We start from the raw sequence: 144,179 nt of genomic DNA on the forward strand, positions 1-144,179 counted from the left end.
CAAAGAAAGTTTGGGTGTGCGGATTGGTTGTTTACAGTATTAGACTAGTGAGCCTGAGAGGCAAAGGACACTGCTCAATCCCTTTGAGCTGGGACAGTTACTTGAGGTTGGTTATGAACGGTGGGTGTGGTATTTTCTGAAGCTTATGTCATATTACTTTTCTGCTTCTTTCATTAAAAGTTTCTTTTCTACGCTCAGACTGTGTGCTAATGAGTGGGGAAGCATTGCCTCTCTGAGGTGCCCGGGGTGTGTGAATTTCCCAGGCTATTGAGTGGGGGCTCCATCCAGTTCTATGTGAGATAGATAAAAGGAACCCCTAGATGTTGAACCCAGGCCTGGTTGCTGCTGACTCCTTCTGGCAGAAGAGTTACATAAGTACAAGGGATGCTATAGTGTAATTCCATGTTGGGGGCGTGGGTGGTTAAAGGAGAGAAGTGTAGCAGGAAAAGATTGTAGCAGAAAGTTGTAAGAATCACATCACCCTTGACTTTGGCCTCAAGATTATGAAAATAATTGCAAGGCAGAATACACTCATCCCTCACTACACAAACACAACTGGTTCCCAAATTTCTGCTCATAGGCAAAAACTCATAAGAGTAACACTAAATTCCCATTAAAATACATGTAAAAGTCTCCAATTTGTTCCAAGTGCTTGTAACTTGACATAAACCAGTTGAGTTTAGGTACTTTTCTGATGTATTTGAATAGTTTGGCAGAAGAAATAGGATGTAGTGTATGTATGCAGAGCAGGGGTTCCCAACCTATGGGTCAGGACCCAATCATAGGTCCCATTAGATTTGTTAAAGGTTGCCAGCTGGGCAGTTCCCAGCTGCATGTGGCTGTTAAGGAAGCCATTTGAAGTTTCTTAACACTGCTGCCTCAGACAGATATCTATCAATAGCAATATCTGCTGGAGATGGCAGGTATCTCTATCTCTGGGGACAGCAATTACCTTATGCCTAGGTGCTGAAACCTTAACACTTGAGTTAATTGCTGGGAGCAGGATGGCTGGGGGAGCCACCCAGCCTAGCAGCCCCGGTGAAGAGGCTGTGGGAGGAGGAGTGTCTAAGGCTGAGGCTGTTTAGGGATGTGGTGGGGTGGGGTGTCTAAGACTGGGGGAAGTTTGGGGCTGCAGGGAGAGTCTAAGGCTGAGGGTGGTCTGGGACTGCTGGGGGCTGTAAGCCTGGGGGCATTTTGGAGCTGTTGGGGGCTGTAAGCCTGGGGGCAGTTTGGAGCTGGTGGGGGGCTCTAAGGCTGGGGGTGGTTTGGGACTGTGTGTGGGGGGGTTAAAAGCTGGTCGAGGGTGATATCTGTGGGGCAGGCAGGGGCTGTACTACGGTAAACCCTCAGTTAACCAGGGGTTGTTCCTGCAACCCCTGCATAACTTGAATTTTCTTGCAAGGGGAGGGGAGCCAGGAACCACCAGGGCTGGTCAGTTTCCTGGCTCCCAAAGTGGCAGGAGCTGGAAATCAGGGGCAGGCTGGTTCCAGTCTCCCCATGGCTTGCAGGGCCGGGAAACTGATCAGCTAATAGCTGGTCAGCTTCCCATTCCCACCAGTGCAGCGGAGGGTACCAGGCTAAGAGCCTTCTCCCTCTCTTTCCCCAGCTGAAGGGCTGTCAGACAGCTGCATGTCTGAGGGAAGGGAGGGAGAAGGCTCCAGCCGGAGGGCTTCGGGTCTCCCCTTCCCACAGCCAGGGGCCCTGTGGCTGGTGTGGAACCAGTGGTGGGGCTGCAGGTCTCCCCATTCCCCAGCCAGGGACCCTGCTCATGTAAGTTCGCTCATTTAGTGAATAAAGGTAGGTATATATGTTCCTTGTTTTTGTGAGTACTTGTTAGTAAAGAACTCGTTAAACGAGGGATGAGTGTACTACGTACTCCGGCCCAGAATTAAAAAGCTTCCTGCATCATAAGGTACTGAGTGGGATTTTTTAAAAGCGCTTGTCACAATTCCTGAGTTAACTATACTTCTGATTCTTCTCCTCAAGGGCATCCACTTTACTGTCAGGCCTCCAGCCATTACCTTTTTCAGGGAAGAATCCTGTGATTCTTTTCCACCAGACTGGAGCCTTAGGTTGAAGGCCTCTGCAGGTATATCTACACTGCAACATAAGCCTTGGCTAGGACTCAGGCTTGAGCCCCATACTGTCTTCTGTCTCAGTGCAGATCTCTAACACTAGGGCTTGTACCTAGAATCCTATGACAGCCATGGCCCTGGAGGGTTTCAGCCCAAGCTGAGCTAGGAGTCAGGGTTTCACCCTATTGCTTTGCAGTAGAGATGCAGTCTCCTTGAATTGGGTCCCGGAAGTCTGCCAAAAGTATCCCACAATCCCATGGGCCAAATTCCTTTGTGTTTTACCCCAAAAACCTGAAGTCACCTCCAGGGATATGGAAGCAGCCCCTCTTTGGTGTAGGCAACAGCGTGGTGAGTTCAACCTCTGTTTGCAGTGGAGAAAGAACAAAAGAAGCCTTTTGCAAAAGCATACTGTTTCATGGCCATGGGCACACAGCCAGATTTTGGCCCATCTTTGGCCCCATAAACAGGCAAGGCATCTTTGCTCCATATAGCCCTCCGTAAACCATTCCCCCCAATGCCTATGGATCCCTCTCCTGCCTTCCTAGAGCATTGTGAAGTGGGAAAGAGGAATGGAGGCCAGAGGACGTAGAACATAAGGGGTTTTCTGTCTTGCATATGGTTTCATTGTTTGCACTTGTTCAGTGACTTTGTTTTCTTAAAGTTATGTTCTTCCTGGGCTTTCGAGGTAGTGATGGAAGCTGCCTGCTTGGCAATGGGTGAATGTTGTACTTTGCTAATGTACTGTTTATAAATAAATCATCTTATGTCCTCAGGAAAGTGCATTGCTATCACTGTCACACCATGCAATGCCTATTCAAAAATAATAAAAGTAAATAGATGATCTGGGATAATTAGGACTTTGTACACAAACACTGTTCCTCTGCAGAGTTGTTTAAATGGAGTCTCACTTCATTCACCTTCTCACATCAGTTCATACTGGGAGTAAATTCCTGCTCTTTGTGCTCCTGTTAGCCATTCACACGTGAATTACCTGGCAAACACCCTTCCCTCGCTCCCTAAGCAATGAAACCTCCACAGTCAACGAGCCCCTGCTTCCCCACCCCATAAGCACATTTATAAAGGTATGATTCCCTCCATCGCACTGGACCATGTAAGTCCACAATGTGGGAGCACAAAGCATCCTGAACTTCTGTTCCCTGGCTACATCCAGCTCCACTTGCAGTAGGTGAACTTTCTTGCTGAGCATACCAATCCAGTGGGCCCTGCCTACGTAGGTCCATTCAGGGGGAAATAACCCACGCCAAGAACAGTAAATCACAACAAAGCAAACAACGTTGTTGACACTGTTATTGACATGGGTCTGGAAATATCTCTAGTGGGATTTCAATATGCCAAAATCACATTCAACAATTATTCTCCATGCCCTGAAAGTGCAGTTAAACCGTCTTTTCTCCCGGGCACCTGAAATCTGGGAGTGGTTTTGAAAAAGGGTTTTGTGGAATGCCCCAGAATAGTGATGGGGACAGTAACTCTGTTTATGGTAATGTGCATTGGTGGGAATAGTGTCACAGCCTTAATGATGAAAAATCCTGGCATCATAAATTTGCCCAGTGCTGCCCATGTTGACATTCATAAATCATGATCAGTGGTCCGTGAGAGCCTGGGTAACAATGGAGTAGCACTCTTTGCCATGTATTTGGTCTCTGGGGAGGCCAAACTACAGCTGCATGAGTCCCATCAATGGTGCCAGCACGGTATGGAAACCCCCATACTCCTGAAGTCAACAATTACTTCAGGAACATTGCTTATGCCCACCACCCTTGGGGTAAACTATAGGTTAGATTGCCTCTGAAACCTCCACTACCACTTTACAGTTGACATGCTAACCCCAGACTGGCTGGCAACAGACCTGTAGCAGCCTGGGTGAACCAGCTTTGAGGCAGTTATAGCAACCTGCTTTTGTACCAGGATGGTGGTCCTCATGTACATGTCTTTATGTTGGAGAGTTGGGGCACACTAGTCACAAAATCTTCAGAAATGAAGCTTTCATTGTGCAAAAGTTCTGGATCCACAGCTGGTCATCCCAGGTCTGCATGGCGCATGATCCCCCCAGTCTAAGCTTGTGGCCTGGATATATGGAGTGTCAGGAACAGCATCAGCCAGTGTGAATCTGCCATGTCTTTTCTCCTTGTCAGCCACCTCCTCTGCTCCAGCATAAATGCTGTCAGGTGGGCTAGAACATGCTGGGAGGTGTCCACCAGCATTTCCTAGATTCTCTGCCCATTTCCTGACACAGGTGTGAGAGCCCCAGCTACAGAAGGTCTTCAAAAGGCACCTTCTCTGCGCTGCTTGGCGCCCATAGCTGAGAGTGCACTGACTAAAATGACTGCTCCACAGCATGTGTTGGCGGCTGTTCACACTTTCTGTAACATGTGGGATCAACAGTCAAGTGCCATCGTCAGAGGAATACAGAGACCTGTGATGGCATGTGACCCACCGCTATGCTGTCTCCTGGTTGCCAATCATCTGCCTTGCAGTGGCATCTTTCCTCTGTAAATTGTGCCCCAGGAACCTAGATCACACCCAGGACTGTGGTGTCCTCTTTGTGCCATAGGCCTCTGGCTGTGCCACACTCTGTGCTCACCCCTTCTGGAGGGCAATATTGCAGTCACTCAGTCCAGCCAGTTCCTGAAGGGCTGGCGGGAGGAAAGGGGACCCAGGCCCACTCACTAGTGCAGGTCCCAGCAAGGAGATCCTGTAGAAGCCTGACACTTGCTTTGTCCCCTCCAACTCCTCTGTAGACCTCCCTGGGCCACTTCTCTGTGGCCCAAGCTGTGACTTCATTGGATTTCAAGAGGATCATGCAAAACACAGTTGCAACCACTGTTATATGTTTATAACAAATCTTGTATAAAGTTGGCCAAATGAGGTGTCTATTGAAAGTTGCTGGTTTGCCGATTCTGCTTAGGCTGATCATATGCGTGTATCATTTTTGTATTTGAATTTATGCATATTGCCTATGTGCTTGTATTTCAAATGTTTGCTTCTAGGAAACCTCAACAGAAGGTTTAACTAAATTACTGTGAAAGGGTTGCTAGTGAAGAAAATCCAAGTACTTGAGTGACAATGGATTTTAAATGGTGCCCATCCACATTTGAGGAACTTTGCTGTTGCAGTGAACATTCAGACTAGCATGTAAGCCATGGCTGTTAAGGACTGAGTCATGCAGGGACAGGTGACTTGCTCATGTGATAAACTCCATCCTGGGCATGCTTTCACACAAGAGCTGCGTCTACACGTGCACGCTACTTCGAAGTAGTGGCAGTAACTTCGAAATAGCGCCCGTCACGTCTACACGTGTTGGGCGCTATTTCGAAGTTGAAATCAACGTTAGGCGGCGAGACGTCGAAGTCGCTAACCCCATGAGGGGATGGGAATAGCGCCCTACTTCGACGTTCAACATCGAAGTAGGGACGTGTAGACGATCCGCGTCCCGCAACATCGAAATAGCGGGGTCCTCCATGGCGGCCATCAGCTGGGGGGTTGAGAGATACTCTCTCTCCAGCCCTTGCGGGGCTCTGTGGTCACCGTGGGCAGCAGCCCTTAGCCCAGGGCTTCTGGCTGCTGCTGCTGCAGCTGGGGGTCCGTGCTGCATATACAGGGTCTGCAACTAGTTGTTGGCTCTGTGTATCTTGCACTGTTTAATGAAAGTGTGTCTGGGAGGGGCCCTTTAAGGGAGCGACTTGCTGTTGAGTCCGCCCCGTGACCCTGTCTGCAGCTGTGCCTGGCTCCCTTATTTCGATGTGTGCTACTTTGCCGTGTAGACGTTCCCTCGCTGTGCCTATTTCGATGTTGGGCTGAGCAACGTCGAAGTTGAACATCGACGTTGCCAGCCCTGGAGGACGTGTAGACGTTATTCATCGAAATAGCCTATTTCGATGTCGCAACATCGAAATAAGCTATTTCGAAGTTGGGTGCACGTGTAGACGTAGCCAAGGAGAACAATGGAATTCCCTCCACATGGGCAACATTATAAAAAGGACCCTAGAGGTGCCTCCATTTTGTCTTCTTGCCAGCTCATCACTGTAGGAGCATCTTCGCTATGAATTGAGCCCAGAAGGACTGATGGCCCATCCTAACAAAGGATGTATTCCAGATACTTTCAAGGTAGCAGTCAACTCTGTCACAAACCTGCACCAAGAATTTTGCATTTGGTTCATGTAATTTGATTGTTTTAGTGATCTTTTTCTTTCTTTTTCTTTCTTTCTTTCTTTCTTTCTTTCTTTCTTTCTTTCTTTCTTTTAGATTCTAAAAGATTGGCACAGCAAGCTCTTTTGGGTAAGATCTGAGGTATAAATTGACCTGGGAATATGGCTGGTCCTTTGGGATTGAAAGAACGTGTTTGGATTTGGTGAGATTGGTTTTCATAATCTCTTATCTGATTAAGTAGTGGTACTGATTTTTTCCAGGCATAACAGGCTGCTGACAACGTGGGGTGGGGGGAGATTCACCAGCAGAACCACGTTTACACAGATTTTTTTGTGCTGGCAGCAGCATCTGCCGGTGAGCGAATATGCAAATGAGTGTCTGTTAGCATTTTTGAGACCAGCCATTTGCATACTGCTGCTGGAAGTTCGGGCCAGCGTAACCATAGCCCAGAAGTATCTGAGGGGACTGCTTGTGTGACTTCTTGCTAGCCAGTGTGGTGAACAGAAGTGCTTTTTGCGACTGGTTTGGTATGTCTGCTAGTGGAAGACCCCCAGTCTTGGGCTGCAAGTAGCCCTGTCTTTAAGCAGTTTGCTCTGATTTGACCCTCCCAGTGGATCCCTGTCATGGAGTGAACTCACCATTGTGGTGCCTCCTGCCAGTTGCTCAGGGAATTAGCTTGTTCCTCAGCAGGACTGACTGGCTGCTATTCACAACCCCTCTCCAATTGGCTGCCTCTTTCACAGCCTTCCAAGGACTCCATTAACCCCCCAGAGCCCAGTGCGATGCAGGTGCCCCATCACAAGGCCAAATTTCAGGATAGTTCTAGGGCATTTGATTTGATTCAGGTCTGTGTGCTGCAAGTGGATACCAGAGGTCAAGGATTGACCCTGGGTCAGAAAATTTTTAATGTTGGGTTACCTGGCCATATGGACATTCAAGCAATGTGTTTTCTAATCCAGGGTCAGCTGACTCAAGTCCTACTAACCCCAAGATTACAGGGGAATGCACACATACCCTATAATTCATCGTGATCACTCATGAGGTCTGTCTTCAGTTCAGCACCCGCAGTTCTGTTCTCTAACAGGCAATTATAGGGATATCTATCCAGCTCTCCTAAATTAAGGTATTATTAACTCAGAATGGTAGTATTTCAGAGAACACATACTTTACGAGAGGAATCTGCAAGACCTGAGCTCCTTCAGTTTAGCAAAAAGAAGGTTGGCAGGGGATATAATTGCTCCCTATGAATACATTAGAGGGGAAAATACCAGGGAAGGTGAATAGCTATTTAAGCAGATGATGATGTTGACACAAGAATAAATGGATGTAAATTAGTCATGAACAAATTTAGGCTGGAAATTAGAAGGTTTCTAAGCACTAAAGAAGTGAGGTTCTAAAATACACCTGCCTTTCGGAGTTGTGAAGACAAACAACTTAATTAGCTTTCAGAGAGTGCTAGACAAATTAATGAATGGGAGTGTATGACATGATTGAAAGTGGTCATGGGGGTCAGCATTCAGTGGCATTAGGGCTTGCTTCCAGTTTCTGTCTTATATTCCTAAAAGTTCATGCTTTAAGCTTTCAGCTGGTTGCCTGCAGGGAGAGTATGCCCAACTTCTTCCTTTTATAAAAATGTCCTCCCTCTAATTAATCCAGGATGGTGGCAGCTGGAGATGGGACACTGGATGGAGAGGACCCTGGCCTCTGATGTGATATGTGTTGGTGCTTAGCTGGCTGGTTGTTGCTCCTGTGCTCAGGGTCTAACTGATCCCCACATAGGCGATAAGGAAGAAATTTCACCCCAGTCATGCTGGCAGTGACGTTTCACATTTGTTTTTGTCTTCCACTGTAGTGAGCGGGTACAAGACACTTAATCCTGCCATTGCATGGTCTGTAGGCATTTTTGCACCTCAGTTCCTCCTAATCTTTACCTGCAGCGTATAATAGTCTCCTGTGTACTGTGATACTTTTGTCTATTTTCATTTGTTGGGTTTTGGTGCTGGGTTGTTTTGGTGGCATGTTATATACAGGAGGTCAGAATACATGACTCGGTTGTACCCTCTGGCCTGAATCTTTATGACTCTGCATTTCAAACAATATGGAGTTTATATGCATGCCTACTTTATAAGGCAGTCTCCCATCTTTCAGAGAGAGACACTGGTAGGTCTAAAATATTCCAGGTCATTGAGACTCAGGAACACCTTGGTGCCAACTGTCCAAGGGCACAGAAGAGACGAGATTTACAGAGATGCCTTGGGTCAGATATGTGGTTAATAGTTCACCAAAGGGTGGCATTTGAGGTCTCCACTGATATGTTGTCACCTATTGGTCATCAACTCACAATCACTGTGAAATGTATGTATGGGTAACGTTTAGTACAGATACACAGCTTCCTAAATGTTATGTTTTTAAAGTCTTGGAGTTAAGGCAGGCCACCAAGAGGTGACAGTCCTTGGAAGAACACACTGAAAGAACTATTAGGGAAGTATGAGGAGAACCAGCAGAGGAATGAGTCATAAAAAAGCAAGGTAGAACATAATACCAGAGAGAAGAGGGTAGAGCGGCCAATGGGTCAAGGGGGATGAGGTCAGAGTACAGGTTCTGAGCTTTAGCCAGGAAAGGTCATTAGAGATTTTGATGAGAAACATTTCAGTGGCATACCAGGACAAATATGACAGATTAGGTTTTCAAAACAGAGGAGAGATTTAGGTACATATGACGTCTTCCCTAAGATTCCCTCGTCTGCTTTGAAAGTCTTATTCTGAGTGTATCGATCAACAGCGGAAGTAAATAATGTAATATTAAGCAGCTCACAGAGCATGACTAGATGACTATCAGATAAAGGGAATCTGAGAATGAATGATAACAATCTCCTGAGGTCAGAGTGAAAATGAAAGTTAAATGGGGAGGGATAAAATGATTGATGCTCAGAATGCCTGTAATCTGACAGGCTGTTTAAATTCTTTACTCTTGCTCATAATGGATAAATCCGAAATTGCATATTGACCTGCTGTATGGAACCTACCAGGTTTCTGGCTCAAGACTTTTTGAAGCATAATTTTAAATCTGTGCTTTAAAAGTAAAAGCTCTTTGACTTAACAAGCACCAAAGTGTGTGTGCTGTATATTGGGGAAAAAAACAAAAAAGGCTTCAGGTAGGCTGTGCTTGATCACAAGAATATACGTTAACAATGTATAGACAGAGATTATAGGAGGTAAGGATTGGAGATCCAGAAGCGGTTAGGGCTACATTCTAATCTGAGTTACAGAGGGAAAAACCTGGCTTCAGTGGAGTTACTCTGAATCTATACTGAACATTTGGTTCTGTCTAGGATAAGGAACAAATACTTCATGATAGTATTAAGAATCTGCCACAAATAAGAGTGACAACAATTATCTCCTGCTGCCAAGGTGCAGTCTTGGTGCATGAACTTCCTCCCCCCAATGAACAACCCCACTTTAAAATGTATTAGAAGGAAATAAATTGATGGAAAATCTCTGCTGATTTGTTAGTGTGGCAGTTGGCCTGTCTTGTCCAGGCACTATGGGACTGATGGGGTTGGGATACAGTACGTGGAGGGAAAAAAAGCTCAAGCAAACATGAATAAAAATAAGATACCTCCCACCTCAAAGCCAGCAGTGGCCAAGGATTCCTAGCTCCATTGCTGCAGCTTCCTGCCAAGAAGAGTGGACTGTCTTTCTCTCCATACATTGATTGTTTCAAACTCCTCCTGAGAATGGCAGCACTTCTAGATTGCAAGCCATGCTGACAGCCATCTACGTCTGTCATTCTGTGACCTCTCTGCTGGGCTTTGGCTCAGTTTAACTCTCCTGCAAATATGTCTCCAGATACATGCCATGCTCACAAAAAATCTGTTAACTATTCCAATTCACTGCGTTACTTTATATTCCTTTATTCTACACAGCAAAGAAACATGCCTTTTAGCCTCTAAACTCTTAACACAAGTAACGGAAGTGTTGCTCTGCTGTGAATAGTTGAGTTTTTTAGAAAAATCCCGAATACTGTTCAGTTTTGCAAAGAAGAAAATAGCATATGCCCCATTATTTGGATGTGACTCGCACTCTGTTTTAACAATATTAGGACAGTTACCACTTCACTAAGATCATAACTAATCTGACCCACAGATTTTGACTTCTCTGCCAGACTAAGGGACCTCACACATGTGATAAAATTTCCATTCCCTTTGCTTAATGAAGTGTGGCAGAAAAGGCAGGAAAGCTGTAGTTCAGATTCACTGGCTCTTGAATGGAATTTTCTCAAAATTCAGCAATAATTACCTTTTTAAACAGCCATCTTTGTTTTTCCACTTAAATTTTACAAGCAACTTTTAAATGTTTATTGAAATGTTTAGATAGCTGCATAAATGATAACTTAATATTCAAAAGAGTGTCAGTAGAAACGACTTCATAAAAATGCAGAAGACTGTTCTCTACGGATGGCAATTTTATATCTATGTCTATATCTATATCTATAACTATAAAGTACCCGAAAGTGTTCTAAAAGTGTGCAGACTCTCCAGAGACTATGCCATCAACATCAGCATATTTTGGTTTTTTAGTTTGTTAGGTAGTGTGACAGACCAGAAGCAGTGGGCTGGAGGAGCCTTATAGATGACAGATACACCAGATACTGTTTAAGTGTGTTTCTATTTTCTGCATTAAAAAAGCAAAAGGCATCTGAGGTTCATTGAGAGCTGGCCTGCAGCAGCAGGCTAATTAGACACTTGCAGCCAGTTAAGGCCTACAGGTAAAAGAGGTGGAAGGAGAGGAGGAATGGATCAGGAAATGATGCTGGAGAACAGAGGTTTGGAGGAAAGGGAGACTCAGCCAGATACCAGGGAAAAGGTGCTAGAGGAAAGCGGTGGGAGAAGTGACCCAGGGAAAGGCTGCTGTAATTGGGGCAAGGAAAAGCCCCATCAGCTCCTGCTATTTAGGGTCTGTGGGCTGGAGCCCAGAATAGTGGGTGGGCCTGGGCTTCCATCACACTTCCCCAGGAGACCTTCCCCAGGAGAAGGATGGGGCGCTAGGACCATTTGATTGTTCTTGCCCTGTACTAGCGACTGGCCTATGGGGAGAGTGGCTTAGTAAGCGGAGATCCTTGCCTCTGGAAAGACCTGAGCCAGTAGGAGGGTTGCCATGAGCCTCTGAGGCACGTGGCAAAAGACATCAGGAAGTGTGGGACCCAGATGGCACAAGAGGAATCCTGCCACAGCAGATAGATATCACAAGCTGGCAACATATTACTCATCTGTATGTATTAGATTATGCTCAGACTTTAGAAGGTACTGATCATTGGCTAGTCCCACAGATGTCAGTGGGATCTGTGGATGTTTAGCACATCTGGGCCCTTTTGAATTTGTAGGCAGACTCTTTATATTCTTCGTATTCTTTCTTTGAGCTCTGGCCTATTTATCTACCTTTATCTATCAAGCCTTTCCCTTAAAGGGCCCCTCCCAGACACAATCGGCCTGCACAGCATGAGATCCACAGAGCCAACTACCAGTTGCAGACCCCATGCACACAGCAGGGACCCCCAGCTGCAGCAGCAGCCAGAAGCCCTGGGCTAAGGGCTGCTGCACACGGTGACCATAGAGCCCCGCAGGGGCTGGACAGAGTGTCTCTCAACCCCTCAGCTGATGGCTGCCATGGAGGACCCCGCTATTTCGATGTAGCAGGATGAGGGTCATCTACACATGCCCTACTTCGACGTTGAACGTCGAAGTAGGGCACTATTCCCATCTTCGGATAGGAATAGCGATTTCGACATCTTGCCACCTAACGTCTATTTCAATGTCAAAATAGTGTATGGTGCGTGTAGACGCAATGCATGCTATTTCGAGGTTGTGCCAGCTACTTCGAAGTAGCCGGCTAGTGTAGGGTTCAAGTTCATGCTCAAGTGATGACAAACTAAGAACTTGCATTTCAGTGCAACCCACAGGTTATTCACAGAATCACGGGCACATTCTCATGTTCCTCAACTAATATCATATATGCTGTTGTGCCAACAATGCCCAGATGCTTGGTATATTGGACAGACTTCAAACTCCTAGACAAAGAGTTAATGGGCACAAAACAGACATAAAAACACTCCTGATTCACAAACCTGTTAGCCAGCATTTTAATGGAGTGAGCCATTCTGTTAATGACTTAAGAGTTTGCGTCTTACTGAAGAGGAATTTTCACAACACTCTTGAAAGAGTGACTGCCGAACTCTCTTTTATATTCAAATTGGACACATTAACGAGTGGTTTGAACAGGGATGGGAATTTTCTGAGTCACTATGGCTACGTCTACACATGAAGCCTACATCGAAGTAGCCTATTTCGATGTGGCAACATCAAAATAGGCTATTTCGATGAATAACGTCTACACGTCCTCCAGCGCTGGCAACGTCGATGTTCAACATCGACGTTGCGCAGCACCACATCGAAATAGGCGCAGCGAGGGAATGTCTACACACCACAGTAGCACACATCGAAATAAGGGTGCCAGGCACAGCTGCAGACAGGGTCACAGGGCGGACTCAGCAGCCAGCCGCTCCCTTAAAGGGCCCCTCCCAGACACACTTGCACTAAACAGCACAAGATCCACAGAGCCGACAACGAGTTGCAGACCCTGTGCATGCAGCATGAATCCCCCGCTGCAGCAGCAGCAGCCAGAAGCCCTGGGCTAAGGCCTGCTGCACACGGTGACCATAGAGCCCCGCACGGGCTGGAGAGACAGCGTCTCTCAACCCCCCAGCTGATGGCTGCCATGGAGGACCCCACAATTTCGAAGTTGCGGGACACGGATCGTCTACTCGGTCCCTACTTCGACGTTGAACGTCGAAGTAGGGCGCTATTCCGATCCCCTCATGAGGTTAGCGACTTCGACGTCTCGCCGCCTAACGTCGAAGTTAACTTTGAAATAGCGCCCGACGCGTGTAGCCGCGATGGGCGCTATTTCGAAGTTAGTGCCGCTACTTCGAAGTAGCGTGCACGTGTAGACACAGCTTATAGGGGCTCATTTGCATACTTAGCGTAATCTAATTCTTGACTCCCCCCCACTTCTGCCCCTCTATTCTCTGATTTGCTCACCTTGATCATTTTTTTTTCTGATTTGTCCACCTTGATTACTGTTTTTGGTTCTCTGTGCCTTAAATATTGAGTCTGTTCTGGTATGGCTATGGTCTGAAGAAGTGGGTCTGTTCCACGAAAGCTCACCTAATAAATTATTTTGTTAGGCTTCAAAGTGCTACTTGACTGCTTTTTTGTTTTACCCTTTATTCATGGCTCTTTTGACATTGCAGGGTCATGCAATCATGCCAATGCATGACCCTGCAAACATCGAAATCCCCTTCAGCTGATAGGAATAAGGGGATTTCGACATATGCAGAATCTTTTAGAAAAGGACCCCCATGCAGATGACTAGTGCACAATGGAAACATGGCACTTTCAAAGTGCCACGGTCAGCAACATGCTAATGAGGCTCTGAATATTCATTTCAGTGCCTCATTAGTATTCTCCGATTTGGTCATTAGCATGGCCATTTCAAAGTTTTCCCCTAATGTGGATGTAGCGTGATTGAAGGCCTGGCCCTAAAGAGCTTAATTCCCATCCAGCTAAATCTAGATAACTTTCTTTTTGGTTTGGAAAGCCATAGATAGTGGTGAGGAAGCTCTGTTGGGAAAAAAGACATAACCTAGCACCTGAAAGTAACTGCAATGCTGAAGCTATGGCAAACCAGGATTAGTATTCCAGGATTTGGGGAGATCAATAACATTCATCTGCCGAGTTGTTCTGTACTGAAGGTGTAGTATCACATGTGGCTCTGGAGGAATGTGGATTAATAAAATAGCCAATGAAGTAGCACCAAGGAAACCATCATGAAATCTCCACTGAGTAGGATTCCAAACCACTGAACAAAAAAGGATACGCTACTTTGACATTGAATGTCAATGGCACCAGCCCTGGAGGACGTGTAGACGATACACGTCAAAGTAGCCTATTTCGATGTTCTTACGTCGAAATAGGCTACTTCGACGTAGTGTGCTAGTGTAGACGTAGCCAAAATGTTCTGGGTAATATCAGACAATGCTACAGTACTAGAACACCTTTTAAAAGCAATGGAAGAGATTTTTGTTTGACACTTATCAGCATGAATGGATACAGTGTGTCTCCAGCAGAGTTAAGCCTGAATTGTTATTAGGAGAAATTACTGTTAAAATTGCCCACCAACAATCTGTGGATGCAGAGCTATGGAAAGTCATTCCACTACTGAAATTGGCCATGGGATCTTTCTAGGTACTGTGAATTATGGGTCAGTGGGCTGGGAAAGAGAAAGAATTATTGGACACACGATGGTGCACCGAGTGGGACCCTTGCAAATGGGTGTGCCTCTTCCTGCCTGCCACCACAGAACCATGCAGTAGGGATCTATCACTAGGCATGTGTGTCTGGGATGAACTAGAAAATGTAATCTGTGTGATGTATAATGGACAATGTGTATGTGTTATAGCCTGGGATATAACATTTTGGGAGGATGACAGCATTAGCCAGCCACCACCTGGTGAGTGTAGGTGCAATTAAGCATCTTATACAGTAAGAATCACACTTATTACTTCCCTAAGCTAGAGAAGACCCAGAGTACTGTGATTGCCACCTTGGTTAACTTATCCATCTCCCTCAGTTTGGACTGGCGGGAATTAGTTGATCATTTGTTCCTAGAAGCGAAAGTCACTCAGTTCGTACAAGGAGCTCAGAAGGATGTGGGAAGGCGGGTTCTTCAAATAACGTGTGCAAATAGGGATATGATTAAAATTACTGATGCTGAAAAAGAATTTATGGCTTACCGCTGGTATGATGTTTTTACAGGCTGGTCCCCTACGTCTAAAAGTATATTGTCATTTATGCTTCGCCCATTGATGATTGTATTAATATTGTCCTGTATTTGCCTAATTGGAATGATATGTATGTGTTGCTGGACAAAAAGTAGCTTTGTTGATTGCATCCACAAGCTCAGATTGCCTCCCAATATATAGCCATGAAACAATTACCAAAGATGTGACCCACTCAAGAATTGTTCTTGCGGGGTCAAAAGGTGGCTAGGTTGGAGTTGAAAGTTTTATTCATTTTATGTTTTGTATTTTAGGTTTAATAATGTAGCAATGTAAAGCAACACATTAACACATTTTATTATTTTTATAAAGTTCTTTAATTGAATATACATCTCTTTGTTTTAAAATTTAGTGAGTTTAGTAAGTAAAGAGACAAAGTTTTGGTATTGTGTCTATGTTAATGAGATTAGAGGAATATTGGACACTGAAGTCTTAATTATTTGATGTACAAGGCCTTTTGCTTTGCCCAATATGAGATACTGTGGTACAATGCTTTTCTGAGAAAGCCCTTGTAAAACGTGTGTTTGTGTGTGAAAGTAGTACATCTGTGTTGAGATAGAGGTGCCAAGGTTATTCTCAGATCCAGACAGCCAAGAAAGGAGGGGTGAAGCGTGGATGAAGACAGAATTAGAGGCATCAGAAAAGAACCATCAGTGTGTACCCATGATCAAGAAGTGGTCAGATTGGCAGATTGATGGCTCTAAAGTATGGAGCAGGCACCCCTAAAGACAAATGATTACAGGATGAGTCTTTCGGAGATGATTTGGGAACAATTGACATCAAAAGGATAACATACTGGTCACAGACTGACACAGCAGAATCCATAGACTTCAACAGAGAAAAGGATTATAAAAGCAGGGTGCTTTGCCATGGAACTTTGGGTTCTTCTTGCCACCAACTCCAGGAGAGCATCAGGTTGCGACCGACAAGGCCCTGCTCCCCCTCTGTGATTGATCGAGCTGGCCACTAGATTGATCCAGGCTCTGGATTGGTAACTATAACATCGTCTGTCAGGACTGTGTGTGTATGGCGTATGTGTGTGAGTGACTGAAAAGCACATGCCGCTGTTGTATTCTCAATAAATATGGAGTACTGCCTTTTCCCCTATAAAAGATCTCGTGTGCTTTGTTTAAGCTTAACATAATGGCCAAAGGCTCTGCAATAACGTTTACCAATTCCCTCAGTACCCTTGGATGCTTTAGATATGGATCCATGGATTTGTGTATCTCTAACTTTTCTGAGTAACTCTTAAGCTGTACTTCTCTCACCGAGGGCTTCCCACCTCCTTCCCATACTGTATTGCCTTGTGCAGTAGTCTGGGAGCTGACCTTGTCCATGAAAACAAAGGCAAAAAAAGCATTGAGTAATTCAGCTTTTCCAATATCATCTGTTATCTCCTTCATCCAGTAATGGCCCCACACTCTTCCTGATCGCCCTCTTATTGTTAACATGCCTATAAAAACCTTTCTTGGTACCCTTCACATTCCTTGATAGATGTAGTTCCACTTGTGCCTCCGCCTTCCTGATTACTCCTCTGCATTCTCCAGCCATATATTTAGAACATAAGAACATAAGAACGGCCATACTGGGTCAGACCAAAGGTCTGTCTAGCCCGGTATCCTGTCTGTCGACAGTAGCCAATGCCAGGTGCCCCAGAGGAGGTGAACCGAAGACAACAATCAAATGATTTGTCTCCTGCCATCCCTCTCCTGCCTTCGACAAAAGGCTAGTCACCATACCTTACCCCTTGCTAATAGCCATCTATGGGCCTAACCTCCAAATATTTATTGAGCTCTTTTTTAAACTGTTAGAGTGCTGGCCTTCACAGCGTCCTCTGGTAAGGAGTTCCACAGGTTGACTGTGCGCTGTGAGCAAAAACTTTCTTTTATTAGTTTTGAACCAGCTACCCGTTAATTTCATTTGGTGTCCTCTAGTTCTTATATTATGGGAACAAGTAAATAACTTTTCTGTATTCACTTTCTCTGCACCATTCATGATTTTATATACCTCTATCATATCGCCCCTCAATTTCCTCTTTTCTAGACCGAAAAGTCCCAGTCTCTCTAGCATCTCCTCAGATGGGACCCTTTCCAAACCCTTAATCATGTTAGTTGCCCTTTTCTGAACCTTTTCTAATGCCAATATATCTTTTTTGAGGTGAGGAGACCACATCTGCACGCAGTACTCAAGATGTGGGCGTACCATAGTTCTATATAGGGGAAGTAAGATATTCTTTGTCTTATTTTGTCTCTCTTTTTTAATTATTCCTAACATCTTATTTGCTTTACTGACTGCCGCTGCACACTGCGTGGATGTTTTCAGAGAACTATCCACTATAATTCCAAGATCCCTTTCCTGATCTGTTGTAGCTAAATTTGCCCACATCATATTGTATGTATAATTGGGGTTATTTTTCCCAATGTGCATTACCTCACACTTACCCACATTAAATTTCATTTGCCATTTTGCTGCCCAGTCACTCAGTTTGCTGAGATCTTTTTGAAGTTCTTCACAGTCTGCTTTGGTTTTGACTATCCTGAACAGTTTGGTGTCATCTGCAAACTTTGCCACCTCACTGCTTACCCCTTTCTCTGGATCACTGACAAATAAATTGAACAAGACTTGTCCCAGAACTCACCCTTGGGGAACGCCACTAGTTACCCCCTTCCATTGTGAAAATTTACCATTTATTCCTACCCTTTGTTTCCTGTCTTTTAACCAGTTCCCAATCCATGAAAGGATCTTTCCTCCAATCCCATGACCACCTAATTTACATAAGAGCCTTTGGTGTGGGACCGTGTCAAAGGCTTTCTGGAAATCTAAGGATACTATGTCTACTGGATCCCCCCTGTCCTCATGCTTGTTAACCCCTTCAAAGAATTCTAATAGATTAGTAAGACACGACTTCCCTTTACAGAAACCATGTTGACTTTTGCTCAACAAATCATGTTCTTCTACATGTCTGACAATTTTATTCTTTACTATTGTTTCTACTAATTTGCCCAGTACTGATGTTAGACTTTCCGGTCTATAATTGCTAGGGTCTCCTTTAGAGCCCTTTTTAAATATTGGTGTTATATTAGCTCTCTTCCAGTCATTGGATACCGAAGCTGATTTAAAGGATAGGTTACAAACCACAGTTGATAGTTCCGCAATTTCACATTTGAGTTCTTTCAGAACCCTTGAGTGAATACCATCTGGTCCCGGAGACTTGTGACCGTTTAGCTTATCAATTAGTTCCAAAACCTCCTGTAATGACACTTCAATCTGGGACAGTTCCTCAGGTTTGTCTCCTACATAGGATGGCTCAGATTTGGGAATCTCTCTAACATCCTCAGACGTGAAGACTGAAGAAAAGAAATCATTTAGTTTTTCTGCAATGGTATTATCTTCCTTGATTGCTCCTTTTATGTCTCTATCGTCCAGGGGTCCCACTGCTTTTTTAGTGGGCTTCCTGCTTCTAATGTACTTAAAAAACATTTTACTATTGTTTTTTGAATTTATGGCTAACTGTTCCTTAAAATTTTTTTGGCTTTTCTTATTACATTTTTACATTTAATTTGGCAGTGTTTATGTTTCTTTCTATTTTGATCACTAGGATTTGACTTCCACTTTTTAAAAGATGCCTTTTTATCTCTGCCTCTTTTACATGGTTGTTAAGCCATGGTGGCTCTTTTTTAGGTCTCTTAGGCTGCGTCTACACGTGCACGCTACTTCGAAGTAGCGGCACTAACTTCGAAATAGCGCCCGTCACGTCTACCCGTGTTGGGCGCTATTTCGAAGTTGAAATCGACGTTAGGCGGCGAGACGTCGAAGTCGCTAACCCCATGAGCGGATGGGAATAGCGCCCTACTTCGACGTTCAACATCGAAGTAGGGACGTGTAGACGATCCGCGTCCCGCAACATCGAAATAGCGGGGTCCTCCATGGCGGCCATCAGCTGGGGGTCTGAGAGATACTCTCTCTCCAGCCCTTGCGGGGCTCTGTGGTCACCGTGGGCAGCAGCCCTTAGCCCAGGGCTTCTGGCTGCTGCTGCTGCAGCTGGGGGTCCGTGCTGCATATACAGGGTCTGCAACTAGTTGTTGGCTCTGTGTATCTTGCACTGTTTAATGAAAGTGTGTCTGGGAGGGGCCCTTTAAGGGAGCGACTTGCTGTTGAGTCCGCCCCGTGACCCTGTCTGCAGCTGTGCCTGGCTCCCTTATTTCGATGTGTGCTACTTTGCCGTGTAGACGTTCCCTCGCTGTGCCTATTTCGATGTTGGGCTGAGCAACGTCGAAGTTGAACATCGACGTTGCCAGCCCTGGAGGACGTGTAGACGTTATTCATCGAAATAGCCTATTTCGATGTCGCAACATCGAAATAAGCTATTTCGAAGTTGGGTGCACGTGTAGACGTAGCCTTACTGTGTTTTTTAATGTGGGGTATACATTAAAGTTGGGCCTCTAATATGGTGTCTTTGAAAAGTTTCCATGCAGCTTGCAGGGATTTTACTCTAGTTACTCTACCATTTCATTTCTGTTTAACTAACCTCATTTTTGTGTAATTCCCCTTTTTGAAATTAAATACCAGAGTGTTGGACTATTGTGGTGTTCTTCCCAACACAGGAATATTAAATGTTATTATGTCATGGTCACTATTTCCAAGTGGTCCTGTAATAGTTACCTCTTGGACCAGATCCTGTGTTCCACTCAGTACTAAATCAAGAATTGCCTCTCCCCATGTGGGTTCCTGTACCAGCTGCTCCACGAAGCAGTAATTTAAGGCATCAAGAAATTTTCTCTCTGAATCCCTTCCTGAGGTGACATGTACCCAGTCAATATGGGGATAATTGAAATCCCCCATTATTAGTGAGTTTTGTATTTTGATCGCCTTCTGTAATCTCCCTTAGCATTTCAGCATCACTTTCACTGTCCTGGTCAGGTGGTCGATAATATATCCTTTGTGCTATATTCCCATCAGAGGAAGGAATTGTTATCCATAGTGATTCTATGGAACATTTTGATTCATTTAGGATTTTTATTTCATTTGATTCTATATTATCTTTCACATACAGTACCACTCCGCCACCCACTCGACCCATACTCCTCCTTCACCATCTGTCCACGTTTCCACTTCTTATAAGCATCCTTTTTGAGTTTAAGCTCACCAAGGATTTCCCTGGTAAGCCAAGCTGGTTGCCTACCATATTTGCTTTTCTTACTGCTCATTGGAATGATTTGTTCCTGTGCGTTCAATAAGGCCTTTCTAAAATACTGCCAGTTCTTCTGGACTCCTTTTCCCTTCATGTTAGCTTCTCAGGGGATCCTGCCCATCAGTTCTGTGAGGGAGCCAAAGCCTGCTCTTCTGAAATCAAGGGTCTGTATTTTACTGCTCACCTTTCTTTCTTTTGTCAGGATCCTGAAAACTACACAGTCTTTTGTAGCAGGATGTGATTAATTGCCCTGCACACTTGCACTAACACAATCTACAATGGTTGAATTCCTCACTCCAAATTGATTTGTGACTGATCAGTAGTACTCTGGACTTGCCAGCTTCCAGACAGCGATTGCCACATGCTTGTCTATAGATAGGGCAGCTCTCATTCTTGTGTGTTTGCATCACAGTACATGGGTGAGCTCTGCTCACAGTTCCAGAAAGCCACTGCTCAACATCCCACACCCGCCTGATGATATAATCCCACCATTCAGTGTTTGTTTCTCAAGCCCCAGATGGATGATGTACCCTATGCAGCTGCTCTATGAATGCCAAAAGGAATCTAAAGTTGCTCCTCTCCATGTCACACAGTGGGTGAGTCTACACTAGAGCGCTACTTTGAAGCAGTGGCACAACTCTGAAATAGCGCGCACCGCGTCTATACATGCCGCACGCTACTGAAATTGACGTTAGGCGCAGAGACGTCGGTGTCATTATTCCTATGAGAAGATAGGATTAGCGCCCTACTTCGATATCTAATGTCGAAGTAGGACATGTCCAGAAGTTCCGTGCCCCTCTACCTCGAAATAGCAGGATCCACCATGGCGGGAATCAGCTGTTAGGCGGAGACGTGCCCTCCAGCCCCTGCGGGGCTCTATGATCTCTGCTCCCAGCAGCTCTTAAAGCTGCATGGATCCAGAAACCCCGTAGCAGGAAGTTAAGACCGTGCAGGCAGCAGTCGTGCCGTGAGGCGCCCCTGCACGGCCTGCAGTGAGGAGATGGCAGCCAGCCAGCACCCAGAGCTCCCCTAGGGCTCCCCCTCTCGGCCATCCAAGGGCTCCCAGGCCTCCAGCTGGTGGGGCAGGAAGCAGGGCCCCTGCTGGACTGAATCTGAGCTTGGCGACCTGCTGGGGCTCAGGGCGAGGAGGAGGTGCTCCACGTATTGGGGAGCAAGCAGTGGAACATGGAAGTGTTTGCCTGGCTGGCCGAGGGCCTGACAGCCGGGGGTCACCCTGCCTGCACTCCTGACCACATCAGGAATAAAGTCAAGGAGTTGCGGCAGGGTTACGGCCAGGAGTGGGCTTCAGCCAGCCAGTCTGGGGCTGCCCCTGCTGCTTGCCCCTATTACCTGTAGCTCAGGGCCATCCTGAGCCCCTGGGACACCACCTTCCTCCCACCCCAGCTGTCCTCAACACTGTGGTGGAGGAGCCCCAGCAGGACATGGAGCTGGAGTCGGGACCAGAGGCCAGCCCCGCACCCCCAAGGCCAGAGCCGCGACCATCCGCCCCACCATTCGAGTGGTCCAGCGAGGAGGGGGAGCTGGTGATGGACGTCCCTTCCCACAGCTCCAGCTGGGCATCCACCCAACAGGCCTCCCCTGACCATGGCGGTGAACTGTCAGGTACGTACCCCACAGGGCACACGCACACCCCAGGGCATGGGGCGGGGCACCATATATGACCAGGGGCCCCCCCACACTCCCAACAGACCCTGGCAGACCATGGCCCCGTGGTGGCAGCACAGCTGCCAGTGCCCGGCAGCACCTGCACCCGCAGACAGCGCTGCACCCAGCCCCCAGGAGAAGGGATGGGGGGACAGACCACACAAAGGGCCCACCCACAGGGACACCACAAGCACCGACAGAGGACAGAGCACGGGTATCAGATGCCCATGGGAGGATGGGGGGTGCGGGCCATGGGGCAGGGCTCGGTATTCACAGCCTCCCCCTCTTCCCCTCTGTTTCTGCAGCTGCACCATCTGAGGGCCAGGACAGCATGGCACCATCCATGGTCCCAGAGAGCCCCCCGGTACCCTGGACTGCGACCGCCTGGGGGCATCGCCGGCGCTGGGATGGGCCCGCTCCCACCATGGCCAGAGGTGCACCTCCCTAGACCCTGAGGTGGCCACCACCCTCCAGCTTCAGGCGGACATCATGGAGCAGAGATTCCACTTCGAGGAGCAGGAGGTCACCTGGTGCTGGGAGGCCTGGTGGGACTTTATAGCCACCTTTATCTGGGTGGCCATCTCCTTTGAGGAGCTGGTGGCCTGGCTGCCCCCCACCGCTGCCCTCCCTGCTGCCCTGCCTGCTGTCCGGCCTGCTGTCCCACCTGCCAGCCCCCCGGGGCAGGAGCCTGCTGGGGCTGACGACTGGGCTGAGGACCCGCCCCGGCTGTACCTCCCCATCTTCCCGGCCCCCTGCAGGCCTCACCGGGGACACCGGACAAGGAGAGGGCAATGACTAAGATCTGGTGGGGGTCGCACCTGTCCACCTCCTGGACCAATGGCTGGCCCGTCAATGTGCTCCCCCTCATGTATTATAGTTATCCCCCCCATGTACCTAGTTATGCTGTTTGTTTATTGTTCCCAAATCATAGGTGAGCATTTTGATTAGTTAACAAGAATTCTGTTTTATTTTTCCAAAATAAATGTGGTATGTGTGCTTTTGGTGCAGGTTGTGGGAGCAGCGTGTGGGTGGTGGGGGCAGGGTGCAGGAGACCCACCAGGGATGGCCTGGGTGGCACTCACTGGTTCCCCTGATCAAAGTACTCCCATAGGACCTCCTGGCCCCGGGCCCCCTCCTGGTGGGTCTGGCAGCTAGGGGCAGCGGTCGGCTGAGGGTAGCCCACTCCAGCCTCAACCACCCACCCCTGCGTGAAGGCCTCCCCCTTGCTTTCCACCGGGTTGTGAAGTGTGCAGCAGGCACCCACAACCTGGAGGATGTTTGGGAGGCCCACATCCACGTGGTCCAGGAAGCCGTGCCACCAGCCCTTCAGGCGCCCGAAGGCCCACTTGACCTCCTGCTGAGAGTGGCTCAGCCGGGTGTTGTAGTGCTCCTGCTGGTGTTGAGGCAGCTCGTGTGGGGGGGCATAATCCAGGGCTGATGTGGGTAGGCTGCATCTGCCACAAGGCAGAGGGGCATGGTGATATCCCCCAGAGGGATCTCCCTCTGGGGGATGTAGGTCCCCATCTCCAGTCTGCGGCATAGGCCTGAATTGCAGCACATGTGGGCGTCATGGGTGCAGCTGAGTCAGCTCACATGTGTGTCCTGGAAGCAGCCCTGTCCGTCCGCCATGGCCTGCAGGACCATGGAGTGGCAGCCCTTCCTGTTGATATAGTGTCTGCCACTGCGGTCCAGGGTGTGGATAGGGATGTGGGTCCCATCGAGGGCCCTGAAGCAGTTCAGGAACCCTATGCTGGTGAATCCCACAACACCCATGTCCAGGTCCCCGACTCGGATGGCCCTCTGGAGCAGTAGGGCTTTGAGCGCACAGTCCACCTGCAGGAGGGGACATGGACACCCATGAGGGTGTGCAGAGTGCACCCTACCCTCTCTCTCTGGCCCCCCACCTGAGCCCCCCTACCTGGCCCCACACCCGGGGCCCCCTCCCTGCCCCCCGTTCCCGTTCCCCAATCCCTCCCCTGGCCCCTCCCTCCCTCCTCAGCCCCACACCTGAGCCCATCCCTCCTCAGGCCCCCGCTCCTGGACCACCCCCCAGTGGGTGCATGCCTAGGCCTCCTTACCTCCATCGCAACGGCCCCGACTGTGGCCTTGCCTATGCCAAACTGATGGCCCATGGAGCGGTAGCTGTCTGGAATGGCATCTTCTCACAAAGATGCCAGGGTGCACAGCAATGAAGGACCATAGAAAAAAGCTATAAAAGAATGCTGGAAGCCCTTGGATTGCTGGTATAATGCCAACAGGCAGAATGGAACCTGGGACCTCTGGATCTTCGTGCATTAACCTCTACTTCTTGAACTAAAAAGCCGGGTGGCTCTCAGCTAAGGAAGTGGTCTAAGTGCCACTAGAGGGGTCAGTGACCCACACCCTGTAGGTGCGTGAGTTACATGGGTATAGAAAGCAGTGCATCATGTGACATTAAGCCAGGACTCAAGATGTGCCACGATCAGCTCTCCTTTCCCATAACACCTTGCAACAAAAGGTGATGAAATTGACTGTGGGGTAGGTACCCTCAGTACCTTGCTTATGCAATCAGGCTATGTCTACACTGTGCCCCTAACTAAAAATAAGATATGCAATTTGCACATCTTATTTTGAGTTAATTTTGAAATAGGGTATTTTGGGATTTGGCGCTGTTTTCAAAGACAGTGCTAGTTCGAGGCATCCCTTACCCCTCTTGCAATGAGGGGTAGAGGTATGCCAAAAGAGCATGCTTGGTATTTGGAAAAATATTTCAAAAATAGCAGGTGTATTTCCTAGATGCAGAGTTACTATTTGGATACCTTGGCATCCCAAAATTGCTTGGCAGTGAAAACATAGCTTCATTGGTGCAATGCAGATTTTCATTAGGTCGTTTTTTGAGTGTGAATATCTCCTTTGCTAGCAAAACTTGGTAGTGTAGACAAGGCCTTAGTCATAGACCAAAAGATGTATCAGTACTATGATGTGCTGTGCTGTGTTTGGTGCACCAAACGCATGAAAACTGATGAAGGATTGTTTCTGGCTATCCCATTGTTAGTGTAAGATGAGAGATTATCTTCATGGCTTGAAGTAAATGCAACATCTCTGAATTGCCCGTGACATGGGAGTGGAGCCTTAGAACTGTAAATGGAGAACCATGGTAACTTCAAAGAATGGTTCTTTATGTTCAACAATGGAACGTCCACAAACTTTTTCTGGTTTGGTCAACAAAGCAAGAGCCCCTGCTGTGCAAGGAACTCTTGCCAGACTGTTTTCATCTATAAGAAGAAGACCTGAGAATGATTCAGCATCTCTGGACTGATGGATTCTAGCAGGGGGTATCCTGAGCAATTGGACAGTGGTCCCTAACGCCATTTTGGATAATCCCGAGAGACTTATGGAACCAAGCAGACAATACATCTCTGCTATAAATGGGACTTACAAACTCTGACTTACCTGCAAGACATTTACCAGCTTTAACTGCTCTGTGACATTTCTTTTTCTTAGCTCCTAAATCTTTAATTTAGTTTTTTAAAGAAACTAGCTGCAAGCATTGTATTTAGTGTGTTTTCTGGAGCACCCACTGACCTGAGGTGAGTGACGGACTTTTTGTAATGGGAAGAACTTAATGTCTGGTGAGTTTTGGATTTCATGATATTTCATCATCCAGTTTGAGGGGATGGTAAGGAGGGGATGGAGAGCTTCAGGATGCTGTCTGCAGCTCTGTGGTAACACTGATGTAATCGTCTGGGAGTGCATATTTGTTACTTGCTTAGTGAAATCTAGTTATAGCATCAAAACAAAAAGCAATCAAGTAGCACTTTAAAGACTAGCAAAATAGTTTATTAGGTGAGCTTTCGTGGGACAGACCCACTTCTTTAGACCATAGCCATACCAGAACAGACTCAATATATAAGGCACAGAGAACCAAAAACAGTAAGCAAGGAGGACAAATCAGAAAAAGATAATCAAGGTGAGCAAATCAGAGAGTGGAGGGGTGGGGGTGGGGGAGGTCAAGAATTCGATTAAGCAAGTATGCAGACGAGCCCCTATAGTGACTCAGAAAATTCCCATCCCGGTTTAAACCATGTGTTAATGTGCCGAATTTGAGTATAAAAGCCAGCTCGGCTGCTTCCCTTTGAAGAACGGTGCGATAATTCTTTTTCAGTAGCACACATATCTTTAGGTCATTAATAGAATGCCCCATTCCATTAAAATATTGACTAACTGGTTTGTGTATCTGGAGTGTTTTGAGGTCTGTTTTGATCAGCCCAAAAAAACCAAGAACAGAACACCACTGGTCATCACCTACAGCCCCCAACTCAAACCACTGCAACGAATTATTAAAGACTGACAACCTATCCTTAATCCGGATGCCACACTCCAGGAGACCCTGGGTGACATGCCTGTTCTCTCTTACAGACAACCTTATGAGGATCCTCACCAACAGCCACAGTCTATACCCCAGGAATACCAGTCCTGGAACCTTTCCCTGCAACAAAGCCCGCTGCCAGCTTTGTCCACATATCTTCTCTGGAAATACCATCACTGGACCTAACCAGGTTACTCACAGAATCACAGGCACTTTCTCATGCTCCTCTACTAACATCATATATGCCATCATGTGCCAACAATGCCCAGGTGCTTTGTATATTGGACAAACTTCTAACTCCCTTAGACAAAGGGTTAATGGGCACAAAACACTCCAGATCCACAAACCAGTTAGTCAACATTTTAATGGAATGGGGCATTCTATTAATGACCTAAAGGTATGTGTGCTACTGAAAAAGAATTATCGCACCGTTTTGGAAAAGGAAACAGCCGAGCTGGCTTTTATATTCAAATTCGGCACATTAACACATGGTTTAAACCAGGACGGGAACTTTCTGAGTCACTGTAGGGGCTCGTCTGCATACTTGCCTTAATCTAATTCTTGACCTACCCCTCCCCCACCCCTCCACTCTCTGATTTTCTCACCTTGGTTATCTTTTTCTGATTTGTCCTCCTTGCTTACTGTTTTTGGTTCTCTGTGCCTTAAATATTGAGTCTGTTCTGGTCTGGCTATGGTCTGAAGAAGTGGGTCTGTCCCACGAAAGCTCACCTAATAAACTATTTGCTAGTCTTTAAAGTACTACTTGACTGCTTTTTGTTTTGATAGTGTATAGACTAGCACGGCTTCCTCTCTGTTACTAGTTATAGGATATATCACCAGTTAGAGGTGTCTGCCCTGTTGTCTGACAGTCTGACCTGAGATTTCCCCCTTTCAGCTGTAAGTCATATTAGACAGCATGACACTTTAATATACGTATTAAAAGCCAGGATAATGAAGCTGTAGCTATATTATATATTGCACCGTGACATGGTGCTGCATGGCTGCCATGCAACCCAGCCCAGGTTTGGGTCTCTGTATCTTATAGCGATAAATGTTTATACCCTAGTGTATCAGCCTTCAGAGTCTCAAGTATCTTTTATCTGTAGTAGACTGAAATGTGTGAAAAGTTGTCTGTCAAAAGGTCATGATGGAAATACTAAACACAAATCAATAGTACTGTAGGGTAGAACAGCTATATCACACGCCTTCTGATGAAAATCTATTCTGTGGGTTTTGCCGCCTTTGGGGTTGCTTAAAAAAGAGCCATGTCTAATAATGTCCGCACCGTGTCATTTCCTGTTGCACTAGGCTGCAAAACATCACTTCTTACAGGCAATATCCAATGATCCCAGGCACATGCTCACTGCAAGAGCCGTTGTATCTAATAGACAAATTTATCTGAGCAGAAGCCAAACTGCTCAGTAGAGATTCAAGGCCCAAATGTACAGTGTCCTGCACATTATGTCATCATTTACACCTGTGCAACAGGAGTACAATATGCATATGGCATGTTACCAGATTGGAATGGTGGTATTATGCAGCCACTTTGCACAGGTGGAACAGTGACACACACCATAAGCAGAGCGCTACAGAATCAGGTTCTCAATTTCCATTAAACAAGCCATCTCCAAAATCTGCTAGTCTCAAATGCTCTGTCTCGATATTGCAGTACATACAGTACAGCTGTATTTCTGTTCTGTAATTCTACAGTTGCAGGTTGCACCCCTCTTCTTATAGAATCTGCCTCCATCACAGAATCCCACAACTGGAAGCTATTTTACTCTGCCTGGTCATCTACAAGTGAGGTAGGAATGGAGGGGGAGGTGTTAGTACTGCATGTAGCCTAAGAAGAACAACTATTTAAATACTCTCTGGCCCAGCTTGACAACACAATGGATAAGAGAGTAAACAAGTGAACGGCTCACCTTCAACTGGATCACATGGGGGAATAGAAGGGAAAGTATTAAAGTCCAAATGGGACAAAGGAATGTGGGTGTCTTTCTTAGAGTCAGGGATTTCAAGGCCAAATAGGGACATTGTCTAGTTTACCACCTACTCTGACACCATGTGTAACACAGGACACAGAACATCTCTGAAACAATTTCCAAAGCAGCTCTTTTATCAAAACATCCAAAAATGGTCAGTGATGGCAAATGCTCCCCTATGCCTGATAATTTCTTCCAATGGGTAATTATGCTCACCATTAAACATTTGCACTTTATTTCCAGCCTGAATCTGGATAGCTTCAACTTCTAGCCATTGGACTGAAGAGCCCATTATTAAATATTGTTACCCCTGTTGATACATAGAGACTGTGACCAAGTCATCCTTTGTCTTCCTCTTAAGCCTGACAGATTGAGCTCCTTGAATCTAGCACTACAATGCATGTGTTCTAATCCTTTAACTGTTCTCATGTCTCTTCTCAAAACTTTCTGGGAAGTATCTATATCACTGTTAGGTAATCTGCGGCCCACAGGCTGCATGCGTCTCTCTGGTGCTCCATCTGTTGCCTGTGGACCCTCTGGCTACCCCTTCCCCCATGCAACAGAGCCCCCCACTTCCTTGCTCCTCCCACTTCCAACCAGCATTTTTGGAGCCACAGATCTCCTGATTTACTTTCCATCCCCTCTCCTCCTGCTCCCTTCCCGAGTCTGAACAGCCACAGCTCAGCTGTTCACAGTGTTCCAACTCTGTGAGGGAGGGGGAAGAATGGGTAAGTGCTGGACTCTGGTGCCCCAGTGCAGGAGTGAGGCCTGTCGGAGAGCAGTTCAGCTGGGGGTGGCCATGGGACTGCAGATGGAGCCCCAAGTGAACTGCAGGCTACTGCAGCCCACTCAGGTGAAGGGGAGCATACATACATACAGCTGTTCAGGGCTGCCCATCCCTGACCTACATCCTTCTTGAAAATGTGGATCCCACAACTGGATACTGTGTTCCGGCATTTGTGGCAGCAGTTCTAAATACAGAGGTAAAATACCTTATCTACACCTACATTAATTACTATCCCTTCCCTTCTCCCTGTAAAAGAAAGAAAATACCCACTGGTGTTCTTTCTCCACCAATATTATTTAGATTTGCATTCTGGTAGCTCTAAGACGCCCTGATCAGGATTGGGGTGCCACCGTGCAAGTCATGGAACACACCGTTAGAAGACAATTTCTGTCTCCAAGATCTCATTATACATAATATAACAAGTTGGTTTAGGTTGAGCACCACAGAAATCTATACTTAATGCACATATCAAATAGCACCGGCAAGTTTTATTGAATTTATGCAGCGCTACGTAGAACTACCTCCAAAGAGGCTGTTACACTGATGACAGAACAAAAGGTATGCAAATAATTACAATATGCCTTTTTTGTGATTGCTAAAGCTTGTGGGAGTTAGTCAGCAGTCAAACCAGCTGCTGCAAAGTAGAAGATAATTGTCATCTGGTAGAAGCTGTCTAATTGGTTTCATTTTGTATTGCTAGCCCACAAAAGGTTTACAGGAAATTTAAGCTGGTAAATAGTAAAATTTACCGTAATTGTGTATTAACATCACATGTAGCTGACCACAGACTCAGTTCAGAAAAAAAAAAAAGTTGTTCATACTAGCCGGGCAATAAATGACAGGAAACAAACTTGTCTGATTATCCCACAAGCATTGAAGTCTTTGACTCTGAGAAAACCCTATACTGTACACCAAAGAGTGGTCTACAGTCGAACGATATTCCCACACAAAAAAACATTCATGCTAGAGATGTGTATTGCAGGAAGTAATGGTGCTTTTCTATTAACCTTCCATGGTTGAAGCCAATCTGGTTACTGGCATACAAGCAAAGAGATGCACAATGGGCAATCCCCAGCTGCAGGTGTGAAGAGGTGTTGCTCTCTGTTTAAAGTACATCTATTGATTGAGTACACCACATTAACGTGAGGAAGCAATGAAGTGCAGGGCAACCAAGTTCTGCTGTAGAGGTGGAACTGAAACGAAGCCTTATATCCAAAATCTGTTTTGGGGGGAGCGGGTGGATTAGAAATCTGGGTCCAGATTCTGAAGTTATGAGCGGCTTCTCCTTAATGTCTGTAAAGTGTGAAACAACACATAAGACCTAAACAGCCTTGGCTTTGTGGAAGTTGAAATCCAGGTCTAACATGGCATCTCAAGCTTGTTAGATGCTGCTCCATTTGTGGAGCTGTACTACCTGCTGTGTTCTGAACCCCATTCAGACACTCTGTTGTTGGCTTCAGCACAGTGACTCTGCCTGTTCAAATATTTCTTCTATCCTGCTAGTCACCCCTCTGTACCCTCCCCTCAGCTAAGATGACTTGTCTTCATAATCTCTTTATGTCTCTCATGAACCCCTATTCCTGAGACAGTCTATTTATTAACGGCTACGCATTGGGCATGTCATGACAGCTGCTATTATGCCAGATACGATCATTTCATTGTCTCCCTTCCATCTCCCCCTTCCCCAGGACTGTCCTGAAGGCAGTGCAGGGCCCAGGATATCCCCACATCCCCACTAGAGGCCCTATCCCTCCCCCACCCCTACTTCAATGGGCTGGGAGGGCAGCGTGGCAAAGCAGAGCAGGCTGCCAGGTCGCTCCAGCTCCTGCCAATCGTACGTGTGTGTGGTGGTGGGTGGGGGACAGGCAAACCCTGCTGCCACTATGCATCAGGCCCTGTAATCCCCTGGGTCCTTCCCATCCATAGGATGCTTGAGGTGGCTGCCGCAGGGTCTAGGGAGGCTGCCCCGATTCATCCTATGGACAGGACAGCTCTGCCCATCCCACCTGTTTGTTATACCTTGTAATATACAGGAGGTTTCCAGGCACCGCTAAGGGAACCAAACCTGGACAAATTGCTTGAAACCAGGCCACTTACAGCCCTGACAGGGGTTCTCTCTTCTATGAGTCAAACCAAGCCACGCACAATAAGCACCTTTGCTGCCTTCCTTGCTAGCAGTGGGTTACACCAACAAATCCCACAGACTCTCCAGCAGCTTTTTGCCCAAAGCAGTATCCCTCCTAGCTCAGGTGAGAGGTTATGTCAACCAATTTCACCAAATCCACACAGATTCTTCCAGCCCCTAAAGGGACCAGCCACATTCCCAGGTTAATATACACTTAGCTCTTCTGTAAACAGCACACTGTGCAAATCCTTTAGAATCTAAAATCTAAAGATTTATTGATAAAGAAAAAAATAGGGTAAGAGAGAAAAATTATTAAAATGATTACATTATATACATTAAAGCTTTTGATACAGGGTACAGCAGGTGGTAGAGACTGTTATCTTAAAAGTCTCTGGAAATACATCCTGTTTTGGATGGGTCCCCAGTCCATACCAGGCTTAGTTCATAGCAGAGATGTTCTTGCAAACAATACGGAGGCTGAGAACTGAGGTTTCAGGACGAAGAACTAAGGACTGAATGGCCACTGCCTGGGTCCTCTTTGTAGACTTGCTACATGGAAGGCAGCTTTCTGCTTCTGGTCACATCCCCAGTGGAGACTCACATGATTAGGTCACCTGTCCTTTCCTTTTGGGGTATTCTTCCATTGGCAGGTTCCTAGCTGACACATCCTGAGATGTGGATTGGAGTTTGATGTGGCTGTTCTTTTTTTTTTCTTGATTTTCAAAGGAACTCCACCTACATGGCTGTTTTTGCTTTTGAAAAAGTCTCTTCCGTAAATGCGATCGTGTGAGATTATGCAAACAACATGTGAGATTTGTAAATTAGCGCTTCATTTGCATTTTCAATCTCCCTCATTTGCATTCCCCTTTTGAAAGGGGAATGTAGTGTAGATATAGCCCAAATGTTCTCCATGTACTTCCCCCATCTCTCACCTGTTATCATGCCCCACAACTCTGGCACTGTCTGCTCTCATGTTATTCACTTTACATTAGACTGTAAAGGCTTTAGGAAGGGACCTAATTTTATTTTGTGCCATGTATACTTGCACTCTTGCAATACTAAATATTATTAATAAAATATTGCAAAGAACAGAAAAAAGAACAGCCTTCTTGTCAAAGGGCCAGAGTGTTTGAGCCCATCAGTACAGCCTAGTGGCAAAAGCCCATGCATGTGTGGCCCAGTGGAAGAATCAATAGCTAGAGGTATGGGAAGCCTTGACCGCCCTGCTCTGCCAGGTTCCAGCCCAGGCCCAAGGAAAAAGTAATTAAAAATGTGCAGCCTAAGGGGTGAGTGCCACACCCTGCTCCTTGGTCCCTTCTTACCTTGGCTTTTGTTTGTACCACCAGTTTGCTTTCAAATTCACTCTGGCTGAACTCTGTAGAGTCTTCCTCTCAGTTGCAGCTCATAATTTTTCATTGCCATAGATGAAGGGCATGTGATGTCCCAGCAATGGGGCCTGCATGGGGCCATGGTGGCTGTTCAGCTGGAGCCTGCAACAGACAACTGTTCTCCTACTCCATCCTTTGTATATCCAGAGGGCCCCAGGGAAGTGTGCATCTCAGAAGTACCAAATCCTGGGGAGGTAGAAAATAGCTCAGAGGCTATTAGCTAAGGGTGGGGACAAGTCACCAGACTGTTGCTGTTTGTTGAACTCTGTTAGATGGGCCCACAATTACAGAGTGCTTACTGCTTGGCCACACTAGTGCGACCTTAGTCCAAGGACAACCACCCAATACAATGAGGAAGAATGGCCTTCCCTACCCCTGGAGAAAGAGGGAGCACTACCTGCTGACATGGAAATCCATTAATGAAGAATTAAAGGCAACTAATATAATCAATGCCAATCAATATAGATTTACAGAATATCTCTTTTGTCATGTTGATGGCAGGAGTCCACTTGCATAACTCATCTTCCCAGGGAGGAAAGCAGAATAAGAAGGGCATATCATAGAATCATCGCATTATAGAATACTAGGACCGGAAGGGACCTCGAGAGGTCATTGAGTCCAGCCCTCTGCCCTCATGGCAGGACCAAGTACTGTCTAGATCATCCCTGATAGACATTTACCTAACCTGTTCTTAAATATCTCCAGAGATGGAGATTCCACAACCTCCCTAGGCAATTCATTCCAGTGTTTGACCACCCTGACAGTTAGGAACTTTTTCCTAATGTCCAACCTAAACCTCCCTTGCTTCAGTTTAAGCCAATCGCTTCTTGTTCTATCCTCAGAGGCCAAGAAGAACAAATTTTCTCCCTCCTCCTTATGACACCCTTTTAGATACCTGAAAACCACTATCATGTGCCACCTCAATATTCTCTTTTCCAAACTAAACAAGCCCAATTCTTTCAGCCTTTCCTCATAGATCATGTTCTTTAGACCTTTGATCATTCTTGTTGCTCTTTTCTGGACCCTCTCCAATTTCTCAACATCTTTCTTGAACTGTGGTGCCCAGAACTGAACCCAATACTCCAACTGAGGCCTAACCAGCGCAGAGTAGAGTGGAAGAATGACTTCTCGTGTCTTGATCTCAACATACCTGTTAATGCATCCCAGAATCATGTCTGCTTTTTTGCAGTAGCATCATACTGTTGACTCATTTAGCTTGTGGTCCGCTATAACTCTTAGATCCCTTTCTGACATACTCCTTCCTAGACAGTCGCTTCCCATTCTGTATGTATGAAACTGATTGTTCCTTCCTAAGTGGAGCACTTTGCATTTATCTTTATTAAACTTCATCCTGTTTACCTCAGACAATTTCTCCAATTTTTCCAGATCATTTTGAATTATGACTCTATCCTCCAAAGCAGTTGCAACCCCTCCCAGCTTGGTATCATCTGCAAACTTAATAGGCCTACTCTTTATGCCAATATCTAAATTGTTGATGAAGATATTGAACAGAACTGGCCCCAAAACAGACTGCTGCAGAGCCCCACTTGTATACCCTTCCAGCAGAATTGAGAACCATTAGTAACTACTCTCTGAATATGGTTATCCAGCCAGTTTTGCACCCACCTTATAGTAGCCCTATCTAAATTGTATTTGCCTTATTTATTGATAAGACTATCAAGTGAAACCATATCAAATGCCTTAGTAAAGTGTAGGTGTACCACATCTACCACTTCTCCCCTATCCACAAGGCTCGTTATCCTATCAAAGAAAGCTATCAGATTGGTCTGACATGATTTGTTCTTTATAAATCCATGTTGGCTGTTTCCTATCACCTTACCACCTTCCAAATGTTTGCAGATGATTTCCTTAATTACTTGCTCCATTATCTTTCCTGGCCCAGAAGTTAAACTGACTGGTTGTAGCCAGACAGAGCCCCCCCCCCTCACCTTTTGCTATACTCCATCTTGCTTTCCTTAAGTGCTTCAGGCACGAAAGGGTTAAAAGGAATGACCCTGTCTTGGAATGCACGAGAGCGCAGATGTGCTTATCACCTAGCACAAGTCTTTGATGCTCCGGAGCAAGAGCCAGACTGACCCTGAATGGGCCAAAACCAGACAACAAAGAACAATGGACTAACAAACCGCCAGGGCCTTGGGCTGCCCTTGACTGGTACTGGTGATACTGGTGATTAATACGCCCACTTGGTGCCAGACTCAGGAATCTCTGGCCCATTAAGAAAAAATGCCCTAAATTGTTAAATTGTCTCCACCTCACAGGTGCTAACTAAGCCCTTGAACTCCCCATGAGAACCAGCATCACGGGACGATTTAATTCAATTGGCACCCTTTTAGATTAGGAACAAGTGTACGTGACCCAAGAAGTATAAGAGGAGGGTCTGGCAGATCCCTTTTTGAGCTCCAATTATCTTTTCCTGCTGGACAGGAGGGTTATTGTCTCCCGAGGTCCTAGGGGATGCCCGCCTCCTCGAAAAAAGGGAAAAAGACTTCTTCCCAAGGAATTGAGAGAACACTGGCCAGGCCACATTGGTAACACAGGGGTGAGAATAAGACCTGCTAGGTATTTTACCTTTTGCGTGCATTTAACAAGTATAGATCTATGAATTAAAGTGTATGCTAGCTATTTGTAATCAAAGTATAAACCTTGTAACATTGTACCCACAAGAGCTTAACTCATTAGTTAAATAAGCAAAGTAACATTGTAACCACAGGAGCTTAACTCATTAGCTAAATAAACAAAGTAATTGATTAAGTGGTAACCTGACTCCTCCTGTTACTGTGCAAACCGAGCACAAAACAAAGAGCCCAGCTGCTTTTCAGCTGTAACAGCCTGGTCACTGGTGAAACATGCTGAGAGCCAGCATTGGGTCGTGCTGCCTCCATGGAACAGGCTCTTGGGGCACCCGTCAGCCAACCCTGGCTGCCCACTGCAAAGGAACTCTGTTCTAGCAGTAAAAGACTTGGGTGTTTAGGACCCTGGGGCATCCGTCAGCCTGCCTGGGCTGCCCGCTGCGAAGGGACTTTGTCCTAGCAGTTGAAATCTCGGATGAAAACAAGGGCATAGTTGGTATCTCACCTGATCATCAGCTAACACTGATCAGTAGTTTCCTGGGTTATTCTTATTTCCCTTTTATAGATGGGCATTATATTTGCCCTCTTCCAGTCTTCTGGACTCTCTCCTGTCTCCCATGATTTTCCAAAGATGATAGCTAAAGGCTCAGATACCTGCTCTATCAACTCCTTGAGTATTCTAGGATGCATTTCATTAGGCCCTGGTGACTTGCAGACATCTAACTTTTCTAAGTGATTTTTAACTTGTTCTTTTTTTATTTTATCTTCTAAATCGACCCCTTTCCCACTAGCTTTCACTATGTTAGGCATTTCTTCTTCAGACTTCTCAGTGAAGACCAAAACGAAGAAGTCATTAAGCATCTCTGCCATTTCCAAGTTTCCTGTTACTGTTTCTCCCTCTTCACTGAGCAACAGGCCTACCCTGTCCTTGGTCTTCCTCTTGCTTCTAACTTAACACTGCAGTTAAAAATCCCATATCTCACTCAGACTCAGGCTGAAGAATGAGTTAATTGTGCCATAGTTGTACAGGCCAGTCTGTGGCCCAAGCTATGGAACAGGGTCCCAGAGCTCAAGCTAAAGCCATGACATGCCTTATAGTAATATACTGAAGGAGTTCAGTCTGTTCAGTTTAACAAAGAGAAGGTTACGGGTTGGGAGGGAATTTTCCTCAGGGCCAGATTGGTAGAGACCCTAAAGGGTTTTCACCTTCCTCTGCAGCATGGGGCACAGGTCACTTGCAGGTATAAGCAATGTAAATCATGGTACTTGTAGCTTGAAGTCATTAAATTATGACTTGATGACATCTGTAACTCATCCAGAAGCTAGGGAGGTGGGTGGGTGAAGTTCTGTGGCTTGAAATATATAGGAGCTCAAAGCAGATGATCATGATGGTCCCTTCTGATCTTAAAATCTATGAGCCTATGAGTTTACAATCAATCATTGCAACAACTTACCAAGGGTTGTGCTGGATTTTCCATCACTGGACATTTTAGAACCAAGATTGTATATATTCTTTTAAAATGTATACTGTAGCAGAAACAGGTGTAACCCTCCTTTTTCCTCCCTGGGTTACTCCAGAGCAGGCAGTACTCACTTGTGTGCCTGGGGGCCTGATGGTTTTAATATTAAAGGAGATTGTGTGTGTCCCAGAGGTGATGTTGAATAGTTGAGAATCCCATTTCCACCTCTTTGCTGCAGTCCCTTATTTCTAAAGACATATAAAATGGTGGTGCTGCCGCCAGGCTGGTCCCTCTTGTCATGAATGAGTAGGGAAAGTGTTAATCTCTTTCTGAGGTAACTTGAATCTCAGGTGAGCCAAAGGGAGTGAAGTAATTTTTTAAAACTGAGAACAACTGCAGCTGTTGGGGCCTTTTTTTCTTGGACTAGCAGAGAGAAAGACTTGGAGAGAAGATGTCTCTCAGGCAATTGGAATGAAAATCAGAAATATCCTGAATGTTGCACAATCAGCCATAGAGGTGTAACTAAAAGGGGAATGTATAGTTAGACCCGATCAGGTTATGGTTATTTTGAATTTGGTTGGACTGGCTGCTCTGTTTTTCTCTTTTGTGTTGTTATTTGACTTGAGATTTCCCTCCCTGTAACTTTTAAGCTAAATCCCAGGGAAATATTTTTATCTGCGTGCAACCCATGATTTACTTTTCTCTTGTTTTGTGAATAAATCTTTGTTTTCAAGCAATTGATCTGATCCTGTGAGACAGAAGAGTCTGTCTGCATCCATCCATCCATATAGCTACCAGGTTACAGCTTGTTTTTTCTCTCTGTGGCGGAGACAATGGCACTGGAGTTTTCCCTGCAGGGGCCATTCCCCAGTGTATCTGCCTCTGTTAAAGGAGTCTCCACGGACTGAGGTGGTGGCAGCTACCTTCCCAGGTCCAGGGTATCTGTGACCTTGGGCAGTTTTAAAGCAATGCCTGTGTACAGGCAAGGTATTTAAAGATTTTGTGGGACCCCACTTTCTGCACTTGAAGTGGGGAGTGGGGAGGAGCCCTGACAGAGGGCCTTGGGAACCTCTAGGAATATTTATTGCAATAATAATTGGGGTTTAACTCCCCAAAACAATTTAAAGTAATGTATATACACAGTCACCTTGGATCTACTGTCACCACAAACCTATTCATGTGTAAGGCTGACAGAGCTGGGTTGCTAGCACTAGGGATAGAACCTGCAAGCATAGGGTCTAAAGCCCTGCAGTCCACCACATGAGCTAAAGGCAGCTGCTTCTCAGCCAAGGCTGGAGAGCAGACGCTTCACTCACCCCAGATGAGGTCTCAGTACCTCTGGGTAGTACATGCTTCCCTGGGCTGAGGAAGCATGTCCCAAGCTTCTGAGACCTTCCAGAAGTTCTTCCCAGCCAATGCTCCAATTGTAACACTGCTGACGGATCCAGGACCTGGGCTGCTGTCCCCAGAGCTAGAACCTGTGAGCATAGGGCCTAAAGCCCTGCACTCTACCACCTGAGCTAAAAGTCAGCTGGCTTTTAGCAAGGGCTGTAGAGCAGAGACTTCACTCACCCCAGATGAGGCCTCAGCGCCTCTGGCTACTACATTTATTTCTGTGTACTTTGTTAATTGATTTTATTCAGGTTTAGTCTGTAATTCTGTTTCCTTAGCCTGTTAAGTAAAGGTGTGTGTTAATTCTAATTTGTTCAATTATATATTACTACTATGGCCCTTTTTCTACTCGAGAGATGGTGGTTAGCAGGGGTGGTGAGGATCTATCAGTAGTGTTTGAGTCTGCAGCTTGTCTCATGGCTTATCCGTACAATATTGGATTTACACGATTGATTGCAATAACTGCATGTCAGTCTATTTCTGAATTCTTGAGTCTGGAGCTTTTCCTTCTAAGGCGAAGTTCTTTTGCATGGCTTGCACATATACTATAGAAGGATGATACTCCCTGTCACAGCAATTGTCAAAAGGTATTTCAATCTGATGATGTAGATTCCTAGGATTTTGAATCAATGTTGAATTTTTCAGGCGTTTTTTTATGTATCCTTGAATCTTAGCTTTGGTCTTCCTCTTGTTCTCAGCCCACATGATAGTTCACCGAAGAGGATTTCTTTCTGAAGACATTCGTCACCCATTTCTCATATGACCAAGCCAATGTAGTCTTATGCTACTGAGGATTGCTGTGTGGCTGGGTATGCCATTTGAAACTTGATTTTGCCAGTTGATATTCATAATTCTGCGAAGGCAGAGAAGATAGAAGCTGTTCAATTTTTTTCTCCTGGTTTGAGTAGGAGGTCCATGCCTCAGAACCATACAGCAGGATACTGAATACACATACCTGTTGGATTAGTATCTTTGTTTTCACTGTCAATTTAGGATTGTACCATGCTCATTTCATACATCTTTCAAAAATAGCAGCTGCCTTCCTGATTCTGATATTCAGTTCTTCAGCCATGTGTAACACTGAGGCTACGTCTACACGTGCACGCTACATCGAAATAGCTAATTTCGAAGTAGCGACATCGAAATAGCCTATTTCGATGAATAACGTCTACACGTCCTCCAGAGCCGGCAACGTCGATGTTCAACTTCGACGTTGCTCAGCCCAACATCGAAATAGGCGCAGCGAGGGAACGTCTACACGCCAAAGTAGCACACATCGAAATAAGGGAGCCAGGCACAGCTGCAGACAGGGTCACGGGGCGGACTCAACAGCAAGTCGCTCCCTTAAAGGGCCCCTCCCAGACACACTTTCATTAAACAGTGCAAGATACACAGAGCCAACAACTAGTTGCAGACCCTGTATATGCAGCACGGACCCCCAGCTGCAGCAGCAGCAGCCAGAAGCCCTGGGCTAAGGGCTGCTGCACACGGTGACCACAGAGCCCCGCAAGGGCTGGAGAGAGAGTATCTCTCAACCCCCCAGCTGATGGCCGCCATGGAGGACCCAGCAATTTCGATGTTGCGGGAAGCGGATCGTCTACACGTCCCTATTTCGATGTTCAACATCGAAGTAGGGCGCTATTCCCATCCCCTCATGGGGTTAGCGACTTCGACGTCTCGCCGCCTAACGTCGATTTCAACTTCGAAATAGCGCCCAACACGTGTAGCCGCGACGGGCGCTATTTCGAAGTTACTGCCGCTACTTCGAAGTAGCGTGCATGTGTAGACGCAGCTTGACAGACCTGGGTTGCTGGCCCTGGGGATAGAACCTGAAAGCATAGTGTCTAAAGCCCTGCACTCTACCATGTGAGCTAAAGGCTAGCTGGCTCTCAACTGAGGCTGTAGAGCAGAGACTTCACTGACCCCCCATGAGGTCTCAGTGCCTCTGGGTACTACATAAATTAAACTAATTTAACTGCCTTTTACACCATCATCAGTTATCCCATCCCAATAGGTACACTCCTCAGGTATCAGAATTGCAGATACTTGCTTGCATTGGCACACTTGCTGATCTTCTGCTGAACTGGAGACAGCTTGGTACAAGTTCAATGCGTTGGTCCAGGCAAGGAAACAAACTGAACGGCCCTCTGACACTGGAGCTGGCCCCTGCAGCACTTTAAAAGGCACAGATAATTACACCTCCTTCTCTGCAGGCCCATTCAGCAGCAGGCTCTAGCTTCCCAAGGCAGTTCCTAGACTGGGGAAAAAAAAGCTCCACATCTGCCCTGACATGGTCTGTTCAATCACAGGCCACAGCATGCCAAAACATGGAGACCATCATCTTTTCTTCTGGCCTGGGCAAAAAGGAACTGTTTCCTTCCTTTTTTCCAAGGCATCATGGGACTTTTTGTCTCTAGAGACAGATTGCAGCACAATTTATCCTCCCAGAAAAACTCAGAAGCTTGTATAGATGGAGTGGTGGTGGTGGTGGCTACAAAGAAATTAATTTGGAGAAGGTCTATGGTCGGTACTATGCAGGATGTCAGACAAAATAATCACAGTGGTTCCTTATAGCCTATGAACCTCTAATAATTTGCCCGCTCGCTTGTGACAGGCTTAGCCAATTAAAGACAGAGGAGAAATCCTAAGACTGAAATTTTCCAAAGTGGCCGCTGCTTTCAGACACTTACTCTTTTGGTTTGCCTATTAGATCCTCTACCTTTAATTTTCTAAAGTGCTTAGCACACACATCTCCTATTAATGTCAGTTTGGGCTTTGACAACTGGAAACACTCACAATTAGTGGCCACTTTAAAAATATGGACTGGGTGACTTTCATCCAGTGTCTTGCCCCTGACATATAATTCCTCACAACAAACTAGGCCCACACCCTAAATATAGAGCAACCGGACACAGGAAACCCAGTATTCCCCAAAGTATTTACATTTTTGGTACAGCTTATGAACACAAATACATTTGAGCTGCTCATTGCCAGTTCATGGACATGGTTTGACATGAGTCTGAAGACTTTGTAATTTCAAATTAAGTAGTTCATAATGCTTCTGTGGTGTTAGTGCGCTGTACAAGCAGTCAACTTGTTTTATGCTATGTTTGCGAAGCACTGTGTAGTGTACAACCTTCTATAAATCCCTACACATAAGTGCCATTGAGAAAATGCATTTCCCATTGCTCTTTAGATACTCTGAATTGACAGCTGGGTTGGATGAGTGGCAGTGCTTTGAGGCTGGATTTTGCAAAGTACAATACGGAGACTTGTGAGAGGAGGGTTTTAAAGAGGGAGAAACCAGAGCTTCCGCTAAAGCATCCTTAGTCACAGCAGGAGTGGGTGCAGAACCACCACAAGAAAGGGTGTATGTGGGAGTTAGTTAAGTTTGCTGTTTACTGTTTGCATTGGCTGGAATTAATCTTTTATCCCTGCTAAGTCAAATGGGGCCTCAGCCAAAGGCCACTGAAGCCAGGGGAAAGAAGAGGGTCATAAATAAAGATGTGGCCTCACAGTATTTTGGAGTCCTTGGGAGCAAAGATCAACAGACAGCGGTTTGTGGAGCATGATCTTGTGATCTAAAAATAGCCATCAGCACAGCACTTTGAAGTGGCGGCTGGGGCTGGCACTCAGGCTCAGAAGCCCACCCGCTCCCTAGGCTTCAGAGTTTAGCTCAAGCCCATGCTGCAGCTTCAAAGTGCTGCCTACACAACTATTTTTAGAGTGCTTGTGCAAGTCCCGCTAGCCCACAGATGTCGTTCCCGGCTGAGATGGTTGCGGCTGCACAGAAAGGGTGTATTACCATTGATTGTGGTGGGGGCACAGTTTAAATGTTGGGGAGGGAACGTGACTGCCCCATGCATTGCCTTTCACTCCAGAAGAGAGGCTTGTAACCTGTGGGGTGCTGTCCATGGGCGGGGAGGCGCAGTGAAGTGTTCAGGGAAGTGAGTGGCAGTGCTAGGTAGTTCTGGCAGGCAGTGCCAGGTAGCTTAGACCAACACCAGATGGTGGAGCTCAGAGAGGAGTGTCATCAACATCCCCGACTCACCTTAGAAGCTATTGGTAAATGGAGGGCAGGGCAAGCCCTTGCTGTAGGAGTGGGAGACCAGCCACTGCCCTGGGAACAGGCAGGGATGTTCTCCCCAGGGCTAGGGTTGCCCTATAGCAAACACAGGGCACCAACCTCTGGGGATGGTGGGCGGCTGTCCCACATCAGGGTTCCTCAGTGGTGGGAACTGCTGTCCTATGGTGAGGTACCAGGGATAGGGGCTCCACAGCCTCCTGGTGGCGGGTACCAGGGATGGGGGCTCCACAGCCTCCTGGAAGGGGAGCCAGGAAATGTGGCAGCTGCCCCACAGAGGAGCTCCATGGCAGTGGGGGATGCTGACCTGGGGAACTGGCAGCTGCCTGGCAGCAGGTTTCCCCGGCAGCGGAGGCTGCTGCCCCAAGACACCAGGTGCTGGGGAACAGGAGCACCACAAAACAGAGGGCAATCTGCCCATTTTTTAAAAAGCACCAGGACAGCTGTGAGACAGTTTAAATAAGGGACTGTCCTGGTAAAAACAGGATGGATGGGCACCCTACCCAGGGCAGTCTGTAAGGCAATCAGCAAGAAGGAAAAATAACCTTGCATAGAAGTGGGGTGGGGTTCAGCCTGCTGCCAGCTGCTCCCTCCCTCCTCACACTGCAGCAACACATCATTGCTAGGGAAAGCCTCTGCTTCCTCGCTGTGGGGTATCCTGGGCAGGGACAGCCTGAGAACTTACTTACCCAACATTGCTATTGCTATATGTAGGCAGAAATCTAGGGGACAAGTGACCTCACATGACAGCGCTGCACAGCCATGTATTGCTTCCATGCCTATGGGCTCCAAAAATCCATGTCAGGGTACCCTGCTATATGTGAGTGTGAAGCCACAAAGACTTCACACTCCACCCCCCCGACTTATGCATCTGACAAAGCAGGTCTTTGCCCATGAAAGCTTATTCTCCAAAATATCTGTTCGTCTATAAGGTGCCACAGGACTTCTTGTTGTTCTCGAAGCGACAGACTAACACTGCTACCTCTCTGATACAAGTCATAAAAATGTGACACTGATGTAAGCAACGAAGCGTCCTATGGCACCTTAGAGACTAACAGAAAAGTTTTGAGAATGAGCTTTCGTGAGCACAGACTCATGCTCAAAACTTTTCTATTAGTCTATAAGGTGCCACAGGACCCTTCGTTGCTGTTACAGATCCAGACTAACACGGCTACCCCTCCGATACTTGATGTAAGCAAGCGGCATGAAATGGAAATGGGATTTTTGGTTTATATAATCTTTAACTTCAGTACAGGAGCCAGTCAATCAAGGAAGATGGATTTTTGGCTCCTAATACTCAGGTCAACTGAAGTAATTTTTGCTTGAAATGTCATATTCCATTATGATCTCACATTTATAACAAAAATATATTGTCCGGTCAAGCAAACTAAATGAAGGTGAGGTGGCAAGTAACCATCTGAAAATGAGAATAAACCCTCACAGACACGCTGCTACTACAGAATGTCAACCGTTATTCTTCAGGATTTCTAATTTTCTCAGTTCATTTTCCATAAATTCCATTCTAATACCAAATCCCATTCTGAACTGTGAAAGAGGCATAAGGAAATAAAGTGTCTAAATCCCATTGCAATTCAACCTCCCTGAATACTTCTTGAAAATGACAGCTGTAGAGAACAAATTTACTGGTAGGAATACTCATGGAAAGCAAATTGTGTATTCATAAAAGCAGGTATAGTGCCTGAAACCTGATTCCAAGATATACATTTACCCTCTGAAGGAGAGGGAATAGCGCAAAGGGATCTATATGTCTGATCAAAAGGACCAGAACAGCTCGAATGTCAAATGCTTGCAGCAAAGTGGAAAGATGCACAAGAGAGAGGACTTTAGAAAATAAAAGGGACCTTTGGCTTTGTTAACTTTGTGACATGACCACTTATGTGTTGGGCGGAGGATGTAATTGGCAGAATCTTTCATGGTTTCCCTGACTTCTCCCTCCTGAGCTGCAGAGCTGCAATATGGCAGAGCCCCCCACAGATGGTGCCTCCTGCAGAGATGGACCTCCCCAGACTGCTGCCTGTGTGCTGAATTAGAGGAGCATCGGGCTGTTGTCAAGGGAGCTGGCCCACTGATATCAAAGCAACATGAAACGCTGGACAGGGAGTTTGGGAAGGGATTGGAAGGCAGGTCAGGTGGGGTTTGAAATGAGATGCAGGACTCCTGTGAAAACAGTGCCCTGTGCAGCCACATAACCAAAAGCCATCTATAGGTGACCCAGTAGTGTGGGGTATGCATGCCTGCGTGAACTGCAGCACACAGCATCCTGCACTGTAACTCCCCCGTGTGGATGCTGTTGGTGTGAACTGAAAGGCATGTGGCTCGGGGGTTCTCAGCCTTTCTCTTTCTAAGTCCCCTCCCCAGGGTGCTATAAAAACTCCAGGGGGCAGTGGGAGGACAGGCAGAGGCACTGGGCTCCAGTTGCCAGTGGGGACAGGAGAGGGACCCTTCAGGCATAGCAACAGTTTGATTCTGTTTTGAGGAGGGCTGTCTCAGGTCTTGGGCCAGCTCCGCAGGCCAGGGCACAGGCCTAGGAAGGGAGAGCCACATGCATCCCCAGCTCACCTCAGCAAGCTCCCAGCTTGTCTAGGCTGTGTGGGGAGGGCAAAAATTATAGCTGAAAGGGCAGCGACTCAGCTCCGAGTTTGAAAACTGCTCAGAGAACAGGCAGGGAGTAGCCAGGGGCTGAGTGCTGTGAGGAGTAGCTTGGGGGCAGGGGATTAGTTCAGTATAGACAGAGGGGTAATTATGTAGCTAGGGCCGGGGGAGCTGCTCCTACAGTGGCTCTGTCCCACTTTGGAGCTGTGTCTTCCTCACCAGAGCCACTTGCCAGTTGCCCAAGTAGTCAAAGGGGGCTGAGAGCTGAGGAGCAGCTGCAAGCCTGGATACCAGCAGCAGGAGAGTGGGGAGCCAGAACAGCAGCTGCCCTGTGCTACAGACAGGGGCTTCTGGGGACTGAAGGAAAGAAGGAAGTGGTGGGAGATGCTGAGTTGCCTCCAGGATTTCCATATTATGGATAAGGCAATGCAGGCTTTTTTTGGGGGGCAGCAGCATTCCTTGTGCTCCCAAACTTTGCCCATGCTCCCCCAACTCTGCCCAGGGGTGGAGCGCTTTAGCCACAGAGACAACCGCCAGGGTTTGCTCCCAGCGTCAGCCCCTCAGGAGCACAGAGGCTCTGGGACTGAGCCCTGTACCTCCTGGCCTTTGCCCCAGATGGGTGGTAGGTGGGCATGGGGGCTTGTAGCTCAGTGGTTCAGCCACACAGCTCCCGACTCCAGCCCCACAGTAGCTCCAGGACTTGGGTTTTCAGCCCTGTGGCTCCTGGCTTTTGCTTAGTGGGCACCGCAGAGTTTCAGGCCCATGAAGGGTGCAGGGCTCAGGAATCCATTCAACTGTGCCCCACTCCCCTCCTGAAATGGTTCATGGCTCCCTGACTGGAGATCACCGATGTCGTTCCTGATAATTTAGTCCTGTTTGGAAGAGGCTTACATTAATGTGAATTCGGCACCTTTCAGTTCACACCAGAAGCTTTCATACAGGGGAGTTTCAGCCCAGTAATAGTAGTGCACAACGCAATTCACAACCCATTAATCCAATCTGGTGCCATCTAGACAAGCCCAGTGCTTCAGTCTCTTAAATATTTACTGTCAGCTCACCCCTAATGAAACTTGTACTGGCACAGAGCTCTCTGATGCTGTACAAAGGCCTGTCATATGAGGACTGGACCTTCTGAGAGAGAAGCATTTGCTGGAATCAGGGGAGAGTGAGGGCGCTCAGTAAGTCACAGTCAGGCTTGGTCTACTTTAAAAAGTTAGATCAACACCACTGTACTGCTCAGGAGTGTGGAAAATCCAGACCCCTGAATTACAAGTAAGCCAACCTAACCCCCTAGTGAAGGCAGTACTAGGATGATGGACAAATTCTTCTGTAGACCCAGGTACTGCCTCTTAGGGAGATGGATTTCCCATGCCAACATGCGAATCCCTTCCATTGGCTGTGGGTAGCGTTTGCACGGAAGCTCTACAGCACTCTGCTGTTGTCATGTTGTAAGTGTAGCAAAGCCTTTAGGCTCTAATGAAGTAATAGGCACAATAGTTAGAATCCCCTGTGCCTGATTCCAACAGTTTTGATTGCACCCTTGTTGATTTCAAGGGTTACTCCTCTTTTATACTGGATTAAGTGAGAAGAGAGGCAGACCGGAACCCACTATATCTAGTCCAGGAGCTGAAAATGGTGCTGAGTAAAAACCAGCTTAACGAAATAATACCGCAGCTGATGCTACAATCCACAAAATGCCAAGGTGCTAAATGGGAAATTACATAAAAGCAAATGTGGAGGATTGCAGTCAGGATCCAACTTCAGCAGATTAAATAATTGCAACAGAAAAAAAAACCACATTTTTTTAAGTGAAGGTGTGAATGTTCTCATAAACACAAGAGCAGTGCATACTGTTGTACCCTTGAAAGCGAAGAACTTGACTTTCATGCTGAAGAAATCTGCCCTTGTGATTGATTTACTGCCAATTTATTTCCTTCAAGGTGAACCACATGAAAATTCCTCTGAGATTTCGCAGTTCTTTATCAAACACTAAATCTACACTATGATTGAAATGGGTTTTTCAGTGAGCGTTAGGGAGATGCTGTGTAGGAAATAGAAATACTTTACTGACATAGCATTTGTCATCAGTTGATCTCCAAGTGCTTTACAAATATGATTATCAAGCTCACAAAGTACTGCAAATCCCTAGAGTGCTGGTGGCATGCCCCAAAGGCACAGCATCTGAGAGGCAAACACTTGGTGCTTCAGGATCTAGGCCTGGTAAGCACCATCCCCAAGAGTCCCAATAATCAGTGATGTGGCTAAAAGAAGGTATTTAACTAGGGATGGGAGAAGAGGGGGAGGTTGCAGATAGTTTAGGTACAGAGGCTTGAACTATTTCAGTTCAAAGAGAGCAACAGCTATTCTAGTTTGGGTCCTTTGGACCGTCCACTTGAGATTCAGGGTTCTTCAGGCCAAAGAACAAAATAACAGCCAGACTGGCTCAGACCAAAGGACCATCTAGCTCAGTATCCTGTCTTCTGACAGTGGCCAGTGATGGATATCCCAGAGGACATGAACAGAACAGGTATTCATCGAGTAATTTCCTCTCCTGTCATCCATTTCCAGCCTCTGACAAACAGAGGGTAGGGATACTATTCCAACCCATCCTGGCTAATAGCCATAGATGGACCTAACCTCCATGAATTTATCTAGATCTTTTTTTAACCCAACTAAAGTCCTAGCCTTCACACCATCCTCTGGCAAGGAGCTCCACTGGCCTATGGTATGTTCTGTGAAGGAAAACTTCCTTTTTTTGTTTTAAATTGTTACTCATTAATTTCATCTGGTGACCCCTCGATCTTATGTTATGGGAACAAGTAAATAACTTTGCCTTATTCGCTTTTTCCATACTCTTCATGATTTTAGAGCTGTCTATCACATCCCATCTAAGTCTTCTCTTTTCTAAGATGAAAAGTCCCAGTTTTTAATCTCTCTTCATATGACACTAGTTCCAAACCCCTAATCATTCTTGTTGCTCTTTCTAAACCTTTTTCCAATGCCAGTGTATCTCTTCTGCGATGAGGTGACCACATCTGTATTCAATATTTAAGATATGGGCATACCATGGATTTATACAGAGGAATAAGATATTTTCTGTTTTATTTTCTGTCCCTTAATAATTCCTAACATTCTGTTTGCTTTTTTGACTGCTGCTGTTCATTAACTGGATGTTTTCAGAGAACTATCCACAATGACTCCAACAGCTTTCTCTTGAGTTGTTATGGCTAAATTAACCCCATCATTTTGTACGTATAGTTGGGATTATTTTTTCCAATGTGCATTATTTTACATTCATCAACATTAAATTTCATTTGTCATTTTGTTGCTTAATGCTTTAGTTTTGTGAGAACTTTTTGAAGCTCTTCACAGTCTGCTTTTTTCTTAACTATTGTGAGCAATTTAGTATCTTCTGCAAACTTTGCCACCTCACTGTTCACCCCTTTCTCCAGATCATTTATACATAGGTGGAATAGGATTGGTCACAGTACGAACCCTTGGGGGACACCACTAGTTGTCAATCTCCATTCTGAAAATTTATGATTTAATCCTGCCCCTTGTTTTCTGTCTTTTAACCAATTATTGATCAATGAGAGGACCTTCTTTCTTATCCCTTGACAACTCATTTTACTTAAGAGCCTTTGGTAAAAGGCCTTCTCAAAGTCCCTCTAGAAATCTAAGTACACTATATCCACTGGATTGCCCTTGATCACATGCGTCTTGACCCACATCAAAGAACTTTAGCAGCTTAGTAAGGCATGATTTCCTTATGCAGAATACAGTGGGTTTCTCAGTGGCTTGAACATTAGCCTGCTAAACCAAGGGTTGGGAGTTCAATTTTTAAGGGGGTTATTTAGGGATCTGTGGCAAATGGAAGAAAAGGAAAATAGAAAAGATGGTGCTTGGCCCTGCCAAGAGGGTAGGAAACTGGACTTGATGACCTCCTGAGATCTCTTCCAGCTCTATGAGATGTGTATATCCATATAAAAAAATTGCTGTTGACTTTTCCCCAACAAATTATGTTCATTGTGCTTGTCTAACAATTCTATTCTTTACTATATTTTCAGTTAATTTGCCTGGTACTGATGTTAGATTTATTGACCTGTAATTGGCAGGATCACCTCTAGTGTCCTTTTTAAATATTGGTGTCACATTAGCTATCTTCTAATCATTAGTTACTAAGGAAGATTTGAAGAATGGGTTACAAACCACAGTTAATAGCTGCTTAATTTCACATAGAGCTCTTTCAGAATGCCTGGATGAATTATCATCTGGTCCCAGTGACTTGTTACTGTTAAGTTTATCAATTTGTTTCAAAACTTCCTAACGACACCTCAGGCTGGGACAGTTCTTCAGATTCATCACCTAAAAGAATAGCTCATGTTTGGGAATTTCCCTAACATCCTCAGCAATGATGACCAAAGCAAAGAATTAATTTAGTTTCTCTGCAATGACTTTCATAGAATCATAGAATACTAGGACTGGAGGGGACCTCGAGAGGCCATCGAGTCCAGCCCCCTGCCCCAATGGCAGGACCAAGTACTGTCTAAACCATGCCTGATAGACATCTATCAAACCTGTTCTTAAATATCTCCAGCGACGGAGAGTCCACAAGCTCCCTTGGCAATTTATTCCACTGTTTAACCACCCTGACAGTTAGGAACTTTTTCCTAATGGCCAACCTAAAGCTCCCTTGCTGCAGTTTAAGTCCATTGCCTCTTGTTCTATCCTCAAAGGCCAAAAAGAACAAGTTTTCTCCCTCTTCCTTATGACACCCTTTTAGATACCTGAAAACCGCTATCATGTCTCCCCTCTGTCTTCTCTTTTCCAAACTAAACAAGCCCAATTCTTTCAGACTTTTATCATCTCTGAGTGCTCCTTTATTATCTCAATTGTCCAATGGCCCGCTGGTTGTTTATAAGGCTTCCTGATTCTGATATACTTAACATTATGCTATTACTTTTGAGGTTTTGGCTAACCGTTCTTCAAAGTCCTTTTTGTCTTTTCTTATTATATTTTTACACTTGATAGAGTTTACGTTCCTTTCTATTTTCTTCACTGAGATTTAACTTCCACTTTTTAAACAACGTCTTTTTACCTCTCACTGCTTCTTCTGACTGGTTGTTAAGACACAGTAGCACCTTTTTGGTTCTCTTAATAAGTTTTAAATTTGGGATATACATTTAAGATGGGCATTTGTTATGGTGTCTTTTAAAAGTTTCCATGCAGCTTGCAGGGATTTTACCTTTGGCACAGCACCTGTTAATTGCTGTTTAACTAATCTCACATTTGTTTAGTTCCCCTTTCTGAAATTAAACGCCGCAGTATTGGGCTGCTGTGGCATTTTTTCCATCACAAGAATGTTAAATTTTATTACATTATAGTCACTATTTCCAAGTGGACCAGTTATATTTACCTCTTGGACCAGATCCTGCATTCCATTTAGGATTAAATCAAGAATTGTGTCTCCCCTGGTGGTTTCCAGAACCAGCTGCTTCAATATGCAGTCATTTAACATATCAAGAAATTTTATCTCTGCATCCTGCCCTGATGTGATGCGTACCTTGTCAATACGGGGACAGTTGAAATCACCCATTATTGTTGAGTTTTTTATTTTTTATTTTACTTCCTTAGCATTTAATAGTCACTATCACGATCCTCATCAGGTGGTTGGTAACATATCCGTACTGTATATTCTTATTATTAGAGCATGGAATTACTATCCATAGATTCTATGAAACATTTTGGTTTATTTAAGATTCTTTCTTTCTTTCTTTCTTTCTTCCTTCCTTGCTACTCCCCCAACAACATGACCTGTTCTGTTCTTCTGGTGTATTTTGTACCCAGGTATAACTGTGTCCCATTGACTGTCCTCATTCCACCAAGTTTCTGTGATGCCTATTATATTAATATCCTCCTTTAATATGAGGCACTCTAATTCATCCACTTTATTATTGAGACTTCTAGCATATGTGCATAAGCACTTTAAAAAGTTGTTATTATATATCTGACTGCCATTTCCTGATGTGTTAGACTCCTCCACTCCTGTCGGCTTTCTCCCAGGCTTAGTGTACCTTAGGGTGGTTCTTCCACCCAATCTCTATTCAAGCAAATACCATTTGTGATCTTCCAAGGCAGTCTGGGCACTTTGCATCAGTTCTCTGTCCAGCCATTGTTGCTTGCCTATAAATACCATATAAACCTGCACCTGGCTGTACTGGGGGGGCAGGGGGCAGACCCTCCACCTACCTTTTGCAGAGCAGGGGTTGGGGACATGTGTCAGGGGCTTCTCTCGGGCCTCCTTGCCTCCTGTGTAGGGTCTGGAGCTCCCCCCCAGCTGCCTGGGCTGCTGTTATCACAGCACTCCTCCAGCTTCTGGCCTGCCTACGGGTCAGAGCCTCATGTGAAAAGGAAGAACATGGCATGGTGGGCTCAGGGGAAGTGGGGATAGGTTGCAGAACCTAGGGAGAAGACGAGGAACACAGTCGGGCCAGAGAAGGAGTAAGAGTTGCTACATATACCATGATTTTGCCTTTTGAAAAGTGGTCACCATAGTCCAGAGAGATACTGACAAGAAGCCCACCTTATTCCACCTCAGAAAGGCATTTTAATTCTTAACTGTCCTATTCCAGAGGTAACAAGGTTTGCAGCCTTTGGGAGAGGGATTCTTGAAACCGACAGCTCGGCCACTGTCTTTCAAGCATGTACCTAGATGCTTTTTTTCTCAGAAGCCATTGTGTTGCTTCCTTGTTTGTTCCTACTGAAATCAAGCATGAAGGCATTTCCTAAGCATTCCACTGTCCCAATACTAATTAGTCTCTTTCAATAACTAGGGTGTGTATCAGTATTTTTAGATTCTTACTTAGCAGTTCCTACCATACTTGGAAACTTAGTACATAACAGCTCCACTTCTGTCACAATAAGCACCAACTCCAGGAAACGGTAGCCGTCTACCTACCTTTTTAGGTGAAAATGGAGGGTGTTTTCCCATCTACTGCCAGGTTACTTTGCATTTTAAGCTCTCTGGCTTCCCCTGAGTAAAAAGGGAAAATTGAGAGGCTTCCTATCTGCTGCCCCGTATAATTTTTGTATGTTTCAGTGGAGTTCCATTAAATGTTCATTGTTGTGTTACCGTGAGTTTCTTCATGTTCAAATAGTTTACTGTAAGTTTATTTAGAAAATGAAGTTATGTCATAAAAATCAAAAGGAAATGGTGTTATTAACTGTGAAAAACACTGAAATAGAGAATACTGCTTCAACTTGTTCTGCTCCAGCAACAGGAAAGTTTGCTGAGAGGCAATAGAGATGTGGACATTTTCCTTTTATCTACACTATATTCTTGGTAGAAGAATTACCCAGTGTTGCTCAAGTCCTTAACTCAATTAATTTTTGTTTTTAGAATCTTTTGAATCTTTTCTCTGGGCTGGGGATGAGGAGTTTATTGTGCAGGCTGCCCCAGGGAAAGGGGACTACCCCAGCCTTGTCTCACTGCAGCAGCATGGCCCAGGTGAGAAGCACCGTCTCCATGGCTGCTGCAGCTCCAACAGGCACAGCCAGGGGAAGAGGTGCATGTCCACAAGCTAAGGCAGGTGCAGGTTCAGCTGCCCCCCATGCTCCCCAGCCAGAGTGAGTTGTGCAGCAAACTGTGCTCTTTTCCTTGGCTCCCTGATGAATGGAAACAGCCAGAAATTTTCCATGAAGATTGGTGGGGGAGGAAAGAGCAGGAGGGAGCTTCCATCCCTCCTTCTTTTACAGGACAGCTGTGGTGTGGGAGCCTCAGGACTGGGGCAGTCCTGCAGTGCTGGGGCATGCCACCAGCCAGCCCCTTGTATCTGCCTTCTGAGTCCCTTTTCTGCATGGTTTTGTGAGGAGTAATCCCATTCCAGGCACACCCCATTTTCCTGGCACTACAAGATCCCTACATTGCTTTAAGTTGTGATAAGAGGAAGCTGCATGCATCTGATGAAGCGGGTCTTTGCCCATGAAAGCTTATGCTCCAAAATATCTGTTAGCCTATATGGTGCCACAAGACTTCTTGTTGTTCTTGTATGCCAAATTTGGTGGTTCTAGGTCTTAGGGTAGGTCTACACAGCAAAGTTATTTTGAAATAGCAGCCACCATTTCAAAATAACTATGCAACTGTCTACACAATGCAACTGCTCTTTTGAAATAGTTTGTTTTTGAAATAATAGCGGGTGCCTTATTTCAAAACTGGTAAACCTCATTGCAGCTAAACCTCATTGCAGCTGTGTCTACATTAGTCTGCTGCTTTGAAAGAGGACGCACTACTTCAAAGTAGCGCAGGTCGTGTCTACGTACTCCGCATACTACTTCAAAGTCGGAATCGAAACTGCTATTCCAATCAGAAAATAGGAAGAGGGGGCTACTTCGATGTCTAACTTTGAAAAAAGATGTGTGTAGACTCTCAGTGTCCCACTACTTCAATAGAGCAGGGTCTGCCATGGTGGCAGTCAGCTGGGATGCAGACCTGTGGCAGGAAGCTGAGAGCATGCAGGCAGCAGCCATCACACGAGGTGCCCCTGTACACCTCATAGGGATGTCCAGCACCCCCCTGCTGGAGACAGAGAGCAGCCAGGCCTGGGAGCAGTCCCAGGGTCCCCCCTCTGACTGACCCCAGTGCTCTAAAGGGTCCAGCCAGGCGGGGAAGAAGCGTGGGCCCTCCTGGAGCAAGACCGAGCTCCAGGACCTGCTGGGGCTCTGGCGGGAGGAGGAGGTGCTCCGGGGAGCAAGTGCCGGAATGCAGCCGCCTTCGCCTGGCTGGCCGAGGGCCTCACCACCTGGGGTTACCCTGCCCACACTCCTGACTATGTCAGGAGTAAGGTGAAGGAGTTGTGTTAGGCTTAGGCCCAGGCCCAGGACTTAGCCAGCCAGTCGGGGGCTGCCCCCGCTGCTTGCCCTATTACTGGGAGCTCACAGCCATCCTGGGCCTCGGGAACTCCTCCTCCCCACTGGCTGTCCTTGACACCGTGGCTTAGGAGCCCCAGCCAGTCGAGGATCAGGAGCCGGGACCATTGGCCAGCCCTGTACCACTAGGGCTGTAGACTGGGCCAGATACTGGGTGCGTCTACACTAGCCGGCTACTTCGAAGTAGCCAGCACAACATCGAAATAGCACCCGTTGCGTCCACACGCGCCGTGTGCTATTTTGACGTTGAAACAGATGTTAGGTGGCGAGATGTCAAATTCGCTATTCCCATCCGAAGATGGGAATAGTGCCCTACTTCGATGTTGAACGTCGAAGTAGGGTGTGTATAGACGATGCGCGTCCCGCTACTTCGAAATAGCGGGGTCCTCCATGGTGGCCATCAGCTGAGGGGTTGAGACGCTCTGTCTAGCCCCTGCAGGGCTCTATGGTCACCGCGTGCAGCAGGCTTTAAAGCACCATGGACCCGGATTTCCTGAGGCAGGAAGCTGAGAGCATGCAGGCAGCAGCACATGCATGTGCTAGCCCTGCACGCCCTCTACAGACCCCAACCCCTCTAACCAGCGCCATGGCATTGAGCCAGCCCTCTAAGCGCCCCCAGGGCTCCCCTCCTGAGGGGACCCAGGCACCCCCAGCAGCCAAGCGGGGGGCCAAAAAGAGGTGGGGCCCCTCCTGGTCGGAGGCCAAGCTCTGAGACCTGCTGGGGCTCTGGGGTGAAGAGAAGGTGCTCCACGTGATGGGGAGCAAGCGGCAGAACATAGAAGTGTTTGCCCAAGTGGCCGAGGGCCTGGCCACCTGGGGTCACCCTGCCCGCACTCCGGATCACGTCCGGAGTAAAGTGAAGGAGTTGCGGCAGGGGTACGCCCTGTCCCGGGACTCAGCCACCCACTCTCTGGCTACCCCTGCCGCTTGTCCCTATTACAGGGAGCTCAGGGCCATCCTGGGCCCCTGGGACACCTCGTCCCCCCCAGCCACCCTTGACACCACAGCCGATGAGCCCCAGCAGGCCTCGGAGCTGGAGTCCAGCCCGGAGGCCAGCCCCGCACCCCGGGGCCCACCCGAGGAGCGCCCCCTCGGGACAGCAGAGGAGGGGTCCAGCAGCAAGGAGTGGGGGCTCCTCATCAACCTCCCCTCCCAGAGCACCAGCCGGGCGTCCACCCACCAGGCTTCCCCGACCGCGGCAATGGATGGTCAGGTACATACCCCACAGAGCACACACTCATGGGCCACAGGTGGGGGCACCAGACATGACTGGGAGCCTCACACACCCCCTGCGGACCCCAACCCGCAAACACCCAGCCACAGTATGATCCCAGGACGGCGGCACGGGCATCAGCGCCCATCAGCAACCACACCCATGGACAGCACTCAGCCTTAATCCTGGGGGCGGGGGGACAATGCCATGGCAACAGCCAACAGGGACACCACACCCACCAATGGGGACGGAGACCCAGCACCCAAGAGTGGATGGTGGGGACGGACCACGGGCCAGGGCACTGTACTAACAGCCTTCCCCTCCCTCTCTCCAGATGCAGCATCCGACACCCCCAGCAGCCAGGCACCCACCGTCATCCCCGACAGCCCACCGGAGGTCAGCCACCGCCAGCACCCGGAGACACCCCCAAGGGCAATGGGACAGTCCTGCCACCGCTGGACTCTGGGGGTGGCCCCTGTGGACCCCCAGCTCCTGGCAGCTCTCCAGTGGCAGATGGAGGTGGCGGAGGAGAGACTCCGCTTTGAACGGGCGGAATCCACCCGGCAGTGGGCAGCATGGGAGTACTTTATGGGGGTCATTTGGGACATAGCCAGGTTGATCCGGGAGGCCATCGCCCGGTTCCCACCCCCTGTTGTCCCCCGGGCCACCCTCCCTGCTGCTCCACCTGAGGGTCCCCCTGCTGCACCGCCTGCCGCCCCACCTGCCTTGCCATCTGCGAGCTCCACAGAGTCCACTAGGGCTGAAGACCAGCCAGTGGAGGCATCCTGGCCATACTTGCTGGTCCTCCCAGCCCCCAGCCAGCCACTCCGGGGACCGCGGACATGGGGGAGGTTGTGAGCCATACCCACCGGGGGTCACGCCCCTCTACTCCCACCCCAGACTGATGGACCAATGGCCGAGCCATCTGCCAGGCTCCCATGTATGTAGTTGTCCCCCATGTATGTAGTTGTCCTGCTTTTCATATATTGGTTGCAGTTTCTGTTGTGAACAAAACAAGTGATCAGGTTTCAGAAAAAAAAAGGTTTTATTTTCCAAAAAGCTGGAGGCGTGTGCTTGTTGTGGGGGGGGAGGGTGTGCGGGTGTTGGGGGTGGTGTGTGGGCTGTGTGTGGGGGGAACCTTCTGGGGAAGGCCGGGGTGGTGCTCAGGGGTCTCCCTGATCGAAGTGGGCCCGCAGGGCCTTGCGGACCCGTACCCCCTCATGGTGGGCCTGGCGGCTGGTTGTGGTGGCCGGCTGGGGGAAGCCCGTGCCAGGGTTGACTGCCCACCCCTGGACAAAAGCCTCCCCCTTGCTATCAACAATGTTGTGGAGCATGCAGCACGCACCCACAACATGAGGGATGTTTTGGAGGCTGATGTCCATTCGGGCAAGGAACCACTGCCAGCGGCCCTTCAGACGGCCGAATGTCCTCTCCACCACCTGGTGGACGTGGTTCAGGCGGGCGTTGAACCGCTCCTGGCTCATGTTGAGGTGGCCGGTGTATGAGCGTATGAGCCAGGGCTGGATGGTGTAGGCCACGTCCACCACGAGGCAGAGGGGCACGGTGGACTCCCCCAGAGGGATCTCCCTCTGGGGGATGTAGGTCCCCGCCTCCAGCCGGCAGCACAGACTGGAAGCGGCCCTGACTGTCCACCATGGCCTGCAGGACCACGGAGTGGTAGCCCCCGCCGTTTATGTATCTTCCTCTGCTGTGGTCCAGGGTGCGAATAGGGATGTGGGTCCCATTCAGTGCCTTGAAGCAGTTCGGGAACCCCATGGAGGCGAATCTAGTGATGGCTGCGTCCAGGTCCCTGAGTCGGATGACCCTCTGGAGCAACATGGCATTAAGCGCACAGACCACCTGTGTGGAGGGAACACAGGCACCCATGAGGCTGTGCAGGGTGCCCCAGGGCCCTTCCTCCAGGCCCCCCTCCCAGCCACCTCCCCGGGTTCCACACCCACCCAGCCCCTCCTTCCCTAGTGCCCCTCCCTCCCCAGCACCACCCCTGGCCCTCTCTCCCCAGCCCATACCTGGCCTCTCCCTCCCTCCCCAACCCCACACCCGGTCCCCCCGCCCCCCAGTGTGTGCGTGGCCGGGCCTCCTTACCTCCATGATGATGGCCCCGACCGTGGCCTTTCCTGCTCCAAACTGGTGTCCCACGGAGCGATAGCTGTCTGGAGTGGCCAGCTTCCAGACGGCTATTGCGACCCTCCTTTCGATGGGGAGGGCGCGCCGCATCCGGGTGTCGTGGTGCCTCAGTGTGGGGGTGAGCCACTGGCAAAGCTCAAGAAAGGTCTGCCGGTGCATGCGGAAGTTCCAGAGCCACATATCGTCGTCCTACTCCCGCATCACAAGCTGCTCCCACCACTCAGAGCTGGGGGGGTAGCTCCCGAGGCAGGGGAGCAGCCGTTGAGGGAGGAAGAGGGAAGCCCGGTGGTCAGGGGCATCCCCGTCTGCCTCCAGGGAGGGCTCCTCTGGCAGGAACCACTGGGCAGCCTCCCGGGCAGCACCTAGCAGGGCGCTTGCCCCCTGGATGACTACCTGGAGGGCCTCCTGTTCCTGCTGCTGCTGCTGGGTGTCCGTATCTGCTGTGACTTGGTCTGCGAGAGAGTGGCTACTGCTCTGCAGACCTGGTGCTGTGCAGGCCGGGTGTGTCTGGGAGGGGCCCTTTAAAGGAGCAGCTTGCTATTGCCCCAGAAGGGCTAGTCCAGCCTGTGACCTGGTCCGCGGGCTTTCCTGGCCCCTTATTTTGAAAGAGGGTGCTTGAGTGTGTGGACACTCCCCATTTCCTTCCGGGGCGGCTCCTTTCGACATTCCCTGTCGCTACTTCGATGTTGAACGTCGACGGCACCAGCCCTGGAGGACGTGTAGACCATATGCGTCGAAGTAGCCTATTTTGATGTTCTTACTTCGAAATAGGCTACTTCAAAGTAGTGTGCTAGTGTAGACATAGCCACTGAGGCAGCAGAGTGATGCAGCGAGGAAGGGGAGCTGGTGATGGACCTCCTCTCCCACACCTCCATTTGGGCATCTGCCAGACAACCATCCCCCGACCTTGGCGGTGGTCCCTCAGTTATGTACCCAACAGGGCACATACCCCAGATTGTGGGGGGCGCACCATACATGACCTGGGCCCCCCACACCTCCGGCAGACCCTGGCCTGCCAGGGCCCAGCCGGACCATGGCCCCGGGATGGTGGCACATCCTCCAGTGCCCGTCAGCACCTGCTCCCATGGACAGCACTGCACTCTGCCCCTGAGGAGGCGGGAGGGATGGAGGAGCAGATCACACAAAGGGACCACCCACAGGGCTACTGAACCCACAGACAGGGGACAGGGGATGGGAACCTGGCACCCATGGGGGAACTGGGGAAATGGGCCACAGGGCAGGGGTTTGTACTCATGTCCTTTTTCTCTCTTCCCCCATTTCTGCAGCTACACCATCTGAGGGCCAGGAGAGTCTCACTACATCCGTCATCCTGGACAGCTCCCTGGGAGCTAAGGGATGGCAACTGACCAGAGCTCCCACCAGCACCTGGTCAGGCTCAATCATGCCAGAGCCTGAAGTGGGCAGCTGAGGACCCCCACCTCGCCACCTCCATCCCATTGCCAGGTGGAGCTGGCTGAGTGGCAGCTCCATTTTTCAGGAGGGGGAGGCCACCTGGTGCCGGGCAGTCTGGGGGAAATTCATATCCATCTTTAAGGACATGGCAGCCTTGTACCAGGAGATCCCGGCCTGGCTGCCTCCACTTCAGCCCCACCTGTGGCTCCACTGCTGCCCCTCCCACTGTGGCCCCACCTGCCAGTTCCCTGGGAGAAGTCCTCACTGGCCCAGACCACCAGCCCAAGGCTGATCCCTGGCCTTGCATCCCTGCCCTCCCTGCCCCACACCCAGCCTCTCTGGGGACCCCAGATGAGGGGGAGAAGTGGGACCCGGAGCCAGCGGGGATCATGGCCCTCCACCCCTGCCCTGAAATGATGGCCCACTGCCTGGGCCACTTAGGTTCCCCTGCCTCTGTATATAATTATCTCCCCTCCTGTAAATAGTTAGCCCTACTGTTCTTTAGAAAAAAATAAGTATTACACATAGTTTTTGTAGTTTTTAATACACAGTTTTATTTTGCCCAAACCACTGTTTGCTGTGTGTTCAGTGTGGGGGCAAATATGCGGGAGGTGGGGAGGGAGTGTGTGGGAAGTGGTGGGGTGTACAGGAGGCCCACTGGGGTAGCTGGGGCAGCTCTCACTGGGGTTTCTGGTCCAAGTACCAGCACAGGGCCTCCCAGAAGCAGATACCCCCATAGTGGGCCTGGCAACTAGGGGCAGCAGCTGGCTGGGGGTAGCCTGTGCCAGCCTTGACTGCCCACCCCTGAACAAAGGCCTCCCCCTTTCTCTCTACAATATTATGTAGAGTGCAGCAGGCACCTACCACCTGGGGGACACTGGGGATGCCCATGTCCAGGAGGGCAAGAAGGCAGCACCACCACCCCTTCAAGTGGCTGAAGGCGTGCTCAACCACCTGGCGGGTGTAGCTGAGCTGGCCATTGAAGTGCTCCTGGCTGGGGGTGAGGTGGCCCGTATAGGGCTGCATGAGCGAGGGCTGGAGTGGATATGCAGCGTTGGTTACCAGGCAGAAGGGCACAGTGATGTCTCGCAGTGGGATCTCCCTCTGGGGGATGTAGGTCCCTGCCTCCAGCCAGCGGCACAGGCCTGAGTTCTCAAAGACCAGTGTGTCATGGGTGCAACCGAGCAAGCCCACATATATGTCCTGGAACCAGCCCTCGCTGTCCTCCACTGTGTTCTGGGGTACAGATAGGTATGTGGGTCCTGTGAAAGGCCTCAAAGCAATTTGGGAATCCCAGTGTGCCAAACCCTGGGATGGCCCCACCCTGGCACCCCACCCCAGCCTCCCAGCCCCAAGTGGATGCGTGTCCAGGCCTCCTTACCTCCATCACAACAACCCAGCAGTGGCCTTGCTCACACTTAATTGGTGTCCCATGGAGCGGTAGCTGCCTGGAGTGGCCAACTTCCAGACAGCTATTGTGACCCTCTTCTCCACAAGGGGGGCATGCCACATCCTGAGCTGCGTCTACACGTGCACGCTACTTCGAAGTAGCGGCAGTAACTTCGAAATAGCGCCCGTCACGTCTACATGTGTTGGGCGCTATTTCGAAGTTGAAATCGACGTTAGGCGGCGAGACGTCGAAGTCGCTAACCCCATGAGGGGATGGGAATAGCGCCCTACTTCGACGTTCAACATCGAAGTAGGGACGTGTAGACGATCCGCGTCCCGCAACATCGAAATAGCGGGGTCCTCCATGGCGGCCATCAGCTGGGGGGTTGAGAGATACTCTCTCTCCAGCCCTTGCGGGGCTCTGTGGTCACCGTGGGCAGCAGCCCTTAGCCCAGGGCTTCTGGCTGCTGCTGCTGCAGCTGGGGGTCCGTGCTGCATATACAGGGTCTGCAACTAGTTGTTGGCTCTGTGTATCTTGCACTGTTTAATGAAAGTGTGTCTGGGAGGGGCCCTTTAAGGGAGCGACTTGCTGTTGAGTCCGCCCCGTGACCCTGTCTGCAGCTGTGCCTGGCACCCTTATTTCGATGTGTGCTACTTTGGCGTGTAGACGTTCCCTCGCTGTGCCTATTTCGATGTTGGGCTGAGCAACATCGAAGTTGAACATTGACGTTGCCAGCCCTGGAGGACGTGTAGACGTTATTCATCGAAATAGCCTATTTCGATGTCGCAACATCGAAATAAGCTATTTCGAAGTTGGGTGCACGTGTAGACGTAGCCCTAGTGTCCTGATGCCTCAGGGAGGGTGTCAGATACTGGCAGATCTCTAGGAAGGTCTGCCACTGAATCCGGAAATTCCAGAGCCACCAGTCCTTGTCCCACTCCCCCATAATCAGTTGCTCCCACTACTCAGAGCTGGTGGGGTAGCTCCAGAGCCGGCGGAGCACATGCGGGGGAGGGGACCAGGAGGATCCATGGTCTGGGGTATCCCCTTCTGCCTCTGGGGATGGGGGGCTCCCCTGCTAGGAGCTGCTGGGTGGCCTCCAAGGCTGCAGCTAGCAGGGTGCCCACTCCACTGGTGGCAGCCAGCAGGGTGTCGACCTGCTGCTGCTCCATGGTCTGTCCTGTGGGCGCTGTGTCTGCTGAGCTTGTGGCAACTCTGCAGGCCTTGTGATGTGCAGGTCGAGTGTGTTTGGGATGGGGCCTTTGAAGGAGTGGTTAGCTGCAGCCCTGGAAGGGCTTGTCCGCCCTGCGACCCCATCCGCAGCCTTTCCTGGCTCTTTCATAGAAGCATAGAACAATAGAGCTGGACGAGACCTAAAAAAGCCATCGAGTCCAGCCCCCTGCTCTAAGGAGGACCAAACCCATCAGATCAGCCCCGCCAGCGCTTTGTCCAAGAGAGACTTAAACACTTCCAGGGATGGAGACTCTGCTACTTCCCTGGGTAGACCATTCCAACGCTTCACCACCCTCCTAGTGAAAAAGTTTTTCCTAATGTTCAATCTGGACCTTTCCAACCGCAACTTGAGACCATTGTTCCGTGTTCTGCCATCCGTGACCACTGTGAACAGCCTCTCTCCAGCCTCCTTGCAACCTCCCTTCAGTAAGTTGAAGGCTGTTATCAAGTCCCCCCTCAGTCTTCTCTTCTGCAGACTAAACAGTTCCAATTCTCTCAACCTTTCTTCATAAGTCATATGCTCCAGCCCCCTAATTATTTTGGTCACCCTCTGCTGGACCCTCTCCAGTGTATCCACATCCTTCCTATAACTGGGGGCCCAGAACTGGACACAGTATTCCAGATGCGGCCTTACCAAAGCCAAATAAAGAGGAATAATCACTTCTCTTGATCTATTGGCAACGCTCCTCTTGATGCAACCTCATATGCCATTAGCTTTCTTGGCTACAACTGTTGACTCATGTCCAGCTTCTCATCCACTACAACTCCCAGGTCCTTTTCTGCAAAACTACTACGGAGCCAGTCAGAACCCAGCCTGTAACAATGCTTGGGATTCTTCTGGCCCAGGTGCAGGACCCTGCACTTGTCCTTATTGAACCTCATCAGATTTCTTGCAGCCCAGTCTTCCAATTTGTCTAAGTCAGTCTGGACCCTGTCCCTACCCTCCAGCGTATCTACCTCTCCACCTAGCTTAATATCATCCGCAAACTTGCTGAGGGTGCAATCCAACCCTCATCCAGGTCATTGATAAATATGTTGAACATAACAGGACGGAGAATCGAACAGTGGGGCACTCCACTAGAAACCGATTGCCATCCCGACATCGAGCAGATAGGAATAAGGGGACTTCGAAGTAGCCAGGATCCTTTCGAAAAGGAGCCCCATCTGGACGAGCCGCATGGTGGCAAGTCACATCAATTTTGAAGTGCCGCGGCCGCCTGCATGCTAATGAGGCGCTGAATATGTATTTCAGTGCTTCATTAGTAAACTTCAAAATGGCCGTTTGCATGGCAATTTTGAAGTTTTTGGCTAGTGTAGACACAGCCATTATGAAATAAGGGCAGTATAGCCTGGGAATAGGGCCTATTTCGAAATAAGCCCTCGTGCAGCCAATGGCTCTATTTCAAAATAGGCTCCATTGTGTGTTGATGCTCTATTTTGAAATATCTGAGCACTATTTTGAAAGGCAGTTTGTGTGTAGCTGTGCTATTTTGGAATAAACTGTTCCAGAATACCTCTTCATTATGCTGCTGTGTAGACACAGCCTTGCTGTTTAAGACGGGTTCTTGAACAGACAGACAGATTATCTCAAATATAGAGTAAATTTTCAGGTGTAATGTTGAGCTTGTTGATATTGGTTTAGGTTTTTTGTGCAAAAAAGGGACTAAAGCCCTAGTTCTGCATTAAAATACAGGGGAAGCCTTGCAACTATACAGAGCCCTATTGACTTCAGCAAGTCCCTTGCAACCTGAAGGCCTCTCTGTGCCCAAAGTGGCTGGACCCAAGCCCCACTGAGATCAAAGGAAAGATGTCAACTGATTTAAATGATCACTGGATCAGGCTCCAAGTGAACATGCTGGAGGAGTATTTGTTGTGGGCTGTTGCCTCAGCTGTCTTATTTTTCTTTAAGAACTATCATAAAAATTGAATTAAAATAATTTTGCCCCAGTGTTTGTCAATATTCTTTGGAACATTAGAAAGTGTTTTCTACAAAAAGGGGAACTGGTGTCATGTCAGGGTTAGAAATTGAAATTTAAACAGCAAGTTAACATAGAACCAAAGTGTACATGCCTGGGTTAGGGTTTCTAATCTGCTTTATTGCAAAGCAGGACCTCCTGTGAAAAGGATGGCTCATGCGTAAGTTTCGTTGTTTCTTCCCGTGTGTCCCTTAGTGATTGAAGAATTCAGCCTTAGTAATAATGGGTTTGGTTAGATTTCTTTCAAAGAGAGACCTTTTAACATGAAACGCTGCACACACTTCCTGTGGTGTGCATTTCTTTTCTTTGAGAAACAGAGCAAAGTAATTTTCACTTTGGTGGCTGGGTCATGTAAGTCTGGGGTGTTTCCTTGAACACTGTTGCTTTCGGTTTACTCATCTGTTTGTATGAAAATGAGCTGCTGTTAAGTCATCATAATACAATTACCCAGGGTATCTTTAAACCCTGGGTCTTTTGGATTAAAAACTACCTAGTGGTGAATTCTTGAGACAGTAAATGAAATTACAGTCCTTGCCAATGAGGTGCCTCAGTAACTAAATAACCTGCTGAAAAATATATTACTTCTCTCATTTTTAAATAACTAGATTTGTGAGGGGTCTTGCATTCCATTTAATGTGTATGGCTTTTCCTCCATTGAAAACAGAAGTATCTACTCTCTTGCACAGCCTTTTATTTATTAGTAGAGTCAGGCAATCCTTTGTCTGCATTAGGAGACTGTCTTTAACAAGTAATGTTAGTTCCATAAAGGTGGTGGGACTGAGGCAAATTTCTGTGTCGAAAACCCTCTTTCACAAAAATAGTCTCTACATCATGAGGACTCTCTTCTCCTGTGAGATGTACGTGACTCCTAACATGAAAGCCGTGTCTACACGTGCATGCTACTTCGAAGTAGCGGTACTAACTTCGAAATAGTGCCCGTCATGGCTACACGCGTCGGGCGCTATTTCAAAGTTAACTTCGACGTTAGGCGGCGAGACGCTGAAGCCGCTAACCCCATGAGGGGATAGGAATAGCGCCCTACTTCGACGTTCAACGTCGAAGTAGGGACCGTGTAGTTGTTGCGCGTCCCGCAACTTCGAAATAGCGGGGTCCGCCATGGCGGCCATCAGCTGAGGGGTTGAGAGACGCTCTCTCTCGAGCCCCTGCGGGGCTCTATGGTCACCATGGGCAGCAGCCCTTAGCCCAGGGCTTCTGACTGCTGCTGCGGCAGCTGGGGATCCATGCTGCAGGCACAGGGTCTGCAACCAGTTGTCGGCTCTGTGGATCTTGTGTTGTTTAGTGCAACTGTGTCTGGGAGGGGCCCTTTAAGGGAGCGGCTTGCTGTTGAGTCCGCCCTGTGACCCTGTCTGCAGCTGTGCCTGGCACCCTTATTTTGATGTGTGCTACTTTGGCGTGTAGACGTTCCCTCGCTGCACCTATTTCGAAGTGGTGCCGCGCAACGTCGAAGTTGAACATCAACGTTGCCAGCCCTGGAGGACGTGTAGACGTTATTCATCGAAATAGCCTATTTCGATGTTGCTACATCGAAATAATCTATTTCGATGTAGGCTTCATGTGTAGACGTAGCCGAAGTGACCCAGCTGGGGCCCCGCGCCCCTTGGCTTTAATGGAAGGTGAGCATGCAAGCACAGTAGGATCTCAAGATTCATGAACTTAATGTTCATGAATTCCATTATTCACGAGCGGCTGAGCGGCTGCTTCCCCCAGGGCTCCAGGTAGTGGTTCCAGTAGCTGTTGCTTCCCTCGGGGCTCCGGGTACGAGTGCCGGCAGCCAGGCTCCAAGCGGGAGCCATGTTCGCGAAATTTAACATTCGCAAGGGTTCTCAAGGCAGAACCCTCGCGAATGTTGAGACCCTACTGTAAATGCTCTTCTGAACTGAGTCCTGAATGGCAGTGCCGAGAGAGCAATGGTATCTGAAACAGGAGAGCATCAGCGCAGTTAGCCACGTCTACGCGAGCAGGTTCTTCTGGAAAATCAGGCCCTTTTTCAAAAAAACACGTGGAAAATGTGCTCTTTTGATCCAAAATCAAAGAATGCTGCTTTTCTTCTGGGAGCCCTCTTCTGCTGCCGGATCAGGAAGAGCACCTCCTTTTGAAAGCTTCCTTCAAAAAATGTATGTGTAGACACCCTGTGGTCCCTTTTTTTGCAAGAGTGGTCCTCATGGCACTGGATTTTTTGATCCCTGGCCTGTTCTTTCTAAAGAGCGGGGGCACTATGTGTGTGTGCTCTACTGAAAGAGCGGATTGCTCTTTTGATCCGCTTCCAGAAGATCATCTTTCGAAAGGTCGCTGTAGTACAGATGTGGCCTTAATGTTTTGTAATGAGGAGCAGGACCTTGAGTGATTCCCAGAAGTGGCTAGATTGCAGTTCTCAGACTTCATTGCACAGTGGCCCTTTCCCGATGACAGAAATTACTTAACAGCCTCATGAGGGAACTGATGTCTCAGCCTGCCCAAGTCGCACTGCTCAGGTGAAGGGACCAAAGCCCGAGTCGCATTGCTCTGGGCCAGGACGGCCGAAGCTGAAACTCAAGGGCTTCAGCCCCAAACAAGGGCCTGTAACCTGAACCCTGCCAGCCAGGGCTGAAGCTCTTGGGGTTTGTCTTTGGCCCTGGGCAGTTGGGCTTGGACTTCAGCTCCGGGGCCCAGCAAGTCTAAGTGACCCCATTCACAGGGGACGATACCCCACTTTGGTATCCTGGTTCACAGTTTGAGAGCTGCTGGGCTAGACAGCACGAAGGACTCTTGTGATACATTCTCAATGGTCTGCCTGACTCAGCAGGTGGCCTGCTGTGTGATGAACCAGAGTTAACGGTTGGTGAGTTGGGACAGAGATGTATAGTGCCTGATTAAATGGAAAACCAAAATCCCATTCTGGGGCATTAGATAGCAGCTTTGCTGGGTTTCTTTTGGAACAGTTCCTGTGCAAGTTCAACACACAGCATGTGTGTAGGGGAGCATATCATGTAGAGGTGGAATCCTCTCTACAGGTCACAAAGGCTACGTCTACACGAGAAGCATATGTCGACAGTAATGTCTGTTGACGGAGTAGGATTGGCAGAACCTTTGTAGGCAGAGTGCATCTACATACAAAAACAGATTGACAGAGCAATCCGCTTGGTCAACAGAGAGCAGCCAGAGTGCCCTGCTCTCTGTTGACAGAGTGGCTGACCAGAAGCTCTGCAAACAGGAAGCCCTCTCTGTTGCTAGAAGTGTCTACGCTGCACTTCTGTCAAAGAACTCTGTCGACAGAGCATTATTCCTCAAATTTTTGAGGGATAACGCTGTCGAGACAAATTCAGAGTTCTGTCAAGACTCTGCTGACAGAACGTTCTATGTGTGTAGACACTCCCTGAGTTATCTCGATAGAAGGCCCCTTCTGTTGACAAAACTCTCTGGTGTAGACACAGCCCCAGTGTCCACAGAGGTACTCCGCAGCCACCACTGAACAGGGAGCCCCCAGGGACTTCTAAGTCTTAGATCCAGCAATCACATTTCTCCTCTGCCTCGACCCACAGCTTTCCTGTGTGAAAAAGCTGCCTGCCCTCCAGTTGGGATGTTTTTGTATCCCAGCAGTATCACTCCATTGGAGAGATGCCACCTGGCACCTTCTCCTCACTATGACAGCTCCTGGGGGTACCTGAGAGTTGGGACATTGTGAAGAAGTAATATGACCTGAGACTATGTTGTCTTCTCTGGATAAATTCTGCAGGGCTACAGAAGGACGATTTGCATTTCCCTTGGCACTGCCTCCCTCTCAGCCTGCCCAGCTTTAGCCTCCCACACACAGACAGCTCAAATAGGTCTTGGGGTGAAGGGCATGTGAAATGGTGGCATGAATGTGTTTTGAGGTGAATGTGAGGTGGTCATTGCTACCTTATTTTCATTAGAGATCAGCCCAGGGTTACACTCGCGTGTTTTGTTAAATGCCGCTATTGGATTAAAGGAAAAGGGGAACTAGCTTCCAAGCACACAGACACACTCATGCCCTCCTGCACTCACACAGGCAAACTCACGCAGGTGAAGAGTTGCATAGGGACCGTTCAGGAAGCCAAGGCATTGCAGGGCCAATGTATCTGGCTGCAGTCATGAATCTGGGGTAGTGAGCTGATTGTATGACCCCTGGCTAGCTTGCTCTCTTGTCTGTGTAGTACTCAGGAACAGTCAGTATCATCCATCCTGGGGATAAGGAGAGGGGCTCAGGGCCCTGGTCCTGGGCTCCCTCCTCCCTCTCCAGCCAGCCGAGACTATCTGTTTCAGAGTGGTGATGGCAAGAACTCCTAGAGCTTTGCACCCATCTTTTTATAGGTTTGAGTCCATAGCTCGTCCCCTGTCCCATTGCCCCAGAACACTGTATGGCCATGAGTCTTTGATCTTCTCATGATGGGGCCTCTTTCTCTTTCTAGGGTGAGTCTTTTGCAGGGTTCAGCTCCTATTACTCTCTGCCCATCAGGTGCTGCTGGCAGCTGGTGGTCCAGACAGGCCGGCTTCAAGGGCTGATTCCACTGTGAACGTGCGTGCGCACACACGTGTGCACACACACATTTCTAAATGAAATCACAGAAACACCTCACTTTCTAACAGCCAGGATCTCCTACAGACTTATCTATAAAAAATTGGCATCTATAAACAATTGCTTACTAACCTATGGTACCTAATATAGACCAGGTAGATACTGTAAAACAAAGCTTATGAAACAAAATACGGCTGTATAGAACAAAGCTAAATCTGTAGAACAAAGCTATTGTTACAAAGTTTACGGAAAGTTACAGGACTTAGTTTTGCATTGTACTGGACTGAGTGGCGGCTTTATACAACGGTAATGAGGCGCTTTGAGGTGAGTATGTGGATTGAGGTGGCTCATGAAATTTAAGATGCATCATTACTCTGTAGTCTCTAATCAACTGTTATGGAAATGAACGTCAGAGTTTTCAAATGTCAGAATATTTACATTGTAGAATAAAATATGTCTAATCGGAGGGGAGAGATTCAAAGCATACTCTAAAGATAAATACTATTTAACTAAATTATTATAATAGTTCCAATATTCATCATATAATTAAAACATTTTATTCTTAGAAAAAATGACTGTACGTACACAGAAGTTGGTTTTTTAGAATTAAGTATTCCTGTTTAGTTTATTTTTCAAAATCAGCTATTATGTAGTAATCTCATATCAAACTTTATGTTTCACAATAGCCATTTTGAAGTCAGAGAGCTCTACAAAACATTCAAAACCTGGACTTTATAATAAACCTTATAGCGAGGACTGTGATTCTTCAGCCATCGGTATACGGTGCCTTCCCACACTAGTAGTTTCTACATCTAGAGTGAATTTCTGAAGCTGAGTTTTGTCATTATCACTGTAATCTGCCCTGATTTGCCACCCACACAGCACCACTGAAATCTGCTCACTGGGAAAGAGTAGTTTCATGGTGTTCAGTATGGTTCATGCAATGAGGTTGTGGTAATAAATCAGGTCCAACTTGGCCCTGTATCTCCCTTTAAAAAAATCAGTCCTCTAGCACCTTAAAGACTAAAAATATTATATATTAGGTGATGAGGTTTGGTGGGACAGACCCACTTCTTTAGATCTGTAGAATATAGTAAACCCTTGATATATGCACACACGAGTTGTGCATATCTCAGGTTAACGTGGCTCTGAGTGGTGGGAAAACTGAGCAGTGCTGTTGCACTGGTCAGTTTCCCAGCTTCTGTCAGGAACAGCAGCCTTCCTGCTCCTGTCAGGGGCAGTGAGAGTCAGGCAGCTACCCCTGACAGGACAGGTTTCCCAGCTCCTGTCAGGGGCAGCAACCTGACTCTTGGCTGCCGCCACTGACAGAAGCAGGGAAACTGACCAGCGTTGCTGCGCCAGTCAGTTTCCTGGCTCCCCCAAGTTCCCTGAAATTTGACTCGCACAGGGTCATGCAAGAACGCAACCCTTGCGTAAGTTGGAGGTCTACTGTACTGAGAACTGAGAACTGAGCCAAAGAGAATTTAAAAGAAAGAAAGCAAAAAATAAATAAAAACAGACAAATCAGCTAGATATAGCAGAAGGAAGGGGGAGGGGAAGCATCTGTAAGTGTCTGTTAATTTAAGTGGGATGCTTGCGGTCACTGGCTACATCTACACGTGAAGCCTACATCGAAATAGCTTATTTCGATGTAGTGACATCGAAATAGACGTCTACACGTCCTCCAGGGCTGGCAATGTCGATGTTCAACTTCGACATTGCACAGCACCACATTGAAATAGGCGCTGCGAGGGAACGTCTACACGCCAAAGTAGCAGACATCGAAATAGGGATGCCAGGCACAGCTGCAGACAGGGTCACAGGGCGGACTAGCGCTTCCGGGGCAACAGCTAGCCGCTCCCTTAAAGCTCCCTTAAGCTCCCTTAAAGGGCCCCTCCCAGACACACTCAGCCTGCACAGCACGCGGTCTGAGGAGCCATAGGCACACAGACCTGGGGCGCCGCAGTCATGGACCCCCAGCAGCAGCAGCAGCAGCAGCAGCAGCAGCAGCAGCAGCCAGAGGTCCACCCAGCCCTCCCAGCAGGAGCAGGGCTTGCCCTGCTCCATGCCATGCGGGAGGCAGCTGAGCACCTCCTTGCTACCCCGGAGGAGCAGCTGCCCCCAGGGCAGCAGGGCTCAACCCCCAACCCTGCAGCACCCCGCCCCCCCCCGCCTCACACACCGGCGGCTGTGGAGCTACCCCACCAGCACCAACTGGTGGGAACGGCTGGTGCTTGGGGAGTGGGATGATGACTGCTGGCTCAGGAACTTCAGGATGAGCTGGCAGACATTTATGGCGCTGTGCCAGTGGCTCACCCCCGCACTCAGGCACCAGGACACCGCCATGCGGTGTGCCCTCACAGTGGAGAAATGGGTCGGCATCGCTGTCTGGAAGCTGGCCACTCCTGACAGCTACCGATCCGTGGGGCAGCAGTTTGGTGTCGGCAAGGCCACTGTCGGGGCTGTCCTCATGGAGGTAAGAGAACCCACGGGGGGAGGGCATGGCAGAGGAGGGGGGCCCGGGCAGAGGAGGGCAGGGGAGGGGAGGGGAGGCCAGGGCAGAGGAGGGGAGGGGAGGCCAGGGCGGGGGAGGCCAGGGCGGGGGAGGGCAGAGGAGGGCCGGGCAGTGGAGGGGGGCCCGGGCAGAGGAGGGCCGGGCAGGGCAGGGCCACGCACACCCTGCTTACCCCTCATTGGGGCTGTCCCATGTGCTTTCTCTGCAGGTTGTGCGTCCCATCAACGCCATGCTCCTGCACAGGCTCGTGAGGCTGGGGGACCCACATGCCACTGTCGCCACCTTTGCCACCCTGGGCTTCCCCAACTGCTTCGGGGCTCTGGATGGGACTCACATCCCCATCCGCGCCCCGCATCACAGTGGAGGACGATACCTGAATCGCAAGGGCTACCATTCTGTCGTCCTCCAGGCCTTGGTGGACAGCCAGGGACGTTTCCAGGACATTTATGTGGGCTGGCCTGGCAGCACCCACGATGCCCGGGTTTTCCGGAACTCAGGCCTGTGCCGCCGGCTGGAGGTGGGGACCTACATCCCCCAGTGGGAGATCCCTCTGGGGGACACCACCATGCCCTTCTGCGTCATCGCAGATGCGCATACCCCCTCCGCCCATGGCTCATGCACCCGTACACAGGCCATCTCTCCGCTAGCCAGGAGCACTTCAACGAGCGCCTGAACCACGTGCGCCAGGTGGTGGAGTGCTCATTTGGCCGCCTGAAGGGACTCTGGAGATGTCTCCTGACCCGCCTGGATGCGGGCCCCAACAACATCCCCCTGATTGTGGGTGCCTGCTGCGCCCTGCACAATTTGGTGGAGAGTAAGGGGGAGACCTTTTTCCAGGGCTGGGCTGTGGAGGCCGGCAGGGCCGACGTCCAGCCACCTGCTGCCCCCAGTCGGCAGGTGGACCCCAAAGGGACCCGGGTCCGGGAGGCCCTGTGGGCCCACTTCGATGAAGAGGCCGCGGGGTGAACTCTGCCCAGGCCCCCCACTGCCCGCCCCTTCCTCCACCACACTCCTGCCCCAACGCCCACACCATGGAGCACCCAACCGCTCCCCCCTCCCACTTTTCCTGGACAAATGACAGCACGCACTTGTGGCTGAACTTAAACTTCTTTTTCTTTGAGAACTTTTTTTTTAACTATAAATATATAAAACAAGAACAAACTATATACAACATGTGGAAACAAAGTCATATGTACAAATAAAACAATCGTCACAAACAAGTGTCCTCATTAATAAAAAGAAAACCAGGGAGGATAAAGGGGAGAACTATTTACATGGGGGGGACGGGGCAAACGGGGGCCACAAACAAATTAGTTAAAACTATATACAAGGGGGGGGGCCACGTCCCAGGCCCCACGCCCCTAAAGTCCGGCACTGGGCGTGGGCGGCTGGGAGCCCCGCCGCGGCCGCAGCCCTGTCCTGGGCTGGCTGGGGGCGGGCCAGACCGGAAGATATGCCCGGTGAGTCTCAGCTGGCTCCAGGGGTCCCTCGGCGCTCCGGCCCTCGGCGGTGGGTGGCGGGGCGACGGCGGACGGGACGGCGACGGGCGGAGCAGCTGGTGGTGCGGCTGGTGGAGCAGGCACGGTGGGCGCTGTGGCAGCCGGCGTGGCATGGGGGGCCAGGTAGTCCACCAGGCAGTTGAAAGTCTCCATGTAGGCCCCCCATGCCTCTTGGCGCCAGGCCAGCACCTGCTCCTGCAGCTGCAGGTGCTGCTCCGCGACCTCCAGCTGCCGTCGGTGGATGGCCAGCAGCTGGGGGTCCGTTGCCGTCGGCTGGTGGTGGCACGGGGTCCGCCGTCTAGCCCGCCGTGGGGCCGGTCGGTCCTCGGCCGAGGGGCTGGCCTGGAGCGATGGTCCCGGAGGGCTCTCCGGGACCACTGATGCCTTGCCGGCGCTCTCTTTCGGTCCTTCTGATGGTGCAGGTGCGGGACACAGGAGAGGAGGGGGAAAGAAGAATGGAGACAGGCGTTAGTGTGGGCCCCGAGCCGTGGCCTTTGTCCCCCCAGCCCTGTGCTGCAGGTTCCCCATCCCCGTCCCCGGGAGATGCTGCTGTGATGGATGGGGTTCAGGGGTCCCCCTGCCCTGCACCCCGTCCCCTGGTGGGAGTGACTCTCACTTCACCCCCCAGGGTCTGACAGCAGGAGAGGTTTCTTAGGCCACAGATGCCCAGTTTCTCCCAGGAGTGACAGCACCAGCTGTCGGAAGAGACAGTCCTTCCAACCCGTCGTGGGGAGAAGACCCCAAGGGGGGCCCCTCTGGGATGCAGCTTTCACCCTCCTCAGGCTGGCTGCCTTCCAGCTCTCCCTTACCCTAGCCTCTACCTGTGGCCCCTGCCCTCCCCCGCGAGTTCCAAGCCAGCTCGGCTCCTCCCTCCTGTTTGTTCAGGGCAGAGGTGTCACCTGCCAGCTGTAGCCCCAGGATCATCCTTTGCCCCTGGGAGCTATTCGGCTCTTGTTGCTCATATGTAGCCTGAGTCTCCCTTTTGCACTCACCCCACTCCATCACATGCTGCTGCTGCTGCTGTTGCTGCTGCTGCTGCTGCGGGGTGTCCCACCCCCTCCTCCCGGGGGCCCCTCGAGGTTCCGCTCCCCCCTGGCCCGGGGATGGGGCATGGCACTGTCGTGCGGGGGGGGGCAGGGGCTGATGCACTGCTGTGAGGGACATGGCCCTGCTGTCCTTGGGGCCATGGCCATGTGAGCATGTGGGGGGCCCTGGACACATATCTATTACCCCCCACCCCTCAAGCCCAGGGGTGTACATCAGAGGGGGGTACCTACCTGTCGGTCCGCTTCCACGGTCTGGAGATCCCCGGGGGGCGGAGGCCCGGCTGCTGCTCCGGGATGGCAGGAGGAGGATCTGCAGCCCGGATTCTGCAGAGGAGGAGCCCCCCTCCTCCTCCTCCTCCTGCCGCGATGTCCCTGGGGTGGGCTCCCGGGGGGGCCCCCGGGGTGCGGGGCTTACCTGCGGGGCGGACTCTGGCTGCAGGGCCTGCTGGGGCTCGTCGGCCAAGGTATCAAGGGTGGCCGGAGGGGCGGAGGTGTGCCGGGGGCCCAGGATGTCCCTGAGCTCCCTGTAAAAGGGGCAAGTGACGGGGGCGGCCCCAGATCGGCCGGCCGCATCCCGGGCCCAGGAGTAACCCTGCCGCAGCTCCTTCACCTTACTCCTGACGTGATCAGGAGTGCAGGCAGGGTGACCCCGGGCAGCCAGGCCATCGGCCAGCCGAGCGAACGCATCCGCATTCCGCCTCTTGCTCCCCATTACCTGGAGCACCTCCTCCTCGCTCCAGAGCCACAGCAGGTCCCGCAGCTCAGCCTCCGTCCAGGAGGGGCCCCGCTGCCGCTTGCCAGCCTGGCTGCCCTTCTGGCTGGGCTGGCTGCCCTGGCTCCCCTTGGGGGGGGGTCCCCGGGGGCCCTGGGGGGGGCTGCCGGGCAGCCATCGCAGCTGGGTGGGTGGCTGAGGGACGTGCAGGCTGGCCGCGTGTCTGGGCTGCCACCTGCACGTTCCCTCAGCTTCCTGCACAGGAAGGGACGGGGAGGGGACCTTTAAGGGGCTGCTCCATGTGGCCACCATTGAGCTGAGGGGCTGGAGAGAGCGTCTCTCAACCCCTCAGCTGATGGCCGCCATGGAAGACCCGGCAATTTCGACGTTGCGGGACGCGCAACGACTACACGGTCCCTACTTCGACGTTGAACGTCGAAGTAGGGCCCTATTCCTATCCCCTCATGGGGTTAGCGACTTCAACGTCTCGCCGCCTAATGTCGAAGTTAACTTCGAAATAGCGCCCGACGCGTGTAGCCGTGACGGTCGCTATTTCGAAGTTAGTGCCACTACTTCGAAGTAGCGTGCACGTGTAGACATGGCTACTGAGAATATCGCAGGTGGGGAAATTGTCCTTGTAATGGGAATGGTAATTCATATCTTTGTTGAGTCTGAGGTGATAGGTATCAGACTAGAAAATAAACTCCCATTCAGATATCTCCTTTTGTAGTCTGGTGTTAAAGTCTCTTTGTTTTAAAATGCAAACCATTAAATGTTGAATACTGTGTCCTGCTAGACTGAAATGCTCACTTACCAGTTTATGTGTATTCAAATTCTGAATTTCTGGTTTTGTATTTTCCTGTCATTTAATATTTATGGGATTTATTACTCCTGAAGGCACTGTGTAGGTTGTCTCATATATGGAACATATGACTCACCTGTAACTGAAGCTTGTCAAAAAATGGACTTTGTTGTCACCTCCACATTAGAATCTGACAATGGGCCACTGATTTAACTTGTTTTCTCCTCTCTTTATGTATACTACTGATAATGGGCCATTTCCACCCTGATTGAATAGATCTAGTCAGCTCTGGCCCTCCAGTTTACAGAGACCCCCACTCTTTAAATCTTCCTCTGAACATCCCCCTCCACTCATGCATCTGACAAAGTGGGTCTTTGCCCACGAAAGTGTATGCTCCAAAATATCTGTTAGTCTATGAGGTGCCACAGGACTTCTTGTTGTTTTTGTTTTTACTGACACTTTTTTGTAACACTGACAACCCACTAACCAAGAAATTGTTGGGTTCTTTAGGAAAACCCCCAAAGCACTGGAGACAGAAATGCTTATAAAAAATTGTGTTTAATCCAAAAGCCATTTTTCAAAGTAAAAAATTATGATTGATGGGGTCAACCAGCTGTTTGTAACAAGACACACATGACAGGAATGGGTTTAACGCAGCAGGCATCTGCTTCACCAAATCAATACCAAAAGTCCAACCCATTAATTACCAAAGCATGAGTCTTGAGGCAGCCACCCCAAACGATGCTACGGATGGGATAACTCTATCTGTACACTTCTCTCATACAAGGGTGGGGGTGGCCAACTGTCCTGACCCAACCTTCCCTGCCCGGTTCTCTTCACCCTCCATGCCCTTGAGACAGACCACCTCTGCTAGTATCTGATGCTGTGTCTTCTTCAGGCAACATATAGTAACCAAGCAGAGTCACAGGCCCTCCTTTCCCAGATTTCAGTGAAGATTCACACCACAACATGGCTGCCAGCAGCAGCCTTTCAGCACTGTGTGCGAGGGAAGTGCTTCCAGCTGCAGGTACGTGGATGTGGAGGTAGGGATGACTTGGCTCATTTCTTTGCAGAGGTCATCTGTTCCCTCTTCCCACTCCCACTCACCTTGATGGTGTTTTTATTTTAAATGGCAAACAAGCTGCACAAATGGATTGCTGCTTTAAAATGGGCAATGAACACGCACTAGTTGGTAGAACTTACTTCTAGTTGTAGGATAACAAAATAAAAACCAGAAAGACATTTTTAATACATGGTGATATACGTACATTTTGCAGTTCTCAAACTCCTACTGCAGGTACAGTTTCTTGATACTGAAAGTATTGGCTAGGGTGTCAAAAGTGTATATGTAAATGTGCAAGACAGATGTTACAAAACTGGTACCAGAGGTGTGAAAATATATAAAAACTTAAAAAGAATATATACTAAATGTCAAAGTGCTGGATAGAAAAAAAAGCTAGTTTCATTATAGTTTCATTATTTGCTCTGAACTAGCTTAATACAGAACCAGAAGGTGTGCTAGTGTTTTGACAGTTAAGGTTACTTAGGAAACATTCAATTTTGAAATGATTAAGAGTGCAAGATTTACAACTGTCACTGTGCCCATCTTAATGGCGTAGGATATTTCCAGGTACAACGCACATCTGATTTTCCATTTTGTGGGTGTTGTTCTTCAGCCTCAACCATCATCCTGAGGTAAATTTGTATGATATGCTTTTTCCGAGGAGGCTTAAAGTCTTGGTGGCCAGTTATGAAACACCTGAAATTACTAAGCTTGTAAACATGTTATTTTTCTTTTGTAGAATGCAGATTCACTGGAAACCTTCACTGTGCTTTCAGGCAAAAATCTGAAGAAAAAAGTCTCTTTCGTATTAGGCCAAACAAAAATAAATGATCAGCTGCAATACTCAGGTATCTTATGTCAAATAAAGGTGTTATTTCTCTTTTAAAGCTGGTAATGTCTCATGCATATACATTTTGGGTATATCTACACTACCAAGTTTTCTTGACAAAACTTAGGCTGACACCCAAAAGTCAACAAAAATCATCAGAGGATGTTTACACTTGCTCCCTCTGTTGATCGATTATGTCCAAACTGGGGGTACTATCATCAACAGTGTGAGTAATGCACTGTGGGTTTGTATCCACCAGTATAGTATTATGGGAAGACACAGCAGATCCCTGTGCATCGTGGGATTTCCTTTGAGTTCTCCCAGAGCATCCTCAGCTGTGGGGACCAGCCCCATGGGTATCTCCAATGATTTGTTCTTTGCTCCCCAAACAAAGCAGCACACTCAGCTGCCTGATACTTCTTGTAATGATGAATCAGGAGGGATGAATGCCTGCAGGGCAGCAGACATCAAAGCAGCTTGCAGAGCCATCTGGGCAGGCATTGTGGTCTACTGGTGGAAGCCATTCAGTCAACAAAACAAACAGAAAAGCATATACTAGCTCTTTGTTGACAATAAAGGGAGGGAAAAGAAAAAAATGCCTGTTGTAGGGACGATTTTTATTGCAGAAACAAAAGTTACATTGCAGTATGTACAGGCTCACTGTTTTGTCACCAAAAGGCAGTTTTTGGTGAAAAAACTTGGTAGTGTAGACATGCCCTTAGTGTTAGCTATTAGCACAAAGCCTAGAGCAGAGTTCAGCATGTGAAGTGACTGAAGTCCCTCTAGAGGAGGGATTGTACCTCCAGATAAAATCACCAAAATAGGAAACTGTAAGACTCAGAGCTCAACTTCCATGAGTTTTTGTCATATTTTTGTCCTCCTCATGGACACATGAAAAGCATGGATGGAATTTTCAAAAGGCCTTCCAGGAATTAGGTTCCCCCAAGCTCCTTTGAAGACAGCAGTCTGTGGCACTCAGAGCTGGTCAGGGACAGAATTTCATTAGAAATATGAATTCCTCAGAGCCAAAAATTTTCATGGACACATCTTGGCTGTGACCAACTTTTTATTAAATCACAGATAGGGTTCTGACTCACCCCTTATCAATAGGGATGTTTCTGAGTGTGTGGCTGAGGAGCTTGGAGTTCTGCAGTGTGGTTCTGGGGTAGACTGACCATGAGGAATGAAATGAGCACAGTTCTTGTCAATTAGCCACAGTGAACTGGGCAGGCATTTAATCATTTTCAGTCAGAAGCTGGGGTCCCAGGGAACATCTTTTGCATATTTCCAAAATGAACAATGCATGGAATTTCTGATTTGTGAAAACAAAGAGGAGTCCTGTGGCACCTTAAATACTACAAGACATTTCTAAAAAAATATTTTTGTCCAAATCACCATAGCTACGTCTACACGTGCACCCAACTTCGAAATAGCTTATTTCGATGTTGCGACATCGAAATAGGCTATTTCGATGAATAACGTCTACACGTCCTCCAGGGCTGGCAACGTCGATGTTCAACTTCGACGTTGCTCAGCCCAACATCGAAATAGGCACAGCGAGGGAACGTCTACACGGCAAAGTAGCACACATCGAAATAAGGGAGCCAGGCACAGCTGCAGACAGGGTCACGGGGCGGACTCAACAGCAAGTCGCTCCCTTAAAGGGCCCCTCCCAGACACACTTTCATTAAACAGTGCAAGATACACAGAGCCAACAACTAGTTGCAGACCCTGTATATGCAGCACGGACCCCCAGCTGCAGCAGCAGCAGCCAGAAGCCCTGGGCTAAGGGCTGCTGCCCACGGTGACCACAGAGCCCCGCAAGGGCTGGAGAGAGAGTATCTCTCAACCCCCCAGCTGATGGCCGCCATGGAGGACCCAGCAATTTCGATGTTGCGGGACGCGGATCGTCTACACGTCCCTACTTCGATGTTGAACGTCGAAGTAGGGCGCTATTCCCATCCGCTCATGGGGTTAGCGACTTCGACGTCTCGCCGCCTAACGTCGATTTCAACTTCGAAATAGCGCCCAACACGTGTAGACGTGACGGGCGCTATTTCGAAGTTACTGCCGCTACTTCGAAGTAGCGTGCACGTGTAGACGCAGCCCATGTGAGCAGACTTCAAAAGCTCCCATTTTTTTCCTGCAAACCATAAATCCTATGTTTTGGCTAGCTCTGGTTTTAGTTATTACATACTAATGTCCTGGTTGTTCCGAGCCCTACAGAAGATGCGACCGGGGAGAAGACCTCAAGGAATCTTCTTCTCATGCTTACACACACTGCACAAAGGCTGAGAAAACTCTCAGTTGCTGTTTCAGAAGAGCACAGGGATCACTCTTTTGCTGGTACGTACATAGTCACAAAGCAAGTGGAGAGCATGAGGCACTAGACATAACCATCATGCCACTGACTTGAAAAACAGGCCGTATCATGCTAAAGAGGAGAATTGTTTGGCATTTCCTACCGTGCACTGAAAAGCAATTGTGCCTCATTAACACAATGCCTTTTTTGTGTCTCTCCAGGGTGCTGAGCTCTGCACTATCCCTACTCAGGGCTGTGGTTAGACCCACAATTTAGCCCTAAATAGAGCCAACCTGGTGTCCCAGAAAGTGAGACTTATGGGAAGATCGACACACTGGCAGTCAGTCTTCACAGAATCACAGAATCACAGGGCTGGAAGGGACCTCAGGAGGTCATCTAGTCCAGCCCCATCCTTCAAGCAGGATCAACCCCAACTAAATCATCCCAGCCAGGACCTTGTCCAGACGGGGTTTGAGATAGCATACCTAACAGGGTCATGCTAAATTGAACGGTCATGGCACCATTGTAGACAACGGTACACCTGGCGATTGTGAGGAGTAAGGGAAGTCAACAGGACAGCCAGGATGGTGAGCAGAGAAGGCAGCATATGTCAGCAGCACATCTGACTATGAATTCCCAGAGTTTCAGATGAGCACCAGCATGGAACATTCAAGATATCCAGGACCTCATTGCTGTGGAGGGGTCGGAGGGGTGAAGCTGTGCTGGTAAAATTACAAAGCAGCAAAAGAAACATTGATATATACACCAAGATATTACAGAGTATGGTGGAGAAAGCATACACCGGGGACCTATCTGATGAGTTCTCATTTTTAATCATGCTAAAAATGAATTAAGGCAATTGGGTGTGATCTGTGGTGAGTGCTGTCTCTACACAGCCTGGGGTCCCCAGGAACAACTTTTTAATGTGTCTGGGGACAGCGCCAATCCTCTCTGCACATCTCCATAAAGCTCTCGGACAGGTACTCCTTCATTCTTCTCAGGAGGTTTCTGGAAAGGCCTGTCTTATTCCAACCTCCTTGATAGGACACCTTTCCACCGTGCCAAGGTACTGGCAAGTAATCTGGTGTTATTGCACCACAGAGCAGTGCAGCATACCAACCAGCCTTCTGCTCGCATTTAGTCAGCATCTATTTTTTATCAATGGTTGTTATTCTAAGGAGGCTGATATCTCTTTCTGCAACCTAGAAGAAGCCGGGAAAGGAGCATTAAGCTATTACGATAGAGGAGCATGCAGCAACTGTGAGAACCACACACACAGCCACAAGAAGAAAGCACAAACTGCTCCTCCATGTCTGGACCACCCCATTTCCCTCCCTTTCCCAGCTTTCTGGGGGAAGGAAAACTTTCACTGTCCCAGCAAAGCATAGAGGAGAAGACAGGTGGCAACCATGAGAGCTACACAGCCCTGATAGCACAAGCTACACTGCCATACCTTTTCCCTCTCCCCCTCCCAGGGCTGCTGAGGGAAGGGAAAATTTTACTGTACCAGCAGAGTGGGGAGGAGAAGCAGGTGGCAACTGCAAGAGCCACACAGCCCCCAATAGCACAAGCCACACTGCCATGCCTTGCCCCCCACCACTTTCCCTTCCTATCCTTGGGCCCCTGGGGGAAGGAAAAGGCTCAATGCCCCAGCAAAATGAGGAGGAGAAGCATGTGGTGGCTACCACTGCCTCAGCCCTTAGGCCTCTCCCACCCACTTGCAGTGTTCACAGCTGCAGGAACTGCTTTTGCAATGACAGGCTCGGAAACATGCCCCAATCTGTGCCTCACCATGACTGTAAGCGAACTGAGTCAAGCAGGTCCCATAAGATCTCTGTGTAGTACCTGCTGCACAGAAGATGCTTAAAAGCCATAATTTGTCTTTGTGGGAAATACATGCCTATTGTCTTTCACAGAGGTTCATTCATGAAATTCCTTTGTGTTTTGTTAAGCTTATGTCATCTACGGTAAATGTATCTCCTTAATGTCTGGCCGTCACTTACGTTTTGTTGCAGTGTGCTAAACAATGGGCTCTTAGACTACCGTTTGCCCCTCCACACTCAGCTGTTAGCCTGGCACAGATCCAGAGGAGAAAATGAATGTGGGAAGCTACGGTCCTAGAGCACATGGGAACCACCCACACAGACAGGGCACAGTTAAATGTATGGAGGAGAACCATGCTGGAGAAGAAAGTGGATCATGAGTAGAGGAGAGTGCTCAGAGAGTGTGAAGTCCAGACCCAAGAAGAGATGTTGAAGCTGCTGGTGCAGCAAACAGAGCTCATGAGATGCCTGGCACAGGAGCACAGCGCCCCACTGCAGCCGATGCTGAACCACATGCCCTCCTCACCATATTCAGTAACCTCCTCCCAGAGGCATTCCCCAAATGTGGAGTGAGGGTGGGGTAGAGGGAGTCAAGGGCAACCTTACATTGTACTCCCAGAGATGTTTCTGACAGCAGAAGGCTGACATTCTCTCACCTGTGATGGTAAAATGCCTCTTGCCTTTGCTTACCCACCCTTGAATCCCCTGCCATGAGCTTTTTTATTGTCCCCTGAATAAAAATAAATAAGTTCACAAAAGCAATGTCTATTGCTTTTGTTGTATGGAGAGGAGGGGGATGCAAGGGTTACCGGCCAGCACACACAATACGGGGGGCACCTCCTTAGGAGCAACAGACATGACTGTCATGTCACTGTCTGGTCATTCATAAAGCTGTTTTTCAAAGCCTGCTTGATTTGTAGTGCCCCTCACTGTGCTCTCCTTATTGCCTAGTGTCTGGCTGTTCTTAATTAGTAGCCAGATGATCTGCCTCATCCCTCCAGCCTAGCATGAAATTTTCCCCCTTACTCTCACTTAAATTTTGGAGTACACAGCAGGCTGCCACCATGAGGGAAATGTTGCTTTCAATGATGTTTAACTGAGTCAAGAGGCTCCTGAACCTGCCTTTTAAATGGCCAAAGGCACATTCTGCCACCATTCTGCACTTGCTCAGCCTGTAATTGAACTGCTCCTTGCTGAGATCCAGGCTGCCTGTATATGGTTTCATGAGGCAAGGGAGCAAGGAGTAAGCAGGATCACTCAGGATTACTACTGGTATCACCACATCTCCAATGGTGATTTCCTGGTCTGGGAAGAACCATTCTGCAGCTTTCTGAACACACCAGAGTTCCTAAAGATGCATGCATCATGTACCTTTCCCAACCATTTGACACTGATGTTGATGAAATGACCCCTCTGATCCACCAACATCTGCAACACCATAGAGAAGTACCCTTTTCAGTTTCTGTACTCTGTGGCAGGGTGGTCTTGTGCCAGGATAAGTCTGTTACCCCACCACAATTAAGGAACTCCATCATGGCAAAACCATCCACTATGTCCTGCACATTTCCAAGAGTCACTGTCTTTCATAGCAGAAGGATATTGATTGTCTTGGTTACTTGGATAACAACAACACCACTCTAGATTTACCCACTCTGAAATGGTTGCCCACTGCCCAGTAGCTGTATGGCTTTGCAAGCTTCAAAGCAATTGCCACTCATTTCTGAACTGGCAGAACAGGTCTCAGTTTGGTATCTCAGCACTTCAGGGTGGGGAAAAGCAATTCTCAAAGTTCCAGGAAAGTGGGGAAGTTTTGTAGCCACTGCTGATCATCCCACACCTGCAGAACAATGCAGTCCAACCAATCTGAACTCCCTAAGTCTTCATTACACCAAAGGCTGCTTAGGCTCCATACATACTGCAGCACAATGCATGAGATGCTCATAATATTTACCATAACATTTTTAAGCTGTATGGTTTCCGTGCTAGCCTTGCAACGGCATCTGACAAATAAGAAAAAAGGGCATAAAAACACTTTTTGCCATTGCTTTCCAAAGGGAGAAGGAGGAGAGAAGTGCAGTGTGGGATCCTGACCACACACATCCAGAATCACCTGTGGCAGTTTTTCATTCCATTAGATAGTGGGCGCTTACCCCATAATGCAAAGGGGCAGCAGGAACTGGGATAGGTAATTAACAGTGCATTGCTGACAAAGCCAAAGCTGCCAACCCTAATCAGGACACACTCCATTGACTTCATGTGCCACTGTGAACATGCATCCTCGACTGTACAAAATTGGGTGCTACAAAATCGACCTTAAGAAATTTGATCTAATTTCCTAGTGTAGACAGACACTGACTTTCTCTCTCCTTCTTCTGCTATAATCCTCTCTCTGCCTCACTCCAGTCTCCTCTTCCACTCTCTCCATCAGGGATGATTTTTAAAAGGCCCTGTGAGAACGTGAAGTGAGCTCAGCTGGCCCTACTTGGTTTACAGCAGCTCCTTCTGTGCTGCTTCAACAAATCAGCTGCTTCTTGCCATGCTGAAGCCACCCTCTCCTAATTAGCCAGGGCCATTTTTGGTTTCTAGGGCTTTTTTAGGGCCTCTCTTCCCTTCTAAGGTAGTCCACTGGCCTGACTCTGTCACATAGGGGAAATCCTAGCTATCGCAGGGTGCTAGAACAGTCATAAGTTCATACCTAAAGCCCCCTTTCCATTGTCCCATTGGATGGTGTGTGTATTGTGTCCCATTCCACTCTTACATGACAGGAAAAGACTTAGGCCTGTATACCTGAAATGTCCTGAGATCTGATGAAGCTGACAAAGTGGAGGTAACTTCTCACTCTTGCTGGTAAGGTTCAAGGAGCAAAGAAAACATGCTCCTATGACTGCACAAAGATAAAAACAAGGCAGGATGTTTCCTGGGACAGTTCCTCTGATGGAAAATATACCCTAGCTAATAAGATACTATGTAAAGCTACATCTCCACTTACCAGGAATGTCAACAGCTGTTATGCAATTTTAGGTATGCTAATTGCGTACCTAAAATCAATTTTGCAACCACTGACGTTGATCTCTGTCCTCACTGCAGAATGCCAACCAGAGAGCTCCTCCCGCTGACATTCCTTAATCCTTGTGGGTCACAAGAGCTGCGTCTACACGTGCACGCTACTTCGAAGTAGCGGCAGTAACTTCGAAATAGCGCCCGTCACGTCTACACGCGTCGGGCGCTATTTCGAAGTTGAAATCGACGTTAGGCGGCGAGACGTTGAAGTCGCTAACCCCATGAGGGGATGGGAATAGCGCCCTACTTCGACGTTCAACATCGAAGTAGGGACGTGTAGACGATCCGCGTCCCGCAACATCGAAATTGCTGGGTCCTCCATGGCGGCCATCAGCTGGGGGGTTGAGAGATACTCTCTCTCCAGCCCTTGCGGGGCTCTGTGGTCACCGTGGGCAGCAGCCCTTAGCCCAGGGCTTCTGGCTGCTGCTGCTGCAGCTGGGGGTCCGTGCTGCATATACAGGGTCTGCAACTAGTTGTTGGCTCTGTGTATCTTGCACTGTTTAATGAAAGTGTGTCTGGGAGGGGCCCTTTAAGGGAGCGACTTGCTGTTGAGTCCGCCCCGTGACCCTGTCTGCAGCTGTGCCTGGCTCCCTTATTTCGATGTGTGCTACTTTGGCGTGTAGATGTTCCCTCGCTGTGCCTATTTCGATGTTGGGCTGAGCAACGTCGAAGTTGAACATCGACGTTGCCAGCCCTGGAGGACGTGTAGACGTTATTCATCGAAATAGCCTATTTCGATGTCGCAACATCGAAATAAGCTATTTCGAAGTTGGGTGCACGTGTAGACGTAGCCAAGGAGTGCCGGGGTTGACATGACCCCAGAATGCGCTATTTTGCCTCCCCGCCAGAAGATCAGACACATCCATGGTTAGTGTAGACCTAGTTTAAATCAGCTAACTATGGGTACTATTGCAGATGCATCGGCCACTAAAGCTGCAAGAATGTGCCACCATTTGCTGGTCTCCAGTTCCTGTAGCTGCTGCTTCAGTCAGGGTTTTCCTTTGCAGAAATGTAGCGGTGATGGGCCTAAGCTAAGAAGTTTGTATCCAGATAAAGAGGTTCAAAATCCACTTCCTGCACAGATCTATCCACAGTTAACACCATTAAAGTTTGACGCTGTAGATGCAGGACATTTTTTGAAAGCCGTATCATAAAAGGTAATCATATTATTGGCAATGCAGGTAGCAGTGGCTAGACTCAAGGCTGAGGACACTTTAGCTGCGTCTACACGTGCACGCTACTTCGAAGTAGCGGCACCAACTTCGACGTTAGGCGGCGAGACGTCGAAGTCGCTAACCTCATGAGGAGATAGGAATAGCGCCCTACTTCGACGTTCAACGTCGAAGTAGGGACCGTGTAGACGATCCGCGTCCCGCAACTTCGAAATTGCTGGGTCCTCCATGGCGGCCATCAGCTGGGGGGTTGATCTCCAGCCCCTGCGGGGCTCTATGGTCACCGTGGGCAGCAGCCCTTAGCCCAGGGCTTCTGGCTGCTTCTGCGGCAGCTGGGGATCTATGCTGCAGGCACAGGGTCTGCAACCAGTTGTCAGCTCTGTGGATCTTGTGTTGTTTAGTGCAACTGTGTCTGGGAGGGGCCCTTTAAGGGAGCGGCTGGCTGTTGAGTCCGCCCTGTGACCCTGTCTGCAGCTGTGCCTGGCATCCCTATTTCGATGTGTGCTACTTTGATGTGTAGACGTTCCCTCGCTGCGCCTATTTCGATGTTGGGCTGAGCAACGTCGAAGTTGAACATCGACGTTGCCGGCCCTGGAGGACGTGTAGACGTTATTCATCGAAATAGACTATTTCGATGTCGCAACATCGAAATAAGCTATTTCGATGTTGGCTGCACGTGTAGACGTAGCCAGTCAGTTATAAGACCCTACTTTGTGCTTTATAACTTTGCCACACTTTAACCACTTGCTCTTAAGTTTTCCTTTCTGGGTGTCTGCCCTGAAGGTATTTTTTCTTGGTATTTTTATTTTAAATTTCAATAAATGCAAATCAGTCATTTCTGAGAATGAGGCTAAGGAAGAAAATGTTGTTTTGCATATGTTAAAAAAAAATTCCCCAACTCAATAAAGCATAGTTTTCACATAAAATTAAGTTGGTTTAGCTACATCCTTCAGGAGTCTGAAAAACCCACACGTCTTAGTGGCATTGTAAAGCTAAGGTGACCATCCATCCTGTATTGGGCAGGACGGTCCTGTATTTGGGCGTCCCCCTTCCCCCGCCTCGGGGAAGCTGGGGGAGTGTGGGCAGCTGCCACTTTCCCAGGGCTCTGGGGGATCAAAGATGGCTGCAGCTTCCCCAGGGTTCCCAGGGAGCTCTGACAGCTGCCGCCTCCTTCCCGGCTCCCCGGAGCTGCGAGGAGCCACCCCCTCCCATATTTGGGATAGGGAGATATGGTCGCCCTATATAAAGCTGACGAAATCCTGGTGTGGACAGCACTAGGTCCAGAGAAGAACTCCTCCATCAGCCTAGCCACTGCTCTCTGTAAAGTGTATTACAGGAGAATCCTTCCCCTTGGTGTTAATGTGGCAACTCTATAGCACACTGAAGTTAAGTAATGCCTGAATTAGGCTGTCTATGCAACTGTAATTCACCCCCTCCTCATTTGTATGCATTATTGTACAGTCATTATTTGCACAATCACAGGTCCTCGGGTTTATTCAGTGCAAAGGCAATAAGTCATGGCTGTATAATTAACAAGGTTGCTGATTGTAGAACACTTAATATCGTTTGTTGTAGAAGCTGAAGAATATCTAGTAAAAGAGGCAGAGCCTTTAGCGGAAAGAAGGACACACTTGTGGTTTAGTTAGTGGAATACCATCCTAACAACTTTCTGCAGATGCATACTCAGGGTGAATCTGGTCCATTCCTCAATGGTTGTGGGAGGGCTTGACATGGAGGCTACAGTTACACTACAGAGATCTGCCAACAGACATCAGTGTTGGAAGAGTTTTCTTGACAAAACTTCTGTTGATAGATTGCAGCCACACACAATAGCCAATCGGAAGAGCGATCCACTCTGTCAACTGCCTGGCCACTCTCTCAACAAACAGGCACCCAGAAGCACATCAGACAGGGCTGCTCATTGTTATGGATGATCTGTCTGTTGAAAGAAGGCCCCCCTCAGAGTGTCCACGCAGTTTTTTGTTGATGGAATCAGTCAATAGCAGCGTTATGCCTCATGGCTGAGTGTCAGAATGCTGCAGGCAAAAGTGCTGAGTTTTGTTTGCAAACTGTTGACAGAACACATTTTGTGTGTGGACATTCCACCAGTAGTGTCAACAAAACCGAGGCTTTGTCCACAAAACTAGCTAGTGTAACCGTAGCCTGAGACTCCTTAGAAAAGGGTCCCCTGCTCTTAGCAAACAACTCTCACTTCAGACTTAACAAACTCATGACACCAAATACATGTATTACAGGATACATAGCCATAAAAAGTAACACGTAAGCATTTACAGAAAGCTTGTGCAAGTGGGACCTCTCTAATCCAGATGTCTTTTGTCCAGCAACATCTGTAATCCAGTGTGATTTTAGTTAGCCGGACAACCACTTATCATGGGTGCGGCCAAGTTTTCCATGGTTCCTGTTTACAGCCACCAGTCCTGGCTCTCAGTGTTCTGTGCTGTTATTTAGCTGTAATTTACCCCTAAATGTCTTCTAAGAGCCCAGTAAGAAGTGTATATGTTGGTAATGCTGCTAGACAACACTGACCTCCTGTGGTCCAGAAAATTTTCTTGTCCGGCACCAGTCAGGTCCCAAGGGTGCTGGATTAGAGAAGTTCAATATGTAATGTATAGTAATAGAAGTGGGTCTGTCCCACGAAAGCTCACCTAATAAACCATTTTGCTAGTCTTTAAAGTGCTACTTGACTGCTTTTTGTTTTGATAATGTAATCTATAGAGACTTAGAATCATTCTGCGATATATTTACAGGTTATATTTGATGGATTATGTGCATATACTGAAATTATTCTTTATGGACTTGGAGTGAAAAATGAGTTGCCAATGCTGACCCATTCCACAGGATAGAGTTATTACCTCACCCTGGCTAGCCAGTGATACAATGCAAGGTTCAATTGATTAGCCTTGCGCAATACTGAGAAATCCAATGGACAGCCATTACAGACAACTGCAAACAACCTCTTAAAGGTTTTTAGAAAAAGGACATTGCAACAAGACAGTGGTTCACCCTATATACAAATAGGAATAAGAGACTGCTTCAGTACAATAGAAAGGAAGGGATTCTGGTTCTTGTGAAACGACTCATCTCTGCAACTGACTGAACTTCATGGGTAAAAACTTACCTCATTAGATAGGAAAGATAACTATTAGTAAGTGTAGACCCAGTTTGCATTTGATGATTTTGTTTCCATCGCTTTCTCTCGTTTCTAGCTAAGTCTTTATCCTTTCTTAAATAAACCTTCTTCTGCTGTATTGCAAGTGCTCGTAAGTGCTGTGTGGGTTACAGGAGTGATGGTTGAAGGTAAAACTAGCAAATTGGGGTACATGGGTCCTTGAGGGATCTGGAATTTCTGAAAGTAGCCAGTGTCAGGGGCTGCATATCACAGAGGAGAACACTTCAAAGGGCTCTCAGGAATTGGGGTGCACTTATGATTAACCTGTGAGGTGAAGACAGGGTTGGCATAGACCAGAGGAGAGTGTTTGAGGGGCTGAAAGGCTGGTGGTGTCAGGGAGCTGACACCCAGCCAGGCACAGGCAAGATACACTTATACTGCAGGGACAGAGTATCAGGGTGACTCATAGTCCTGGGTCCCTTGAGAATCATCAGAGGACTGCAGCAAAACTGGTGCTGTTTCACTAGGGTGACCACATTGCCCTCTGGCAAATATGGGACAGTAGCCTCCAGGATGGGGTGCTGCTGTTGCATCTCATGCTCCTCAACAATGGGGGCAGATGGCCCACAGTGAGGCATCAGAGATGGGGGTTCTGCAGATTCCTGATGAGGGGGAGTGAAGGATGCGGGCTTCACAAGCTCCCAGCAGAGGGACACCAGAGAACGAAGAGGTTGCCCCATAGCAGAGCTCACTAACAGTAGGGACTGCCTCTCTGGAGTGTCAGGGAATGCGGCAGCTACCCAGTGGAGGAAATCTCTGGTAGAGGGGGCTGCTGCCTTGAGACACTCTTCCATTGACCTCTCTTACTCCTTGCATAGAAACTATAAGGGCTACTAGCCTTGAGACCATGGTAGTGGACAAGGAGTGGTTCTGTTGCCTGGGAAGATTGGATGACTTCCTGTCACAGACTAGATGACGAGATTAGGACTTTGGCCTTTAACATTCTCAAGAACAGAAATGAAAATGAAATACTATTGTTGGACTCAGAGTAACTTACTATCCTTCAGCATTTCTTTTATTCATTAACCACCTCTCAAAAACTCTCCAGCAGTGCACTGACCAGAAAGCGTGTGACCTTTTGACAGGAAACTTCTCCATGACGGGGCAGAAACTGCAAATCAATCTTTTAGTTAGCAGGCGAGATGGGTTTATCAGCAATTCAGGCTGTAGGCATTTCCTTTCGCAAGATGCCACCTGCAAACACTGCTTTGTAGTACAGATAGGAAAATCTCAATACTTTCTTACTGATAAGAACAGTGTAGAGCAGAGGCACTCAGACCTCAGTGTTTCAGGAGCGAAATTAGTGAATAGCATTACCCAAAGAGCCACAGTAGTGTGAATTCATTGTTCCATGTACTTGCTGGGCTCTGAGGAGACATTTAGGCATAAATTACAGCTAAATTACAGCACAGAACACTGAAAGCCAGGATTTATGGCTGGAAACAAATTTTATGGAACCCTGGGAAACCTGGCCACACCCATGATTAATGCTCGTTCAGATAACTAAAATCATGATAGATTACAGATGTTGCCAGATGAGAAAGTTCAGGATTAGAGAGGTTCAATCTGTAGTAATCTCTGTTTTTCTCTCTGATGGCCCATTACCTTATGGGTGGACAAAAGCTGGAAATAATCCATTTGAAATCCTACTGTGTCCCAAGAGTTTGGAATCCAGAGTTAAAAAACTGGGCTATTATCAGTAAACCAGGTCTTTTTCCATAAGTGAACATTTTCAGTGAAAATGTTTGAAGTTCTCCTGTATTTTGATAAAAAAAAGACTAAATTTTTTTTTGCTTTTACCTCCACTCCTTTTGTTGAAATTATTATTTATTCAGGAGATTACCTTGGCACTAATTTAAATATAAATGCCTACATTTATTCAAAAGGTGAATAGTATTCATACAACTTTTCTCAACATGCCTGAAAACCCTAGTTAATAAGCAATTTACTATATCCAAACAGCAACAAAATATTCATGGGCATTTGTCCCAACTTAATATCTCAGTTTACCCAAACCTGCTGTGGTCCTATAAATCTAATCTGTCCTTTTTAAAAACCTTTGATACTGTCAATGCAGTGCGGTGAGGAAAATAAAGAAATGTGGGGGAGAGGATAAAAAGCATTTTTTATTTTTCACTGAAAGATTGGAAATCCTCTATCTTTAAAAATTCAAAAAATTTTGATAGGCTCTAGTTAGTATTAGTTAAAACAAATAGCATCTATATGGATTTAGAACACCAATCGTGCCAGTCAGCCTTTTGGAAGTAAATTCTTCTGTCCTAATATTGTAAAGTAGCACAGGCATCTCACTGTATAGAAATATATGTCGGAGAGTGAAGGATTAAATTGAATTTCCCTTGAAAAAGATTATATACCTTACTGTAGGGCAAAGTATACAAGTGAATCTATTTTTCTTAATCTACTCTGTCCCAGTACTTGAAGAAATCTAAATACAGAATTCAAATGTCTATAAAAACAATGAGGAGTCTTGTGGCACCTTATAGACTAACAGATTTATTTGGGTATAAGCTTTCGTGGGCAAAAGCCACTTTGTCATATGCATCTGAAGAAGTGTTTTTTAAACCACAAAACCTGATGCCCAGATAAATCTGTGAGTTTATAAGAGGTTAAACGTCTCCTCATTGTTTTTGCAAATACAGACTAACACAGCTACCCCTCTGAGACTTGTCCAAATTTCTAAATTTACATCATGCTCATCACTGATATCTGTGTACCAAAAATAGATTCATAATACAGGAGAAAGATTTATGTGCTCAAATGAAACATGTGATCTCAAAAATAATTTGAGAATTTAGAACTCTACTGATTCACCCATCCCTTATTCATAACGCCTTTTTTCAATCAAAACAGAAAATGAAATCAATCTCACATAGTTCATCTGATAACGCAAACCTTTGTTTCACCATAATTATCTAATATCTGTGGTTACAGCTATAATTTTGGGCCTCCTGCTATCTTTTATTACTAATTTGTGGCTTTCGCAGTGTCAGTGTTGTAGTGGGTGTTTGCAAATTGCTATGCAGTGCTGTGTTGTTGTTCGTAAATGTGCATTATGGAATATGCACTGCAATAAGGACATTTAAAAAAACGACGTTAACAAGAGCCCAGTTAGTGGCCATCTGTGAAAAGTCTGGTTTCTGTGATTTGCCTAGCAACACATTGGAACTTTGTGGAGGGGAGAGGTGGGGTGTGGGGGACTCGCTCCGGAGACGATATGTTTGCATCTCTCTCTGGACATTTGCACCCTGTGGCTGTTCAAGCACAAATGAAGTACTATGCGTCATCAGTGTAACATGTTCAGTTTAGGATAGTTTTTAAGAATATATAGACCTGTGAGTGTATGGACAGGCCTTTGATGCCCAAGATGGAGGCCCTGAAACCCTGCTGCTCCCTGCCCTTATGGCATCCCTAAAAGAAAGTCCTGCTGAACTAAACAATGTGTTGGGGTGTAAAGAATGAATTTCTAGTCAAAAGAGACAATAGCAGATGGGAGCTAATTAGTGCAGCTTGGTCTGCTTAGGCCCACGGTAGAAAAAATGGTTGGACTCTCAGTGGAGAGGTTTGAGGGCATGGGGGAAAAGTCAGGGAAGAGAGAACAATGAACAAGAACCAGTCTGGTTTCTACTTTTCATTTGCCTCTTGGAAAGCTACTGGAATAGAGCACAGCTTGAGACTTTTGCCAAACTGATGGTAAATGAGTCAGATCAGAACCCCTGCAATAAATCTCAAGCTGAGAAAAGGGGTTGAGCCTCCAGTCAATTTCATCTTTCGTCCTTCTGTCCAGGCATGGCTACAAGTCAGCACTAGAAATGGGCTGAGGACCTCTCTAGGAGAGAGGGTGTGGAATAGATGAGGAAATAAACAGGAGGCTCAGCTTCATCCCACAGCTGTTAGTCACGGCAGACCTAACTAGCACCTCTACAGCAGCATTTTTCCCACGAGCTCAGGACCTTATTGTCTAGGCCAGATGTGTCCCTCCCATTATGGATGAGCAGCAGCAAACCCTGTCTAGTATCATTTCTTCCTCGAGTGGGCAAAGTGTTACTGACCATAACCCATCCAGGCTATTCACTGCATGGAGACAGCCGTGGGATCGGATTGGAGATCAGCAAGTGAAAGTTTAATAGAGTCTGGAAAGAGTAGCAATAGACGAATCGCTCTTCTCCAAGGAGGGTGCCACAAGGAATACAGCAATTTCAGTGAAAGACAGTATGAATAAGTATCATACATGCAGTGCTCTTTTTCTAGAAAAAAAGGTGCTGGAACTCAAGTCTGATGATTCCTCATAGGGGTTAAGTTGTTCAGTTTTAATGCCCTCGTCCCTGCGCTGCTGTAAGGCAGTGGGGGTTGCTACCCCATCCCTGCACTGCTGCTGGACCGGCAGTGAAATTTGTTCTGGTATTCTAATAGGAAAAAGTGTTAGTTCCAGTGTGTTTTGCCAGAAAAAAAGCCCTGAATATATGAATTGAAAGCAATGACAGCTGAAAAAGAAAAAGGCACAGTGCTACCCTCTCCAAGTTTTTACATGACAAAAGAACAGCCAAATATAGTTGTTCTTCAGCGACAGAATGAAACACCATAGGTTGGGTTCTGGATTCAAAGCCTTTGAATAAGATGGAGCATCTGACACTTTTGTTCAAAGATGAGCCTCACCCACCCCAGCCAGCATTGTTAAAAATTCGAACCTCTTTGTTATCAGTCAAACCAAACAGAAGAATATATACTTATCTAGGCTCTGCATAAATATAAATGGAAAAATCACTAAACCAGGCCTTTTGTTGCAAAATCACTTATAAAGTCACACAAGGGACTTTCTCTTCATATTAAAAGCACATCAGAACGTAGTTAAGCAACTTCCCTGTAACACCGAATATGGAAGCATGCTTTGGAACAAGTCTGTTACAAAAAATGCACTTCTCCCCTCTTTGCTGTTTCCTATGAGAGAGCCACTAATTCAGCCACACCTTGTTCCATCCTCTTTTCCTTTAGTCCTGTGACCGAGAAAATTTCTGCCCTTCATGTACCTCTGTCTTGACATTGGTCCTGAATCCTCATCATACCCTTTGCTACCGTGACTCCATGAGGCTAAAGAAGCAGAAGCCAGAGGAACCCTACCCTGTTCCTTTGAGCATCAGTGTAGTTGTTAGCATCAGAACTGTGGACAATACTGATTTTATTACACAGTCCAGCAGAGCAATGGGGGAGGGAAACAATGAGATCTGGCTGAGTGCTAAGGGACAGGGAGAAGGAGAGATGAGAAGAAGGAAAAGGGTTTGGGGCTGTGCTCAGGGAGGGATAAAAGTGCAAACCTCCTGTTACTATATATATTGGGAGGCTGTCAATCAAGCTTCACTAGTACCATGTCTCTTGACCACATTATAGAATCATAGAATCATAGAATAGTAGGACTGGAAGGGACCTCGAGAGGCCATCGAGTCCAGCCCCCTGCCCTCACGGCAGGACCAAGCACTTTCTAGACCATCCCTGAAAGCCATCTATCTAACCTCTTCTTAAATATCTCCAGTGATGGAGATTCTACCACCTCCCTTGGCAATTCGTTCCAGTGTTTGATCACCCTGACAGTTAGGAACTTTTTCCTAATGTCCAACCTGAACCTCCCCTGCTGCAATTTAAGTCCATTGCCTCTTGTTCTATCCTCAGAGGCAAGGAAGAACAAGTTCCCTCCCTCTGCCTTATGACACCCTTTTAGATACCTGAAAACTGCTATCATGTCCCCCCTCAATCTTCTCTTTTCCAAACTAAACAAGCCCAATTCTCTCAGCCTTCCTTCATAGGTCACATTCTCTAGACCTTTGATCATTCTTGTTGCTCTCCTCTGGACCCTCTCCAATTTCTCCACATCCTTCCTGAACTGTGGTGCCCAGAACTGGACACAATACTCCAGCTGAGGCCTAACCAGCACAGAGTAGAGTGGGAGAATGACTTCTTGTGTTTTGTTCACAACACACCTGTTTATGCATCCTAGAATCATGTTTGCTTTTTTTGCAACAGCATCACACTGTTGACTCATATTTAACTTGTGGTCCACTATAAACCCTAGATCCCTTTCTGCTGTACTCATTCCTAGGCAGTCCTTTCCCATTCTGTATGTGTGACACTGATTGTTCCTTCCTAAGTGGAGCACTTTGCATTTGTCCTTATTAAACTTCATCCTGTTTACCTCAGCCCATTTCTCCAGTTTATCCAGATCCTTTTGAATTATGACCCTGTCCTCCAAAGAAGTTGCAACCCCTCCCAGCTTGGTATCATCTGCAAACTTAATAAGTGTACTTTCTATGTCAATATCTAAATCGTTAATGAAGATATTGAACAGAACTGGTCCTAAAACAGACCCCTGTGGAACCCCACTAGTTATACTTTTCCAGCAGGATTGAAAGCCATCAATAACTACTCTCTGGGTACGGTTATCCAGCCAGTTGTTCACCCACCTTATAGTAGCCCCATCTAAGTTGTATTTGAGTAGTTTATTGATAGGTATATTATGTGAGACCGTGTCAAATGCTTTACTGAAGTCTAGGTATATCACATCCACCGCTTCTCCCTTATCCACAAGGCTCGTTATTCTATCAAAGAAAGCTATTAGATTGATTTGACATGATCTGTTTTTAACAAAACCATGCTGGCTGTTCCCTATCACCTTACCACCTTGCTAATTTACTACTAGAATTATGGAGAAGCCCAAAGAATTCTAGCAGAACCCCTATAGCTAAACCTGCAGGTCCTTGTCCCACATTGGCCGCGTCTACACGTGCACGCTACTTCGAAGTAGCGGCACCAACTTCGAAATAGCGCCCGTCACGGCTACACGTGTTGGGCGCTATTTCGAAGTTGAAATTGACGTTAGGTGGCGAGACGTCGAAGTCGCTAACCCCATGAGGGGATGGGAATAGCGCCCTACTTCGAAGTTGAACGTCGAAGTAGGGCACACGTAGACGATCCGCGTCCCGCAATATCGAAATAGTGGGGTCCGCCATGGCGGTCATCAGCTGAGGGGTTGAGAGACGCTCTCTCTCCAGCCCCTGCGGAGCTCTATGGTCACCGTGTGCAGCAGCCCTTTGCCCAGGGCTTCTGGCTGCTGCTGCGGCAGCTGGGGATCCATGCTGCATGCACAGGGTCTGCAACCAGTTGTCGGCTCTGTGGATCTTGTGTTGTTTAGTGCAAGTGTGTCTGGGAGGGGCCCTTTAAGGGAGCAGCTTGCTGTTGAGTCCGCCCTGTGACCCTGTCTGCAGCTGTTCCTGGCACCCTTATTTCAATGTCTGCTACTTTGGTGTGTAGACGTTCCCTTGCAGTGCCTATTTCGATGTGGTGCTGCCCAACGTCGAAGTTGAACGTCGACGTTGCCAGCCCTGGAGGATGTGTAGACGTTATTCATCGAAATAAGCTATTTCGATGTAGCGTGCACGTGTAGATGTAGCCATTATGAGACAAATCATATTTCAGGTTAAACCTCTCTAATCCAGAACTCTCTCATTTGGAAACATCTGTAACCCACCATGATTTTAGTTAGCTGAACAATCATTTATCATGGATGTGGTCAAGTTTCCCACGGTCCCATCAAATTTGTTTCCAGTCACCAGTCCTGGCTCTCAGTGTTCTGTGCTGTTATTTAGCTGTAATTGACCCCTAAATATCTTCTGACGGCCCAGTAAGCAGTGGAAATGTTGGTTATGGTGCCAGACAATATTGACCTCCTAGGATTCAGCAAAATCTCTTGGCATCTGTCAGGTCTCGAGGGTGGTGGACTAGAGAGGTTCAACCTGTATATGCTGCCGTATTGCTTGATGATGCTGCAGTTACAGCCCCATGCATCTTGACTAGGTTGCAAAAAGTGTGACTGTGAAGTAAGCAAGAATATTTCTATTCTGTGTTTCTAAACCATACGAAAGATTTGAGGTGGCATCTTAGCAAAATGTAACTGGCAAAAGTTAACAAAATTACAACATGCACAGCAATGAAAATGGAAAAATGTGAGGGCAGCCCAGAGTGCTAAGTTTGCTTACATAACAGAGCAACAGACAAGGGGTACAAAATGGTTTATTTGATTTTATATCCCCGAAGAACTAAAAATGCCATATTGAGTAACACTGAGGGCTGAAGCCTAATTTCCTATTAATGGCATCCATTCATACACACCAATGGGTCTCAAACTTTAGCAGTCCAAGGCCCCCATTTTGATTAAAGATGTTTTGTGGACCTCCAAGCCCTCCCTCATCCCTGGGCCCCACCCCTACTCAGCCCTTCCTCCACATCTCTCCCTGTCCCACCTCTTTCTTGCCTCTTTCTGCCCCCTCCCCTGAGTCTGCCCCATTCTTTTTTCTCCTCTTCTCAGAGTCTCTTGCATGACATGGAAAAGCGGTTCCCCCAGAGTGCAGGAGGAAATGGGAGGGAGCAGATGATCAGCAGGGTTGGCAGACCCTCTGGAGTACCCCCATGGACCTCAGTTTGAGAAACACTGCACTACCTCTTGCATGAAGGCCTAACTGCATGAACAGCCCAGTTACCTGCTGCTGCTGTTCAGAGATGCACAGGGAAGTGTACCATATACCTGTGATTAGAATCTTACTGTGTGAAATGTGTGAAAGTACTTTCAAACCAACACCAGACTGCAACCAAAGAGTTGCAGACTTATCTCCTTGAGGAGATTCAGATCATGAAACTACATTCGACTGGTATCTTAAAACAGGAGTGAGCAAACTTTTTACCTCAGGCCCATTTTTTGTCCCTGCAATTAGCAGGGGCCCCTCAACTTGTCTTATGCAATCCAAACTGATGGAAATTTCATTCATTTTCATATAGAAAATAATTTTCAGCAGGTGTAAGAAAATAAGTCTGTAGAACGTAAAAGCTTTATTAATCGGTATGTAAATGTGAATAAACGTACATAAAAACTGTAACATATTTCAACATTTTTAATGAGATGGATGAGCCTGAGACCCACAGCTGATAGTGCTGTGCCCCCATTACAAAATGTAATGCCCCCCAGGAGGCCTGCCTTCACCACTTGTGCACCCCGTCTTAGAAGATTGTTTTTCGTAAGTGTCACTAGCTGATTTTAGATGTTCAGAAAGGCATTTTATTCCACGTACTGTTGAAGAGGGCTTTCAAGTTGCATATGATCTGGTAGGTCAAAGATTGGGATTCCTGCCTCTGGCAATACAGCTTCTTCTCAGAAGGCGAAGCATACTTACTGGCTTGAAGGAAGATGCAGCCTGCGGGAAAGAGAATGGCTTCCCCAGAGCATCAATTTCTTGTCTTTCACAAATTTAAAGGACCAACTTACAATGGGAACCTTATGAAGGATCAATAGATTCTAAGAAGTGAAAAATTTCTAGCTCTGTGAGGGTCAGGATGCAGACTACCATTAGGTTTTCACAGTTGGAGATGGATGTATTTGAAATAGTTCTGCCTTTGTTTTCCTTTGATGTGGTGATCTCTGTACAGATATTTGTGTTCTAACACTAAGCATCCCTGCCTGGGATTTGGGAGTAGCTTCTGAAGCTTATTGTTTTAGAACAGCCACTCCATCCCTCCAATGAAATAATCCAGAAGCAACTTAGCAAGGAATTCCCAGACATTCACCCGTGGATTTCAAAACAAAGATGGGTGATCCAGCACAAAATTATGAGAACCTCTTAATACAGACTGAGCTTCTGAAATCCAGGATTCTCTGGTCTGGCAATATTCGTGTTCCTGCTAGACCATGGATGTTGCTGGACCAGAGAGTCCCAGTGGCTTGGGAGGGGGTCCAGCTGGGAAATCAGCAGCCAGGAAGCCAGTCTAGGGCAGCCACAGTTGGGCTGGCAGTGGGGGCCAAGGGCCAAGAACAGGAAGCCAGCTGCCGAGGAGCCCGCAACCTGTGGCTACAGCTGGGAACAGGAAGCTGGTAGCAGCTAGGAAGTTGGTAGCTGGAGAACCACACCTTGGGCTGGGGAGCTGGTGGGGGCCAGGAGGCTGTGGGCAACAGCTGAAAGGGGAGCCCAGGAGGAGGGCCTAGGGGTCAGTAGGGGAACATTGACCTCCCATGGTCTAGTGAAATGCCTGGTCCAGGACTGCTCAGGAGGAGTCTGGACCAAGGAGGCTCATCTTGTAGAATTACAGTCTTTTGGATAAGTTATATATGATGATCCCAGAATAAGATACATGGCCTGTTGCTATGAATAGTTGTGTTCATAATTCCTTGTCTGAAGTGTTTTTGCAGGTAGACACATCATTCTTTTTTTTTTATGTGGTTAAAGAAATTAGCTTTTCAGAGATGGTGGGTGATATATTTTAACATTACCTAACACTTTCTTCCTCAGTTTGGTGCCTCACTCGTGCATATATGAATTAAACAATTCAAAGTCTAAGATACAGACTAACCATTACTTGATTTCTAAAATGATAAAATGTGTGGAAAAAAGTGCACACAAGTCTGGAAAGTTTGATGGTAAAAATAAATATTAAGTAGTATATTGTTATGTATTTCCTCTCTGAGCAAACTGAGGTAGAACTAAAGTAGCCTTTCATAGCCAACAAAAGGTCTACTCACTCAGCCAACCAATCAAAATTTGTTTTGCTTTGGGAGTGTTAAAGAGATGAAAATTTTGTATAGATGGGGGCTGATATGGCCACTTTCCCATGATTGTTGCCCGTACAGAGTGGCTGCCACAAGGCCACAGAAGTGTATGGTATTGGTTAAAGCTAACATTAAGGACCAGAAGAGAACAGCTCAAGGTTTTCTGACCCCTTTTTAACTATACCAGCAGCTATTCATTCTACACGTCACTTACTATTGCTCAGGACTATAAATGTGCTGTGTGTAAACAATATCCTCATGAGCTAACAGGCCAAGTCCTTCTTCTCTTACGCACATAGCCAGCCCTGCTTTGCTGACTGTAATGGGCACTTGTTTGAGTTATGTAAATTGGGTTTGTAATTGTATCATAATTCTTAATCATTATAAAGCAAGGATACTGTGACCTAGTCTGCACCATAAACTTGAGTCAACCTATGTTAGGTCAATTTACAGCTGCTGCAGTAATTACTGTGGAGGTTCAGGTCAACACTGGCCTCCTTTTGCTGGTGGTGTACATTGTCACTTGGAGTTCTTCCACTGACAGAAGAGGGGTTGTGGGGGGTGGAGGATTGAGAGGCAGGACTCTCAACTCTGCACATATCTCCCTGTCAGTAGCTTGGCTCACCACTTCCTGCTGGGAACCCAGCTACCTCCTCTGACCTACAGGGCCCTTGGCTCCTGCTTGGTTTAGTGACATCTGCTGAAGCTGCTGTCCATACTCTTCCTCCTCCCCGACCCTCACTATGTCTGCATCTACATGGGCAGCTTCTGTCAATATAACAGGGCTTTTGTTGGCAAAACTTCTGAGTGTGTACACGGTAAAAGCGCTCTTCGACAGTTTGTCGGCAAAACTCAGCTGTTCAGTTGGCATCATCATCCCTGTTCCTAATCAGGTATAATGCCTCTGTTGACAGTCTTTTGTTGACAGATGACAAAGTACTCATGTAGACACTTCAGTCAATAGAAAGGGCTTTTGGTTTCCCTGGCTGCCCTGTTTGCAGAACTTCCGGTCAGCCGCACTGTTGAGAGAGGGCCGGGCGGTCTGGCTGCTCTCTGTTGGCAGAACGGCTTGCTCTTTCGATCTGTTTTTGCGTGTAGATGCTTTCTGTCGACAGAGGTACTGCCGAGGTTTCTCTGTCGACAGTGACCTCTGTCGAGAGAGGCTGCCTGTGTAGACATAGACCATCAGTAGTCGATGGTGGCAGTCCTGTGATTTTTCATCATCCTCCAAAGAATCTTCAGCTACTACTAACTCTAAGTAGCCTAGGGCAGATATGAACTAGAGGTAGGTCTGTAGTCTGTTACAACTGCCTAAGGCCCTGATTCTGCAAAGCATTTGACTTCAATGGACTATAAGTACAAGACTGGCATGGCCAGATAGAAATCCTCTGACAGGAAACTCTTTCATATCTGGCATTCTATTATCTGGAACTCTCAAATAACCGGCATTTTAACCATAAGTAAATTTTAGTTACGTTTCCCGTAAGTACAGTACAGTGAAAGTAAATACAAATAAATGTAGCAAATGCAGAGTAAGTTTACAGTGTACAATACTACTGTTTGGTAAATAAAGCACTCTGCATACATGTGTTTGTTTCTTAATATCTAATCTTGTTTTTCTTTAATGTTGTGCATTGCTAGGTATTCCTTTCTGTTATCCAGACTATATGAATATCTGGCAACTTCCCAGCCCCAGGCCTGCCAGATTTAAAAGACAGTAACAGAGAGGTAGCTGTGTTAGTCTGTACTCCAACAAAACAAAGAAGCAGAAATGTAGCACTTTAACAAAATGCTTTATTCAGTGATGAGCTTTTGTGGAACAGACCCACTTCTTCAGATTTAAAAGAGTTTACTCTAAACACTTTGCTTACATTTAAGCCTACACTTAATGCTTTTGCCACACTAAAAGCCTTCGATAAAACTCCCTCTACTAAACATGCTCCAGAATGTTGTTCTGTGTCCTGTTCCATTGAACATATGTGCTCCGAGCTTCCTTTGGACTGCCTAGGCTGCAGCCTGTCTCTGGTACATTTCTGGGCAGAGGCTCTGAATCTGTTACTTGCTCCAGGAAATGGGGCCCTGTGGCCCAACTCTTCTAGGCCTCAGGAACAGTGCTAACGCCTCAAGCTTCCAGTAACCTAAACACGCCCTTTTCCAAAACTCCAGCCCTGTGAGTATGTTGGGTTTACAGTCTACCTCTTCAAGGAGGATGTGATAGGGACACCAAAACATGCACAAGCAGACTGTGCACAGGGTTCTAACCCTATTTATTTTTTATTTTGTTAGCAGAAAAGATACACTGATCAGGACTAAATAACAAACACGCTCATATGCATTTACCTGGCACAGTTTCCCAACCACTGGGCAGTTCTTTTGGCTCAAAGCAGAGTTCTCTGCAGAGCCCAGGATCCTTTCTGTCATCCCTTTCATTCAGAATATGGTATCTCCCTCTCTCAAAAACAAAACAACAACAGCAATAACAGAAGGTAAGGCCAGTGAGAGATCTTTTCCTTTCTTGCATAATCTCCATCCCCGTCTCAGGGGGTGATCCCCAGACAGATCATCTGTTTCATAGTTGTGTAACTATTCCCCCGGATAATAAACAACCCCACCGAAACAAGACACGCCTCTACATATAAATCTCCCTCTCGAGAGGATGAGAGAACAAACAACAGCTTCTTAGTCGAGGTGCTTGATGCATTATTGGTGGGCGTTCAGATGCTAAGGTGATAAGCATGATGTTGCACTGCTCCCTGTGAGGATTCCCTGTGAGGGGGTGGGGAGCGTGAGAATCAGAGCAGGGGACTGGGAGGTGTGTGTGAGGGGTTAGGGCAGGGTATGGTGGGTGCAGGTGTCAGGGCAGTGTGAGGGAGCTGGAGTCAGGACAGGGGGTGGAGGTGGGCTCTGGGCAGGGGGTGAGGTGGGCAGGAATTAGAATAGTGGGTTGAGAGGGGTGGGAGGGCTCTCAGGAGTCAGGGCAGGGTGTATTGGGTGCAGGAGTCAGGGTAGAGAGCTGGAAGGTGTGTAGGGGTTCCCCAGGGCTGGTCAGGGCGGTGGGGGGCTGCATTGCCCATCTGATGAGTGCTCCCTGGAACCTGCCAAGGTGGTGCTAGATCTCACTGTTTAGGAGTTCTTGAACAAACAGCTTCACAGATGGACAGATAGACAAACAAATAAATAGCTCGACGCGCAAGTACCCTCAAATATCTAGTAGGTACTAAAATAGAATGTCCATGCCCCTAGTATTCTGACTTGAAAAACCAGTATGCCAAAGTAGTCGTCTACTTGGCCAAGTGTGCATTCCACAACACGTACAGAAAAAACAAAACATACACTGAACTGCCTCCTTGTGAGATACATTACTTCTGTGCTTTAAGAGAAACGTAGATGAACTTGGGTTAATATATTATTAAACCACCTGCATTTTCAAGTTTGCTGCATTCAAGGAAATACTGTATAAGTCTGAACAGTTCTACTCTATGCTAGTAATTCTAGAACAGACCACACACACAAATAGATCATTTTATAGTGGTTTTTAAAAGCAGTATAAAGTCTTAGAAACCAATTTTCAAATGTTGAACCACAACCCAGAGTTTAATTAAACTAGGTCAAACATAATTGTTTTTGTTTTTTTTTTTTAAATATAGACAGAATGGTGAATAACCACACTTCACTCCAGAAACCATGCCCTACTTAAGCTACAGAAACCAGATGATTCATTATGCAAGTATCTATCTATTTATCTATCTATCTATCTAAAGATTTATAGATGTTAACCCCTGTAGTATCTAAGGACAGTATTTTTAAAGATATGTAGGTGTTGCTCTGCCCAGCATTACAGTGCCTAACTTATTTCTATGCGTAGACCTTGTCTAGTTAAGTCACATTGGCATACAACCATCACAGTACTTAAATCACTTTTGCATGTCCATGCTATACGCCTTATGTCAGAGGTATGCATCTTCACTGGCAATGCTTGCATTGATGCGGAGAGCAGGGCATCATGGGTAGCTATCCCACTCTGCAGCTCATCATCAGCTAGCGCAAGGTGTTTTGTCAAGGTTTTGCAATGTCTCCTGGGGCCAAATGAGTCATGTGGGTTGAATGGGAACATGATTTCATCAGCCCATAATGCAGTGTTCTCCAGCTCATAAGTTCATTTACAGCTCATAATGTTTCGTGCCACTTTTCAAATTCCTGCAGACCCACATGTCCTTCCTCCCTCCTCATCATCTACGTCAGAAACCTAGATCCTGTGCAACTCTGCACAGTTGTGATGCATGTTTTGTCAGGAAGGTGGTGGGGAAGAGTGTCCCTGATCCTGCACACTCCTTATCCTGATCCTGATCCTGATCCTGATCCTGATCCAGGACACTGAGTGGCAGATTAAAGGGTGGCAGGCCTGAAACAAAAAAATTTCAAAAATCAAATGGAGAGAGAAATCTCTGAGCTGCAATTTATTTGCAAATTTGACTCTATTAACCATGAATTAAACAGAGACTGGGAGTGGCTCACAGCTTACAAAGGCAGTTTCTCTGCTCTGGATGTTGATAGCTCCCCATTAGACTCTGACAAAGGCTCACATCCCCCTGTCTGATCTGATTTGTTTTTTCCTCTTTTGATAAGTACTGTTGATACTGGGCCATTTCCACCTTGCTGAATAGACCTTGTCAGCTCTGGCCCTCCCTTTTATTGGGACCCCAGTCTTTAAATACCCCTCTGAAACCCCCCTCACCCCCACTCATGCATCTGATGTAATGGGTCTTTGCCCACAAAAGCTTATGCTCCAAAATATCTGTTTGTCTGTACGGTGCCACAAGACTTCTTGTTGTTCCTGATCCTGCAGTAGTTGCAGAGCCACCAGAGGAGCATAATATTTGTGCAGCAGAGGGGGGAAAGTTTCTACTGGGGTGGAAGGCAGCAGTGGAACAGCTGTCTGCTGATTTTGAACAGCCAGATATCCAGGCTGTAAGAAGAGATCATCATGGAGCTCTTTGAATCAGGGAGGCTTTGAAAGACCATTTCAATAGTGAGTTACAGTAATGTGTGTGACTGTATTGCACTCTAGCTGGAATTGCTCTTTTGAACCCTACTATGAATCTTGTAATGAGTTCTTGGGGTGTAAATGCACCAATTACTAGTACCTGGGAATGATCTCAGCTCCAGCCAGCATATGTTGTGAACTAATAAAGATGAATAAAGCTTCCAAAAATAGACTTTTATTCCATGCCCCTGCAAATAGACACACTTACAATGGCATAACAATAAATAACGGGGAAAGAACTTTTGAAGAGGAAAGAACAATTGTTTTCCTTTCAGATGTGTGTACTCCAACCGAGGCTGTGATTGTTCATGCTCTCCTCCAGAGTGGAGTAGGAGAGATAATTCAATGGACTTGGCTGCCCTCCATGCAAAATGTGTAGAGAGGGTGAATCTGGAGGTCCTGGATGTAGTTCTCTACGAACTGCAGAGGGAGACGAGCATGGATCTGTTGGATCTGAAGGCCAGCAAGAGTCCGCATCGTGTCTGTGTGCTACTTGAGAAGCATTACCACCCTTTGAAAACAAAAAGCAGTCAAGTAGCACTTTAAAGACTAGCAAAATAGTTTCTTTGGTGAGCTTTCGTGGGACAGACCGACTTCTTCAGACCATAGCCAGACCGTCCTTTGCTGCACCTTCCTCTCCTTTTCCTGTGCCTGTCTCCTCTCTGCTGTATCCTTGGCCATGCTGTCTGTGAGAGGCATCTGCCAAGCCCGTTATTTGGTACCCAAAGCAGCAGAGGGTTGCAAGATCTCTCAGAACATGTCATCCTGCACCTTCTTGGTTCTCCTCCTTATCTGGCTGAGCTGCTGCATTGGTGTGCATGGCAAGACCCTCAGAACCACATTTCCAGACTCCAAAGCTACAGTGCACAGAAGTATTAGTGTGAGTGTATTCATGAGATGAATAGCAATGTGATATACTGAACTCATTCCCCTCCAGCAGCAAGTGTCACGTTCTCTCTTCTCGGGATTCATAGAGCCTGGCACCTGCCCACAGCTATAGTGAATATGCACAGGGAGGACGGGGGTGAGCTGGGAAAATAAAGAAGGGCGGGGGTAGTGCACAGACATGAGAATATGCTGCTAGGGTAGTTGAACTACACACTGGCACCATTCTCCACAGGTGAGGGACAGCGTTCCCTCCAATTTTTCCATCTATGGGCAGAATAAATTTTCTCATGTGTGGATGTGCACCACCAACAGAAACACATCCTGTCCACTGCGGGTGTCTGTGGGCACTCTGCTAATCAGCTGGGCAGCACCTGAATCACTTCTGGGTGGCTGCCCAAGTGCTCAGCTTACAGGGAATAGTGTTGATATTAACCGATCTCTCACTGCTGAGGGTAACCGTGGCTGAAAGGGAACAGCTCCTGCCTGTGTCTGCTAGCCTGTGTGCTGCACTGGTGCCTGCTGAACTAATTGCTGACTGGCATGGGAAAGTGTCCTACGACTGCAAGAGAAATAACGCAGCTTTCCCCAGAAACCTTCAGCAGGGGATTGCAGACTGCCTTCAGGGATTGTTCCTTAAGATCTCTACAGTGGGTTCCTGGAACATCTCATTGCACATAAACCAATTGCATGCTTACTAGTAGTTCCTTCCCTTGTATCAGACTTACCCGCGCTGGACTGTAGGGACTGGATGAACTGCCCAGAGTCAAAAATAGGTCCTGGGTCACAGTGCTATTGGAGCTCCTGGTCACCTGTCCCTCATACTCCTCCTGAATGTCAGCTTCCTTGATGCTGTTCACAGTGGGGACTGTGACTCATGTTCGCCTGAACATTCTGTATGGTTGTAAGGGCCATTATGGGGCCTTGACCAAGGATGACTTGCAGCACTTTGTATAAGTGTCAGCTGCATGGCTCCACACCTTAGCGATTGTTAGCTTCCCTTCCCATCTGGTATGTCTGCCGTAGCTTCCTGGCTGTCATGTGACACTGCTGCTGATCACTCCTGTAGCCTTTCTCCTCCATGCCCCAAGCATTATGCTCATTCAATGTCAAAGTTTCTATGGCTGGATTGAATCTGTGATACATACATTGGTGTGCCTGGCCTCTGGCAGCAGCGTTTACAGTGGTGACAAGAGTGGTTAAGGGTGGGGATCTTGGACACTTCCAAGAAGCCACTAAAGTCAGTATAAGTAACACAGTGTCTCTACTGATACTGGATGGACCTAACTACATCAGCCAGACTTCACGTCTCAGGGAGGTGGAGTTATTAATCTGGCCGGCAGGAGAGCTACATGGGCAGGAGTGAAATATCAGCATAGTGGTTAGATTTATTTAGGAGGTGGGAGACCAAGATCAATTGGTCTTCCCCTCAAGTGGAGGGGGCAAACGAATTTGAACGGGGGTTCCTCCCCTCTCAGGCAAATGCTCTAACCATGGAATGGTCTGAAGTGAGGAATCCCCAAATCTCTCCTGTTGAAGAGTCTGTGGGAGAGGTTCAGGGTGTCCACATGGTGGGCAAAAATCTTAGGGTCCAGTCCCTCTGTTCTAATAATGACTTTTTAATGATTTACACATTGTGGAATGTCTTCAAGAGGAGAGACACAGAGCCTCACATCAGAATTTCCTACCGCTCAGTGGTTAGAGCACTCTTCTGGGGACAGAAACCCATGTCCATAACCATTCTCTTCCTCAAGCAGAGGAAGGAATTGAATCTGGCTGCTCCACACCCTAAGTGAGTGCTCTCGCCTCCCTAGGATAAAGTCATAACATAGACACCACCACAACCTCCTATGGCCATTTTGTGGGGAATGAGACAGGTGCATAACTCACTCTCTCAAGAAATGACTCTGGTCACCTGGCCAGGCCTGTTGAGGTGGTGGAGGGAGGGAGTCGCAAAGGAGGACAATTGTCCTGGGGCTCAGTGATTCAAAGGGGCCCAAGGCTCCAAGCCACCACTGCTGCTACTACGGTGGTGGCCAGAGTCCTGAGCCCTTTAAATTGCTGCTTGAGTCCAGCACCCTGAACTCCCTATGGTTCTGAGGACTGAGGGCAGGGGGGGGTGCCACATTCATGCAGCGCTAAGCGCTGGCTGCCTGTGGCCCTCACCTTCCACCCAAGGCCCTGCCCCTTATGGGAGTAAGGAGCCTTGCCCCTCCCGCCCACACCTTGTCCAGGAGCCCCTGGAGGCTGTTGGCTCCCCTGTACCGGACCCCAGGACATAGGTTCCCCACTGTGGATCAGTTACAGAAATAGGCACTTGTCTCCTTGATGGGTTACTGGCTGAGAACATACTCTTCTCAGTAGTATGTCTCATGAGCTAGCTCAGGCATCTTCACATCTAGTGGGCTGGCTTTTGCAGACTGCATTCTTATGCACCTCTCTCTCTCTTCATTGTATAGGGAGACCAGGTGCCTAACTCAGGGCTTGTGTTGTTCCTGAGATTTTCTGGGCACCTAAGCATTCGGCATTGCAATACTGTCTCTTTGTGGATCCACCTCAAAATGCTGAAATCTCAATGACTTATTTAGGCTCTTAAATTAGGAGTTAGGCTCTTAGAGTTCTATTGACAATCTTATGTGGCACCTATCTGCTCCACTAGGCATCTAGGCAGCTTTCGAAATCAGCTTTATGCCTCACTTCCCCACCTGTAAAACAGGAATAACTCAACCTCACCCTTGTGGTGTTACAAGCCTACAGTACCTACATACGGCTGATTGGAATTTTTTTTGTCAAAATAGCTTTTTGTCAGAAAAAGCTGTTTCAACAAAACCATTTTTCCCCCATGCCTTCATGCTGAAATTTTACTGAAAATATATTAACAAAAATGTTAGTTCAGGAAGATTTTGGAATTGTGCATGAGAATATCAGCTTGGTTTTAAATTTTATTTTATGTTATGGGCTTTTTCATTTTTATATTATTTTTATTGGTTATGCTCTGTTTCATGATGCCAGTAGTAGTATTGCATACTACATCCCTTACAACCCTGACATGCTATAGTCTTTCATGAGTTAATAGCTGAAATAGTCTTATTATTATTTTTATTGTAGTTTGTTTTCAAAATAATTTAGGGCAGCTGCTCTTTACTACTTCTTGCAGTGTATTTTTCTTCTTTTCCAGATCCAATGATGTAACACAACTGCTTGCATTAAAACACACAGAACAGTTTGTGTCAGAATGCCAAACAATTCCATTACAACATGTACAACAAATACTTTGATGTTTTACCAGCACTAAGTAGCCACTACCCCTTATGACAACAACCAAGGGTGGGTTCAGTATTTGGGTTCAATATCTAATTCAACGCTATAACCTAGAGCTGGCTGAACCCCCTATTCAATATCCTGGGAAAATTACTCATCTTCCCTAGGTGTCTCTCACAGGCAATACTTCCCCATTCACAGAGTCTGAGTATAGAAAAGAAACATTTAATGAAAAGAAGGCAGCCACCTGGAATTAACAAGCAGGATTAAACCAAATAATCAAACACTGAGTAGTGCCTTTTGCCTCTGGTTTGAGTTCTACAGCCAGAAGCTCCTTTACCATGGACATCTCAGCTCCCTTGCCACACCCCATTCACATCAGGGCCCTGGGTGAAAGAGGATGCAGAGTTCAGAGGTTCATCTGTGTAAATTCACTTCCACAATGGGTGGAGGGATGAGAAGGAGACAACATCTTGATTTAAGCCCTTGCTCTAATGTTGACTCTCTTCTGGCCAGCTACTGCTCTGCCCTACTGGACACCCCACCAGCTGCCATTCCCCTCTCCTGGCCCCTGGCCACCATATCAGCCACTGCGTTGCACACTGCCACATTCTGCCCACACCTGCTTCTCTACTGCTGCCTCTGCAGGTCAGTCTCCTGAAGGTACACCCAGCTCCTGGTAATTTTCAGTTCTCAACGACTGTCAGCTCCAGGTGGGAAAGCATCATTGCTGAAGCAGACTAGGCAGAAACACTGTACTACAAGAGCTGATTTCATCTTTAGCATCACTTGCCAAAACAAAAGACTCCCAAATGGAGCTTTAATTAGCTCAATCTGAAGAATGGGGAGAGGCAGGTTAAAGCATACCGCTCACACCTCCCAGGTGGAAGACCTGTCCTTTCCCCTTCTTCTTTTCACAGGGGTCTGACATCCAAGTCCCTGCTTAACTACTTCAGTTTGGTTGAGGGTGACTTCTTCAGTCAGGACAATAAAGATAACAACCTTCCATTCCTCCTGCATTCAGATTTAAAATTTTTATTAAAACTAGTATTTAAAATAAAAATTGGCATGGAACACATGTTTAGAGGAAAGGCTCTGTACATCTGGGTTCATGCTTGAGCTATCGCAAAGCAAAAGTTTTGCTTTGAAAAGTAGCTCAATAAATATGGCGTGCAATCAGCGTTGACCCAGATTTAGGTGTGCAAGTTTAGAAGCACAACTTAACTAGTAGTCAATGAGTGTTTGGGCACATCGCCCATGGAAAGTTTTACAGAGTTAGCTGTGGAAAGCAGATTTGTTAGATGGTTGTAGAGTGTCCCTCATTCCCTTGGTATCTGGGGCCTCTGCAGGTAAATGCAGTCTGACAAAGGAGAATTTGGGTTACTTTCCTGACTGCGTTCCTTGTCAGCCATCCTGCTCATGCATCTTGGTACTGTAGATGTGCTATGGCATGTTCCATGTAAATGTCCCTTAACCATCTGATGGCTTCCAACACCATGAGATGCTGCTTCAGTCAAACATAGAATCAACTGATTTTGCATGTTCTCACCACCGGCTCGTTATTGGGATCCCAAGTGACTAGGGCTCCAACAATCAAGGCCTGGGTTTGCACCTCAGAGCCCTGACCGCTCAGGGTTTTGGCCGGCAGGGAGTACTTTTATATCTTCTGAGATGGGACCATGTGGAAGGCCGGGGTCCCATTCTGGAGGATTGCCTTACAAGGGCACCAGGATGTCCACCATAATATCTTCCTCTGTTTCTTGTTGGTGATATGGAGATCTAGGCATAGCAGCCTGTCTGTCCCAGAGATTGGGAGTTGATGGAAACCTGAAGAAGCAATTCAGGATGGTGTAGCTTCCAAGTTTTGGAGTGAGGCTGGCAGCCACACAGGATGTGGGACAGTATCTAATTAGCATAGCTGCACTTCTTGCACTGATTGTCCCTGTTGCCTTGTGGAGGGCTCTGTTCAGTGGTACACAGTTGAGCTGGGCCCCGGGAACCTGGTGAAACTGCCCCCAGATAGGAAGCGGTTGCTGGCATCCCATTTGCAAGTAATTTGTAATCCAACACCAGCCAAAATGGGTCACTTTAGCAATACAGCTCTGCCAGCTGGATACCAAGACAGAGTGGTTGTGTTTGTGTAACTAAAGTCTAGTCCTGAAGCATTTCCCCATGCTCAGCTAGATGTCGGGCAGAGTGCATTCAGACCCGGCTTACAGAAGGAATAGTTCAACTATTATATTTTGTCATATCACATCACTACTAATAGTTCGTGTCATGCACTTCTGCTGACACATCATTAAATAATAGAAAAACAACTTTATAAAGAAAAACAACATTTCAGAATTCTGAAACAAACTCCAAAAGAAATTGTTTGAAATGTGTTTTTGAGAAATTCTGCTTTGTGCAAATTTTTAAAAATATTTGGTTATCTTTGTTTTGAAATATTGATGATTCCCACAAAATGGAAATTCTGAGTTTTAACCAGTTATATTAATACATTGGATAGTGTGGCACTCACATTCTCTGGTGATGGAAGCCATATGCATGCTCAATATAACCATTACAAGATCATTAGCTGCTATCATTGTCCTTAGTTTAAGCTACAGATTGTGAATAAATCAGCAATTCACCTTTGGGCATCTCCCTGGTGTGGTATAAAAATCTTTCCAAATTCTCCTCTTTCAAAATCAAACTACCAAAACTGGTAGAAACAGATGAATGCCCCAATGTCCGACACTTATTTTGTGACTTGAACAAATCAATCTACCAAAGCAATTACTTAAAGAGCGATATTATTTGTCCTCAGTGATGCTTAGAAAATTCTTTCTTCGTGCTTGCCATTTATTGGTACTCTCTGCCCCCAAGTGGTCAATCAAGGTTTCAACACAGTTGTGTTCTTTAGTAACAGAGAGGTAGCCGTGCTAGTCTATATACTATGAAAACAAAAAAGCAGTCCAGTAGCACTTTAAAGACTAACAAAATAGTTTGTTAGGTGATGAGCTTTCGTGGGACAGAACAGTCTGGTCTGGTATGGCTATGGCTCAGTCTGTTATGGCCCAGTCTGTTCTGGTGTGGCTATGATCTGAAGAAGTGGGTCTGTCCCACAAAAGCTCATCACCTAATAAATTATTTTGTTAGTCTTTAAAGTGCTACTGGACTGCTTTTCAGTTGTGCTCTTTGTTTTTATTTCATTATGTTTTCTTGCATTTTCCCCTATCTATTACAATTATTTTTTAATATTAGAAGCTTGTTTTCGAATGTGAAGTACAAACAAGGCAGTGTTACTGGAAGTTTATCTGTAGCCGGTCATTAAAGTCTACATAGACTCTGTTATCAAAAGTACTCAATTAAGATGTATATTTAGCAATTATTGTGGATCGACTCTTACATTTAGAGGGTTGATTAAACCAGGAGTGCATAAACAGGGATCTGTAACAAGATTAGAAGCCACAGGCTCAATGGAGGCTCATTGTACAGTGAGCATGTTCAATAATAATGTTCATTAATAATTATTACTCATTATTTGTATCACACTAGCACCTATAAGCCCAGTCAAGGAGCAGGATCCCATTCTGCCAAGTGCTGTATAAGCCCAGAACAAAAAGACAGAACTTGCCCGCTATGCTTTCCTGTTTACACACGCAAGGAATATTTCATATATCTATTCTTCTAGGACCAGGGTTTGCATGGTACATACACTAACTCAGCTGAATAGATATAGAGGAAGATGTGTGCATTCCAATCAGAGCGTATTGTCAAGATTTGAGTGCCAGATAAGATGGGCTGAAGATATTCACCGGCTAATTACAGTACATGTTGCTTTGCTTTGTGTAATGTAATCCATTGTGTCAAGCTGTTTGTTTTCACATTGACATGTGCTGGGAGTTGCTTTCATCTGCTGCGTTATCAGAATTACGTGTCATTGCTACTTTAAGAACCAACAATCAATTGAACAACCAGGCTTGCTGTTGGCGGAGCCAAAGAAGGGGGCTCTAGGGGTCGACAATTTAGAAGGAGCTCATGGCCTCCGCCACTGACGCTGCTACAGCAGTAATGACAGCAGATGGAGCCCCGGGCCCTTTAGATTGCTGCTGGGGTCTTCAAGGAGCTGAGGCTGAAGGGCTGGCTGGGAGATGCTAGTCCCCAGTCCCATCCCCTCTGCCCCCTCCCCACATCTTGCCCAGGGCCAGGCAAAGTCTCTTGGCAGTCCTGTAAACAATCTAAGTGTTTTTGTATTTCCAAAATGAAAGGACCAAATGATGGCTGAATGGCAGTTTTCTCATTTAATTGTTTGCTATTCGACACCTAAATTGAGGTAGATTGTGTTACAATTTCAAATGCAAAGTTTGAAAGGCCCTGTGAAAACATGTATTCCATTTTGATTTTCATTTATTTATTTATTTGGAATGGCTGGGCCTCCAGTCAATAAATTCCGATACTTCAATGACTTTTATAAGCTATTTCAAACCTGCTCTAGGCACGGTTAGGGAGAGCAGAACTATTTAAAATAAGTCTGACATCTGGGTGCACTGGGTTACGTAGTAATAATTACATCCTCAAAAACTATACAGAAAAGTGTTAAGGTTGCATAGTCAAATGCTTAAAAATTAGGAAAAATAAAGAATTAAAATTGCCTGTGAAATATAATTCTGTTCCTTTGTGTGCATGCCTCAAAGACTGCATCATAACTAGATGATCACATAGGCTGTGTCTACACTAGCAAGTTCTTTTGACATATTTTTCCAAAGAAGGGGGCTCTTTTGAAAGATCCTGCAGAGCATCTGCACACAAAAAGCGTTCTTTCCAAAGTGAATCAAAAGAACGCGGTGCTGCTTTCAAAAGCACTCTTCCACTCCTGTTTCAGGAAGAACACCTTCTTTGAGAGCTTCTTTGGAAAAAAAGCTTGTGTAGACATTCTGCAGGGCCCTTCTTTCGAAAGAGCAGCCCTTACGGCACCTGATTTTTTTGATCCCTGGCCCTTTGTTTGGAAAGAGCAGTGGTTGTGCAGACATTCTCTTTTGAAAGAGCAACTCACTGCATTTTTGTGTGTGGATGCACTCTTTCCAATGAAGGCTATGTCTACATTTACCACAAATGTTGATGGCTGCTATGCAATTTTAGGTATGCCAATTGTGTACCTAAATTCAGTTTTGCTGCCATAGACATTGGTCCCTGTCCTCACTGCAGAATGTCGATGGGAGCGTTCCAACCACTGACATTCCTTAATCGTTGTGGTTCGCAAGGAGTTCCGGGTTTGACGTTGATCCCAGAATGCTCAGTTTCGTGCTTGCACAAAAAGGTGCCCCGGGAGACCAAACCTAAGTATTCAATCATCTGTGGCTAGCGTAGGCCTAGCCAAAGTTCTTTCAGAGGAGATCTTCTGGAAGTACTTCTTTTGAAAGATTGCTGTAGTATAGACATAGCCATACATATTCCACATTCCGTGCACAGGACGAATGGCCCTTCCCACTCAATGTGCGGCGCCATATATGGCTTACCACACACCAACCACATCCTGCATGGAATACAGAATTAGTTTTTTTATGGACTTTCCTATGATGCTGTCCTCATTGTATCTTCTTCATTAGAAAAGTTAACGAATGTATCCCTGTGAGGTGTCATGGTATTTCCCCCCTTTTACACTTGGGAAACAGGCATGGAGATTACAGTCGAAGGGTCAACTAATTTGGGAAATGCAATTTCGGAAGCCCAAAGCCTGATTTTTCAGGGAACACTTTGCAGCCCTGTGTATGTTCAAAGCACAGCTCCTGTTAATCAGTTACAGCTGTGAGCGCTCACCACGTCTGTGAATTAGACCCTGGGTGCCACAAATTAGGTAACCAGAAAATGAAGAACACACAGTAGACAAGTGTGAACATTGTGATTTAAGCAGCTTGCCCAGCATCACACAGTAATTTTATGACAGAGACACAGACAGAATCCAGTTCTCTAGGATGGAGTCAATTACTTTATCCTTGATACCACAGACTTCTAGGTGGGTAGCTCTGAAAGGTATGTCAAGTTCTAGCCCAGTCCCCAGCAATCAGCTCAGGACTAAGTATTACCTAGACCATCCCTGACAGATTTTTAAAACCTCCAAAGATGGAGATTCTCCAGCTTCCTTGGGCAATTTATTCCAGTGCTTCACTACTCTGACTGACAGAAAATGGTTGAAAGTTAGAGAATTGGCATTTGAAGTTCTAGTTTGGCATGTAACTCTGCCTTCCTATTCCCCCACATTCCTGCACACACTCTGCCTCCCAGTATTTATATCTGTCCTGTTGACTTACATAACTGATATCACCCCTATGCAGGGGGACAACAGAGATCTGGTACATCACTTAGGTGCCACTTAACTCCTCCAAACAGGGGCCTAGGCCTTCTGGTGGCACTCCACACATAAGGAAAATTTCCACATAGTGAAAATATAGCTATCACTTCCACACAGAATCCATCCACTGCTACCTAAAGATACCATCATGCAGCCATATTGGAGGTGTTTGTAATTCTCACAATTCTTGTTTTTCATTCTGTATGCAAGGGTCATGTGGGCCTCTGAGCTGAACCACTAAATGCACCATTACCCTCCAACTGAACATTAAACTTCTTAAATTCTGAAGGAGAACATTAAGGAACAATTAAATACAGTCTGATGAGCAGCAAATGTGTCATCCATTGCCGTGTGATAAAGAGAGCTGAGCTCACTAAACCTGTTAGCAGATGCAGTGGGAAATGACTTGGTTTTCAGTTTAAAATGGGAAATAAAAATTCTCCCTTGAAGATCCAAGAGCATCAATAATCTCAGTTCAAGAAGTCCATTTGTCTTAATGCTGCTTGTTTTGTGAGAAGGGGCCCAAAAGAGAGTTTGTGTTTTTCCTGACAGCTCAGCAGTGTTAGTTTTTTTAGAGCAGATTATACCAACAGGCAGGAATGGCTGGTGTAAAGCAGGCATAAGAACATAAGAACGGCCATACTGGATCAGACCAAAAGTCCATCTAGTCCAGTAGCCTGTCTTCTAACAGACACCAATGTCTGATACACCACAGGATGTGAACAGAATAGGTAATCACCAAAGTAATCCGTTTCGTGTCATCCATTTCCAGCTGCTGACAAATGGAGGCTAGGGATGCCATTCTTACTTATCCTGGCTAATATCCATTGATGAATCTAACCTCCATGAATTTATCTAGTTCTTTTGTTGAACCCTGTTCAAGTCTTGGTCTTCACAACCTCCTCTAGCAAGGAGTTCCACAGGCCTACTATAAGCAGCATGAACAACAACTTCCTTTGGTTAATTTTAAACCTGCTACCTATTAATTTCATTTGGTGACCCCTCGTTCTTTTCCTTATTCACCTTTCCCACACTAGTCATGATTTTGTATACAAAGTAAACCACACAGAAAATGGTTGAAAGTCAGGTAATTGGCATTTGAAGTTCTAATATGGCATTAACTCTGCCTACCTATTGCCCCACATTCTTGCACACGCTCTGCCTCCCAGTATTTAAATCTGTCTCTATAATATTCCCCCTTAGCCTCCTTTTTCCTAAACTGAAAAATCCCAGTCTTTTTAATCTTTCTGCTGATGGCACCTATTCCAAACCTATAATCATTCTTGTTGCACTTTTCTGAACCTTTTCCCATGGCAATATATCTTTTTGAGATGAGGTGACCCCATCTGTATGCACTATTCAAGATGTGGGCATACCATCGATTTATAGAGAGGCAATAATATATTTGCTGTCTTATTCGCTATCCCTTTCTTAATGATTCCTAGCATTCTGTTTGCCTTTTCGAATGCTGCAGCACACTGAGTGAATGTTTTCAGAGACCTGTCCACAATAACTCCAAGATCTCTCTCTCCATTGGTTATAGCTAAATTAGTCCCCATCATTTTGTATGTGTATTTTGGGATTATTTTTTCCTTGGCTGGCTGAGAATTTCATTTAAAAAACCTCCCTTGTTATGATGAATGTGTGTATGTTTTCCAGAACATTAGCATATGCGAATTATGTATTTGAGGGAGGAGCCTTGCAGAGCAATTTGCAGATCCCCTTCCTCTGCATGCATTATTTGTCAGCTCAGCTCTTGTTTATAGTGAGCCCCCAAATCAAAGCAGTTCTCAAAGTATACCACAAATTGTGATTAGCCAGCAGGTAACCTAGCAACAGCCAATGTCTGAGCAGCCTCCTTGGTACAGCAAAGATATTAGCAGAGTACCTGGGGGCTCATTAACTCAGTGAAGCAGGGATCTGTTTCTGCCTGAACGTTTTCACTCTGTAGAGTCCTAGCCGAGCAGATGTCTGTAATACAACAGGGAAGAGCATGTATCTTCCTGTGCTTCTAGTATCACAAGACTGATGTCTTCCATTGGGGAGAGCAGATGGCAGAATGCAGAATCCAACAGACACGCTGTATAACAAATTTGTTGTAGCCACTGACAGAACTTTGCTGCTTCCCAGTCATTCCCTTTCCCTTGCTCATTATTTGCACAGAGAAAATTCTTCTCACCTTTGTTCACTGTGCCCAGGCACTTCGGTCAAGTCTGTGAGTGACATCCAACATATACACAGTCAGTTTGTAAATGGCAGGCAACTTCATAGAACAGCTCTATTGTTTCAGTTTAAGCAGTATAAACAGAATTATGTCATAGAACCCTGTGCCTGAAGCTGCTGCCAGGTGGTGGCAGTTTGGGCGCTGGCTGTGCCCAGGTCTGACCTGGGGGAACAGCATGGTTACTGCTTATTTTCTCAGACAGTGGTGAAGTAGCATTCTCCTGAAAACTTGTAGAACTGCATTAGCAAATTTCCAAGCAGACATGTCTAGTGACCACTGTCCCGTGTAAGCCGAGCACTTGGGCAGCCACTGAAAAGAGAGTCAGGTGCCACCCAGTTGATTAGCGGAGGGCACACAGACATCCACAGCAGGCAGCCTGTGTTTCTACTGGTGGTACACATGCCCTGGTGTACATAACAATTTATTCCACCCATACATGGAAAAAATTAGAGGGAACACTGCTGGTGTCTTGCTATGCATGATGTCAAGTATAATTTTTCGATGGCCACTGGAAATTGAGAAGAGTTCTCTATAAGCAGAGTCCCTGGTTACTGTGAGTCCAATCTCTGTGTTCTTGCAATGAGAGCAGTGTTCTCAGCACCTGCTCATTTCACAGACTGTTCCAGTTCATGTTCTATTTGCATAGGCACTATAGCAGAATCTACCAGTCCCCTGGTATGAAACAGCTCTCCTGTGACCATGGTCACTGAGGGGGCTACGATGTGATAGCTGAATCAGGGAAAACTGCAAAGAATGGTGAAGGTGATCCCCAAAATTGGTAGTTATTGTAATAATTGCATTCACTAAGCCAGCACCAAAACAGCTTCTATAAGACCATACTGGTTACTCAGAAGCCAGCCACGCAGCTCCCTGAAAGCAAACCAACCCTGGGCTCCCATTCAGACAGCCAAGCCGGATATGGAGAGGATTGTGTAAAATCTTATTCACCTTATCTAAAGTTCTACCGGTTCCCAGATACATTACCCATGAGGTAATGGGTATTTATTTCAGAATATTTCAGATCTTGCTCAAAAATTTCAGATCTTGCTCAAATACACAGTTACAGCCAATTGATATGAACTAAGGTAAGAGTTATTAAACAGAAAAGAAAGTGTGGTTCTGACTAAAATATCATTACACATAAAGATATAAATGAAGGTCAGCTTCATAGTACTGATGAGCTGTTGAGATGCAAAAATTTAGCTTTGAATCAGTTCCGTAAGTTATACTCTAATAGACAGTCCATGTACAGAGTTTGTTCAAATTCTTCCGCAAAAATTAGCAAGGTATTCCAGACTGAAGCTGGATACCTCAGCTGTGAGATTCAAAAGCTCCCCAGATAAGGTTCAAGCAGACTTGAGATAACAGGATTGGGGCTCTAGAGTTATTTTATAGATTGCTGCCATACTGCAATAACCTGTACACAGCAATCAACAAAATAGGCGTTCATTGGATGAAGACTAGGTAATATATCTTACAGCAGCATTTCCTAAAGTGAGATTCGTGGCCCAATACTGGTCCTTGGAAAAATAAATAAATAAACCTGTCCTTAGAAAGTATACAAACTATTGCTATGTATTATAATTATTGTGAATAAATAATACACAGTAAAAATGTATATATTTCTCATTTTTTATGCATTTATATTTTTGGGCCACATAAAAAGGTGCTGAAAAAAAACCAGTCCCAACTACATAAAGTCTGGGAAACCCTGCACTACAGCTTTGAAGTTAGTTCAATTTACCAGTACTCCCACACCCCCATAAGTCAATTGTTGGAAACACCTCAAGAATAAAGACTGAATGAAGGAAAGGGGTCCCACGTGGAAAAGAAGGAATCCCAGCCTGTGTATGGAAGATTGGTTTGTCATTGGTACCAGGAAGGTGAGACGCAGCTTGATTTAAATCTTGTCTATTTTATAGAACTTACATGATGGGTTTGTTTTGTTTCTTATGTAATCTACTTTGAACTGTATTTATTACTTTTAATCCCTTTAAATCTACCTCTCTGTAATTAGTACTTTTGTTTTATATGCTTCACCTAAAACAGAGTGTTTAAAGAGAAATCTGCTAAGGAATGGGGGCAGGAACATTCTCCTCTCCACATTGAGGGAGAGGCAGACTGAGTAATAAACTTACCACTGGTCAAGCTTTTGGCCAGGGCAGGATAGTACAGCCCGGAGATCCAAGCATAGGTAGCTGAGGGGGACTGGCTAGAGCCTGTCTATTGTTGATTCATGAGTGGCTAGTCAAAACAGTTAAGTAATTGCAGAGGGTTTGTCGCTGTTTGTGTATGGCTGTGTAAGTGCAAGCCCTGGAGAGTGCTGCAGCTTGCCATAGCCTTACAGAGTGAGCGGGAGTCCAGTTTAGTGTGCCAGAAGGCACAGTGTTACCCCAGTTCCAGGTTGCACCCCAGGGAAGTCAATAGAGCCTAGGTTCTTTTCAGAATACACCTGGGTAGCTCCTATTGTTTCCCTCTCTGCATTGTAAAATCTGACCATTTATTCCTACCCCTTTTTCCTATTTTTAACCAGTTTCTAATCCATCAGAGGACCTTCCTTCTTGTCCCATGATTGCTTATGAAAAGATACATTTATATGCTTGCCTGTTATTGTAGTTGGAACATACTTCTAGGAATACCCAGAGCTGTGAGCTATGGGTCATCAAGAGTGAGTTTTGCTGGTGATTAGACCATGTATCAGCTCTGTGCCACATCAGTCTATCTTTCTCACTAGCAAATTTCTATGCACCTGACGAAGTGCGTCTTTGCCCGCGAAAGGTTATGATCCAATATATCTGTTAGTCTAGAAGGTACCACAGGACTTCTCATTGTTTTTTCAAATTTCTCATCTCCTTGAGCTCAAACCTTGCCTAGAAGAAAACAATCAACAAACACAAACCCCCGTGATCCTCAGAGATGGTTCTGTGTCATGCACAGTCCTTACCATTCTGCATTCACAGACAATATGAAGTTTGCTTCACTGTTAAGGAGTCAGTGCACGTGACAGACTGCCGGCAAAGAATGAATCAGAGCGCTGCCAAACCAGCTATAACAGAAAAAGTAACTGGGGCTTAAGGGTACAGGGTGTGGAAGGAATTGCTCAGTGGTTTGAGCATTGGCTTGCTAAACCCAGAATTGTGAGCTCAATCCTTGAGGAGGCCATTTAGGGATAGGGGCAAGCAGGTTCTTTATTTTTTTTTTAAATAAAGGACTGTGCTTGATCCTGCCAAGAGGGCAGTGAACTGGCCTCCATGACCTCCCAAGGCCCCATCCAGTTCTATAAGATGCAAATTTCCACACAGTCTTTTATTTATTCTGTTTTTGTTAAGCCCAAGTCTTAAAGGTGAATGGGGAGCAGCTGCAGGCCTCATTAGCCACAGGGCTCTATAAGCCCAGCAGGAACAAAGTAGCAGGGAGAAGAAAGGGAGGCAGGGATTGCAAGGCTGTGCTCCCCAGCTAGCCATAGGAGCTAGCAGCCTCTGAGCTGAGAGTGCTGAACCTCTGTGTATAGAAGGTGGTGGGAACCAATGGACCAGAAGGGGAATGGTGCTTGCACAAGAAGGAGGTCTCTGACTGGGTTGTGGGTTCAACAGGAGCCCAAATCTGAGGAGGCTGTGTGTGAACCTGGTACAGTGCATCCCAGTTTAATAATTTAATTGGATTAAATACACTCATCCTTTCAACTGCAGCATTGAATTGGTGTACCCTAAAACTAAAACAAAATCTGTTAACGAAAGTACACAGATTGAACGATACCAAGGAAAAGAGATAAAGGTAGAGGTGAATAAAAGCAAACAAAAGTGAAAACATATATCTGTGATGTAAAACCAATGATATATCTGAGATACATTAATGATATTTTTATCCTCTGGCAACCTAAACTCCCTTATAGATTTTGACCCCAACTTCAACAACGACCTTCCCATTCATCAATTTTATTTATCTAGAAAACTCCCGCATCAAGCAATAAATTCATAGAAAACATGCTGAGCTTCAACAATGTAATTCTGCAGAGATCTATCTATAAGAAACCTATTTATCACCTCTGTTATCTTCACAGAACCAGCAACCACTTCAACACACTAAAAATCTGTTATGTACAGCCGAGCACTCAGGAGCCATAGAATATGCTCCAAGGAGAAAGTCTGGGACACACATTTTAAGACACTTAAAATCAGCTTCACCAGTCAAGGGCTCTGTTCCAAAGAAGTAGATGACATCATGGAACAACCCAACTACTCAGGGGAACTTGTTTCAACATGGAAAAAATCCCTCTGTATGCACATTTCAGTTGTCACCTACCATCTCACACTGGAACCTGTACCATGTACCATTAAACAATTACAATCCATACATGATGGACATTATATCTTCCAAATATACCTTTCCCGAACCTCCTCTTCTAGTCTTCATGTAGCTCTGCCTGTCTCTCCAAGCTGATCATCAGAAGCAAACTCCCCACAACCCAGAGCACACCATCTCAAAGCAACATCAGATTCTGTCAGAACAACAGATACAAACCTGCAGACATAACTCCGCAGCCACAGTGATCAATATCCCCCACACCACACTTTTGAAGATCCCTGGGTTCTACACATGCCTGTCACAATACTTGGTATAGCTTATCCAGTGCCCTGCCCCAATAACCACTATGTGGGGGCTGGGGGAAGAAACAATCACTATTTTCTTAAAAGAACTCATGCAGAAAAATTATAATAGACAAAACCACCATATCGTTTGTGGGTGAACACTTTTGATATAACAACCCTTCTTTATGAAACCTCTCAGTCCTCATCCTCAAAAGTCACAGGCACAACACCTTTACAAAATGTTTAAGGGTGTTTAAAGTAATAACTTTGCGACACACTAAAAATGTCTGGGTCATTTTACAATGGCTTCCTTCTTCAAGGGATCAGGAGGCATCAGACAGATTCCTACTCAGCGACCCATGTAAAGAACTTTTGTTGTTTCTGTTTTACGCTTACAAGTACCTACAGTCTGGCCTGCCTCTGTGAGGTCTGACAATGTAATCCCCAAGTGTTCCCTGTAATCAGACCAATAGTTGCTAAACACCGCTAGATCATTAACATATACTCTAGCAAAATTTTGTAGACTGATTAGCATCTGGTCCACAAGGTTCTGAAAAGGGGCTCCTCTAGTTAATTAAGCCAAATGGTAGGATTTTGAAATCATAAAGTCCTATTTCATTAATAAAAGGAGATTCGTTTTACTCATCATTGTCTAAAGTGGCCTTCCTACAACCTCTGACAAGGTCAAATGTGGCAAGATATCTAGTTTTACTTTATATATCAGGCACATCGTTAATGCTAGACATAGGATAAATATCTGGAACAGTGACAGCATTTCGTTTGCATAGTCGGACAGAATTGTGAGGTTCTGTGTTTTCTTAGGTACTAGCAGAATGGGTTATGCCTGAGAGCTATCAGATTCTTTAATCACCCCCCAAGTCCAGAAGGGTCTGTATTTCTGTATAGATTTTCTCTTGTATTCAGCCAGTGGCCTGATAAGCCCTGTTGGGGATGGCATGAAAATCTATATTGTCAGTGTTATAGGTGGTCTCATGAGTCTTCTCTGGCTCGTTAAATATGTTTGTGGCACCTCTGTATAACCAGAATCTCTTCCTTTTCGGTGTGTGTTACTTAAAGTCATCTTGGTATTCAGCCACCAAGTCAAGGAAGTTTGTTGCCCTTGTTTCTCTTTCAAAACAATAGATCATGCTTATCATTGGTTTCCTACTGCAACAGTCTTTAAGCATATTCACGTTCACCAGCTGTGTGGCAGTGTTACTGTAAAGTCTTTTGATACGTTTATTCACCTCTTCTCCCGCTTCAAAACACCATCTACCATGAGTTTTGCACGTTGTGTTTATATCAAAGGGATGAGCACCAATATTGAGTCCCTTGCTGCCAAAGGCACTTACAAGCATGTTTGTTACATCAGGCCTTTTCTTCGGCTCCACGTCAGTGAGCTTATTTTGAACCATCTTAGATGCATCTCTTAACTCTTCCCTGAACCTTTGCACATATTCAGTGACTGGTTCCCCCTTTGCCTCTGTGTCCCCTTCCCAGCAGTGACTGATGAGATTTAAGGGGTCTTCCATTTTCCTTTCTTATAGAAGATCAAATGGGAGCAAACCTTATGGGCTCTTGAATTTCTCTATAAGCAAACCAGAAATAGGGTAACACTTCATTTCAGTACTGGGCCCACTTGTTGGTATACATTCCCAGAACTGATGTCTGCAAGCAACTGAATGTCTCCACCAGATCATTTGTCTCTGGGTGACACAGGGCAGCTTTTAGTTGCTTCACTCCAGGCATCTTTCAAAATTCACTGAATAGATGGAACATGAAATGTGAACCTGTGATCTGATAAAATTTCTTTAGGGAATCCCACCCACTCTCCCATAAACGGTGAATAGGGCTTTTGCCAGAGACTCAGCCTCAGTGTCAACGCTGCTGCATCTTGACAACTATTGGCAAAATTCACTGCAATCAATCTCTCTTCCCGCTTTGGACAGAATGTGTCATAGGGCCCACAATGTCCAGTGGTATCCTAAAAATGCCTCTTGTGTCACAGGTGATTTGTGTAGAGGAACTTTGTAGTGTCCTGCTGGTCTCTAACTCTTTTGAAATATGTGCCACAAGATCTGCAATAGTCCGTTACATTATTCTGTATCCCTGGCCAATAAAAATATTGCTTAATCTGTTGAAAATTCTCATATACCCAAATTACCAGCAAAAGAACAATCATATTCTAGCAACATTAGATCCCTACAGTGCTGGTGGTGGTAGGGGCAACTGATTGATTGTAAGGCTTTTAGAGGGCTTTTATTGTCCTTCTGTGGGCTCCCTGTACAATCTTTCTTGATCTTCAAAAAATCTTCCCATTTTCCCTCGCTGGGGTCTCCTTGAGGATGTACCCATGAATGCTTTCTTGCAGAGTCTGTTCTTTGTTCATCTATAAGATTCTGGCTGCAGGCATTCTAAAGAATAACAGGACGTACCTCCTCCCCTTTATGCTCTGCTTCTCTCTCCTAGCCTCTGCTACGTAGGAGCTGGTCTCAGGCCCTTCCACACCTGAAAGCACGTTGCTTTCTCCTGCTGAGCTGGATCTGGGGCTGTCCTCTCCCCTTTCAGCTGTCTTTTTTTCCAGCACAAATTTGCTCCTGAGTTCACAGACTAATGTTTCTTTTTGCTTTCTGTTACCATATTAACTGCTTTTGACATCAGTGAAATATCAGTTCTCATGAGAATTGCTGTTGGAATATCATCCACCATCTCAACTTTTAAGGGACCTGCTAACCCTTCTCATTCCAAATGTACGTTGGTGGAAGAAACAGGAATTTTACATCTTCCTTTATACCTTGGTGTCTCTTGAACTAGCCATTCTATATCATTGATCCTGGCAGCTTTATAAATTCCACGTCCATCTCTAATGACTCATACCTCACAGAATTAATCAGAGGCCCTGGAGGCACATTTGTGCTAATTGCAGCTGTGTTAAGCAGGGTTGGGCAGTGGAGGGGTTTAGCTTCCCTTACCCAAGAGCAGTTATCCCTCAGGTGCTCAGTGGAATCACACCTGAACTTCCTTCTTGAACCATTATCCTATACAGGGCTTCTGTGAGCATGATTTCTAGGAGAATATTGATTCTGGGGTTGCCTGAGCTCCCAACCACCCTCTGTCATCTCAAGGTGAAAATCCTCTTTAACAAGGGGCTTCTGCCCTTTCCTCTGTGGCTGGTACTCACTGAATGCTCTGCCAGTACATTGGAATCAGCCAAATCTGCGGCTTTTGGGGCAGAGTCTAGAGATTTATCCCAAGTAGCTTGTTTGAACTTTTCAGAACATGTGCTCAGAATCTGCTCCTGTGCAAACACCCCAAACTGTTCATAGTGCTCTGCACCTTCAGCTTGACTCATTTTCTCAGTCAAATCACATAATTTATATACTTTCACTAGGTTCATCTTGTATCATTGATCCTATGACTGGAAGGGATCTGTAGTCCACAGCATCTAGTGCAGGCCCCTGTACTCAAGGCAGGGCTAAATATTATCATTCTACACCACCTCTGACAAGCCTTACCATCCATAACTCTAAAAATCTCCAGTGATGGAATTTCCATTATATCCCTTGGCAATTTATTCCAATGCGTAGCCACCTGGACAGTTAGAAGTTTTTCCAAATGTCCAAACTAAACCTCCCTTGTTGCAGTTTAACCCCATTGCGTCTTGTCCTGCCCTCAGTCGTTAAGCAGAACAATTTTTCTCTCTCCTCTTTATAACAACCTTTTTTATGTACTTGAAAACCATTATGTCCCTTCTCAATCTTCTCTTCTCCAGGCTAAACAACCCATATTTTTTCAACCCTCCCTCATAGGTCAGTTTTTCTAGACCTTTAATTATTTTGGTTGCTCTCCTATGGAATTTCTCCTGTTTGTCCAAATCTTTTCTGAAAGGTTGTGCTCTGTACTGGGTGTAATATGCCAGTTGACGCCTACCGCAGTCTAGAGCAGAATTACTCATTGTGTCTTGCTTACAACACTTCTGCTAACAGAATGTCTGCTTTATTTTTGCAAAAGTGATAAACTGTTCACTCATATGTAACTTAGATCCATTTCTGCAATACCCTTTCCTGGAGAGTCGTTTCACATTTTGTGTATGTGCAACTAATTTTTCCTTCCTTAGTGGAATTCTTCACATTTGTCCTAATTGAATTTTGTCTTGTTTACTTCAGACCATTTCTCCAGTTTGTCCAAATCATTTTGAATTTTAATTTTATCCTCCAAAACACTTGCAACCCCTCTCAATGTGGTACAGTCCACAAACTATGTAAGTGTACTCTCTATGCCAGTATCTAAATCATTGATGAAGATGTTTAACAGAACCAGACCTGATCCCTGTGGGATCCCACTTAATATGCCCTTCCAATTTGAGTGTGAGCCCTTTAGGAGTAGTTTTCAAGCCAGTTATGCACCCACCTTATAATAGCTCCGTCTAGATTATATTTCCCTAGTTTGCTAATGAGAAGGTCCTGCAAGACTGTATTAAATGCCTGACTACAGTCAAGATATATCACCTCTACAACTTCCCCCATCCACAGGTCTTGCTACCCTGTCAAACAAAGCTATTAGTCTGTTTTGCCACAATTTGTTCTTGGCTAATCCATGTTGACTGGTAATTATTACTTTACTGTCTTCTAGGGGTTGTACATTGATTACTTAATTATTTGCTCCATTGTCTTTCTGAGCACTGAAATTAAGTTGACGGATCTGTAATTCCCTTGGTTGTCCTTATTTCATTTATTATAGATTAGCTTTATATTTGCTCTTTTCTAATCCTTGGAAATATTTCCCATCTTGCAAGATTTTTCAGAGATAATTGCTAATGGCTCAGATTTCTCCTCAATCAACTCCTAAAGTATTCTAGGATGTACTTAATTAGGCTCTGGTGATTTGAAGACACCTAACTTGTGAAAGTAATTTTTAACTTGTTCTTTCCCCTGTTAAGCTTCTGGTGCTACCTCATTTTCACTGTCATTCACTATGTTTGACATTCAATCACTACTAACCTTTTGGTGAAAACAGAATTCGTTATCATTCATTTTGAGGCTCTAAATTTTGTTCTATTCACCTGAGGAGTAATCTGGAAGCTTCACAATACAGCTTTTTGAAATTCATCCCATTTCAATGCTTGTTCAATTGCTATTTCATTAAATACATTTAAAGCTTTCCATTAAGTAAGCAAGTTAGGACTTTCTTGTCCTCTCAAACCTCATGCATATCCTCACATATTCTGTCAAAAGAAGTAAAATATTCATCAGTGCAGTCTTCTTGTTTGTATGGAAGGCATAGGAGATCCCATCTAGGTGTTCTTCTGGAGGAAATCACTTGAGAGTTATGGGATTTGTTCATGCCTTCTCATCATTTCTCAGTCATACAGCCTCCCTTCTTTTCCCAGGGCTTCTATGTCTTCCAACTCCACGGCTCAACCCCAGTGCAGCAGTAGGGAAATTACTTAAAAGTATTTTACCACTGTTTCGAGCCTACATCTCAGTCAACTCAGCAAGATGTGTTTAAACCCTGTTTGACTGTGCCACTGTAGCACTCTGCTAGGGATAGTCAGAGCTGTGAGCTACTGCGGATATTTCACCACTGCAATAAAACATCCACGTCTGACTTGGGTCAGCTGACTTGGACTCATGGGGCTCAGTACAGGGCCATAAAATTGCAATGTAGCATGTGAGACTGTGAGGAGGCAGGAGTTCAGAACTCAGACTCCATCCTGAGCCCAAACCATCTATTCTGTAGTTTTATAGCACCACAGACTGAGCCTCACAAATGCAAGACAGCTGATGCAGGACGGCTGTGCGTTTTATTGCTGTGTAGGCATACCTCATGTTACCTCTTTGCTTCAGCAAGAGTGAGTTTTGCTGGTGACTAGACTGTGTCTCAGCTCCCTGCCGCAACAGTCTGTCATTCTCAGCAGCAAACTTCTGAAGACTCTCCCAGTCTAAACCTCCCCTAGCAGGAAATAACCAGTGAACTCCACCCCCATGAGCTCCTCAGATATGTTTCTCTGCAAAGCAGGGCCCCTACCTCTGTGCATTCACTGAAGATGCTAACTTTGCTGCTCTGTTGAGAAATCAATTTATCACAGCTTATTAACTGAGGGAATAGGGCCTCTTCAAATACAGCTGTCAACCAGCTTATGTTAAATGTAAAAAAAGCAGAAGGAAGACCAAACACAGGGCAGGTCTATTTCTCAATGAAGAGGAAATAAAAATAACAGAAAGTGTGGAAATGGCAGAGATGCTTAACATATTCTTTGTTTCAGTTTTCACCAGGGAAGGTTGATAGTGACTGGATGCCAAATATTGTGAATGCTATGCAGTAGGTTTAGAAGTTCAAATAGGAAAATAACAAGTTAAAATACTTAGAAAAGTTAGATATCGTCATGTCACCAAGACCTGATGAAATGCATCCTAGAATACTCAACAAGCTGATGGGGAGGTATCTGAGCCATTAGCTCTTATCTTTGAAAAGTCATGGAAGTTGGGAGAGAAGACTGGAAAAGAACCCACCTACAAAAAAGGTAAACAAGAATAACCCAATCAGCTTAACTTCAGTGCCAGGAAAGATAATGGAGCAAATAATTAAAGAGTTCACCTGTAAACATCTGGAAGATAATAAGGTGACAGGTAACAGGCAGCATGGTGTCAAGAACAATTCATGTCAAACCAATCTGATAGCTTTCTTTGATAATTTAACAAGTCTTATTGATAAGGGGGAAGTGGTAGACATGATATACCTAGTATCAGAGGGGTAGCCATGTTAGTCTGGATCTGTAGAGCAACGAAGGGTCCTGTGGCACCTTATAGACTAACAGAAAAGTTTAGAGCATGAGCTTTCGTGAGTTAACTCACTTCTTCAGATGCTGGTCAGATGCCAGCATCTGAAGAAGTGAGTTAACTCATGAAAGCTCATGCTCTAAACTTTTCTGTTAGTCTATGATATACCTAGAATTTAGAGAACCACAAGTAGTCTTGTGGCACCCTATAGACTAACATATATTTTGGAGCATAAGCTTTCGTGAGTCATGCATCTGATGAAGCGGGTCTTTGCCCACAAAAGCTTATGCTCCAAAATATCTGTTAGTCTATAAGGTGCCACAAGACTTCTTGTTGTTCTCAAAACTACAGACTAACACGGCTACCTCTCTGATACTTGTTACCTAGACTTCAGTAAAGCATTTGATAAGGTCTTACATGACCTTCTTATTAGTAAACTAGGGAAATGCAACCTAGATGGGGCTACAATAAAGTGGGTGCATAACTACCTGGATAACCATTCTCAGAGAGTAGTTATTAATGGTTCACTGTTATGCCGGAAGGGGATAACGAGTGGGGTTATGCAGGATTCAGTTTTGGAACCTGTTCTATTCAGTATCTTCATCAATGATGTAGATAATGGCATAGGGAATACACCAATAAAGTTTGTAGATGTTACCAAGCTAGGAGGGGTTGCAAATGCTTTGGAGGTTAGGGTCGTAATTCAAAATGATCTGGACAAACTAGACAAATGGTCTGAGGTAACTAGGATGACGTTTAAAAGGACAAATGAAAAGTACTCCACTTAGGAAGGAACAATCAGTTTCATGCATACAAAATGGGAAATGACTGTCTGGGAAATACTGCAGGAGGAGGTTTAGGGTTCATAGTAGACCACATGCTAAATAGGAATCAACAGTGTGACACTGTTACAAAACAGGCAGAGGTGATTCTGAGATGCGTTAGCAGTAGTGTTATGAGAAAGACACAAGAAATAATTCTTCTGCTCTACTCTTTGCTGATTAGACCTCAGTTGGAGTAGTGTGTCCAGTCCTGTGTGCCACATTTCAAGAAAGAAGTGGCAAAATTTGAGAGAGTCCAGAGAACAGCAACAAAAATGATTAAGGGTTTAGAAAACATGACATATGAGAGAAGACTGAAAGAACGGAATTTATTTAGTTTGGAAAAGAGAAGACTCAGATAGGACTTGATAGCAGCTTTTAACTTCTGAAAAGGGCATTACAAGGCGAAGGGAGAAAAATTATTCTTCTAAACCTCTGATGACAGAACAAGAAGTAATGGGCTTAAATTACAGTAAAGGAGGTTTCGGATGGATATTAGGAAAACCTTCCTCTCAGGGCAGTTATGCACTGGAATAAGTTGCATGGGGACGTTGTGGAACCTCCATCATCAGAGATATTTAAGAGCAGGTTAGATAGGCATCTGTTGGCTTCTCAAGGTCCATTCCAGTTCTAGTATTTTATTCTATTCTAGTTTAGTCTATAAAACAAATGCATTAAGAAAAGAGCATGGATTAGGTAATATGAAGTAACACTGATGGAGGTAGAAATGGCTACAAATAAATAAAAGGGAAACCTTATGTCTAAAAGCTAATCTAACGAGATAGTCTTTGTTCCATTTTCTTTTATTCACAGTCTCCTTTCCAGCTTTTACTGGCTGGCTTGACCAGGAACCATCATCAAGAAAAAAAATCACTTGGTTTCTTTGTCTCCTCACATGAAGGATGAAGATGGGCTTTTGCTTGTTCCTTATATCCTCAAAGGGATGCCTTTGTTTTGTAAGTCAGGATGGCCTCCTAAGAAATCAATCTCCTGTGTCTCTGTTTGGGGTTCAGGAGCCATGTTAATCTTCTTTTGCATGAGTTCAGGGGACTAGATTCAATGACCTCTCAAGGTCCCTTCCAGTTCTATGAGATGTGTGTGTTTCTTAAATTGTCTGGTCTCACATATGTTCTAGTAACATCACACAGAGTAAATTAATAAGTTCACAATAAGGTTAATACATGCATTTTACAAAGTTACTAATAGCCACTGTGTTATTAAAATTCATACAGCACCTCACAAAGCACATTTAGTGCAAATATCATTGCAGTTAGTGTATGGGGGTTGCATATGCAGGGGCATTGAATTGTTTTTAAGAATGAAAAGATCATGGAAAAATTAGCTTTAGAAAAATAAAATAGGTAAAGAATCAGATGGACATTGCAAAAAATAGGAGTTCTGCCGGCGTCAGAACTGCAAGATTGAACCTATTACTTAATATGAAACTAAACAACTTCTTTCAACTACAAATGAACCTCGCTCACCTTTTAGCTTTAGCTGATCATCTTTCGCACAGAGAAGGCCCCTTGGTTCTCATTGCCCCGTAGGGATGCTGACTTTTGTATCTTGTTTCGGTGATTGTCCAGTCTCAGCTGAAGATCCCTGTGAACACGGGACTCAATGTTCGATTTTGTAAGACTTCTGCTATTCGCAGTTTGTTCTCTGATAGACAGACTTACTTTGCAAAAGGTAATGGAGCAGAGGTGTGTGCATGTGTGTGTGCATGTGGGGGGAACTGTTACAAAAACAGGAAATGCATTGAACTATTGCTATATAATTCTTTACCTCACCAATTCTTTGCAGCAACTGAGGTTCAGAAGATCTGCTGTGTTCTACCTGTCCGGAGGATTTCTACAAAACAACTATCATCTATTCTTGTGCTTAAAACAAGTAAGCTGGAAGTATATTTGGGTCTTGTAATAAACACTAAATTCATCTCCAGTTGATATGGAGGCTAATCAATGAATTACTGTTGAGCAGAGAACTCTTAAGCTCACGTAGAATTATTCTCCCTTTTGCTGCATTGCATTTCTGTTTTCTTCATAATTATGCACCATGACCCTAATTTTCAGAGATGTTCACAGGCTCATAGACTTTAAGGTCAGAAAAGCCCATCACAATCATCTAGTCTGACCTCTCTCCCATTGCTAGCCAGAGAATCTCACCCATCCACTCCTCTGGTAGACCCCAACGTTGAACGCCTGCACCTCCATTAGTTTTAGTTATAATTAATTATGTTTCAAAAAGTAAACTATGCATGACATCCTGATTTCCTATAACTTAATAGCAAAAGTCCCATTTTCTTCAATGGGGCCTGTAGTTCTTACCTACATTTCCTGTCTTTCCACAATGTTTACCACCATTTTCTGTTGGACAGCATAGCAGATGCTCTCTCGTCCTTCATTTTGTCTTCCAGGAGCAGCCCGGACAACCTGAATAGTATCACTGTACATACGTGCCATATGGAAGTGCAGAGCAGCAGCACTCAGCCACTGGTCAGGTATGGCATCATTTCCTTTCATTCGGAGGTGATAATATTGGCTTGTGGAGGCTTGTGTTAGATGTTTGGGTCATGTTGACATTTTGGTAATTTACTGCAAATCAATGAAAAAATAGAGCTATTGTATTCAGTCATCGGAAGATGAGCACAAACGGAAGCTTCAATGCTAAGTGAGTTTCAGCTCCACCAATAGGAAGCTGAGACCTGGCTTAGGAGCAGATGGCTTCAATTGATTTAACTGCAGCTGTGATTTTTAATAGTGTAGGAAGTGCAAGTGCAGAGATGTTAGTAAAGCCGATGAGGCCATTACCACAGTTAAATTAGCTGCTTATTTAACTTCCCAGCAGCAGTCACAACTGCTAATAAATTCCAGTTAGGGAACTGAAAGGAAGGATCAAGTGCTTTTATTGTGCTTTCGGTGCAAATGCTAATGAATGCAATGAATTAAGGTTGCGATTTTAAAGAATAAGTAAATAAATAAACCTCTTCTTTTTGCAAAGGGGAAAGCAAGTGAAGGTAATATTGCTGAACAGGACAACCAGTGCTGAGAATGGATTTGAAAAGGGCTGGGCAGAATTAAAGAGAGTAACTGGGGGGAATGGGAGAGGCAGCAGCTCATGGCATACTGTATTCTACAGTGTAACTCTGCTGCAAAACTGCAGTACCTTTCCTGCAGCGTGGCCCCCCCCCACCGTCCTTCCACTCCGTAAGTGGCATCACAGGCTGGATGTAAGGTTTTAAATCCCTCCATGATTTAGCTTCTGCCTCTTTCTCTACTTTCACCTTCTGATGTTACCTTTTTTTCCTCTGCCTTGTCCATAGGATTTAACCTCATTAAATCAGTGTCATTTTGATGTGAGTGTACTTGATTATACTCTCTCCCTGTCTTATTTGTCTTCTAAGGCCTGGATCTTGTCACTTGCTAGATCCCTTTTACCTAGTCTGCCATACCTCTATTTGCCCCAGTCCCTAAATGGGATACTCAAGGATTGAAAAAGGATTGAAGAAAAGGGCCTGCAGAGCATTTACACACACTTTCTTTCAAAAGACACTTTTGGACCAAAGGCGCTCTTCCTGATCTGGGAAAGGAAGAGGGCTTCCAGAAGACGATCTCGGATCAAAAGATCGCATTTTGTGTGTGGGCGTTCTGCGTGTTCTGTTGAAAAAGTGCTGGATTTTCCAAAATAACTTGCTTCTGTAGGCACAGCCCATGTTTGTGTTAAAAAGGATTCTGAACTGATGAGAACTAAACTGGGTGAAGGATATGAGCGCTGCTTGATATCTTGCTGTCTTTGGCATGCAAATGCTACTTTTGACAAGTGATTAGACCTGTCGCTATGACAAAGGAAGCTAATACAGCATGAAAAGCCTAATATGTTTAGGCCCCAAGACATTGTTTTACCCACTGGGATATTCATAGCGAAACTGGAAGAAGCAGTTTGAAAATAGTTGTTCAGTACAGATAATTGGTGTATTCCCTGCATGCCCATACAGCCTTCGGTTTTTGTGTTGATTTCACATGTTAAATTTTAAGTGCTATAAATTAGCTCACCTTGCAATAATGACAAGAAGCTGCAGCCAACAGTTGAAGGAAAATAATAATTACTAATGCATAGATTTTTGTACAGGTTGAACCTCTCTAGAACAGCACCTCAGGACCTGACTGGTGCCAAATAAGAGAATTTACTGGACTTTGGTAGGCCAATGTCATCTAGCAAATTACCAACACTTCCACTGCTTACTGGGCTCTTAGGAGATATTTAGGGGTAAATTACAGCTATGTAACAGCACAGAACACTGAGAGCCAGGACTGGTGGCTGTAAACAAACTTGATGGGACCATGGCAAGCTTGGCCACACCCAAGATAAGTGGTCCTCTGGCTAACTAAAATCATGGATGTTGTCGGATGAGAAAGTATTGGACGAGGGTAGTTCAATGTGTAGTACCTGAAATTAGCCAAATTGCAGGGCATCCAACTGTGCTTCTGAAAAGCTAATGAATTTCACAAGATGAGATATTATCTGCAGTGCAGTTCAGCATTGGGCTTGATATACAACCACCACCATTCTCACCTACAAGTGTGATCTGTTGAAAAATCAGGTGAAGCAGAAATTTCTGTCCGTGCAAAATACATTCAACTGTGTCTAGAAGACTGACACCTACCTATCCCATATTGGAAAAATAGACATATATTGGGATCATTCTCCTCTAACTTGTTCTGCATTTACAGAAACAAAGAACAAAAGGATAAAAGTAGTCTCCATAAAATATGTGAAGTCTACACATTCAAATGTGCATGGTTTGGCATCAATCATGGACCATCTTCTAACCACTCTGAATAACTGCAGTGGCAGGAAACAGCCCGAAAACCTGTGGATCCAGCCCTTGGAGGATTTCTCTTGTGTGCAAAGAATTTTGTGTGTTAAAAAGCCACCAGTGTGTTCCCAGATTAGCATAAATTTACAGATTCTCTAGCTTGGGGAATGGAACAGCTCAGAGCATCAAATGCACCTGACCCACCAACAAGGAGGTGGCCCACAAATATTTCATGCTATAGGTCAGGTTAGGAGACAAATGAAATATTCTGCAAATTCCTAATCAACAGCTGGATTTCTACCCAGTAAGTAGAATACAATGTCTTTAGAAACCCACAACGCAATAGCAATCAGGCCTTCATAATTAACTGGGCTGATGCTATTTAATTTTAAAACAACAATCAACGGAACTCAGTATTACAGCAGAGTGAAGGAGTCTTCCCTCTGTCAGCCCTTTCTTCTGTTTTTTCCATTTTTTCCCCTTAAGCTAGATTTTGTCAGATCCAAATATTAGATAAAATAAGAACAAAGAGAATTTTGATTTGATGGGGCTACTACTCCATCACTGGATTCTGGTGACTCCTGTGCTGCCCTTTGCTCTGAGAGCATAACAGCACTATGAGAGAATTAAAGCTTTGTTACAGCTGGCTATCATTTATTTTCTCTCTCTGTTCCTATCACTGTGGAGTAATGGAGGGAAGATAATGCAGTGAATCTGTTCAGTGAAAGGACCCATGCTCTTTACTTGTCACCATACAAATAAATGATCAATAGCTAATAATAAACCCACAAAGGGTGTGGTTGCACAATAGCTAGCACAATAGAGGCCTTGTCTAGTTTTAAAATGAGTCTGGCTGTTTTGCTAAAAGATAGTTCTAATCTAGTTCAAAGAAGAATTAATTCAGGGAAGTTCTCTGGCCTATGTTATACAGCAGGCTAGATAATCACATGGTCCCCTGGCTTTAAAATCTTTGAGAATCCCTGAGTTTCTCAGGTAGTACTGCAATAGAAATAGAAGTAAAAATAATAGATAATGACTTGGCCTGCATGAATGTAGAGGGGTGCAAGGGGAAATCAGAGCCTGCTTATGCCAATGCACAGCCTTTCTAAACCTGGGTTCAAGGCACACAGGACTAGGAGCACCTCCTTATTTGGGCCCTGGAACAGGAAGATGGGAGGAAGAAGGGAAAAGCTTGAATTTTGGGTCCTCTTCCAACACACCAGCAGATACAGCTGAGTTTGGTATGAGAGGGTGTCCTTAATTTGCTGTTGGTATAAGATGGCACCATTGTTACTCCTTCCAAGTGAAGGAAAAGTAGCAATGGTATAGAGATGTATTTGAAGTACAATGTCCCCAGGGGCTATTCCTCATGGTTGTAATTTACACAGTACCCTTTGCTCACAGCTGGACCTAAAAGCACAATCTAGCCTCTCTCTATAGTTGATAGTTAATCCATCTATTCTATACAGAGAGGAAGCCGTGCTAGTCTATATACTATCAAAACAAAAAAAGCAATAAAGTAGCACTTTAAAGATTATTTATTAGGTGAGCTGTCATGGGACAGACCCACGTCTTCTGAAGAAGTGGGTCTGTCCCACCAAAGCTCACCTAATAAATTATTTTGTTAGTCTTTAACGTGCTACTTTACTGCTTTTTCTTTATGCTGTAAAATTCAGTCAACCCCAGCTGAGGAATTAGATCCATCTATATCTCTACATAGCAATACATCTTAAGCAATTATAGGGCTCTCTCTTAATTGCATGAGCATTATCAACAGAACCAACAGTGATAAGAGAGAGTGAGGTGGATTTTCTTTCTTTTTCCCTTATCAGTAATTGTTTTTTTTTTTTGTAATTTTTAAATTACTTATGTCTGGAGGTTGCCAATGTCAGGTTTGTTGTGGAATCTAAGGACAAAGAGTATACCTATTCAGGCCCATATGCAGGAATTTCTGTGCATGGGGAGGTACTTTTTTTTGGAGATGTGGACTACAGTATTTTTAAATATAAAGGAATTCAAAAGAGTTGTGCAATGAGTGTACATAAGAGAGGTTAATGAAAAATTTGAATGGAAACAGTGATTGGTAAAATGATTTTGTTATAACATACTAATCGGGGGGGTGGTCTGGCTGGGAGGGAGAGGGCAGTGCCTGGAGTGGGGTGGCTGTGGTGATCTGGTAAATTACTTTTGGACACCACTGGTCTAAGACATGTTCACAGTTTCCTGTTGCTAGCAGCCAAGGGCATGCTGGAACATGTAGTTCATTCCAGGGCTGTTCTAGAGCCAGCTCTCTAGGCAGGGAGCTGGGCAAAGAACTACAGCTCCCACGGTGCCTTTGATTCCCTCATCATGCCCTGCAGGCTCCCCCTGCACAGCGCAGCAGGAAGGAAGGGAGAGAAACCAGATATGGGGGTGTGGGGGAGAGTTCATTTGTATCCTTAATTCACACACCCTGCATACAGGCCTGCTATACTCTTCACTCGGGGTGTGATTCTGAGCTTGATTGTACTTATATATCAGTATTCATTTACAATGAAGAAAAACCTACAATACTTTGAAGCTCACATTAAATTTGCTTTTAAAAATAATGATCTTTGTTTTAGTTAATACTCATATCCATACTGAGCTTTTGATATTCAAAATGCTTTCTAATTATTATCTAATGTCTATTATCTATTATCTTCGGTGGAAGTTTGTTGTAACAAAGGACTGAGAAGAAAATCCTGAACACTGAAAAGATTAAATAAAGGGTTTAGTGCAGAAATTGTACGCACGAGCTGCAGGGACAAGATTATCTGTATCTGCTTTGCTGTCCTCCCTAGAAGGGGTTTGGTCAGTGGCTCCACCTGATTGCACAGCCACTTGCTGTGTCCCTGCTCACATCAAGTCTTGAGAAGATAGAGAGACATAGGCACTGTGCTGTACTGCTCTGCAGTATATACAGACCTCGTTTGCATACAGAAAATTACCCCATTGCTGCCAACTAGAGTCAATAACGGAGGTAACAGAACGACAGGTGGAACCTCTTTAGTTCAGCACTCTCTCATCTGGTAACATCTGTAATTCAGCATGATTTTAGTTAGCCGGACAACCATTTGTCATGAGAGTGGCCAAGTTTCCTTTGATGCCATAAAGTTTATTTACAGCCACCAGCCCTGGCTTTCAGTGTTCTGAGCTGTTATTTAGCTGTAATTTACCCCTAAATGTCTTCTAAGAGCCCAGTAAGTAGTGGAAGTGTTGGTAATGCTGCTAGACAGTATTGGCCTTGTCCAGCACATTTTCTGGTTTGCCACCAGTCTGAGGGTACCAAACTAGAGGGGTTCAGCCTGTAGTACTGGACAGAATTTAACTTCAAATGAAGTGAGATCAAGCTATGGTCAGTGCCATTTCAGAAACTGTGGTTAAACCCTGGTCTAAGCAGTCACTCGTAACTGAGCTGTCCTTGCACCAGTCAGTTACCACTGAGTCCTTCTTCCACCTCTACACAGGGTGTGGAGCCTACATCAGAGTAAGACATGCCAGGGTTCTACACTCATTTTCATTTGAATTATTTGCATCATTGCAGAGCCTTCCATCCAAACCCTCATTTAGGGCATGATCCCATTCAACAACCATCAAAGTCAATGCATGCCTTTCCTTTAATTTCAGTGGCTTTGGATCAGACCCTATTGCTCCAATCCTGCAAAGATTTAATCATATGCTTAAACTTTAAGCTCATTGTACTGGAAACTAGTTAAAAACTGTCAAGTTAGTGAACTATCTTTTTAAATGTGATGGATTTCCTGGTCCTGCTTGTAGGATAGAGAGCTCAAAGGAAGACATGGGGTCTGGGTCATCCGTGTCAGTCAGCATATGTGTATGGTGTGCACATAATGCACTGGAGAACTTCTACTGAACTCTACAGACCATGCATGCAGATAAACACATATATGAATCTTTGCGTCATTGGGCCTTAATAATAGAGAAATTAATCACAATAGTTGCAGATTTGTGATTCCAATTATCATCTATAAGAGCTGCCACTTTTCCAAGGCAAGTTTCTACTTCTGTTGTACATGCCCATAGTATTTTTTACACATTTTTAAATTCACTGTGCACTATCTATTGTACATGAAAAATTACAAAGATGTATATCATTAGCAATTCCTTTTACATTATTATTCTGGGTTATTGAAAAGCAATTTGCATGGCTAGTTCTCAGAAATTGATTTGGGATTAATGTCATATTTCACTCAGATTTCATATCACGGCCCTGATTGAGTGCCAGCTGTGTCCATCTCAGACTCCTTCCAAATTATTGTCATCAATTAACTGAAGGGTAGAACATGTTCTGCAGCCTACAAGCTGAAGAAATAACTCTTGGCAGTTGTTGACGTAATTTGTGATTTCCATGGAAAAGCTCAGTATATGAAAATTATTAAAGAAATCAGAATTCAATTATTAATTAATATTTATCTTTGTTCATTTAAAATGCCATTGCTTGTATACATTAAGAGGACATTTCTGAGGCTAAACAGGACAAAAAAGAATTGTCTCACCTATACTGTTCTCTCAACTTTAGGACTGTAATGATGTTAATAATCTATTGCCCAGGCTCTCCATGTATTGAGATTAGTCTGCCAGAGACAATTAATCAAAACACTTAGAAAGTCTTGAAGTAAAAAACCCAATAATTTAAACACAATTAATATGAGAGTGGGTGTCATAAAATTTTTATAGGATGGGATTTATTTGCAGCTGTTGTAACTGAAAAGTGCTTAAGTTGCTGGAGTCAACCCAGGTTTAGTACTGGGAGAAAGGACTCATGGCACATTTTGCAAAGAGGCTCACTTGTGCCTGAAGAAAAAAAAGTAGGACATGAACCTTGCATGTATTTATTGAAAAACACATCTCAGTTCAGTAAATAGAGTGATATGTGGAGGGTGAATTTCAATTCATTTTAAAATATTTGAAGGAACTTTTATATGTGCATATTTTGCAAATATTCTTAGTCATATTCTGTCCTCCTTTAGGCCTATATTACCTCATTGAGTTTAAAGGAGTTTACTTAAGGACAGAAGTATTCCATTATTTTCAATGATAGTCTCTAAGAATACGTCTCTAAAAAGAATCAAATTTTTTCTAGGGAGATGGATGTTCAGCAGAGAATTCATCTTATACACCATAAAGATATATATTTTATTGCACATACACTATGGTTATTGCTTCCTTTCTTATATGAACCTGCTGAACAGATTTATAGGCACTTTTGTTTATGAGGCATTTCAGATGAATAACTAGAAAAATGCTAATTTCATTTTATTTTCTATGCTGGCCTGAGGACTGTATTTTCTTATTAATAACCCAGATAAGCCAAATAGACCCATCCCTCATTCGCTCATTCAAAAAAAAAATCATAACAAAATGTTGACTCCGACTATTTGACCACAGGCATCCCTGATGCCATTCCAATATTCACTTCCATGGAGCTACACTGGAGACGTACTTAGCCCATTTGACTTTTTTATCTGTGCCTTTGATTTATTTTTTTTTCCATGACATTCTGCCGTGCATTCTTGTTCTGAACTTTTTAAAAGCAGCTTTCCCATGAGAGTGACCGTGGGATGTATTCTTGTCAAGTTGCACAAGTTCTTTGACACCTTGAGAGGCCCGTGCAATCCAGGGCAGAAAAAAAAATTATTTAAAAATCAGGTTTATTTTATGTAATTGTATTTTAAAATTTAAATTAAACACAAGATTTCTTTAATAAGCTTTTTTAAAATTATAGCTGACATTGATAACCTGTTGAATAGTAACAGAGAGGGAGCTGTGCTAGCCTATACACTATCAAAGCAAAAAGCAGTCAAGTAGCACTTTAAAGACTAGCAAAATAGTTTATTAGGTGAGCTTTCGTGGGACTGACCCACTTCTTCAGACCATAGCCTATGGTCTGAAGAAGTGGGTCTGTCCCACGAAAGCTCACCTAATAAACTATTTTGCTAGTCTTTAAAGTGCTACTTGACTGCGTTTTGCTTTGATATTGGTAACCTGTGTGTGACAGTGTTAGGCCAGAGAGCTAGAGACACATGGTGGAGGGGAGATATATTAGCCCTAGACTGAATGGCTGCATCTACACTAGCCCCCTCCTTTTGGAAGGGATGTGGTAATGAGCGAGTTGGGAAGACACTAATGAGACTTTTCCATGAATATGCAGCACCTCATTAGCATAATGGTGGCTGTGTGTGATTCAAAAGCGACACTTTAGAATCGCACACTGCCCATGTAGACAGGGGCCTTTTGAAAGGACCCCCCAGACTTCAGAAGCCTCTTTTTCCTATTAGGTCTTAGGAAGAAGGTGCTTTTGAAGTCCAAGAGGTCCTTTCAAAAGGCCCCTGTCTACATGGGCAGTGTGTGATTTGAAAGTTGCGCTTTTGAATCACGCGTGGTCACCATTATGCTAATGAGGTGTCGCATATTCATAGAAGCATCTCATTAGCATCTTCCCAACTCGCTCATTACCATGGCCCTTCTGAAAGGAGAGGCTAGGGTAGAAGTGGCCAATAGCCCCCTGTTGCCAGGATAAACTAGCAAGGGCTGATTCAGAATAGGGGAATCATTTAGATATGTATGGAGGTGGAGGAAGGTGTTATTGTTTTATGATTGTTGTGGAATTTTTCCCAGCTTCATTCTGGTGCATGGGTGTGTACCTGCTCCCTTCCCTAATATTCTTATATATAAAAGGTTACAAGGCTCCACTTGTGTCAGGAGTTTCTGGACCTGTGTAAGCAAATGCGCAACCGGGAAAGCAATAGTTGCAAGCTTGCAGTCTTAGGGTCTCTACCAACACCTGCATCCATCACAGAGTGTGGAGAGGTTTGGCACAGCACTTCTAAATGGGGACAACAGGTAAGGGACGGGAGTGATGAGGAAAGGTAGTGAAGTTTGAGGGAGGTAAATTAAAAAAAAATACAAGGAAGGATGCAATTATACACTTGCCCAAGCTCTCTTCCCTTTGATCAGCAGGCTCCTCTGTGCTTACATAGGGGTCCTGGCTAGACTCCTGTGTAGGTTCAAACAGTTTGTGGTCCATGGCATGCCTTCCATTCCCTGCTGTACCTCCCCCTACTTCCTCCACACTCTTCACAGTAGGGGCCTACCTCTTGGGCTCCTCCTATGGTTTTTGGGGTGTTGGGGATGTCATTGGAAAAGTAGCAGGTCTGCAGAGGAGCACCAGCTCTCTCGTTGCTCTCTCGCACTTTGTGGCAGGTCTTGCATATGGAGAGGGACTGTTAGCCCTTTACTGAAACTCAGTGGTTTTTGGATATCCATCTCTAAATTCCAGGAGAAAGACCAAGGGTCAAAGAGGAGTCAGGGTCCTGGGAGTGACTGGTTCTCAGGGTCAACCGGCAGAGGTCACCACCTTAAGTTAGCAGGATTGACAGTGTGGGTAAGCCAATGATCAAGTTCAGAGCCCAACACTCAGGGCTACTTGAGATTTGGGATTGCCAGGAGAAAGTAGAGTAGGGCTAGGGAACTAGGAGCAGCAGCCCAGAGCTGGCGAGCTGGAGCAGATTCACTGATGGTGAGCCCAAACTGAGCTACAGAGGAGAGCCATGTGACCAGAACTGGGGCTGGGGAAGGCCCAGCCTGCAGCAAGTGAACTGGAGCCAAGAACAGAGAGCAGTTAGGAAGAATGAGGTTGGGGAGTCTTGGTGGAGATGGCACAGTGGAGGGAGATACAGCCAGACAAAAGAGCCTTGATGGCTGGTCTCAAACAGAGGATGTAAACCAATGGAAGAGCCAATACCAGACAGTAGGGTCCCTGCCACTGAGAACCTGAGGTCATGTAGCCACCCACCAAAGCAGGGGCCTTTCCCATGGTGTCATTACAACACATCCAGGCTGAAGGATGGAGGTCTGGATACGTGACAACTAGAGCACTGGTGCCCAAAAGGGATGTAAGGGACCACCACATCCCCCACACCCCAATTACTCATGAAAGCCGCCCCAGAATGTGGCTGCAGCCACTGCCGTGTGATTTGCCCTGGAACATGTCTGGAGCCCCTGCCACGCGAGCCACCCTGGAATGCAGCTGAAGCCTGCCAGAGGAGCCGCCTCTGCCGTGCGGCCATGCACGCATCCCACCATCTGGTGGGGTACATGTGCGGATAGGCCAGAGGGGATCCCCATTGTGTGCAGCTCTTCTGAGCCACTCTTCACCCCCTTGGACTGCCCCATTTGCTACACGTGGCGAATGGGGAATATATTGGAGACCGCTGGACTAGAGTGTGCATTTTCTTGAGTTCCAGAGACTATGGTTCACAGAGTCCCTGTGACTGTAACAATGGAGTCCCTTAATCCTTTAACCTTCTTAGCTTTTAAACTTATTTGCTGGCAGTTGCTATCTAACAAATTGAGTTCAGCTCAAACGTATAGGTGGGTCCATTTCCATGGAACTGCTCCCAGCCAAGTGGGTGCAGACTGGGAGCTGTGCCGGGCTGGGGTGAAGATGGCCCTGATGTTGGGGTGCTTCCTTCTGCCCAACTGTGTACCAGGTTACTGCTGGGCTCTAGAACAGGGAGAACCTGTCTGCTGCTGCTGTCTCAGAAGGGCCAGCCTTAGGGGTGGGTGAGCTGGGCCCATGCTGAGAGGGGTGCCTCTGGGGCAGGGATGCCCCTACTCCCCACAGCCCCACTGCTCTGCTTTGTTGCTGTCTGCAGCTGGCACCCCAGCAAACACCTTCTCCCCCCACACATACACTTTGGAGCTGCCCTGGCCAATGTGCTTAGGACCCAGAGCCTATCTGCTGTGTAGAGGTGGGGCAGGGGGACTGATGACAGGGCATCCCATTTCTCTGTCCCTGTACATGATCTCCGCTGAGCTGGGGTGGAGGGACAGGGAGCATCTCCGTGTTGCTGACTCTGGGTCAGAAGTGGCAACTGCTGCAGTCTGAACAAGCCCTCAGGCCTGTAAGTGCCTGGCTTCAAAAGACAGCACACTGGCGCTAATAAAACCCCATATGCATCCTCCCTCATGCATACTGTCTCCCTCTCATACACACATATCCTCACACATCCTTTGTTCTTCACATACATACACTTCCCTCCCTCAGCACAGACACACACACGCTCTTCCTCCAACTTCCAGAAACATTTCAATAAATGGTAGTCTATTATTGTTAACAGTACGACTAACCGCAATAATTTTAATCCTTTGACAGCCCCAGCACAAAGCCATCTGTGCTAGTAGAGCAGCATTCTACAGCTGCAGTATCAGCAATGCAGTCATTGTTAACCACAGGAAAAAACCTTCCATTTCCTGTTGAAGACTTACAGAATTGACATTTAGGTGCCATGAAAATAACATCTATTAAAGCCAAACCCTACCTGAGCAGAAAGCTAGCTCAGAAAATCTAGAGTCTTGGCCAAAGTCATTTGATTGGCTCACCTACAACTTGGCCTAGGCTGCCACCAACAGTCTTCTCCTGCCCACCTGCCCCACAAGGGTAGAACAAAGGATTCTAGTTATAAATGGTCAGTGGAGAATTGCCTCCTGGGGAAGGGATGGTGAGAATGGAAACGCTGGCCTGCACATCTTGCTGGAAGGGTGTAATGAGTGGGGTTCTGCAGGGATGGGGCCAGGACTGCTTCTGTTCAATCTCTTCCTCAGTGATTTCAATAATGACAGAGAGTCAACTTACCAAGTTTGTGGGTGACACCAAGCTGGGAGGTGTTGCAAGTGCATGGGAGGACAGGGTCATAGTTCAAAATGATCAAGACAAACCAGAGAAACAATATGAGGTAAATAGGATGAAATTCAATATGGACAAATGCAAAATACTCGACTTAGGATGGAAAAATCAGTTTCATGCATACAAGAGGGAAAATGACTGCTCAGGAAAAAGCACTGCAGAAAGGAACCTAGGGGCCATAGTGGAGTCTGAGATGCGTTAACAGGAGTATTGTAAGCAAGACAACAGAAGCAATTCTTCTGCTCTAGTCTGCACTGATTAGGCCTCACCTGGAGTATTGTAACCAGTTCTGGGCACCACATTTCAGGAAAGATATGGAGAAACTGGAAAAATCCCACGGGAGAGAAACAGAAATGATTAAACATCTTGAAAACATGACCTTTGAGGAAAGATTGAAAGACTTGGGTTTGTTTTAGTCTCGAAAAGAGAAGACTGAGAGGCGACATGCTAACAGCTTTAAGATCCTAAAAGATAGTTACAAGGAGGAGGGAGAAAAATTATTCTCCTTAACTTCTGAGGATACGACAAGAAGAAATGGGCTGAAATCACAGCGAGGGAGTTAGGCTGGACATTAGATAGAACTCAGCCATGGTTATGCAATGGAATATACTGCCTAAGAAGGCTGTAGAATTACCATTATTATTTTTAAGAGCAGATTACTCAAACACCTGTCGCGGATGGTCTAGATTGGGGTGGGCAATAATTTTCTATGGGGCCACTCCAAGAATTTGGAAAGCAGTCAAGGGCTGCACTCTTCCATGATATTAATGGAGGACATGCAGAGTTTCGACAGAGGTTTGGTGAAGGAGGGAGCTTGGGGTAAAAGACTGGCGTGTGTGGGGAAGGGGGTACGGGGGTCTGGGAGGGAGTTTGGGTGAAGGAGGTGGTGTGTCCTGGGGCAGGGGTCTGCGATGTAGGAGGGGATTCAGGGGTTTTGGCTGCAATGCAGGGAAGGAGGGGTCTGTGACCCTTGGCAGAGGACTGGAGGTCAGGGATTTTGGTTGCGACCTTGGCGTTGGGGGGTTGTAACCTGGGGAAGGGGATTGGGGTGCTGAGTCTGGGAGGGGATAGGGGTGCAGGAGGAAGGGCAGAGGATTAGGATTATGTTAGGTGGAGGGTTGGTGGGGGACCTGGAGTGCCAGAGGCAGGCTGTGGCTGGGAGACTTACCTGGGAGACTCTTGGCCAGAAGCCCTGTGACAGGCTTTCTGCCTGCTGCAGACTCAGGCTGCTCAAAACTGTGATCTGTTCCCTGTAGCACCAGAGGGCTTGGGGAGGCTTTGTGTGACGCTCCTGCCCATCCCCAGCAAAATCTCTAAACTCCTATTGGCCAGAAACCATAAACCAGCCAATGGGAGCTGAGATACTTTGCAAGGGGGTGGGAGCAGTACGCAAAGCCTCCTCCTCCCTCCTGGCATCTGGAGTGGAGAGCTACAGGGAGCAGGAAGCCAGTTAAAGCAGTAGCTGGCTGCTCTATGCCTGTGGCG

Source organism: Carettochelys insculpta, chromosome 1 (genome assembly GCF_033958435.1).
Source record: "Carettochelys insculpta isolate YL-2023 chromosome 1, ASM3395843v1, whole genome shotgun sequence".
In the NCBI taxonomy this organism is placed as follows: domain Eukaryota; kingdom Metazoa; phylum Chordata; order Testudines; family Carettochelyidae; genus Carettochelys; species Carettochelys insculpta.